The 127,070-nt window shown below is 39.4% G+C and overlaps 1 long non-coding RNA gene across 1 annotated transcript; it reads right to left on the bottom strand.

The window, feature by feature from the left end:
• Nucleotides 1-84,583: 84,583 nt before the first annotated feature.
• On the bottom strand, nucleotides 84,584-126,286 carry LOC141794669 (uncharacterized). Its single transcript, XR_012598545.1, has 3 exons — nucleotides 126,055-126,286; nucleotides 104,844-104,876; nucleotides 84,584-84,635 (listed from the first exon to the last, which is right to left on the bottom strand). It is a non-coding gene; the product is annotated as an uncharacterized LOC141794669 (long non-coding RNA).
• Nucleotides 126,287-127,070: the final 784 nt, after the last annotated feature.

Raw genomic sequence — 127,070 nt, 5'->3', positions numbered from 1 at the left:
GACTCTGACTCGAGTCTATCGTGGTTAAAGTGACTAAAAAACACACTTCAGTGTGTCTCTTCAAGTTAAACTCTCATACAATTCAATAAAACCCCAAATTCCTCTGAACACCAGGAGTGGATCCACTTTCTTACAGTGTAAACACATCAGCTTACTTTTTACAAATGCAACTGCTGTATTAGAAAAAAAAAAAAATCCAAAACTTTCTTTTTTCATTCCTTATTCTTTTTTATAACATGTAACCTAGAGATTATTGGTGCATTATTTTTCCCAGCCTCCTGCTCTCAACTCAGTCAGAAAAATACTTTTCAAGTTGGAAAAATCGTTATTTAAAAAACATTTATAGTGATTATATGATTCATGCCCTGATTCTGTTTAGGTGTAAGAGGTGTAGAAAGTGTGCAGAAGACAAACCTACAAACTGAGAGTCAGTCAGTAGGCCATCATCATCACCACCATCCTCCTCCTCCTCGTGCACTCACCGCCTGTTTGCAGTAACGCTCTGTAGATGGCGCTCACACAGAGGGTTACACGGCCTGCTGTGCTCGTGCAGCATGCAGGCAGGCAGGCAGGTAGGCAGGCAGGCAAGCAGGCGGGCGGGCAGGCTGGGGCAGCAGGGGCAGGCGGGGTCAAAGGTTGCTGGTAAGCCTACTGTAGCAGAATTATGCACTCTTAATCTCTTCCGCTGAAACTTAATCCGGGAAGAAACAAAGAGGAAAAACAGTCAATCAAAGAGGAAGATTCAAAGACTTAAAAAGAGCTCACTTTTTAAGTCTGCAGTTGGAGATTAAGGTTAATCTCTACCACAGAGGAGCTGAAAATTTGCAGGAATATTTAGTGTGAAATTATTTCTGATTATGATATTGTTAGAGTGTTTTCGTTTGGTGAGGGCTGGTTTATTTTAATGGAGTTCATCTATAATAAGATTAACTGGCTTGAATTAGTTTGAAGTTATATATTTGTTTATGAACATAATAATAATAATAATAATAATAATAATAATAATAATAATAATAATAATAATAATAATAATAATAATAATGTTTTATTTTGGAGGGTTGTGGAAGCGTCCGGCTGCCCTCTGGACAAGTTTGAGGACGATTCCTCTTTTTGTTTCTGCTGTGTTTTTGGGGAGGGAGCTCTTCTGGTACAATATGTAGCACCATGGGCTGTAATTTCACACGTCAGTGCACTTTTGCCCTAAAGCTGCTGCTATTTCCCCCACAACAGCCCGATCTGCCCCCCGTGCACCTCCCTGCACCGCCACGGTGACGTCCCGGTGTCACAGCACTACAACACAACCAAGTGCGTGATAATTAAGAAAGTGTTAGTCCTGACTTCACCTCTTTACACAGCCCAGACACACAGGACCTCATGCTGTTATTGTTTTCGATTTTTTCATGTCTGCATTTTACAAGAAGGAGAGTGGGAGCAGCTAGGCAGGCTGAGAGCAGCTGATGTTGGTTTATTTGTTTTCTAATTGACATCATTTAGAGGTTAACCCACAGGCCTGTTTTTGTAAAAGGAGCACGGCTTCGTTCTAAATGATAAAAACAAATAAAAAAAAAACAACAAATAATGCTGCATGTGTTAGCATTCGTGTTGGAATAAGAATACTGACGTGGGAGCAGGAGACGTCTGAGTGGGAGGGGAGAGTGATGAATTTCCACGGAGGACAAACAAATCCCTTTCTTCTGTTTTTCAAAACATATGGCCTGTAAAGGCGCGTGCATGACAACAATCGATTTTTCTGTTTCCATCCTCCTGTTGTGACTTTAATGCGTGTTTGACGTGATGTGCTATGTGCACACACATGTTCACATCAGGGGCCTTTGATCACCTACAAATTATGTATTTCATATTTATTTGATACGATAAAAACAACAAGGAATAATTAGATAAAAATTTAATACTCAAAATAAAATTGTATTTTCGATTTGTGTTTTGGATTGATGAAGCTTTGGAGAATATATGTCAGATTTGCATGGGCTCCTTGCTTCTAAATTTGAAGCCACTACAGCTTTAATGTCTGAGAGTGTTGACTTTTTTCCCACAGAGATGTTAATAAAAACTTAATTTGTTCATTCATGATGAGCTTTTACATTCAAAAAAATGTAAACATCAGAGAAAACACCTCAGAGAGGACATCAAAGTGTCAGATATCTAAACTTTCAGCCCCTGTTCTTCCCACAAAGCTTCTTCAAACCGGATCTCACCGAATTATCATTCACTCTACAACTGTTCCCCTGGATCTATTTTTCCTCTATTAGCCAAAACATCCGCATCATACCGGGAGTCACTCGTAATGTCCCTCAATGATTTGGTGTCTCCTGACACCCGCAGCCATATGTGCAGGCTGTGGCAAACTGCAGGATATCAGCTGCGTCCTCAGATTGCTTATTCATGTGCTTTATAACGGGAGCAGATGGATATCAATTTGACTCCATCCTCGACACCGTCACAGATTGATTTTGTACTTGCTTTTAATTTTGCCATAATTAATTAGATCATTACAACTGTTTCCCATTGATCCTCTCTCTTCTACAGCCAAAATAGAGAGGTGAATTAGACTGTGATCTATGTTTTCAATTACAGCCACGAGCAGAGGTGACCATATAATAATAATAATAATAATAATAATAATAATAATAATAATAATAATAATAATAACATGTATATTTTTGCAGAATTTTCTGACAAAAAAAAAGAAACGACGAGGAAAAATACGAGTAAATACCAGAGTAAAATCCCACTGTGCTTTGTTTGCTCTTGAAAAATAAAATCAAAATAACAGCCTTCTCTCGGTTTTGTCCCACGCGGTGCAGCCTCCACACACCTGCAAACAAACAGTGACATTAGTGTGAGTCAGAGGGAGGAATCCTTACCTGATCGACCCGCGCTCTGAGCCGTGCCTCTCCCCCTGTCTAATGGTGCGTCTCCCCGATGCAGCCCAGCAGATCTGTCCGGCCTCCTGCGCTCCCTCCCCGGCTGGGCGTCGCGCTTCTCCCCGCTGCTTGTCAGAATCTTTGAGCGATCATCCAAAACTAAACGGTTTAGGCGACAACAAAAAGCGGAAGCAACCCTGCTCCAATGAGCTAGAGATTGATAAACGAAAAAAAAAAAAAAAGAAATCAAAGAATGATGCAGCAGCTGAATTAAGAGGACTGTAAAAACTGTAAAAGTTGAATAAGTTAGGGTTAAAAACTGTGTCAGAGCTCAGGCAGCTGCAGGTGCACAGTTTGTCTGAGCACGATAGATGTGCGTGAAACAGGGCTTATTCTCTGGGCCTCCTGAATACATCTGTTTCTTAGAATACTCTCAGATTATATTTACAAAGAAATACACCATCTTCAAGACTAATATCTTTCATAATTATTGTTGTAAATGATTTAGGACAGTTAATGCAACAGATTTAAACATTAAAACATTTTAAGTCAAGTTTAAGTGTGCAAAAAAATCACCATACAGGAAACAGTACAATTAATTATTTACAGAAAAGACATTAAACTATTTAATTTATTTATAGGTGTTAACTGAGCTAGAACTGTGTGATGCACATGCTAACTGAATACTGGTTAACATTTACACAATTACAAGTCTCTCAAAGTCTGTCACACACACACACACTCACACACACAGGAGGGAAACAGAATGGGAGGGGTAGACAGAAAGAGGAGGTAAAGGCCAGAAAAAACTCAATGAGAATTCAGATTTCAAACCTACTTTTTAATTATTCAAAAGTTAACTCAAGCAAAACCCCACATTGAAAAAAAAATCACTCACACCTCTCATTTTTATTCTTACATGTGTTAATGCTTCTCGTATGATCTGGACATGGTTCTGTGACACATTTACCTTCATCACAGCGTCCTCTCAATCTGCTCCTCTCCAGAGACTCAGTCCACTGAGACACCTCACACTCACACATAAAGTTCCCAGAGGAAACTTTCTCTGTGTGTTTAACAGTGTGAGAGAATACAAAAAAGTATAAGGGAGAGAATAAAAGTTAGTAACTGGAACATTAACAGATGAATAACCAGTAAAAATGCAATATTACAATATCCACAAGAACGGCAGAGCGTGGTAAAGCCATAAAATCCAACATTAAAAGATTATAGCCTCTCTATCGGCTATTTAACAAACATTTTGTGTTATCAGTCTCTTTACAGTGCTCTGAGTTCAGAAACGGCAATAAGACTGCCACTGGACCAAGGACCAGTAATGGATATTATACAACACTTTATATGTGAGACACTCAGCTTAAAAAAAGATCTCTTCTTACTTTAAGTGTCACTTAAACTGCAGCTTCTTTTGCAACTCTCAGCACTGTCTGTTTAATCGACATGACTAGCTCACAATAATATACATCTGACTAATTTTAATGCATATAAATGAGATGCAAAATGCAGTTTTTCCCCTAAAATGTGACAAAAACAAACATACTTTGCAACGCTCATCTCTGTTTGTTGGATCAGTGTGATAGTTTTAATCTAAGTGAAGCGCTCAGATCACTCTATAGGTCCTAATTAACTAATTTCTGAGGTAGAACATTTTTGATTTTTATGACTGAAAAACCAACACTTTAGAATAAAGAATAAAAACAATGGTTTCAAATGTGTGATTTGGATGTATTTATGATAACTTACTGCTTATCAGAATAACAAATCCATCATAATAAAGTGTATTTGTTGGTTGGGTTGTCCAAAAAGAATTAACATTAATACATGAAACAGCCAAAATGCAAAATTTATGTAAAGAAAAATAAAGAAAACCCAGTAGTCATGTTGTTTTATTGGTTGTTTTTCAGTCTTAAGAGTCAAATCAGCCTCTTTAACTTTTATATGAATGACGTTAATACGATAATTTTCCTCTATCTGTGCAGGCGGCACACCGGGGGTCGACAGGAACATCCGAATGGGAGGAACCCAAATGGAGGAGCTTAAACAGCCATAAAGCTGTGTGGGCTGTCAGTAATGGAACCTAAGCTCCTCTCCGAGCCTCACACCACATTTACGGGTTATGAGCGAAGTCTGCTGGAGAGGCAGAGTGAAAAGTGAGGCAAAGGAGTGATTTTGGATGGACGGAGTAGTGTGTGTGTGTGTGTGTGTGTGTGTGTGAGTGTGTGAGTGTGTGTGGGGGGAGATCTTATGGCGCAGTCCATTAGACTGGTCAATGGTATCTACTCTGTCCAAGATTGCCAGGGGGCTGAAAGGAGTGTGTGTTTGTGTGTGTGTGTCTCTTCCTGTCTCCTCTCTAAGGACAGCCGAAGTTCTCACCTGCACTTCCACCCTTCATCCTCTAACATCCCCTCCCCCTCCTCTTCCTCTTTTTTAAAATAGTGTCCCACTTGCTCATGAGCTGAACATTAAATAAACCTCCCTCCTTCACCTCTCATGGCCCCGAATCTCTTCCTGGCACCCCCTCCTCTTCCTCACTCAGAGGGTACTGTAACTTTATGTAGTAGACCAGAGCTCAGTTTGCTCCTGTTTTATTGGTTAAAATGGTCTTACATAAAACATCATGAAAAAAACCACTTTAAGAATCGTAACATGCACATTTGTATCACTTTGGTTGGCATTAACATTGACCCTATCAAATGTATCTTATTTGATACACGAGTTTCAAAGACATGACAAATAGTTTCCTTCAAAAATTGTATTATACCACTACAGGCAGCTTAAGTTGTGTTTTGGCCCTTTTCAAAATGGTGGCTCTCATTAAATCATAAACAAAATAATAAAGCATTTTTTTGTGGATTTTGTTAAAAGGGTTTATAAACATATTGGTTACAAAAAAACTAGAATTCTCTGGCTATTTTCATATTAAGAAGTTTTAATGTGAGTGCAAAGTGCAATAACTATTTAAGCAAAAAACAAAACAAAACAAAACAAAACATTTTTTTTACTGAGGTATAAACATTAAACAAAACAAATGTATGGCGTGGGGAAAAAATTGAAAATCGTAATATCAGGATTTTTTTGACAGTATCAAAATTGGAATTGTTTGTCAAAAGAAAATAAAAATTTTAATTTAAAGTCTTCATTTCAGTCTCTGTTTATAAACTCGACTAGAAAAATAATACCTCTTTTCTCCAGCAGAGGATGAAATATTTCTCTCTGACTCACGTGGTGTGCATTTTGTGGGAAAATATGGCTTCTGATATAGTCTGTAGACATTATCATCATTGTTTACCTTTTTCACATGGTCTGGTGTTCAAGAAGTAAACGAAAAATCGCAAATATTGTAAATATCAAAATATTGCAATTTAAATTGAATTTGCAGACAGAAATCGTAAAAGAACTGAATCACAAGAATAGCATATCGTCCCAGGCCTAACAAATATATTTGCTTTATCGCTAATTTTTATTCCAGCCTAATAGGGATGGGTACCTTAACCATTTGGAACAATACAGTACCAATGCCAGGTACTTGGCAACATCGGTACCGCTACTCAACGTTACTAATTTTCAGCACTTTTTGTGATTAGGTGGTCGAAAATATCAATTTGTTTAATACTAATATATATATATATATATATATATATATATATATATATATATATATATATATATATATATATATATATATATATATATATATATAAACATTTTTTCATATTTATTCTTCAACGTATAACCTTACAATGCTGTTTTCATGTCTAGTATGGGAAATCACAGACTCTTCCACACCCTCACAGTCACAAGGATCCATTTAGGTACCTAAACTTGGTACTTTTTGATTTTACAAGAATCGGTTCCCGATACTTTTGACAGAATTCGGTCAGTACCTAAAAAAGTACCTAATTCGGTAACCATCCCTACAGCCTAAGCATCGTTAGGACTTTACTGTTTCTGTTTGTATTTAAGGAACATACTTTTCCAGTTAATTTTAATTCTATTGAAGATCTTAATTTTTCTTAACTAACTTTACCAAAACTTGAATCTTAAATATTACCAAAAACCCCCAAGAAACTTTTTAAAACATTGCAAAATATTCTTTAGACAACATTAATACTGTGCCAGCTTGGACTAATTTTTCACTTTTGATTTTGGTGTATACTAGAAATTCTGTTTGTATTTGGTTTTCTTGGTTATAATGGAGGCTGCAAAACCTCTTTTCTCTGTCTTTCTCAAACAATTTACAAATGTAGAGGTAAAATTATTCTTCAGGATAAAGTTCTCCTGATTCTAGTTCCTCTCTTCTAGAGAGAAATGGTCGGCCAAACTAAGACAACAGCGGGACAATATGTTTCCCGCCTGACGTCTGGATGGTTTGTTGGAAATCTGGGCTGAGCGACAGCCAGTATCATCATCATCAACTCTTGCCAGCTTTTCATATTTAAAGCCAGCAAGGGTTTAATTACCAAATGATGACAGTGTCATATGGTAGCATGATGGCACAGAATGAGGGTGTGTATTGTGTGTGTATGTGTGGGTCTCCCCCTGTCTCTACATTTGTTTGTTGCAAATGTGAGCGTCTGATCACCTTGGTGTGTTGACATAATTTCGCTGCTGAAGGGCCTGAGCGAGGAGAGCGACAGCGGGCAGTAAGACTTCTGAAAGGAAGGAAAAAACAGTAAAACATCTGTAATTCGTAGTTCCCAAGTATTCGATGGCTGCTCATGGATTAAAGATTAAAATCTATTGTCTTGACAGATGGGAGGGAGAGGGGGAGACAGAGAGAGGGTGAGGAGAGGGGGACGCTCATGCACATCCCATTTCCATTTGTATATGAGCGGCACAGTTTCAGCTAATCACAGTGGAAAAATAAGCTGTCTGCCTGCCTCACTCTGGGCGATGCCACCATGAGCCTTCGCTCCAGCTGTGGAGACATTAGAGACAGAGGAGTCGCTGCGCTGTGATGGGACTGTGTCAGCCCGCAACCATTGTTTGTTTATTAAGACTCCAGTGGGAATAAAGGCGCTGAGATGCTCTGTGATCAGCAGAGAAGAATGGCAGAGTAAAACAATAACATTAGGTTGAGGAAATGAGCTACCAGGGTGCAGCAGATCACATCAAGAGACAGCACAAGTAGAGCTTTTCTGATAGCTGTACTCGTAGAAATGCCCCCGATACTACCAAAAATGTAAGATAGGGAAGCTGTGTACACTAGTCTATGCATCCAGCACCATAATCTACTGGGCCCTAAATAAAACCAGCTAGTTTCACTGGAAATAGTTTCATCCCCAAGGCTCCAAACCAATAGCATTCAAAGCTAGCATCTCTGACAGCCATCATGGAGGCATCATGGCTGCAACATGGACTTCTGTTTCAAATCATACGGCGATATATCACAATACTTTGACCTGTGATAGAATATTCACATTTCAACTTAGTATCAATATTTTTGTTAAAATAAAAATCAATATTTTTGGTGAGTTGGAAATACAATACATCTTCCATACCTCCACTGTGGTAGATGGCGCCCAAGACCTACTCCACTGTATGTTGCCCATAAACTGTTAAAAAAATATAATCTCAAAGTAAAGTCAAAATATTATATTCTTTAACTTGAGGATGTGGGTTTTGATGCTGTAAACATCAATGTTTTGTTTTAAGTTTCATTTTTAATTTTTTATGAGCAACATTGGTTACACAAAGTGACATTTATCAGTTTCACCAACTGACCACGTCTTTCAACCAATAATTTTTTGGCAACATCAGTTTAATGTCACAGTAGTTTTAGTGACAAACTTGATGCTCTCTATGTTTTTAAGCTAAGTTTATGTATTAGACCCTGCATCTGACTTTCATTATTTAACCACAATGAAATAGAAAAGTTGTTTTCAATCAAATAGTTAACTGGGTAGAATATCCCAATATATGACAATACCGTGCTATTATTATATCATGACCCAAGTATCGTGGTGCGCATCGTACCGTGAGTTTCTTGCCGATACTTGCTCCTATCATTTACTGTCACAATAGCAAACAGTACATTTAGCAGATACTGTTACTTCCGCTACAGCTCCACTTATAAGCAGTGTAAAGTGTAAAATTTCTTCCTCTAATACTTTGGCAACCAAACCGGGTCCATGAGCCAATGAGCTGAGCTGCTGATGCAAGCTAGCTTTTGGTAGCTGCTCTTTCTTTGCAAGTTAGCATGTCTCTATCAGTCTTGTTCCCAAGATATTTGAGAAACAACTCACTGTGCTCTTGGCTCTATGATGCAAATTCATCTTTCTCTTACAAAGCAGGTGGAAGGGGCTACAAGCTGAGCTGCCACTAACAGTAGCAGGCTTATTTGTAGCTACTGTGTTTGTTTTTTTGGTTAGCGTTCCTTAACTGCTGTTTTTTCTGATGTGAGATGAACCAAATAATGTACAAATCCCCCTCCTAGACAAAACAAACTTATCTTGTTGTTAAAACTTGTTCAAATACTGATAAATCGAGCTGCCACTATTGTGAGTGAGATTGTTTGTAGCCACACTACTTGTTTTTTTGGTTAGCCTATTCCTATTGTGTGATGCTCAACAGAAACCAAAATAATACACAGAGCTCTTCACCTTTCCAAAATGAATTGAAGTCTTTCAGTCAACACAGCAGGTCAGAGGAGCTAAGAGCATGTGCTAGCATGCTAGTCTGCACTCTGCTTGTTTTTAGGTTAGCATGATTTTAATGTTGCTCGCTCTTCATGTTTTAAATGGGAACCAAAATATTGACAGAGGTCTTCTCCTGAAACAAATTAAACACAGTTGTATGAGCTATTTTACTTGGGTTGTTTTTGGTTACATTCACAATCACCATAGGGGGCACTTTGGGTAAACTGGCAGGTGAACACTACAAGAAAGGCACAGGTGAGGTAGTAATAGGGGCAACAGGAAGAGCACACATTTTTTTACCGCTACTTATCACGGACAGAATAGTCATTACAAAAGTAAAAACTCCTGGGGAAAAAAGGCGTTTTGTTGTTTTAAAGCTGGTTTTGTTTTCACTGACACTTTAACTGATGAAGCCAGTCTGATGGCTTGACCCATGAATTACACAAACTACACTCAAAACATGAGTTGTATGTTATATATCAGCTTAAGTTTTGTAAGATTATTCAGTATGCTGTCTTTTTTTTTCTTGGAGACAAGTTTTTCTGCTTTTCCTGGAGATACCATCTAAATCCAGTGCATGGTCCACTGTTGTTGCTGCTTGTTTACTGAATGATTGACCAGTATTTTGAGATTTGATTTGATTTGATACAATTAGTTTTATCATAGGTATTGAATCAGAAAGGTGCAATTGGATCGAAAACCCCAATATGAATATGAATCCAGAATTTTCTGTCTCTGTGTGTTTACGATAAGGGGAGATTTGGTCTGTAATTAAAATTTGTCAGTGGCTTGTTTGAAATGTTGATAATTGTGGACGGGAAGGGCTGCATGGATGAGTGACAATTTCTTGTTTAGTCTGTGTGGTCTGCACTGAGAGGAGTGTGATTTTGTGTGTGTATGTGTGTGTGTGTGTGTGTGTGTGTAGGGGGTAATGGTCTGGTCAGTGGAGTGAAGCAGACCACCTGAGAGTTGTTTTTGGGCATTAGTGTGTTCCCTCTCTTTCTGTGTGTGTGTGTGTGTGTGTGTGATATATGACACTGGCCATCTGAAGGAGGTGCCTTTGCTCTCCCTCTTCGAGCTGCATGAAAGGGAGCTGAGAAGCCTGATGAATTAAAGCCTCTCTTCAATAAAACATCAGAGTCTTTCAGTAACACACGCTTGAGATGCCCCAGTAATTGACTTTTTGGACTTTAGGATTTACATGAACCCTCCAAAAGCAGCTTACCTGTGCAGCGATGCCCCTTGAGTCTGCATCCATTCCCTGCTGATGTGGATTTCCATAAACTCATACAATCTCCTTTTATTTTTTTTTCTCTGATAAATGCAAAACTACCCACTGTAGATAATTTGAGGGATTTATTGGAGTGTTTGAATTTATTTATCTTGAATAAGAAATCTCGCCAAATAAATCATAATCCATTGATATTTGGCACAGTGTTATTCTAATGTAGTCGGCCTAGATTCCACTTAATGTCTGTTTGCAGCTTTATCCAATTAACATATGGATTAACACCGCTCTGATTTTATTTCTCTGCTTAAAGGATTTCTACACTTGCAGCTCAGTCAATTCATTTTTGACATCATTTGGAGAAGAAAACTTTAATTATGTTGGACCCAAAAAGTTATTTTGAGCAATTTATTGGCCCTTTATAAAATGAAATAATAGTTTGAACAGATCATTTTAGCTTATCCCGCATCAAATATTCTTCATTTCTTTCAGCTGAAGAAGCCCCAAAACCCTCTGATATATTTTCATTTTATTCTAAGAGAGCAGGGTTGATATGATTTGCATTTTTTGTGAATTCTTCACAAGTTTAAGATGTAAACCTGCTGTTTTTTGTGTCGCCATGAATAAAATGTGAATCCAGGATGAGATCTCACAAACAACAGCAGCCAAAAATTAGGAACTCCATCTCAGTGAGACAGAAGTGGACAAGTTGTGAATCTCCTCCTCATCCCCAGCAGCACATAATAAACTCTTTAACAAGATGGGGAAAGTAAGAATGAAGGGAGATCTATGGGAGGGGCAGAGAAGCTTGGCAGATTTAATTAATTACTGCATATTAAAATGTTTGTTTACAGAAGTGAGCAGCTACAAGAGGTCCGATGTTAATTAATTTAAGGCGTACTTCCCACCAGCCTCAGCGATGTGTCACGAGCTGCAGAGCGACTCCCTTTGGCAGCGACTCGGCGTCTCATTGGATATCCATCAATTGCTGTGAGGTGTGTAAGAAACAAAGATGCACGCTGCACAAATTAGACCCAGTGTTAACATGATTGCATATTAAGATTTCTAATTAGCGAGCAGAAGGAAAAGGTGAGGCAGTGGAGGAAGATGTGTGCATGGATGGCCGTTCAAGAAACAGAGCAGCTGAAGCATGCATGTTCATCCATGAAGCATCTACATTTTTCTGTGTTACTTTTAAAAAAGGCTGAATCTGCAGCTCCGAGTCCGCTGAGCAGCCCAGATGCTTGCATCAGAAGGTATTTGTTGTCGAGCTCAACGTCTGGACAAAGTCAGACTGCTTAACACGTGTGCTGCTGCTTCTGTCCGGTCTCCGGAGGTTCCTCTTCAGACAATGATGTATCTGACTCTCCTTCGAGGTCAGCTGGACTGAGTCCAGAACATCACCTGCAATCAATAGTGTGGGTAAAGCAGGCCCAACTGAACGCATGTGAGGGCAAAGACTCCACTCATGAGCCCACTGTGGGAAAAAAAGGCCGGCATGGCCCATTGGCTTGCTAAAACCAAACCACAGCCAGACTGGGATGCCTGATGCACTGGTGTCTTTAGGGGAGAGGAGGGAAGATGGGGGAAATAAAGACAAAGACCAGAGGAAAATGCTGCGTGTTGGAGGAAATAAAGAAAAAATACATTTCGTGATGTTTGCAACCAAGCTTACTGAGTCAGATCTTTGGATTTCTATTCTTTTACTGTTTTATTTTTGAAAAGTTTAAAATTTAATTCATCCTTGACATCTTTTATTCTTAATTTCTATATTTTTAATATATAAAAGGCAGTTTAGGCTGTATGTTTGTCTGAAAGGTGCATTATAAATAAAGATGAGTTCAAACAGTCTTTCCAAATGTCATTAGCTGCTAACAGTAAGGGTCTATTTGTTGCAGTGGGCTACGTGAGGACATGTCAAGCACACAAAGACAGAGGGGGAGCCACAGAGGGGGTGTTCATTGAGGTGAAGACAGGCTGTTTGTAGGGATGCATGTAATTATTTCACTTCTTAGAGTCATTATTGGTCCCACATGCTCTTCTGTCAGCAGCTGAGAAGCTCACACTACGTCTACATGCAGAGCACCAGTTTAATGATCAGCTGTGGATATATGACGTGTGTTTCCCTCAAAGTGCTACTTTACCCTCTGATCAGACCAGATCTGCAAGAACGGGCAAGAATTTTCTCATGGTATCTGATATAGAGCGGTGAGAAAGCAAAACAGGGTATGAAGTTAATAAACTGTCAGATAACGACTCCTAAATTAAGGCTCCATATGGAAGTGTATTTTCTGTTTTAACATCAATGGCATTAATGTATTTTTTATATCACTTTGGACACGTTTAAGTCGAACATATCACTCACTTGATCCTCTTAAGACCCGAGCTTTTGCCTGGTGTGCAGTTTTTAATTCATCATGCTATTTGAGATAAGTAAGACATAATAAGTATAATAACTAAACTTGGTCTTTGCACAGGAAGTTTGATTATTTGTGTTATGAGTTCTCTATTGGTTGTTGGTTAGTAGAGTTATTGTACTTAACCCTTGTATTATGTTGGAAAAAAAAAGTGTAAATCCATTTAAAACAGTCAAAAAAAACAGGTAAAACCAATGACAGCTTTGTTTTAGATTTTATGAACATTTAGAAAAAAGGCAAACAAAACATTTTCAGTCTCCAAATTATATTTTAAGTTTTCTAATTCTAATTCAATTTCAGTTTTCCTCCTCTTTACGGACACTTTTTTTTTTTCATTTAACTCGCCCCATTTTCTCAAATTCTCCTTCTTCAACATTTTCAGTGTTCTCCACGTTAGATAGAATGTCCCTATATGCTTTCTGTATTTTTTTTTATCATTTTACACAAGAAAAACTTGATTTACTCTTGGAAAGGACAGACCTGCCAAAAGCATACTAAAGTGCTCCCAAAGGAGCCAAAACCTGTGCTAAAGGGCCCTCCTGGTTTGCAAAAACACTTGGCTAGCTAAAACATAATAAGCTACACTTTTGGGTTTAAAAAAAAGTGTGCTAAAATGTTTTATTTCTTTTTTTGTTGTTGTTATTGTTGTTGTTGTTGTTGTTGTTTTTCGTTATGGCCCCTTCCCATCAAAAAGTCAGTGCACGCCGGACCACACTTGGTGATGTTGACCATCTTCAAATGCCCATGTCCTTCTGATGGAGAGACAATGGCAGAATTTTTCTCTGAATCCTTTTTATTGTAGAAAATTGACAGTCTGGATAATCAATAATGTCGTCCTCTGTCTCTGAAATATTTCCTCTGCTACACCATCACAGTTTAAAATCTGTGGAAAGCTTCTTCAGCTGGGAAAATACCCACAACATCATATTTGTATACAAACTGTGCACAGACAAGTGTCTAGATTTTACTCCCAAGTTCATAACCCTAAATGAGAAAAAGTAAAGGATGTTACTTTGGTCAACATGAAAACAGAAACAGGTCAAATTGACCCATAACATAATACAAGGATTAAATACGTTGTTTTTTTGTTTTTTTACTAAAATTGGTTTAATGTTGTGATTTCACCAAAAGATGATGTTGGCAGTGTCTCTAAATGTGTTTGAAAAAATGAAGTATCATGGGCCTGAGAGGCAGAAATGTAATGTCCATATATGTGGACACTGGGTCGAAAGAGGTTGTCTCTTTTTACGTTTTTAAATTATGCTTTTATTTTGGTAGTGTACACCAAGGTGGTGGCAAGAAAATACAGAGAGATTAAGTGAAGATGAACAATTATTTTAGCGAAGCTCTCACTCTGATTTTGTGGTTAAAATTCTCAACGGATAACAGCAGATTCAACTTTTAAAATTTCAATCTTAAAAGAGAAAATATTACATCCAAAAATATATATAAGTCAGAGGGTCACAAGTCTTTTACCTCTTCTACCTCTCATTTATAATTTGTAATTTAAAGAAAGACAAAGATAAAGATATTAAAAAGTCAGTGGCTCAAAAACCACTCACTCAAGTAATCACTACAAACACACATCCTGGTCTTTCTCTTTCTTCTCGCCTTCTCACACAAACACACACACACACACACACACACACCTTTTCCTGAAAAGACTCTGACATAGAAAAACTAACCCATTTATCCAATATAGACTGCTGTTGCTTCTGCCCAAACAGCCATGGTGTATTTTTTATTCTTAACTCTCGGCTGCCGACAGAGCTGCGACTGCTTCCTCAATCAAGACCTGCGAGTGGCACAGCGCAGACTCCACCGCTGTGCACACTGACGCTGGGACACAGAGGCAGGCTGGAGAAAGTGGCAGATGCTCTGCTGTGCATGGTGTGTGTGTGTGTGTATGTGTGTGTGTTTGTGTGAACTCCTACTGTAAGTGGGATTTGAAGAATTGGCACAGTCATCTGAGCAGCGCTCCGCATCTCTCACAAACAAATGAAGGCCCAGAGCCTCAAAGTGAGATTGATATCTCTTTTTGAACTTCACAGGGAATATTCTGAATATGGAGAGGGCTTCCTCGATCCCAGGGGATCCAAAGGCCGCCTCCTCTCCTCTCTTTTCTCCACCTACACGCCAAAAATAACAGGAAAAAATGGCTTTTGTGTTCATCAATATTCACTCATTCATTGTGTGTCATGGCAGCTGAAATGTCGACAAGCCCGGCGCAATGGATGGCCCAGAAATCCACTTTGTCGCTGCGTGGAGGATGTCTGAAATTGAGTTTGGAATTAAAATAGAACAATCCCCAATTTTTCTGGACCGGAGGCAGAGCCATACATTTCACTTAGCGACTGAAAACTTTTCAATTTGTGCGGCGGGTCCTCAACAGAAGCCAGCCATTAAATAGGTCAAGGATGGATGTTCCCAGGCTACACTGCTCTCTGAGACACAAAGAAAGTTAGGAGCACGTTTAAAAAACATGTTTCACACCGAAGGAAAGGCTTGCAACGAAAAGGGTTGTACACACAAGCAAATAATGCATTGAATAGATGTATGAGTGGTGGTTTTCTAATAATAAAAGCTGTGAAGGAAAAGCAGCTTCCTCTTTTCAAAGCTGGCTGGTTTCCACTGGGAAGACGACAAAAACTGGGAAATCAAAATGCTTCTACACATATTTCCAGTACAATGAGTAGTCACAGGAAACAGATCCCCGCGTGGGATTCATCCCAGCACAGTGTAACGATTATCACCACACGGTGACTTTGACAAAGCTGGCCCTGATCTGACTCACTGACCTGCTCCTGCATGGGTCACAAACTTAGCAAAAGTTGAAGACAGCGAGGCAGCGAACCTCTGAACACATCTCTGTTAAAATCTGCGTCAGAGGAGAGCGCTGATATCTGCTGGGATCGATACAACATGCTGATGTGTTTTTAATCATGCACACTTCATGCTGATTTGTCTGTGGTTTTCATGCTGGATGCACAAAGCTGCACGGAGCACGTGTCCAATCACTGGGTCACTGATTTCTACTGTTTCAATATCAATTAGTTTGAGTCATATCAATATGATATCTGTTCGTTTAATGCTCTCCTCACTCATTTTGCAACTTTTCTTGTCCTACCTGACAGATTTTGGTGAATTCTCTTAAACAACTTTCAGTTTATCATCAAAGATTTTCATGCTTCATATTTTTTTTACGTCAAACTGCAGCTCCCTCTCTGTTGTGTTATTTGTAGACCTATAGGCTTTTCCCACTTTCATAACCCTGAGAGCACGCAGAGCTGAAGCTAATCCCTCTTGCCCCCTTTTAATCTCACCCTCTTAAAGCCACTTCATAATGATCTTCCCCTGAAAGGTAAATCAATTATATAACGACGACAAAAGACCGTTTTGTCATAAAATGGTAATTAGTTTGGGTCCTGACCTCCCTCTTGGCACCTCGACTCCCCCAGCTGAGGACCGGGGTAGGTCCGCCGTCCGCACTTAACGACAGGCAGGCGTAACACACTGGCTCAGCATTGTGGGGCCTTTGTCTTCATTCACGGGGAGATGAAGTTCTCGCCGCCGCGTTTATCAATCATGGAGGGGCTCCAGCTGTTCCACAGGCCTCGGCCGGGCTTCAACAGCCGGCTTACAAATTGTCTGTGAATAGAAAGAAAAAAGGTCCCCCAGCACACGCATTAAAACCCCACCGAGCACACACAAACAACCATTAGCATTAGCGGTATATTAATGCACAGGACAGCATCACGTGCGCACAATCACACCGTCACAAAAGCCTTCATCACACATGCACCAAAATACATAACGCCTCCTATTGTTCCCGTCTGGTGACAAATGTTCCTCCGCAGCCTTTTCACAGACTCGACCAACCCTGCCGTCTGCTCGCTGCAATTACAAGATGGATTAACAGCTCTTTCTAACACTGTCATCATCACCTTGCATGCCTTGGAGGAATGTGAGGATGCTGCATTCCTGGATGAGAATCACGTCCAATTACAGCTTAATGAATGAAGGGAAGACATATACTACTGAGCAAATCAGGCATACTGAAGCCAATCTCAATTTACGTACAGTTTCCATGGCACTTTGATGGCTCGGAAACAAAAAATCCCACAGGTTAAGACTTATGATTGTGTCTGTGGTCTGGCTCAGACTGAAATGGAAAGTTACATGTCAAAAACACAGATAGATGAACATATGAATTAGCTGTTCACCAAGGTCAAATAGTGATTGCGTTGTTACTCTCACATGCTGTGGTGTCACAGTGATCCGCACTCTCGCTTTTTCATCATATTCTGCACATCAACAAAACAGCAAGAGAATGAAGTGAAGGAGACAAAGAGAGAAAAAGAAGAGGGAGACAGAAAGGGATACAAATTGATCGTTTGGAGGCCAGATCAGTCATAGTCATCCTGGGCGGATGGATGAATGTCTTTGATGGCCACTGCAGGTTCAGGCAGGGGGAGACTCTGAAAACAAGAGAAATTGGTTTGGGCCCTCGGGAGGAGAATCAATGTGTGAGGGGCATGGAAGTGCTGTACTGCTGTTCTGTGTGGGGCTTTGGGGGTCGTCTAAAGTTTGAGGGGTCCTGAATGTGGCAGCTGGATTCTCTTTTCACATGTTTCATGTCTGATAAAGAAAAACATTTTCAGAGCTCAAGTGTGAAACTGGAAAAGTCATTTTCCAATTTTTTTTACCTATAATTGGGATGTTCAAAAGCAGGTTTAGGGTGTTTAGTAATTCTAAATATGGCTGCCTCTTGTTGTGTGACTCAAAGTACATAATGACAACTGTTTAAAATTTGTATTAACAACAACCTCTGATCCGTACTGATCTGTGAACAAAATAACTCAGAAACTAACAAACGGATCTTGACCAAATTTTCAGGAAGTGTTCAAAATGGGATAAGGAAGAAGTGATTACATTTTGGAGGTGATCCAGATAACCATCTGGACCCAGGACTTTCTGAAAGGATTCTTTATTGTTGTGATTAGGGCTGTATTCAGCATATGTGTATACAACTCTACGATAAATGGTCGGATTGCTTTGCAAAACAATACAAGGCAAGGTCACCATAATTTCTGACAGATGTAAAGTACGATCCAGATCCTGCCAATATCCTGGACGTTAAGATCCACAATATAAAATATGTTCTGGGTCATCATATTTTTCAACACTATCAGGTAACAAATTATCGTACAAACCTGCAACTAACACCAAATTGTAGCAGACAGTCTGCTGAAAGGGAGTATAACACTAAAGTGTTCTCTGAGTGCTCTTCTAGTTTGTGTGATTTTTATATGTTTAACTTTCCAGCAATTTAGCCACAATGAGTCCTTTGAAAGAAGAGCCCATCCTGCAACATTGTGTGCAAACTTCATGGTTTTATTTAAAAATCAGCTAAGCCAGAGAGAGTTGTGAGTGACAATCCCACTCAGCGCATTTTTGTCTTCAGTCTGGATTCAGCTTTACCTTTTTTTTCTTTAGTACTGAGTCACTCTATCACGTTTTGTCTTAAGCTCATTAAGAGGAAGTTTCCTCTTCCAGATGAAATGGTGAAGTGTAAATGGGCCTAAAGTAAGATATATCTAGCTAGGTGATAACTTTGAGGTTTGACTATTCAAAATATAATCCCCTTGTTATAAAGAAGGAAATGTAAGCTCTTTGTTTAGGAATCTACATGCCAAACAAACAGAAAAGTCCTGGGTTGAGGCAACTTCCTTTTAAGAAAAAAATTGGATCATTTGGCCTCAGGGTGACCTGGGACTGTACTGGACAAGACAAATCTGCTCTTATCTTCAGGGTGTCTTATCCAGATCATTACTGCATGAACCAAAAAACTCAAAGCATAAACTTAAGAGAGCTATTGCTCCCAAAAATAGAGTTCAACTGACGAGTGGCATGCAGATCTTACTTTACTTGTGTCCAACCGTTACTCCAACTTTTGGAAAACTTAAGTTACTTATTTGAGGGTGATTCTTTGACTATGAGCACTTTGATGTCATTGGACCATATTTTGAAAAAAAAAAAAAAACTTTATTTCATACAAATTCTGCTTTTTTGTCAAGCTTAAAACCAAACCCCTTTGAAAAATTTCCAACAACCTTTCTATCATAATTTTTTTAATACTTTTCAACAACCTTATGGGTGTCAAAATCACAGTTTTTTTCTTGTCCCACACCCCTTGGTTTTTAAACTTCAACAGTTAAACTAATGTTCAATGTGAATTTGTACCTTATTTAAGTATCGGTAAAATAATTCAAAAACATTATTGTGTTTAATGTGAGGCAGCCATCATTATTATTTTTTATCCAAAATTTTGCTATTGCACACTTTCACTGTCATACCCATCAATATTACATTTCAGATGGTACCAGGTGTACAATTTAGCAGATGGTCGGTAAGAGATTCAATTCATTTAATTCAGAAATATATTATTATGGTAATCAAGTAAAAACTGGTTAAAATAGTTACATGAAATGTTCTCAGACAAATCTAGAGTGGGATAACTGTTGTAAACAGAAAGGTGGTGGAAATGACATTTGTTCAGTGAAGGTCAGAAAAATGTACAAGATAAACAATTTATCTAGTAATCTAAGTTTATTCTCTTTTAGATCTTAAAACTAGACTATTCAAACTACTAAGACTGTGTTGGATGAGTTTTCATAACTTCTTTTCTGTAAAGGTCACAAGGCTCAAAGTGCAACTAGTTGAAGAATTCCCCTAAACTTGTCAGGAGTGCTAAATTTGAATATCTGACTACAATAATAGTTGTGACCTGTAAAATATACAAAAGGAAGTGTTTGGATTAAATGATTAAGTAGATTTTTCCAGTAAAGCACATTTTATAGAGCAGAATAACAAAGTGCTTCATGGGAAAATGTTGAATTGAGATCACGACAGAAACTGTTCAACAATAAGAGAAACAAACAGCAGTATAATTAAACATTTGTCTGTTCAAGGAGAGTTGAAGGCCCGCTTCAAACAAAAGTATCTTAAAAAAGAGGTCAGAGCAAACCTAAAGGTGGCTTGCATATTTTTTCCATTTCCATATTTGTTTAAAACAGGTTTTTAATTACTATTCAGAGACATCTGAGGGTTACTGGAGTCTAACAAAGCCACTGGAGCTCTCTTCAACTTTTCCTTTCACTCCCTCCTCTGACACCTGCTGTCCATCGGGCCTGAGGAGGTCAGCAGCTGGTTCGCTCTCTATATTTCATTTTGTTCTGTATGAAAACTCCTTCAGCTCCAAATGCTGTCCCTTCATCTCCTTTGGGTTTAATCTTTGACCAGAGGTAGCGGGAGAGGAGCTGCTGAGGCAGGTGGTTGGAAGCTTCAGGGAGTGTTGCACTAAGAGCAAAGCGCCCAAATATAAGCGCTGTTTGTACTCACTGGGCTCTCCACGCAGCACGTGTCTCAGTCATGGTGTCAGTAATAGAGTTTTATTAACTGATTAGTCTCCATTTTCAGGGTGGAAACAAGAATCAAAATCTCATGCTAGTTAATGGGGCCATTGTGGATTTAATAGTGATATCTTTTGGATTATGATTTTTCTGTCTTTGAACGATGATGCAACCGAGTGTCGAGCGCGCTCTGGTAATGAGTCATGTGACAACTCCTGGGGTTTCTCCTAACTATCCAGGCAAATGTCAGCAGTCTACCCCCCATTCCCTTTGATGACCTATTAAATATTATGAGGACCCCCTCCTGTGTGCACTGTAGTCTCACTCATATCAAGATGGTGTTTAATGCCCATGAGACAAACAACAGACAGATTAAAGCTATTATACTCCGCCGCACTCCCACGTTCGCCCTCTGCAAAGTGGAGTTGTGATGACTTGTTTAATAGTTTTGTGGCTTAAAACCAGTTTATGCAGTAAAAGCACAATGTTGGGTTATAAATGACATCTGAGGATTTATTGTACAGTGATCCTTCAAAATGAAAAGAGAGTTTCAGGCTTCTGCAGCAGCTCCATCTCACATCGCGTCGCTCCAAACCGACGACTCACTTCCCTCTGATCCAGGATTTGTTATTAATAAAGCTACTGAAACCTAATCAACTTCAAATGCTGCTTGTCACTGAGACGTTTTATCAAGACGAATGATGATTTTATCCCCAGCCAAATGACAGACTTCACATTTTTTCCAACATGGTCATTTTCTGGCTTGAGTCAAGTATAAGGAGCTAATTATAAGACGATCTGAGCAAAAATAACTCCTCATTCTCAAGAATAATGGGCGAGAAATGTTATGGATTAATGGCACTATTTATCTTTTTTAAATTTCTGTCTTTCTCCAGCGATGGCAGCGCTCCCCGAGGAAAATATTCATAAAAATGAAATTGAAGTCATAACTTAATAGGTTATTAAAATCTTTGAATGCATATCACTTCTCCTTTTGCAGCGCTGTAAATTTAAATTGAAGTTTGTGGCGTTGGGAGACACCGGCAGGAGTTTTTTTTTTTTTATGGTGGCACAAGAAAGGGAGAGGACATGCATCTCTGTCAGCGGGGTATTTGCTATTCTAATTTTATGGCAGGACCAGATTATCAGGCGGGAATGTCAGCGAGCGGAGGCAGACTGCTGACAACACCTCAGCCCTCAGCCATGTGTTTCCATTAGTAAGCGTCGTCCAGAGGTTTGTTCCCTCGATCATTTTCCATTTCTGTCTTTTATCTTGATTTAAACAGAGGCTTTCTGCATATTCCTCCACTGCCACGTCACGCCTCCACCTCTTTGGCTCTGCTCCTTCTCACAGGGGACTGAAATCTCTGCAGAAAACCCAGAGAGGGTGGAGGTATAGCATGAGCGGAGGTGGGACACCTATCTTTAGCCTGCCATCTATATATGGACACAGTGCCAAAGAAGGTAAGATGTATGGAGGTGATTGAAAAAAAGGGAGCGCAGAAGGAGGAGGGGTCCATCATTTCATCTGGATGGGTGGGAGATTTCCCCTCCTCAAGGTCAGGGTTCAAATTTATTTATTTCCCTGGAAGTTACAATGAAATTTTACCGAGTACTTTGCTCTGATGATGAGCCAGATCAGCGCCCATAAATTTGTCTTGCCATTTGGTTGCCTGTGATGAACCATTTATTATGCCGCCTTCAAGGACACGGCGTGGTATTTGTACGATAGTGCTATTCTATGTAATGATATCCATTTCATTGTGCCATATAACACAAATGAGAAAATTAAGAATAAAACCGTGCAGTGCAGAGCAGGTCTAGCTTTATTCATAGCTATCTAATGGGATATGTACAGTAAATGTCACATGATATTTGTGATGCCCTTGTCCTGGTTTTACAGTAGTGCTTAAAATGTTGATGTTGTCGTGCTGAGGAAGGGCTTCTGGATCATGTGGGATAGATGAAAAGCTTGATTTCATTTTTCTTTTTAAAGCTGTGAAGCACAAAATACAAACTGGAGAATGAGGCAAAGGTTTTGAGTTGGTTGGCCTGTGACTCGAATTTTAAACCAGGAACCTTTAACCAAAGGTTTAAACAATGGGCATCTAGAGGCATAAAAATAATCAACAGATTAACTGAAAAAGAAGAAATAAAAAGCTTTATTAAACTGAGAAAAGAATACGACTTAGAGAGCAAAGATTTCTACATGTACCTACAAATTAGAGATTATCTCAATAAAGAGATAAAGCTGGATTCCCAATGTGAATTAAACGGATTGATTACAACATTGTGCAAAGCATATAAAGGCAAAGTCAGGAGAGTAGTTTTAGTGCTGTACCAAAATATGGTAAGAAATAGAACAACTTCCACAATCTACATTAGAGATAAGTCTGAAAGTCTGAAAAACTGGTTGGACATTGTGGAAAAACTACACGACAAGGAGATCTCTACACACAATTTGAGACTTCAACAATCTACACTCACCGGCCACTTTATTAGGCACACCTGTCCAACTGCTCATGAATGCAAATTTCTAATCAGCCAATCACATGGCAGCAACTCAATGCATTTAGGCATGTAGGCATTGCTAAAGACGATCTGCTGCAGTTCAAAGCGAGCATCAGAATGGGAAAGAAAGGTGATTTAAGGGACTTTGAACGTGTTGGTCTGAGTATTTCAGAAACTGCTGGGATCTACTGGGATTTTAACCCACAACCATCTCTAGGGTTTACAGAGAATGGTCCCAAAAAGAGAAAATATCCAGTGAGCGACAGTTCTGAGGGCCAAAATGCCTTGTTGATGCCAGAGGTCAGAGGAGAATGGACAGACTGGGTGGAGCTGATAGAAAGGCAACAGTAACTCAAATAACCACTGGTTACAACCGAGGTCTGCAGAAGAGCATCTCTGAACACACAACACGTCCAACCTTGAAGCAGATGGGCTACAGCAGCAGAAGACCACACCGGGGGACCCTCCTGTCAGCTAAGAACAGGAAACTGAGGCTACAATTCACACAGCAACACCAAAACTGGACAATAGAAGATTGGAAAAACTTTGCCTGGTCTGATGAGTCTGGATTTCTGCTCCACATTCGGATGGTAGGGTCAGAATTTGGCGTCAACAACATGAAAGCATGGATCCATCCTGCCTTGTATCAACAGTTCAGGCTGCTGCTGCTGGTGTAATGGTGTGGGGGATATTTTCTTGTCCTTATTTCTTATAGGATATATCCCTTTACAGTGTACCCATCTTCTGATGGCTACTTCCAGCAGGATAACGCTCCATGTCACAAAGCTGGAATCATCTCAGACTGGTGTCTTCAACATGACAATGAGTTCCCTGTACTCAAATGGCCTCCACAGTCCCCAGATCTCAATCCAATAGAGCACCTTTGGGATGTGGTGGAACGGGAGATTCTCATCATGGATGTTCAGCTGACAAATCTGCAGCAACTGTGTGATGCTATCATGTCAATATGGACCAAACTCTCTGAGGAATGTTTCCAGGACCTTGTTGAAACTATGCCACGAAGACAAAAGGAACTGACAAGGTGTTCCTAATAAAGTGGCCGGTGAGTGTACATGTCAAGGTAAATGGAAAAAAGTGAACTGACTTTAAAACCCACCAGAAAGACTGAGAAGAGTGGATTTTTTTACAAGGAGGCTTTATGAACTTTTGTCAACTGACACCAAAGTTGTTGTATAACATGTTCTTCTGTTGTAACCTCATAAAGAAAGCGAAAAAATATATGTATATATATGAAAAAAAGCTGTGAAGCACTTAAAAAACGTCAAAATTACCCCCTGCTGAAAAACATAAATGGATTTAACATCAATGCTGGACAAAATTAGCTCATGTCAAGTTTCTCACATTAATCTTCTCTGAGAAAAGCCCGCTCTGACTGCACGTTTTCCTCTTTTTGTGTCGCCTTTCAACACAACAGACACCTCCAGGGTCCCACAGAGGGCATGATGAACTAATGCTCTTTATTGATTGGCCATTTAAAAGCCTCTTGTAGCCTTGGGAGTATGTTAATGCCATGAGGCCCCCTTTCCCCTGCTGCCTTGTGGTCCCCAGGGGCCCTTGCGTGTATTCCTCAGTGGGCTATCATAGGGAGTTCATTAATGGTCAATTACTAATATCTGATGAGGTTGATTGTGTTACGACAATGCCGTAAGTGGGCATCTGTCTCAGCTGCTTGACAAACGGACATAACAAGAATAAAGGGGCTTTTACTGCAGCGGGATCACACACTTCAGGGAACCACCAGAGATAAGACACAGCTTCCCATTATTTAAGACTCTTATGTGGATTTAATGACGTTTATTTCTCTTTTATTTCAGGGAATATTTGTCGTTTTTGCGGAGGGGCCACCAAAGATACCTGTGGGATTTTTTTTCCTCAGTAATTTTCGATTTCTGTTTAGTGCTTGTGCATGGTGAGGAGCTTAAAGTATAACATATTGGGGCGCTCACACGATCCTGACCTGTTTATGCGAGCAGACTTGATAGGCTGTCAGGGCCCCAAGTGGGAAGATTCCCCTCCACGAACGAGGCGAGGCATCCTTTGACTGCCGGGCTGATATTTGTGGATAATAAAAGGAATAAATCAGACAATAGGGCTGAATATTTCATTTGTTATCCATATTCCTTATGGGAAAAATGATACAGAAATGTAAAAACAGCAATTTCCCACAAGCCCCTGCTGGGATTGTGCTGCAGCAGAAGGGCTGTTTTCATGTCTGAAGATAAAGTGCATCTTTACCAGCCAATTCTCCGAGGAATAAATCTAACAGGCAGCTTATACATTATACCTGCTCCAATGCAACATGCTTCTGCATAAATATGTTACCGTAATATGTTATTATTCCCAAGTACTTTCCTCCTCTCACTTCCTGTCTGTCAACATGCTTCTCTGTCTCTCTGTCATGTCCTGGTTTCACTCTCAGGCGGACAATATTAAATCTCGGGGACTTTTCGGGTGGGCAGGAGAACTTGTGATGACATTATAATGGCCTTCACTCTTTGCTCCTTCTCCTGATAGATCCCCTGAGTTATCTCTCCCTCTGCTGAGAGGTGGACATTATCTGACCGAAATGGGCCTGTGAAGTGATAACCACCGTGCACTGTGGGCACCCGGCTACTTTAGAAACGGGAGAAAATAAACACAGCAGGGTAGAGTGGAGGTACTGTGCTCGACTGGCTTTGGTCCCAGATTCGAGTCAAAGTTTGGAATGTAGTTTCGAGTGTATCCCGAAGCAGATAAAGAGCAAATATGGAAAAAGAGGGCAAAGAGTTACTAACATGAAACAATGAGCAATGACACTTCTGAAAACCTGAATCAACACTGAGATGGTTTCCAGTTTTCCTTTACAAAGAATCATTTTCTAACTGAAATACAATCCTGATCTTTTGGTTGAATTTTGAGTCGTAGACGTCTGAGAGGAACACAAGTTTTGGTCAGTCCAAAGTTTAAAATAATTGCCATGAAATAAAGGCACTGACTTCTTTTTTGGGTCTCTGGGAGAAAAACGACAGACCCAAATTTAAGAGTAAATTTCTGCATCTACAAGACCTATCTGAATCACCCTGGAGTCATAATTAAGGGACCACTTGTGACTTGTTCAGAGGCGTCAGTATTGGTTTTTATGTCACTGGCTCTGAGTAATTACTCAAGAAATACTAAGACAGAAAGTTTGGTTAAAGTTTAACTTGATGGCGTGTGTAGTTGAGTTTCTCCTGTTTAATCTGGTGTGAAACATGAATTTATTTTTACGTGATAAGTGCTTCGTTTTATGCTTTTTGTTTCGGAGCAAACTCAAAGTCCTCCAATTCAGGGACTTTAGGGTTTAAGGGTTAAAATTTAATGTGGTAAAATTGGATAACCAACATGAAAATGACAGAATATATTCCATAAAACACTCATTACTAAATTACTGGAAAGAGCAGGATGTTGATCTAGTTTTGTTTTTGCAAATGAAAAAATGCATGATTTGATTTGTTAACTCACCATTTAAGAGACAGATTCACAACAAAACCTGCTTTCAGATTGGAGGGCCAAGTTTAACTTAAGGTTTAACTGTTTCATCAAGGTTTCATTCTAATGAATAATAAAATATTTAATTTAAGAAACAATGTGAATTTTTATTAAGAGTAAAATACCATAAAAGTGATGATAGATTACTTAGCATGTGTAGCTTATTTTATACATGGTGGAAAACCATGCAAAAAGTTGATGTGCGATGCATGACTTAATTAAAGGTTTATTAATTAACAAAAACATTGTTTGCCTGCTAAGCTGATGACTATCACAGCAAATGTTCAACTCATGTTGAATTGTTGCTCAAGTTAGTGAGGTGTTGTATCAACTTCAGGCAGCATTTATGTGCATTACATATACCTTCCCTGTTGTGAAACTGGTCCAAACAGCCCTGTTTTTGTTAAACTAGGTATTGAAAACAGTCATGAGTAATTACACTTGGAAAAAAAATGAAACAAGAATTCTGTTGAGTTTGATTTTTATTTTGCTTTAAACTAAAATTGGCACACTGATTCCAAAATTTCAGTCCTTGTTTTTCTAGCAAATGAAGTGGAAGATTACTTGGTAGTAAATTTCCACTGTGGTATGAGCTCTGAACTAAACTTTTAACGTTTTTGTGTATTTGTACGTTTCATAACTTTTATGTTTTTTAACCCTGTTGTTGTTACCTTGAATTTTGTGTGCACTGCTGCAAAACTAATTTCCCTCCACGGGACAATAGAGAGTTTCTGATTCTGATTCTGAAGTTTTTTCTCCACAGCTTACCCTTCAGATAAGCAAAACTTAACTGATTTTATTTTGTTTTATGTTGTTTTTAGGCTTTTAACTTTTCCATCTTAAGAGTTTTATTTACATAGGTGTATATTTCCTTTGTTCCAGATCATGTCTGCTCCTGTAGCTCCTCCAGTAGCCATATCCTTTGTAAAAACTGTTTCTTTCATATTTTATTGTATGTCAGTATTTGAATTTTTTTTAGAACAAGCAAACATCTGTTAAGGTAATTTTTTTTCACATTTTTCAAGAAAACAGGGATCCTACAGTTCATAAACTTGACCTGATAGAGAAAAACTGAGATCACTTTTGGATTCGGCATCCAGAAATTAGTTAAAAGTTGTAAGACCTAACCTAACAAAATTGTGTTTTCAATGATGCTCAGTAACTCTTGTCTTGTATACAACAGAAATAATTCCAGACAAATTTCCAGACACTTCACTCAAAAAGAAGTGGCCTCAAGTTCATTTCCTTGAAATAAAAAAAGAGACTCTGAGTTTCTGATGTCGTGTGATGAGTGAGAGTAAAAAATGCAGATGGTTACAATGCCAACAATAAAATATTTGTGCAGATTGACGTTGCCAAGAAAAAGGTCGATTTGGTCCGCTCTTTATGCCAACTCAGCACTCAGTCCCGCTGTGCCTCGTCCTGTCTGTCAGTGCACCCTTTAGTGGCGGGGAGCACCGGGGTGGCAGGGGCTGAAAGCAGGGCAATTGGGATCAGTCTGTGTCTCACTACCATTATCAGTTTGCCCTGACAACACATCTACTTTTCACTTTCACCCCCACGAATAGGGTAGGCGTAGGGGGGCCTTCACACAGGCAGAGGCAAGAGCAGGAGATGATGGACATGAAAATGAGCTCCTCTTTTTCCCTCCTTTGCTGAATGGATGGGAGAAAATGTGGTGTCATATCTTGTCAGAGCCTGGATGCTGTCCAAGAGGATATTCATGCTGAAGAGCGTCCAGTCACCTCTCAGCTCCTGATTTCACTTCTTAAGGAGAGGGGCTGACAGGAGGGTGAGGTTACCTCGAATGAATCGAAAGATGATAGGAAGCAAATGTCTGCACTGCAACTTTTGATCCAAACTACATCAAAGAAACTTGGTATGCTCAGTTTTTCGATGATTAAAAGTTTTTAGCTTTTGGCTAGTTTTGAATTTTGTTAATGAAAAAAAACTCTAATAAAATCTGATTTGCCCAGTCGCTTATTTCACCGACAGTGTAACAAAAACTGGAGCAAAATGAAATGATAGTTTGTGCTGTTTTTCCTCAGCTGACTGTCTCTAAAGTTCGTCTCTGCTGAATGATTTGGATCTACAGTGGGCAGAGGTGGAGGGGGGGCAAGGGGCCGCTCTTCTGATCATTGATGACCGTCAGCCGGTGCAGGCCTCTGGTGATATGTGGGCCCTCCGAGCTCCAGTAGCCCCACCACACCACACCCTGGGGTGCAACAAATATCAGCATTGTAATTTCACGCCTGTGATTATTATCGCGAGCTCTATCTCTGACTGGGAATCCTCCACCCATCCTCTTTAGTCCTCCCAGCTGAGATACTGTTTAACAGCCTCTCCCCTGGACCTGTGCACTCAGTCACACACACACACACACACACACACACACACACACACACACACACACACACACACACACACACACACACACACACACACACACACAAACACACGCAGTGTTTTAATGTCTGCCCTCCATGGGCCCGTTTTAGGCTTTCTCATTTCTTCTTCTCCCATCTTCTGTTAATTCACCACCATCTGCCTCAGCATCTGTTTGAGGAGCCCGAAAAAAAAAAAAGATGTCTGCCATGCCGGAGAAACTCCACGTTTTTCTCCCTCTTGTTTTTCTTCCTCCTTTTTTTTCGCTTTCTTGATTCCTCGCCCTCCTGTGCCCATTTAAATGCCAGTGGCAGCATCCTCTTCAGTCTTTGTCTGGCTCTCTGCTCCACCCCCTTTTCTTACCGACCCTGATTTAGCATAAGCTTCAAAAAAACTTCCCTCCCCCTCAGACTTCTCCAAACACACACAAACGCACACACGCTCGATCCCTGCATCTCATCATCCAGGGACATGACAGAGAGGGCAGTCAGATCCTTGTCCTATCAAAGCAGCTGATAAATATCTGAAGACAACAAAGTAGATTTCTCTCCACATTTGAACAAAAAGACAAAGTTTGAAGAAAAGTGAAGTTTCATGAGAGAGATCAAAGAACGATGCTATATCTATCTGCATCCAAAGTCTTTTCGCTCTCTGTCTTTTCCCCCTGCCTCCTGCGCTTCCTCCTCTTCTTTGAGGTTTTAGGAAACAATAGCACCGTCCACTCCACAGCCGGCCTGAGCCACAGGAGCCGTCCCTGCCAGAAGAGATTACAAGCATTCTTGAACCGGGCCGGGGTTGCTGTGGAGACCTGTGATGCTGGGAGTTTTTTTGGAGGACACTGGGAAACACGTCTGTCTTTAAGAACAATGCTTCACTGGTTTTATTGGTTAAAGATATAACAGATAAACTGTTTAATCAAGACATGAAAAAGGAAGTTGAAAATGTGTGTTTTTATGACAGAAAGTAAACATAAACATGGGAGTTTATGTGACTTTACAGGGTTCCCGCGGGTCCTTAAAAAGTTTTAAGCTGTCTTAAATTAAAATCTGGGTATTCAAGATCCTAAATTGTCTTAAATTTACTGCAAATTTGCTGTAGGTATTAAATTTCCGGACGGTGTGTTTAATGCCAATGACTAAGCACTATGACCTGCCGTAAAACTTCTAATATTGAGTATTTGTTGCGATTTTTTTCACAAATTATATTGCAGTAAATAGGAGAGATGGCGATTAATATATCTTTTACGGTACAATGGCGACGTCAGTGACGTAAGCGACGTACGGTCAGCGCCGCTCTGCGTGACTAATGCCATTTGCGGGTGTCAAAGGGAAGGATTCATACATGAGGAAATGTAAATTCAACCAAAAATGGACGGACAAGGATTTTTTTAAGCGTTGGTTGGCTCCCGCTGAAAATAGCAACCATGCCGTGTGCAAATTATGCAAGAAAATGTTTTCGCTGGAGACTATGGGTGTCAAAGCCGTCGACTCACACATGAAGGCAAAAAAAACCCCACCAGCAGTATGTGGCGGCAGCTAGCGGGACAAGGCTAATTCCTGCTTTGCTTCCAGCAACACAGGCTAACGTTTGCTCCGACGCCACCTCTCAGTCGGCTCCAACAAGTTTAGTTTCCGGAGACCTTTTTGCAGGATTAAAAAAAAAGGTGGGGTTCTTACTAAGCCATGATCGCCTTAGATGTTATTTTTTTATTCTTGAGTATGATTCTTAAGTGCAATGAAGTGTTTTGTATTCCATAATGCAACTTTTGTATGTTATGTTGGCTCTTTTCTGCATCACAATCGGAAAAAAAATAGTGGAAAAAAGAGAAAATGTCAACTGTGAGTTGTGATTGTGTTTACGGTTAATAAATTGGCTTTTTTCATTGACAGAATGAAATTTTGGGGTCTTAAATTATATTTGTTTTGGTCTTAAAATGTCTTAAAAAGCATTAAATTTGACTTATTAAATGGTGCAAGAACCCTGCTTTATGTCTTTTGATGTACTTAACTTCCTCATATATTTTATGCATAGTTACTACATATTTTTTTTTTCTTTTATTGTTGCTTTAATGTTATTTTAGGAATACAACGTCATGATTTTTAGAGGTGCAATAAAAATAAAGTATAACTCTTAAGAGATGCTTTTTTTACTACAAGTTTTGAGTGTTTCTCTAATTTTTCTCCATAGAAATAGTGATCCTTATATTTAGTAAATACTACGTTTTAAAAATGATGTAAACATTGATATAATCTGTAAAATGATTCATCTTTTTGTTCCCTTTAGCTCTTTTCTTTCTGACCGTGTTTTCATACTCAGAGTGACATGAGTCCTCCCAGCCCCACTGGGACCTTTAGTTTTTATTTAGCAGCTCTTGCAGACAGCGCTGACACTAACACCATCTCTTCAGGCCTTGCCACAGGCGAGGGGTATCAGAGAGATCTAATTAAATCCAGGACCGGACGTCCTGAGCTCTGCGCCTCCCCTCAGGCCAACATGGATGGGACAGCTTTGTGCAATATGCTAACACATATGGGCGATGCTTTGAATAGTTGTGATCTTTGACACCGCAGCCACTTCACGTAATTGTGATTCAAAAACAGTTCCTTCTTCTTTGTTGTACCACTATATTACCCCTCTCCACCCTCCCTTCCTCTCATTTCTCTGTGGGGAGCTTTTGTCTGATAAGTTGTCACATTAAGTGCTAACTTTTGGGTGATTGCTGGGCTTTTCTTTCTATCTCTTTATGGCCAGACCCTCTAATAGCTGTCCTGTGGCAGCGCCCAGGGCTATCATGCTACAAATAAACAGGCTGACACAGTCATTTACTCAAATCGTCCCTGCACTATTCACAAACCCTCCCCTGGTGATGATCCTTCGAACAACAATTATTTCAAATGTCAAAGATCCAAGCCTGGCGGGCATAGACAAATGAACATTAAAAATCTATTACCAAACACTTTAAAATATATATGCTTGCTTTCTTTATTTTACCAATAAAGGATTAAAAAGAGACTCTGTGAAGCTAAATCTCTAAAGCAGGAGCCAGCAAACGTTAAATTTAAGGGTTTAATGAATATCAGTTAAGGCAAATTCTTTCTTTTTATGACGGTGTAATGAGGCAATACGTCACCGGTGCTGCAGATATCTCTGAGTTTATGAGGTCGACCCACTGAGGTTTGTGTTTGTGTTTCATCTCCTTGTTTCCTTTTGTTTCACGTGACTCCATCCAGAGAGGGTGGCCTCTGATTTGCTGTCACACTGAGCTGTTCTACATGACCTCTCATAACCCCATCTCAACTCTCCGTGGACTCCCAGGAACCTCTGGCCGACCCTGCTGATGAGATGAAGATATTTTCACCTAAGCGATCAGAACCTCTGGGCTAATGGATTTTGAGTCATCATAACAGTTGGAGTTGACCTGCCGGCTTCTTTAATAATCACATTTACAGTTACGTGACAGGAGAAACGAACAGATAAAGACAGACTTCTCTGTTTAAAGTTGCCTCCCGTTTTCTGCAGAGTTGCTTTCTTCATCCTCTTCCTGTTTTGCCTTCTTGTAAGTGAATTGTCTAGTTAAGATACAGAGGCCTAATATAAAAGCATTGCTTGCAGTATCAATCTATTCCATGTGATTGCCCCTCATGATGGGCACAAAATCTATCCAGTGATAATAGCATCCATCTCTGCCTTTATACTGCATGTATTTGTTACCTTTGGCCCAGTAGCAATAAATCCAATCTAGTCTCCTGGATGTGGGCCGCTGACCACTGCCAACTGGTCAAGGAGAGTGGCTACAGTTCATTTCACACCAACGGCCGTCATGATTACAGAGAGATTAAAAGCCCCCCCACACCCCCGCCTGCTTTGCAGCTTCTCTTATTCCTTAGCATGCATGGTTTTTATGCTACACACTGTACATTTAGTTTTTTCTCAGAATAAAACCTCAGATTTGATCAAAAAGGCCCAAAAAATCCCATTATTTATTTGTTTAAACTCTTCCAAAAAATTGTTCAAATACGACAAAATGACTTTAATGGTCTTTCCTGGCCCCATTCTTCATCATGACACAACTGATTATGACATCATGAGTGTTGGCTAATTATCGCAGCCCCTGACAAACCACAAAGACACATTATTAAGTTAAAAAAAAACAGTCAATTTCTACATTTCTTAAGTGACTGATATCGTTGTGTAAGCATTCAGATCCAAACTCAAGACGGTGTCAAACATGGAAGTCGTCTAAGTAGCATCACCCGTTTGACTCTAAAGAATCATAATGAAGCCCAGGGTCAGTGGTCCCCATATTTGAAATGCTGACTCGGCAAATTTTTCTAAAAGGAGTCAAAAGTGGTAGGGGGAAGGTAGGCTTCAAGCTTCCAGGCAAACAGCTACAACACACCTGACTGTTAGCCTAAATGTACTCTTAATTATCTTGATGTATGTACAAAGTTTAGCCACGATAAAATCAAAACAGATTCTTAAAAAAAAAAAAGGGCAAATACATAATTGGGCCACATTTAAAAAAAAAAATTTTGAACTAGAAAAGCACTCAGAGAGCACAGACTTCCGCCAAGCATGTTGTGATTGTCACGCAATACTTTAGTCCTACTTTAATGTTATACTTCCTTTCAGCAGACTGTCTGCTACAATTTGGTGTTAGTTTCAGGTTTCTACAATAATTTGTTTCCTGACAGTGTTAAAAATTATGATGACCCAGAACATATTTCATATTCTGGATCTTAGTATCCCGAATATTGCCAGGTTCTGGATCGTACTTTTACATCTGTCAGGCCCTATCTCACAATGATAAAGAATCCTTAAAAAAGTCCTGGATCCAGACGGTGATCCGTATTATCTCCAAAATTTAATCACTTCTTCCTTTTCCCATTTTGAACATTTCCTGACAATTTCATCAAGATCTGTTTGTTACTTTTGAGTTGTGTTGTTCACAGACAAACAAACTCACCCAAAAATATAGCCTCCTTGTTGGAGGTAACCAGGCTGTGAACACACCAAGTGAAACTCCTTGCCTCAAATGGACACTCAAAAAACATGTTTCTTACTTTGCGCTTTCTACATTGGCATCATTTTTCATTGCCTTTGGTTACTTATAGCTACACTTGCTAAACAAAGACTGAACGTTAGCTGATGAAAGGAATCATTTAGTGACCATGGTCGCTATAAACAACTAACACTTATGCTATCAGAATCATACCATCATAGTATTTGTCATTTCACTAAAGATGAAAGATGAAGAAACACAAACAATGTTGCGGCTCCCCGGTGGAGACGATTTCAAGCCAAAATTAGACGGGTTAGTTAGGGACATCTATTTGCAAATTATTCATGACCATCAAGAAAACAACCCATGTGAAACTTGTCAAGTTGATGGTTTGTGGGGTGACAGTGTTAAACAGCAATGGGACAAGGTGCTGCCACCTCTAGTGGTCTGTGTTGACTGGTTTCCTGTATCACAGCAGTGTGACAAGTTTGCATTTTACAGCCATGCTCAGGCGTTAAATTTTCCTCTGTCTGCATCTCAAAGAAGTACACCTGTACTTCTAGTAACTGATGCTAATGTTTGCTTCTACTTTTTGTTATTTGATGCAGTCAGCAAACAATGTTAAGATGTGTTAGACCTGACAGGATTACCATTTTACAACCAGGAACCAGGAGAAACAATGGGAACGATTAATTATATACAATTTTTTTTTTCTTTTTTAACATTTAAATAAAAAAAAAACAGTCAGTGCATAAACAAACAGGTAATAAAAATAAGCACTAAAGGAATTAATCTAAGAAAGCACACAAGTGTAACGTAAGATGTCAGTTTCTGCAGTACAACTTTTAGAGTTACTTTTCGATTTCAGACTCTAAAACTCAACTTTTAATGCTCATTTTTGGGCTTCCTTTAGAAAAGCATATAGATATATTTTCTTGCACTGAACAGGATGCACTCTAACAGACTGAACTTATCTCCAGCACCCAGGACTCTCATCAGCAGTGATTTCTTCAGCCGATCACGAGCCTCCCCAGGGAGCTCTAAGTGGAGCAGATGGCAGACAAATAGCTCGTAAGAGGGGGAAAATTAAGGAGTTTTACAGGATTTTCATCAATTACCTGAGCTAATGTATCAATATAGAATTAAAAAATGTTATTTGTAATCTGTTTGACAGCACCATCAATATATTAATAAGAGCGATGTAAGAGATCAATCTTCATTTTCCAACTTAAGAGATGTTCTTCATTAACAGCACACCTGAGAGAAAAGTTGAATTCTTGCTTTCCAAAGAGGCCCACTGTGCATTTTCATGTATCATCACATCATTTCTGTCTCAGCCCTCATGTAGGGCCTCTGGTACATTCTATAATGGCAGTCAATGAGCGAGTCATTGTCCTGCATTAGCATGTTACGCTACAGGGAGTTAAAGAGCCCGATTTCATCTGTGCCCCACATCTTTCTGATGGGATGGGCTCTGATGGCTCTGTGTGTTAGAGGACTACTTTCTGGCTTCATAAAGGATGATATGAGTGTGTCATGGCTTCACACAGCAGTAGGACATGCTTCCTGGAGCCTGGAGAGATTACTAAACTCAGACCTATTACAAAACAATCCCTCTGTTTTAGACTTTAAACATGCTGCATCACAGTGTGGAGGATACACAAAGTCGTTTTAATCACTCTGGTGGAAAGGCCGCGGTAAATCAGAACAACACAGACTGTTGTCAAAAGAGTGACAATAATAAACAATATCAACCACTGACTACTGTGCAAATATAGCATTGGTAACACTTTATTTGAGAAGTCTTTATGCATGTCTATGAATGTTGTCATTAAGTGTCATTCGGTCAATAGTTCGGTCATTGTTTGGGGATGTCTTTGTTTCGACAACTTTACATTTACTAAGACAGCCTCGTCTTTGTAAACGTGAAGTTCTAATAACAAAGACATCCCCAAACAATGCCAACTTTTCTTAAATAGATGAAGCCTCCTTCAACTTGATGACAAGTGTTATGACATGTTTATGACAGTGTCATGTCAGTCTTATGCAGACCCCTTCAAATAAAGTGTTACCAAAACATCCATAACAAGTGATAGACTTGAAATAAAACATAACTCTAAAGTTGTTTCCCTGAAAACGCATTTACTGTTGCAGATGATTTCTCTTCATGTCCTTTCTTTAACCACAGAGCCGTAACAAAGAAACTATATAGCTAGGTGCCGCCCTGTTGGCTATGGCTTCCTGTTGCGGCAGCTCTCTCTTCTTTGTTTGTTTCTTGTCATTTTTTGTCTCTTTTTTGTAATCTAAGTATTAGGAGTGGGTCATTACTTTGTATGGCTCATTTGTTGGTCATGGACACCAAACTTTTTGTGGCTTAAGCAATATTTTTACTACTTTTTCTCCTGTGTTTGTCTGGAGATCCTACATGTAACCATGGCCGCATTGTTTACACGTGAAATCAGCTGTTAGCAGCCTGTAGCATGTCAATGCTAACTGGTGCAAGGCCTGATAATTTCCCATAAGGTGAGGAGAAGGAGGTGAGGACGACGTGCTGGTTCTCAGGTGTGAGCTAAGAGGTGACAACATGGACCTGTCCTTCCATCCATCGTTATTGGGAACGTAAGCTCTATCTCCAATAAAATGGACAAGCTAGCCATGCTAACCCAACAACAGAGAGAATACCAGAAGGCAGAGTAGCATCATGCTATTCACAGACATGGCTAATGGAGCTAACATCAGACACCAACGCCACATTGGAAGAGCTTCACCTGCTGTGAGCAGACAGGATCCAGGAGACAGAGACTGAACAGACTGCTGAAGAAGCTCAGTCCTGGATCCTGTGGAGGTGGAGACTGGCTGAACTGGACAATAATGGACTTGTTGTCATCATCTATTTTCTTATGGACCTTTTTGTACTTTCTATACACTTTCTTACTTTTGTTTTCTTGATTTCTGCTGTGACTTCAATTTCGTTGTACTTGTTATAATGACATAAAGTTCTATTCTATTCTTTTCTAGTCTATTCCATTCTATATTAAAGGGTTTAACTTTTGATGTGGGGAGGGATCTGATTTTTTTTGTAATCCCAGTAATGACAAATCAAATCAGCAGGTTTTAGTTTATGCAGTTGTACTTCAAAATCTTCAAAGACAATAAAATCTTTTTTTTCCCTTCTGAGTTGTGTTTCTATGAATTACTAATTAAAATATTTCAACTTTTCTAATTAAATGCTCTCTGTGTGAATGTGATATTCAACAGTTCTCCTGACAGTGATATATTCTTCATGGACTTTCCTCACTGATTTTGACTCACTAATTAATCAACATTATTTATGATGATGAAAGAGCAGTTAAAAAAAAAAATACTGGTGAACAGACTGCCTCAGTGATCGTGATGTTCGCAGTCAAGTAAACTTCTGAAATATTTATCAATCCATGTTAATGCTCCGTGTAGCTGTGGGCGCCAGCTGAGGACTGTGGGTATACTGGTCTAACTGTGTGGATTTATGAGTCGTTCATTTTTCAACGGCTAAAGAAAACATATGGTAAATATGTGCAGTCTGCTTATATCTCTTAATCATCTTCCAAAAATCATAGCAACAGTTAAAACATCTTAATCTCAGTGTTTCATGGCGAACAGCATCAAGAAAGAGGGGGAACTTGACTTATTTTGAAAATAAAATCTTCTGTATGAGCTGCTGAATGCGAAGGTCATCGATTTTCATTAAACCAACAATCCTTATAAGAAGATACAGGCTCAATCAGGGTAATGGCTTTACGTAGTTTTTGCAACATGCACACATAAGCAAGAGCCACATCTTTGTAACATCAGGTGAAGGTGCTTATGGGAATTGCAGTTCTATCCCAGAAAACAACTGATTTCTTCAGAAAACCGCTCACTGTGCCTTTAAACGCTCTTTTGGACATCAGAAAAAGTATTGTGCCATCAGAGTTCACTGGATTTCTTGTGACCTTCTAAAACCCAAATTTGTTCTTTTCAGGGGCTCCTGATCTTTAATTATTCCTGCACAACAAGGGCTAATCTATAATTTGAAGTTGTTCTCCCTGAAATAAAGAAATATGCACACCCACTCTCCAAGGCTCCCAGGCTTTCACCCTGCCCATTGTGTTTTTTTTCCCCTTGCAGTTTGTCTCTTTTCATTTGCATTTTTATGCAAAGTTAGTCATGAGAGACTTCTATTACTGCCATGAGAACATTAAGAAAACCATTAATCAAGCTGTAAATCTGAAAAACCAGAGACACACCTGTCCTGCTCGCTGGGGGTTGTGTTGCTTATCAGTCAGACTAGGCAGGACAGGGACGTGAACCTGAGCCGGAAACAACCAGACCTGCCCTCTTCAGGAAGATGAATACAGTTCAGTCATGGAAACAAATTTCCTTTCCAAACTTTGAGAGTCATTCATTTTTTTTCACTGTATTGTTTATTTTCAACTTTTCCCCTGCCTCTATGGGCCCCTTTCTTGAAATCCGACATTTCGTCCTTTTAAGTTAAATTATACGCTTCATATGAATTTAATGTGAGATGTGCAGAAATATAACTGTCTTTAACTTGTGTTTATCAGGCCGTATTGTACATGTATATACATGTCCGTATTTAGAGACGACAGGACAGTGGAAAGAGCAGGACACCAGGAGAAAGAGAGAAAGAGGTAACGTTGGTTAAAATTTAATCCATACAGGTTGAAGGCCATGGTTTTCACACATGGAGCACACAGTTTAAGGCCCAAAGGCGCCCCAGGTTTGAAACAATCCTTTATATGTAGCTAAATATAGCCTCAAAGATGCTTACATAAAGAGGACTAAAAATGACCAAAAATCACACACGGCTTCTAAAAATGAACCTGAACCAAAGACGAGCTGCATTTCTAAACATCGTGAGAAAAATGGCAGCAGTTATCCAACCATTAAGGAAATAAGCAAATAAACAGACAGCATAATGTAATAGTTGTGGTGCGTCTCCTGAAGTTGATGTTCCACCTACCTTTTCTGTTTCTGTGAAGGGAACATTAATCTGACGCACCAGTGGAGCTCTGTCTAATGTGAAAATGTAGAGGAGTGTTTTTTTTTTCCTTCTGCTTCTGCGAGGAAGAGGCTTCTATCACGCTAATGATAATAAATGGCGACTAATGGGATGACCAAACATAACAAATGGAAAGTTTTAAAGGTATGGGACCACATTAAATCTGCAATGACATCCTCCAGTCAGAGCTGAGTCTGCGCTAAATAAGAAAAATTGATCACTGTGATGAGTAAAGTTTCACTTTTTACAATAATGTAGATCATATATGTCCTATGAAGTCTATTTATTATAATCTCATTTATAAAGCAGTGATAAACTGGATTTATGAAATAATTTAACGTCAGCTTCACTGTGAACTGGATTGATTTTTCATCAGGCATATAGGTGCCTCATAAGTTTGTAAAATAAAGTTTTAAAATCTTAGTTCAAACCATCAAAGTATATATTTTTGTTTCCTTAGACTTTTATCTTTTAATTGTTGTCAAATTTTGTTGGGAAGGTTTTTACTGGGCGTACAACTGTATGTTGTTATAAGATACTTGTAATTTATTTAATATCTCAGATTTATGTAAATTGATGCGATAAAAAAAAATTAACGCAATTAACTCAGCGCATCTTAAATGATCTCAAGACCCAAATAATATTGTTTTCTATGACTTTGTAAACACCAAAACTACCTAAGAAGAGTGGACTCTCTTCTTTTATGTCCCTCTTCGTGTTTTTGATCCAAAATACTGACAAAATGTACTTTTTTTGATTGTTAGTCTTGGGCTCTCCATCCTTTGATCCTCTCCATGATCTCCGTTGTCTTTTCTCACAGTCACACCGCTCTTTCTCTCTGAACTAAAGCAAAACATCCTCAGTTCGAACGTGAGCTTCCTGAACTTTTCTGACTTGCAGTATCTCGCTATGTCTCTGTCATCTCACATCTCCTCCTCATATCCATGCTGAGCTCTCATCCAAAGAGCACAACGCTCTCACCCACAGTAGTTTACGAGCGTGAGAGCGTTTGACAAGCTCTACAATGCATTACAATATTGTAATGTCCTAGAATTCAAATTCTTTATATGGGGACCTTAAGCAGATATGAGATTAAATTGTGATTAATTAGATTAATTACAAATCCTGTAATTAATTAATTTTTTTTTTTTTTTTTTATCGCCTGAAAGCACTGCCCGTTATAGCTAACTAGCTAACAGTAAATGAAAAATAAAGAGAAAGTTTAACTCTACGGTAACACTTTACTTTAGAGGTCCACAAATTTCATCGCACTTAGGTGATATTTAGACAATTTTTTTTCTTAATTTTTTGAAATTACCCCAGAAATTTCATGAGAATTTGATGAAAATTAGCACATAACTTCTGGACAGATTCTGTTTTGCAGTGCGCTTGTACTCACAGTGTCTATCACAATCAGGTAAAGCCAATTCACAACCCCACTCTTGGTGAATATCACATCTGAAGCCTTCAGTTGTATCATGTAAAACATTGTAGGCCTAATCATAAAGGTAGATCATTTTGCATGTGATCTTAATTATGCATATCAGCAAACTGGGAACTAAAAAATTGGTGAAATTAAATAACAAATAGCTAACAATCAACTGCTTATTGGGAAACTGGATTAACATTAACATTTCAAAGGTAATTTTCAGAGGAAACAATGAACCTAACTTCTGTATTCAAGAACTAAGCAGCTATTTATCACCTGCTTCTCTGGAAATAGCAGAAACATTGGGATACTTCTAAAAATATTTTGTGGTGGGTTGTGATTTAATTTCAAGTAAACTATTTGCTTATCGTCACCTTCTTACCTTGCAACTTGGAGTAAATTTCAAAGAAACCGAAAAAAAACAGTAACCTACCAATTGTGACTTGTGGCAATAAATTTGGACATTATTTCAAAGAAGTTATGTGCTGATTTCAAAGAAATAAGAAAAAAATTGGCTAATTATTACCTAAGTGTGATGAAATTTGTGGGCCTCTAAAGTAAAGTATTACCAACTCTACTTCCGAATTATGTCTCTGTAAACTAAAAAGGGCTACACTTTTGATTCTTTTTCAATTAAAAATGATCTTTATGGTTCCAGTTTTCCAAATTCAGCCCGCATAAAAGATCTGACTCCTTGATGTATCTTTCCAGTCGAAGACACTGTTTTGTAGTCTTTGTGTCGGACAAATAGAGCACAGATGACTGTGTGGTGTTGCATCTTCTTCGTCTGACACTGAGAAGTCTCAGAGAATCTCAGGTCTTTGTGTGTTTGGCATTGAGTGGAACTGCATTCGTCTTAATGATCGTGCTCCTTGAGCTGATTTTTGTTTCACAATAATCAATATCAGAGTCGCCAGTGGCAGCAAAGCCCAAGGAAGGGGGAGTAAATGTAGAGAGGCATTCTTCCTCTGCTGCGGCCTTGTCAATGTAACAATGCTTTTAGAGTTTGGCCCTGAGCGTCTAAACACACCCTCCATCACTCTTGAAATCCTGGTGGGCCACACTTGGCTGCTATTGTAACTTAGATACAGTCTCAATTTGTATGTTGTCTCTCGGCAGACACGGGAAAAATAAATGGATTGATCTCCCGTCCCAGTCCAACTGTTACAGCACATCTGTTTTCAGACAGGATTTATAAAAAAAGTGTCACAGCTGACAAATAAACAGGTGTGTTCACAACTACTGGATTAAATTGTTATTGTACCTGTGTGATATTTTCATCTGACATAACATGAAAACACAGCTTCTACACTCAACTGTCTATCCTGGCTTTTGATAAGAACATTTTTGGTTGTTATGTTTATCACACAGAAGAAAGTAGGGAAAAATAGACGGGAAGGAGATGAGGTTGAAAAGTTAACTCTGTGAGCAGCAGGTTTCAGTTTGGATGCTAAACTTGGCTCAGTTATTGTAATCAGATGTGTTCTGACTGTAGTCTGATGAAGCACAGGCTGGGTGTGAAAGGCGTGCGGCCCCGTTTGGCCCCTCAGTGACCAGAGAGGAGGTGATAAATGACTACAACACTCATCCCTGTCAGCACTGGGAGGAGTGGGGGGTGCAGCCCTCCTACCGTGAGCTACATCATCCTAACAACATTATTCTTTTCATGCGGCTTGTCGATAGAAGCCCTGCGTGATTGGCATGGGGATCCGCTCAGGTTAATTGGAAGCCTGAACTGTGTAACGGCACGGGAAGCTGAGCAGACATTGTCCCCCTTGTAATAACACAGGAGGCCTGTGTGTCTGTGTATCGATTACATCTTAGGTTCATGGCTCCCGTATGGGAATGAAATATCAGAGGACAGGTTATAGATGTTGCCATCAGTGGCACTGAAGGAGCGGAGATGGGACACTTGTAGAGAAAGAAAAACCCTCCTACCAAAAACATCATATTAAAGATTTTTAATCAACATCCCTCAAACCTTCACCTAGAGCAGCACTGCTGTTGTTCCAGGAGTAAACCTCGGTGTTAACTGAAATGACCTGATTTATGAGCAGGGATGTATGCACCTGCTCTGCATGTGACAGGTGGATTTGCCCTCATGTCTGACCTCCCACTCTTTGGTTTCCTTTTGATCAAGGGCCCATAGCTTGCATTAGATGAGGGACACACGATACCTCATATAGGAGGTAACCTAACACACACGGCTCCCTACTTGGAAGTGGGACTTGCAGGCCTACGGACCAGGCCACCGTGGTTAGCGGTGAGATGAAGACGACAGTGAGTGACAGAGTTAATATGCAGGAGAAGAGGATGAAGTCAGGTTGTTAATTTGATGATCTCAAGTAAAAGTATTTTTTTAAAACAACTCCTGATAGAACCTTAAGCAGCCTTCAGGATCCGTGATGTATTAGCATCATAGTACAAATCTAAAAAGTTTTGAAGTTCCTTAGACTCACTGCTGATGTTGAGGATTTCCTAATCCAGATTACAAGTTGGTTTTATGAGCAATTATAGTATTTTTAAGCAAACATTAAAGGGCTGTCAATCAGTTAAAATATTTAATCGCGATTAATCGTACGATTGTTCGTAGTTAACTCGCGATTAATCTCAAATTGATCACACATTTTTTAAAATCTTTTCCAAATGTACCTTAAAGGGATAATTTTCAAGTTTTTTTAGGCAGCTCAACACAAACTCATAGAGTAGACAGCATGTATAATCCATGATCTATGATCGCCGCGAGCACACCTTTCGACAGTCATTTTGAACAATAGCGGGGTATTAGAGGGCAGCGTCTGACCAAGACGACTTAACATCAGTCAAAAAGTCTGTAGAGTTGAAGCAGTGCTCTCCTTGTCTCATTGTGATGACTCTGATGAGATTGCGCTCCGTGCAAACAGACGCTTCACAATGACATAGGCGAGCCATGCACGTGTGTGAGACCTCTTCAGCGGAGGAACGGCGGCCAACAACGGCCAGTGTCCATCTGGCAATGCTTTAGAGCTGAATTTCCAATTCAAAACCCTCTCTTTACTCATTTCTGCTTGTCAACCATGATGTTACGCTAGTGCTGTATCGATTCCTGATTTCCCAACCTACGGGGCGGGCCCAAGGGGCAACACCCGGTTAGTTAAAATGAAGCCTATGTGAAAGTGTTAAATGTTGCTGTATAACAAGAATCCACTTGAGGATGGCTGCAGAAAGACCAAAAGTCACGTACACACCCAGCCATAAAAACAGACTTTTACAATATTAAAAATCACATTTACAGCCTGGTTCCAAAAACTTCTTGGGTGTAAAACTCTGATTACACTATCGGCACACACTGTACAGTGGGTGAATTTTTTTCTATCTCTGCAGTTTAGAAGTTATTAGGATTGTTTGATCCAATCAGATAATCATTAAAGAATGTGGCTGTGTCCACAGATTGGCTTCATTTCAGGTATCAGGGACAGACAGGTGACGTCCATGTTTTATACAGTCTATGGGCGGGGCCGAGGGTCATACACTGAACATATGCATGTTAATTGTGCATCAAATTAATTAGTGGGGTTAAGAGAAATGTTATTATCCCATACATTTTGACAGCCATGGTGCAAACTAATGGAAAGAAAAGTACTACAGCAGGTTTTCCAGCTGTTTCCACCCAGAGTTAGTGATGGCAACAAAGAACTGTCAAATGCTGTGAAGGATTGGGGTCAAAGTGTCAACAACAGTTGTCTTTTCTGGGTTGTGGTGTGAAGCATTGCTACAGGTAGTTTAGCTCAGGAAAATAAAGCACTAGCTAATGCTACAGAGTCCTCATGAAATAATATTGTTAAAAACAAATAGGAAAACTCAGCCTATGAAATGCTGTATGCTAACTGGTGGATAGCAAAGGGGCTCTAACCACACAATAATCACATGAAATTATATTTTTTAGCTAATCTGTCACATTTTTACTATTTCAAGCAGAGTTTGCAGATGTTTTAAATAGTCCAAACCTTTTTCATCAGGTTTAGTAGCTAACTTGTCTCCTCTGAGCCCCATTCTTATCATCGCCTCCATCATCCACGTGGCACCTTGATGCATTGTTCAGCGACCAAGGTAAAGGGTTTGACGCCATAACTCAAAAATACTGCTTATTAATTTAGAAATTAATTACAAACACAAAGTGACATTTTACAAGAAATGTTTAGCATAGCATGAATTATCGCTGCTGTAAATTGGATGCACGCAACGAAGTGCAAAGCCTTGACTTGAGCTCTTTGTGATTAATAAAAGAAGCTTTCACTTCAGTTTCAAAGGCAGTCATGAATGAACGATACGATGGGATGAAACTGAACTCCTCCTCCAGCTGAAGGACAAGCTGTTTCAAGGGTTGATGTGCATTTTAAAAAGAAGTATTAAATTAATCAGGGCCATCACTTATTGTGTTTGTTTTCACGTCAGACAGTTCAGTGACTTCTACCCAATGAAGGATGTAACAAAAGATGGAGGTCAGACATCTTTGAGTAGATTGCAGTTTCTGCCTTTAATATGCTAAACAAGCCAGAGTGTGTCAGTAAGTTTTCTTCTCTTTTGCAGATGATCTCATTATTGTTTGACATTCTGTCATAGATGAAACGCCTGCATTAGTGACTGCACAGGCAGGCAATGACTTGGACACCCTCACTCTGTTCTGTGCAACACAAACAGGAGGTCCAGCTCCATCTCCTGTGGAGCAGAGGATCTGGATTCTACATGAGTGACTGAGACACAGCATCCTCCATCCTGCCTCCCTCAGCCCCCTCATAGAGCCCCACAAGGCCCACCACGTGGCTCTCAGCGCCGAGGTCCAGATTGTGCCACTGGGCCGGTACCGGACTGGAGGTGGGCGATGGAGCCCCAATCCATCTCCCGCAGGAGCCCAGTGACGGGAGCATCGGTTGCCCACTCCTCGGCTCCGAGCACACTCAGGAAGATGGATTGGTTGGCCAACTCACCAAAGGAGGCAAAGCATGCCGTTAAGAGCCTGTGCATCACTTGGCTGCTCATATGCAAAGTTTGATGAAAGAGGTTTTTCTGGGAGCGATGAATTAGGGCTCCGCTGTGAAATTAGATTTCTGGTGAAAACCTCGCAAGGTTTAGAAACAGCATTGTTTCTTGACTGCCATCTAATCCAACATTAATTATAGATAAAGTGAAATTATGTAGGGAGTTTGACGAGCAATGATGGAGATGATTGTCATGAGAGGAGAGGTGAGGAAACAAACTGAGTGAGTTTTATGCTCAATAGAGAACACACAGCAGAGGACAAAGCAACTGAAATGGAAGATGTTAATGCATTATTAACAACTATTTTCTTTTTCTTTTCTCGATCAATCAGGTGGTAAAAAAGGCGACAATTATCCAGAATTGTTTAACTGTACTCCACATATGTTAGCTTTTACAGAATACAAGGGGAGACTGGGGGAAGAGTCACACAACAAAACAACCAGGGAGCAGATGAAATATTCCCCTCTGATGAAATAAATCTTGTGGAAAAATTGTCTCATCTTCAGAAACAGTCCAAATTGCTCGGCACTTTAGCCGATACACTTAGGATCCCTCCTCCTCCTCCTCCTCCTCCTCCTCCTCTATGACCCAAACCTAAAACGGCAGCATGAGCACTGACAAATTTGACAAAGGGAATTTGCTCAAAAAACACAGCCTCTATTTGGTCAGCCAAGCGGCAAATATGTCGGATGATATGGTTTATTAGGCAATCCATTTCTCCACAATAGTGGGGCCATCTGCAAAGGTTAGCGTGCATAAGGTTGGTATGGCAAATTCTATCTAATCTGCCTTCGAAGGGCCCGTCGCGAAAACTCAGCAGCACATTTTTCATGTACCTACGATTTGGAATGCAAATAGAATAGCTGATGAAAGAGGTGACCTTCTAAGTGCAGAGCAGCGGGGGCTTGTGGAATATGCAGAGGCGGAATAGAATAGAAAAGAATGAGTTACTGCCACTGCCACCTCAGCTGCATTGTAATATACGACTGTGGCTCGGATACAAGTGAACCTGGCCTCAAGAACATCTAGGTTAATCTCTGAGGATGGCACATCATGTACTCAGAGGAGAAAAATAGCTGGCTGCAGGATTATTTGCCTTCATGCAGAGAATAATGCCTCCAAAGTCAAACATCACTCTCCGAAAAAAAGATACTTTATTTAATTACAGAGTATTTTGGGTGTTTTCAGACTTCCTACTTCTCCCATTTTACTTTTGAGACAAACTTGATGGGTAAAAAATTAGATTTATGCCCTGATAGCCACTTTTTATAATAAATAGCAGCATGTATGGGACATTAAGTGGCCAATCCAGTTGATGGATGCCCTAACATGCTCAAAATGTAACTCAAAATGAAAGTTGGAACAAGATATTCAATGAAATAAAGGTGAGACTATATGTCAATAGTGTGGTGCACGTACTCCTTTGTCATGCCTGGAACAAAACTTGAACACATAGACAAATGGGTGAGGTGCACCATGGTCATTCAGCCGTGCATGTCTCATCTGTAGCCAGCTTTGGCAGAGTAGTCATCTTCATTCCCTTTGTCCTTACTGCTGTAGGTAATCTATCAGCCTCGAGACGTGCCGGAGAGTCCGGCTGGCCTACTCGCTCTCCCATTTGAATTGAGAAACCCAGTTTCTGCTTTACCCGTGGTCCCAGTTAGACCGAGCTGCAATTGAGAGTGAGTGAGCTGTCCTTGATTCATATTACTGTCCCCGTATGATTGAGCTTCTTTGGTATCGCTGGAGAATGGAGCGAAAATTGAGCACTTTACTTTGCAGGGTTGAAATCCCAGAACTGCATGTATGCATTTTCTCAGGGTTTTTCACGGGACACGCTTGAGCTGCGTTCTTTATGTAGTGCTCAATGAGACGGACGCACAGGAGTATTTAAGGTGGTATTTGAAAGTTAGCTGAAAACAATGTGTTGTTTACAAAAGGTATGGAACCAGCTGAGGTCGTTTCGGCCTAACTTTACTCAAGCCATGAGGCAGGTATTGTTCGATAAACTTGTTAAAATCACTTTATTTCATTACTTCCAGCATCCACTTTGCATCTGTGGCTCTCAACACAGTTTTCCTCCCTTTTCATTAAAAAAGTGTTATTCCACTTTCTAAAACAACTGTGTTCCCCACTGTCCTAATGAGAGGAGATCGCACTAGTTTTAAGCCTTTGAAACCTTTGGAGTAACTTTACGTGGTCTACTAGGGCTGGGATGATACGCTATTCTTGCGATTCGCTTCTATTATGATTTTTGGGGTGTGATCCTTTGATATTAAAGATTTTTGCAATTTTTATTTTTAGTTTGCTTTTTTAACACCAGACCATGGGAAAAATTTAAATGGTGATAATAATGGCTACAGGCCATCCCAGGAGCCATATTTTGCCATAAAATACACATCACGTGAGTCAGAGAGAAACATTTCACCCTCTGCTGGAGAAATGTGGTAACTTTTTTTCCAATCCAGTTTATAAACAAAGACTGAAATGAAGAATTTGAATTTGACGAAACAAAACATATTACGTTTTTTCTCCCATGCCTATGACCTATTGTTCCAAAAGAAGTCTTCATTTGAACTACCTCAAGCTCACTTTCCCCAAATCGACCAGCTCTCCAGAAGCCTCCTCCACTGCTGTCATGCTACAAAGTTATAAGTCAGTGAAGAGTTGTTCCTTTCTTTGGAACAGCGAGTTATGAGACATATGACCACAAGTTTTGGACCCCAAAAACTCAACAGCAAGAAAATCCCTGACATCAACAAACAAAGCATAAGCAGGCATTACTTTAATCCTCTCCTGAATCTGTGGCTTTGGATGTATGTTGTAACTCAACTTTTTCACAAACTTGTATGAAAAACTCTGTTCAAGCCTTTTTACTAAATACTGTTCAGCAATCCTGAGGTTTTTTTAAGTCTCCTGTAAAACAGTTGAGACCAGTTTTGCTCTGCTCCTGCAGATACACATCACTTTATGTGGGACAGACATGCACAGTAGACAGCATCACAGTGGTCTTCTAAAAGTGTGTACATACATGCATTTTCAATTTGATAAGGCATTTTTAGGATGTAAACAAATATTTTTTTTTCATCTAAATTGGTTATGAGTAGTGCTGTTAGGTGATTAAAAAAATTAAACTAATTAATTACAGGATTTATAATTAATTAATCTAATTAATCACATTTTGATCTCATATCTACTTAAGGTCCCCAAATAAAGAATTTGAATTCTAGGACTTTACAAAATTGTAGAGCATGACTAACCAAATGAATATAAAGAAAACAAGATTTGTAAATCCACATTTTTTCAACTGGCCAATATCAAAATATTAGTGTTCACTGCCATTGACGACTATAGACGCCAGTTTGACTGCAACCGTTTACTGTGTCTATACAAGTAAATTATGATTTTCAGTAGGGGGAGGCAGGGTCTGGCAGAGCTTGTCAATCAAAATCATGCTCGTTAACTACCCTAGGTGATAGCGGTGTGCTCTTTGGACAGGAGCTCAGCATGGACATGAGGAGAAGATGTGAGATGACAGAGGCATAGCGAGATGCTGCAAGTCAGAAAAGTTCAGGCAGCTCACGCTCCAACTGAGGATGTGTCGTCGTTGTTTGGAGAGAAAGAGCGGCGCCATCATGAGAAAAGACGACAGAGATTATGGAGAGGATCAAAGGATAGTGCGCCTGAGATGAATGCGATCAAAAAAAGTATGTTTTGTCTGTTTTTTGGATCAAAAACAGGAAGAAGGACATAAAAGAAGAGAGTCCATCCTTCTTAGGTAGTTTTGGTGTTTACATAGACAGAGAAAAAAACATTATTTGGGTCTTGAAAGATTGTTCAAGATTAATTTGGGGTGTTACTATTTAATCTAATTGATGCGTTAAAGTGACAGCCTTGGTTATGGGATTTGCTGACAAAAAAAAACAAAAACGGATGGATGCAGAAATAATGTTCTCTGTCATCTTAATTCAAACCATTCGAAATAATAAAAAGTAACCAAATAATATTTAGATTTCTGTTTAGGTCGACTCTATAAAACAGGGATATTAAGAAAGAAAAACTTGAACTACATCAAAGACACAGACACCTGCCTGTTGTCTATTAAAGTTAAAACAGTTATCTATTGCAGCAGATCAGGTGACCCAGTGCTGTGTAAGTCAGGAGTGAGTCTTTCTGTTGATGATTAAATCAATAGAGATTTGACACAGACTTGTGGGAACATGCCTTGTCTTATTTCAGCCAGTTCCTCCCCTCCTGGTTGGCTGTGGGGGGGATTCATCACCTGACTGGTCTCTGTCACCTGATGGAGATGGGCCTTTAGCCGCAGTGTGATGGAGGGGGCCGATTATGATGCATGTCGATCGTTCCAGCAAATATTGACATGGAAACAGTGAGAGAACAACCCCACGGCTCATAGCTCTTTCTTCTCGCCAACTCTGTACCGCACACACACAAACACACACACACACACACGCACAAAAGATAATACAGCCACAGTTTACGGACATTTTCAGGAATATAAACACGCACACAAAGATGCCCAGAAAGCAATCATCCCAATCGATGGTGTCTCATCAGCTTCTCAGGGTACATCCCAGCTCCATTTGCTATTAGTACTGTGCTGCTCGTGTGCAGGAGGCTGATTGGTTATTCATGTTTATTTACTTAAGGGTGGAGGAAGAGGCCATTTCCCCTGCCACACTACGCTAATACTGCCTCTTAACCACCTCCTACAACTCCACAAGATCCTACTCCTCCTGCACCTGCCCTGGGAACCAAGAGGAGCCTCTCGTGATGAAACACAAACTGTTTCTGCTGTAAGAGGAAAAACTGTGAAGACAGAGGAGGGAGACTAGAGGAGTAAGAATAAAAAGAGAGGTTGGAGGATGTGAGGAGGAGGACGAGAAGGGGGGTGCTAATGACAGGTGTGTCTGTAAATTCTTCATCCCGCATAGACTGCTAGGGAAACCGCTTGGCACGGCGCTCAACCGTGACTTTACAACTAATCCTGTTTGTAAGTTATTATTTATCTTCTGCAAACTTTGTCAAACTCGGGCTTTGATTTCTCCCCCTGAGTTCCCTCTCGTGGCCCGCTCCCGCACATGCTCCCCACATAATTTATGACTGCCTCTGGTCCTGATGACAGATTATTAAAAGTAGAATTAGTTTTTTGCTGGGGATTTTTCCTGTGGGAATTGGGAAGGCAGGGCTCTCAGAGGAAGGTCTCTGACGAGGTCTCCATTACTAATAGAGGAGGATTTTTTTTCCTTCCCTGTGTGATGGCGGAGTGAGAAGACTAATGATTTGAATTTACTGTGGCAGCCGTCACGTGGTGTGGAAGCCGGCATCGTAGGAGAGGAGAGGTTAAGTTCTTCCCCGTGGAGAGGTTTATTGGATTGTTTAGCACCAGAAGGATAATGTTTTTGTCGTAGGCTGCTGGTGCTTCTGCTGCTAGGCTAGAGGGAGGCCCAGAGCAAATCCTTCACTTGTGTGTTTGCTTGGATCAAAGTCTGAGGAGATCAGAGAGGAGGAGAGAGCTGTGTTGTTAGTGGAGCTGTAGGACAAGAGGAGGCAACAAGACACTCAGTTATCGCAGTAAATAGCCGCAGTGGTTACTTTGTGAGGACAGAATCACAGATATGACTTTGACTGCTCCCCACAAACTGATACAAACACTTTTTCTCCCTCTGAGGTCTGTGCCAACTCTTTGATCCTCCCCTATCAGCAACTCTTGTGCACAAACTCCACACTTTTCCTCCTTCTGTGCTGACACACAAAGAGGATGAAGGCTTTCCCTTTTCCCCTGTTCACCTGATGGCCGTTTGGAGCCTGTTCCCCCAGCGTGTGTCTGCAGCCTGGGAAGCAGAGGGGAGTCTCAGCACAGCTGAGAGGCTCGGCTTAATCTTATGCATCATTAAGCACTCAGCGGCACGCCGCAGCTCCTCATATACATCATCCACGCTTAATAAACATAATGATGACATAAGATGTAATTCCAGATGAATTTTCATTTTATAGGGAAATGGAGAATTCCTGTAGAACGGAGGGGAAAAAGAAAAGAGGAACGAAAGAGGGAGAGAAAAAGTAAATTATCTGGGAAGTACAGAATAAATGATGTTTTTTCTCCACAAGATGGATTGTGGGGTTCTGGGGGCAGTTGAAGTGGGAGAGGAGTGTCGGAGGGAGGTTGAGAAAGGTGAGGGGGCAGAGGGCTGCAGCGGTGGTGGCCTGAGAATGGAGGGGTGGCATGGGGGACAAGAGGGCTGAAAGAGGGAGAGGGGGAGAGAAAAATGTTGGTCATTCCAAGTGTTTTAATCGCAGGGCTTGATGGACAGGCTGAGAGGACCTGAGGTGCTGCCATCCATCATAGCCAGGCCAGAATGGTGGGGCTAGAGTTTCAGAGGGGGCTTTCGGGCTATGGGGGGAAATGGGATTCTGATGAAAGTGCGAGAGAAAGGCGGCTGTACACAGTAAAGGCCAATAAAGGCAAGAGTACCAAAGATTAGCGGCGTGCTTCTGCAGCATGCTGGGAATGGCAGGAGGAAAGGAGATTTTAATAGCACTGCTGCCATGTGACGATGTCCTCATCTGAGTTTTTATCTTCTTTTGGCTTTGGATGCTGCTCATTAAATGTAAAGGGCTTTACCCAAGAGCCAGTGAGAAGCATCCAGAACTGCATTTACGGTTTAACACTGCAAAAACTGAAATCTTATTGTGTGTTTTCTGTCTTATTTTAAGTAAAAATTGTCTTGTTATACTTAATTTGAGCCGTATTTACCAGACCAGTCCAGAAAAAATGTCTTGTTTCAAGTTATTTAAAGAAAAAAATGAGGTCTCAATTGCTTGTAACTTGTAAAAAATAAATGCCAATGGAACAATAAACATCTGCTTGAAACTAGAGTCATGTCTTAATACAAGTAACTTTTCACTTGTTCCATTGTCTTTGAATAACTTTAAAAAAAGCCATTTTTCTGGACTGGTCAGGTGAATGTGGCACAAATCAGGTCTAAAAAGACATTTTCTACTGCACTTGTTTATGTTGGTTAAAAATGCACTGCAAAAAGCTGAAATTTTTATCAAGTGTTTTGTCTTATTTGCAGTAGAAAATGTCTTTTTAGACTTTATTTAATCCACATTTGCCTTTCTAGTCTAGAAAAATGTCTTGTCTTTAACTTATTTAAAGACCAAAATGAGGTCTGCTTTGCTTGTAGTAGGTTTAAAAAGAAATCTGCCAAATAAATAAGAAAAAAATGATTTGTATTAAGAAATTATTCTAGTTTCAAGAAATATTTTCAGCAAATTTTTCTTGTTCCATTGGCAGATTTTTTTTTACTTGTTACAAGCAGTTCAGACCTCATTTTTGTCTTTAACCGATATCATAATACCAATACTGACATCTGATATTGCTGTTGTGGCCAATAACTGATATTTACCAATATCAATATTGGTTAAAAAAAAAACAACCTCAGATGATGTGTCGCCATAGTTCAGAGAGAAAGAGCGGCGCGATCGTGAGAAAAGAAGACCAAGAAGTAGATCAAATTATGGAGCGCCTGAGATAAATGCGATCAAAAAAGTACATTTTGTCAGCTTTTTGGATCAAAAACAGGAAGAGAGACATAAAAGAAGAGAGTCTACTAGTGCATCCCTACTTTAAACAACTTGAACCAAGACATTTTTCTGGACTGGTCAGTTAAATGTGGCTCATATCAACTGTAATAAGACCATTTTTACTTACTATAAGACAAAAATACTTGATAAGATTTCAGCTTTTGCAGTGTGCACCCACACCAAAACAAAAACAATTCTTGTATTTGTGCAGAAATTTGTTTGCATGTGTGTTTTTGTTTTGACAAGTTTTTGTCATGTTTATGTGTTGTGCATCATGAGTCCCCTTCATCACACAGGGTCAGGGCGAGGCTGGGTGACTGCCGTGTCAAAAATAAGATATGGTCACCAGGGACCCACTGCCAGTAACAAACACTCTCAGACATACACACACACACACACATGTACACACTGATGCACTTTTCCTGAACTCAACCCCTCACCCAGACATGTACTCATGCACTTACACACAACACAGACACTCATCCAACAATCTTAGCAGCCGAAGAAAGGGGGAGGAGATGAATAATGAAGTTAGATTTAGAAACGATCATGTCTCTCACATTCCAATACTACAGCATAACACCCCCTCCTGTGTTATCAGTGACTTCTGTCTCAGGTGAGATGAAACATTTGAAAGAAAATCTACAAATCAAAATATAATTACAGCAATAGGTTGTAGACACATGACTAAAAAGGTAGTGGTAAGATTTACTTTTAAATGTTTGATTTGATTTGATTTTCTTTACCTTGTTTCTTTTTTTTCTGACTTTATGGAAATGAGAAACTATTTAGCCCCTGCCAGTGAAGCCAGTTTTGTCGCGGGAAAGCAGCATCCCATGCGTGCTTCCAGCTGGACCCCGTCCCAGACTGCCATGCCTGGTTAATGTGGCCGTTCTGTGCTGCCAGAATTAGAATTCATGGTTTTTATTAAACAAACAAATACACAAACAAGAAAACAATGGCACAAACTGACCCTGCATGAACTGAGCGTGCTCAGACTGATTCTTCAAACTGGTCAGATTTGGATAAATTCTTCAGGATTTTTAATATTTTGGGAGATCTCAAAGTAAGTAGTCTTTTTAATGTTGCAGCTGTGCAGCAGATTTTGATCTGTGGGTCAAGCTCTGGAGTCTTGACTGATGTAATACAGTTGAGGATATATTAATGGAGCCTCCCACCTCTCCTCTGGTGGCCTGTGCTGCACAAAGGCATTTCTGGATTCAAACCTCAGCATGTTCAGGGCCACTGGAGCATGCCCAGCAGTATGCCAAGGTTAGATGGGTGCCAGGGGTGCCACTAAACAGAACCTCATCCTCTGCTCCAGCCTCTCATGCCCAACACAAAATGCTGCAATAAAACACAATGCCACATAAAACACAATGCAATGAAAGCTCACAGCACCCAAACAGAAAGACTGGACTGTGTATCAAATACACCAGAGTGACGTAAAAAGTCTTATTTTTACAGTCAGTGAAATTCACATCTCGTCAAAGCCTCGCAGCACACACGTCAGTGGCTCGGCTTGGCAACAGCAGATGCCCATTCCACCCGTCACTTTCTCTGTCTTATAGTTCCTATACTCTTCTCCCTCCCGCTGTCTGAGCGTGTATAACTCACAGATAATGTCTTCATCAGTGATGTACTCACACAGCTCTGTTTGCATTGACTTACAGGCCACACTCCCTCCCTCTTTCTCCTTCTCACACACACACAGCCCCGGTCCGCTCCTGGCACCAAACGCAGATTACATCTTGTTTCCCAAACTACTAAAAGTGTCAGAGGCTGTCTGGCTCTGCTTTTATATAGTGTTATTAATGGCAGGGAGCACCCACCGCCCCAGTCTTTGTGTATGCCTGCTTGTGTCTAATTAAAGGATCGCTGCTTACAGAAGCAGAGAATAGCTTTGCAAGATGGGAAATAATCATTGCAAACATTATCATTGTTATTTTCACGGCTTGTAGAGAAGGTTGGGAGACCAGATTCAAACTGTGGGTTTTGAATTTGTTCAGGGGTTGTAATGGGCTGCTGACAGAACCATAAAGTCCAGTTGTAGCTGTTATATAACCTCCAACCAGATCCTTATAAGATTACCAACTGGAGAATACAGGCCTGACATATTCAGAGCTCAGCTGAACTATTTCAAAGATAAACAGGTTAAACTAGTAAAAGATTTCCACTGGATTTGAATGAAGAACATGTGAGCAAATTCTCTTTTTTATTCTCTTTTATTTTGCTGTTGCTTGTTCTTTTTTTAGTTTCTTGGGGACACACTACAATCACACAGAGAGCAGAGCCCATCAGTACTAACTAATTCCATTCACCCACCAACAGTCACCGGTGGCAGTCAGGAGCTACATACCTGTCCTGGTCAAGTACACATGGGTATGGACCTGGAACCGGGGAGTGAATCCCAGACCTTCCAATTCAGAGATGAGATTTTACCACAGTCGCCACAAAAAGAGCAAGGCTGGGTATGGACCGCACGATTCTTTAAGTTGTGATTCGATCTGATTCGATATTGATTTAAATGCTTGGATGTCAATTCAGTAAGAAGTAGAAACACAAATAATAAGAGTTTCTGGTAACATTTTATAAATAATCATTTTCATTCCCATGTGAACATAGCCTGTGTGGTATTTAATCTTCCCTTAAGACTCGCCTCTTCTCCCTGGCTTTTAATCAAAGCTTGAATGGTCATCTTGCATAATTTTGAATTAAATTTTAGTTTATTGTATTCTATTTTATTTCATATTATATGTGCTCTGGTTTTTTGTTTTTATGTATCTTGGTAATGTCCTCTGTCACTTTTGTTGCTTTTAATCTGTACAGCACTTTGGTCAACTTCGGTTGTTTTGAATGTGCTCTAGAAATAAAGTTTGAGTTGAGTTGAGTTGAGTGTTTCACCCCACATTTTTGAGCAATAAAACAACCCAAACCTCAGACTTAAAAGATGAAAGAGCTGGCTTTATGCTGCTGATTGCTTTAGCTGCCATTTTTGTTGTTGTCATCCACCAATACATAAAACGCACAGCGCCCCCACTGGCCCGGAGGTGAATTAATTCAGATGGTTTGCCAAATGTGTATTGAATTGGGCTGGGAAATATTGTAATGCATCAATTGAACATTTTTACCCACACATATAAAGAGCATCTATTGAGAAATCATGCCAGGAAAGACACACTAATGTATCAGAGCCTGCGCATCCATGGCATTTGATGACCTAAGTAAAGATGAGTTGAGATTTTAAATATCAATCAATAGTTTATGTGAATATAATCTTATCATAAATGTATATTTCTATTTTGTTTGACTAGCTCCTGGTTGAAATGTGATATGACCACCAAAAAGTGTCTGTAGGTCATCTGAAAAGTGTCATATAACAACATAACAACATTCCAAATAACAGGTGCAGCACTATGAGAATCAAAACTTGAGAAAAACATAAAAAAAAAGAGTTCTGGAGGAAAATTCTATGAAAAATTATGAGAAAAAAAACAAGATAGAGTAAAAACTTTGGAGGTAAACCAGAACATGCTCATGATATGATGCATAAGCATCTAGTCTCAGAAAACTTTCCATAGACCTCCTTTTGTCTGCCTCAGGGTAAGTTTTTTGAATAACCGGTGAATAGTTAGTAGTGACTATTGAGAAGTATTTTTCTTGAAATGCCCATCCGACCACGACACTTCGCTAAATAAACTAAAAGAAAAACAAACTACCTGACATATTAGCAGTGCACAAACATCAATCCAAGTCCTTTACCCTCTTCCTATAATCTTCCAGCTTATTGTGGAGTTGCAGTCACACGTTTTATTTTGACTCATTCCTGACCATGGTCTGGGACCTTCAGGCCCTTTGTACAGCTGAGCCTCCTCTCAGACAGCTGTGGCTTGGCTGGCTCTCAGCTCCCCCCTGTCTTAACCTGAAGAATTATGTGCTCAGATAATTAGCTCTTATAGGTACACTCTCCATTTCTCCACTCCACTGGGCACATCATCTTCCTCGCCTCTTTATTGTTTGGTTTGCTTTGTCAGATCGATGTCTTGCTACTGCGTAACCAGCACTCATATCTCAGGCTGCATAAATCACAACAAGGTTTCTGTCGCTCGGGAGCGTGCTGTGGCTTTGCTGCACAAACGCACACTCAGACACACACACATACACACACAAACACACACATAAACAAGTGGGTGGAGGACTTTATGCTTCACATGAAACAAACTCTCCTCACCTCTCTCCTTGTTACTCCCTCTCCCGTCTTCTTGTCTCCTTTCCTTCCTCCTCTTTTCATTTCCCTTCTTTCATTTTCCTTTCCCCTACTTTTCTCCTCTACTCCCTTTTTCCATTCCACCTGCACCTCTTTCCTTTCCTCTCTGCTTCTTTCTCTTTCTTTTGTTTTCTCTTATTTACTTTTCTTTCATATCCTTTCCTCTCCTTTTTATATATTACCTTTACAGCTCTCCTCCTTCTTTTTATATTCCTTTCTCTGTCTTCTCTTTTAACACTTTCCCCTCCTCCATTTTTCCCAGCTCATCTCCTTTATTTTTTTTATCTTTACTCTTATCTCTTCCTTTCCTTTGTTTCCTTCTCCAGTCTTTCCTTTTTCCCTTCAACTCCTTTTCCCTCTCCTTCCCTTTGTCACCTTCCCTTCTTTCCTTTTCTTTCCTCAATTCTCTTTCTTTCTCTTTTCCCCTCTTTACTCCTCTCTTCTTCTGTAACCTATTCTTCCCTCTCCCCCTCTACTCACATCCTTTCCTCCCTGCATCTCCTCTACCACTGAGTGACCACTGAAGAGGAACCCATCAGATTATCCTCTACCCGGTAGCGATGGGTGGGGTGGGTGCAGCAGGACGGAGGGAGGAATGGAGGGAGGGTAAGGGCTCTGTATCACGGCTTATGATTGCAGCGCCACCCTTGTAATGAATTCGAAAAAATGCAAATGGCTCTGCCCGTGTAAAAGTTGACATTGTCTCCTGTGATAAATTTTCTGCTGAGGTAAGAGACAATTTAGATGCGAATTACAAGCAGGCTCTTTGTCACTCCTCAGTTCCATTTACATCCTTAATTAGCCGATTCCCTCCCTCCTCCATTAGAGGGTGTGTGAGAGGACGACAGAGATAGACAGACGGACAGGGGACAACGACATGAACAGAGAAATGTGACATCTAGTGCTGAGCTTAGCTACACAAAAACAAGCCTTCAGATTTTATAAATACACTCACACATCTATTGAAGCTCACACAAAAGGTGCATAAGCCTTGATTATGGTGCAGGAAATGAGCCAGAAACTCCATCCCATGTGTTAGGACCTCAGGGTTGATCAGCATCCCCGGGTCTGCATCTCTGTTAATGTCATCCTTAACAGCAAACTAAACACCACAGGTTTGTAGACATTAGCCATGCCTGCTAAAACACTCATTTACCCAGCCTCCTCATCATACACCGCTCCTCTGCTTTGAATGACAGGCCTAAACACGCCATTCTATTAGAGGAGGCTTACTCAATAGAGCAATGCTCAGTCACTCGTGTCCCTCCCCAGTGCACGGCTTGTCTGCGAGACCCCACAAAGAAAATGCTCAACCCGAGGTCATATATTACAGTTTACAATATGTGCATGAATGAGGAGTCACTCAGAGCATCACATCAAAGCTTGCTGACACACATGCTTTGGTTTGTAATACGGTAAACTGGTGTGAATATTCATGTTCAGACCAAAGGACGATGATGTCCTGATTTCATGGTGCAGAGTCGGCCTCGCTGTCTGATTTTGTTCGTCTATCTTTAATGTATACATTCAAACAGTGGGGACTAATAGAGCATGAGGCAGCTTTACAATGCCAGGGATCTGTGGGTGGCCAATTCATTCTGCCAGCTGACTGTCCCTAAATATGGTCTGCCAAACACAGTGTGGGGTCCAGTAATTGAACAGACAATGAAACTTATACTTAGTTCAGCCACAGCTCTACTGTCAACAGCTTCAGTGCATTTCTCTGACCTCCTTCGCAGCTACTAATTGTGTGACATGATTGTGTAAAAAAAATAAACAGTAGCCTGGATTTACCTTTCTTTTTATGCAGATATAAACCCTCAATGGGGGAAATACAGTAACTCTCCCTGTTTTTGAGTCTGTGTTACTCAGGGTTTAATTGAGAAAGCACACATAGCCTCGCTTTAGCTGTAAATGACTCAACACATCAGTCTGTTTACAACATTTAGCATTTGGAAGAACATTGTTCATTGAAAGCTAGAAAGCTAGGCTGACTTACTTGATATGAGCCACATTCACCTTATTCGTCCAGAAAAATGTCTTGTTTCAAGTTATTTAAAGATCTGCCAATGAAATAAGAAAAATTTGCTTAAACTAGAATAATGTCTCAAATCAATTAACTTTTCTCTTGTTTCATTGGCAGATTTTATTTACTTGTTACAAGCAACTCAGACCTCATTTTGTCCTCAAATAACTTGAAATTAGACATTTTTCCAGACTGGTTATGCGAATGTGGCTCATAATAAGTCTAATAAGACATTTTCTACTCAAAATAAGAAAAAAACACTTCAGTTTTTTGCAGTGTAATGAGAATTTGATGAAATCCAGGGCTATCACTGCAAGCTTTATCATCTAGCTCAGCAAATAGCTAATAAGCTTACTGGCTAACATTGTTATTAAGTTAGCTAGTATGCTAGTTCATAGTGCTAAAAGTGTTAACTCGTCGGATGCAGATGCAGATTTAGTGTAAGACAATATCAAACATGGATGAAATGTGAGGCCGAACCTTTTAGATCTCCCCCTAGAGGCTGACTGCAAAATAGCTAGCAAATAGAGCACTTATTTAATCTTTGTTTTGAATTAATTGTTGGTGCTAAAAGGGTGATAAATACAAGCTGCTTCACTTTTTTTTTTTTTACCTGATTAGCAAAGTCGAAGAGGAACAGTGAGACAAAATTAGACACGGGAAACAGGCATAGTCCCGTAACTTTTGTATTTTGTGACTTGTACCTTTAGAATCACAAAGACAGGACTAAATTTACAGACAAACAGGGAAATAAAAAGGAAAATGTTGTATTTTTGAAAACTTATTATCAGTATTAAAGTCAGTGTAAAACAAAATTAAGCCCTTTCCCAAAATACACAAATGTACGTGGCTCTAGAAAACTGTCTAAATTCTCAAATCCCTGACTATAAATCTACCAACCAGACATCCATCATTCTTATATTTTCTACTAGATTCTTTGTAAAAACCAGTCTGAGCTAGTTTGGCCTAATAATTGGTGTCTATTTCCATCATGCCTTTGTTTGTCCTGATAGTTTGTCTGCACAACTAATTTGCATCCGTCTCTCAGACAACAAAACCAAAACTGGGACAAGACAGTCTCTCTGCCGGGTGCACTCTCAGGTCCAATACCTTGCCAAATTTTTAGTCAGAGGTCATTAGTTTGTCTGGAGTCTGCAGCTTCCCTCTGTACACTGCTAAATGAAAAGCAAGTTGTCTGCAATTTACTGTACAAACAATTGATCATGTGGAACAATGACACAATTGACCACCCACTTGACCTGGCCTCATAGCTGTGGTGAATCAGATGAGTTTCCTTTTTTCTTTTTGACCCATGTTAGCTGTTTATGAATGTGGCTTTCTTGCTAATAGGGCTGTTGGTGGGGATGTTTGTGCGGAAAAGACTTTGTTTATGCTAGCAGCTCTTTGTGTACTGCTCTCTAATTGATTTGGCCGACCAACAAGTCCAAATAATTAATTTGATTTATTGTCTTTGATAGATTGTCTCAGTCCCATTGAGGGGTGTTGGATTTTTTGACTCACTCCATATTTCAGTTTCCAAGTGAGCTCGAGGTTGGCGTCCCCGTCTTCCCTCTTGTTTTTTTTTTAATCGGGTGATATTTGTTTCAAGGCTCCAGCATTTTCTCTTCTTTGGGGTCTCCACTGTATAGAAAAGCACACATGACTTTCACACTGAGAAAACAATGTCGTTACTAACATCAATCATGTGTGATATTTTCAGACATGTTGCTTTAATGTACCATTTTAAATGCAAAGTCTTGGGGACATGGCGCTGCCGGCCTCTCATGGTGTAGGTATACGTTCTTCAGCCACTGTAAAATGTGTATGAACAGAGAGAAGAAGCACGGCAGTCACGAGAGAAAGGATGCATTGTCTGTCTTTCGCTGTCATTAGGCGGCGTCTGGAGGATGATGTGGAAGCAGTATGGGGTCTGGGGGAAGTATTTATGACCCTGTAGGAAACTCGTTGGACTGCGGCGATCGCAGAGAGATAATGGGAGGGAATGGGATGCAGCGAGGTGTTCTGACGGCACCAACCAGACAAGAGAACATCCAGGATAAATCAATGTTGGTCATTTTCTCCCCTCTGCTATCCCCCTCCTGCCTCGCTGCACTTACATTCCAACATTAAGACCCCTCCTCAAACTGTGAATGGAAAAGCGAGGAGTCACAGGGAGAAATAAAAGAACATTTTATGTAATATTGATTAATGCAAAATGCTTTGACTCAAACAGTTTGATTTAAAGTGGCAGTGTCGTACTGCTAATTTGATTTAATCCTGACACTGCCGCTTGAATGACTTTTCTGGTGACATTGGGAGGCACACAAACAAGACTTCAGCTCATTAAACAGCAACAAACTGAGGGGAAATTACACTTAGCTATGGAAATGGATTTTAAACATGCAAAGCATTACATGCACTGACTTTATGCTGAAATATGGAAAACATCAGCGTTGGTGTTAGTGTAGCTGTGACGCCAACAGCAACAGCATTAAAAGGGAGTGAGGATCAGAGTACAATCTAACCTCTGATGATCAAAAGAGACAACTCATTACAGAAATATATTGACCTTAAAGAGGGCTTAATTTAATAAAGCACTACCTCTGGAGGTAGGAGTGCGTTTATGGGAGCTCGAAGTACAATGCACACACCATATTACAAGCGCAGCTAAAACAGAAAGAGGAACTACTGCAGTGAAAAAAGAGTTTTTGGAGTCCTGATGAAAGTCTAAGCAAAGAGTGTAGTAGGCAAAAGTTGTAGACAAAAAATACCAAACAGTTTTAAGGGTTAGATCAGTCTCATTGTTGAGGGAACTGCAACAGAAGCGATGCTATCAACCCCCAACATGCAGTTACAACAGCACAAGATGAAGACACAATGGACAGAAAGACCATGTGGAGGAACTTGAGAGTATGCCGAAGGGTAGGAGGGACTGCAAAATCAAAATACTTGGTGGTGTAAGGATAAAAGTTATCTTAAAAGCAAAAAAGTAAGGCAGGTGTGCTTATGGAAGCGCAAACTGTCTAGCTTAGCTGTAATTATTAGCAATTGTTTAATGAAATGATGCAATACAACTTTCAGGTCAATTTTTCTAAGAGCATTACTGAGTTTTTGTTTAAGTCGAAGTGACCTAGTCCAAGATAAAAACTTCTGAAAGCTTTAATGCTGGCTATGAATAGGGAAGTCTGCATTTAGTCAATTTAACAACTAGATATGTTTATCCTTGAAAGTTAGCACCAGGATTACTATCATCATATACACAAACACTGCTTATTTCTTGTTTGTTTATGCTGTCGGACAGCCAACCACCACTAGACTATTGCTAAAGTATTATTATGCTCTACTATGTACTTGCTAGGTGCCGCCCTGTTGGTTATGGCTGCCTGTTGCAGCAGCTCTGTCTTCCATTTTTTGTATTTTTTTGTCTCTTTTACGTTATCTTTGTATGTGGAGTGGATCATTACATTGTATGGCTCATTTACATGGCTCACCAAACTGGTTGTGTCGTCAGTGATATTTTTACTACTTTTACACCTGTGTTTTTCTGGAGATCTTACATGTAACCGGCTGCATTGTTTACAAGTGGAATCAGCTGTTAACACCCTTTAGCATGTCAATGCTAACTGGTGCAAGGCCTGATGTTCCCCACAAGATGAGGAGAAGGAGGTGAGGAAGACGTGCTGGTTCTCAGGTGTGAGCTAAGAAGTGACAACATCAACCTGATATATCCACGATCTATCTCCAATAAGATGGACAAGCAAGCCATGCTAACCCAGCAACAGAGGAAATAGCAGAAGGTAGAACAGCATCATGCTATTCACAGACATTGCAAACAAAGCTAACTCCCAACACCAACACGACATTGGAGGAACTTCACCTGCTGTGAGCAGACAGGATCCAGGAGACAGAGACTGAACAGACTGCTGAAGAAGCTCAGTCCTGGACCCTGTGGAGGTGGAGGCTGGCTGACTGGACAATGATGGACAAGCTGTCATCATCTATTTTCTTATGGGCCTTTTTGCACTGTCTATACACTTTCTTACTTTTGTTTTCTTGATTGCTGCTGTAACTCCTGAATTTCCTCTCAGGGATAAATAAAGTATTTTTTATTCTATTTCTATTCTAACTGAATGTAACCGAGCATATATGACAGATTGCATGTTTTACAGAAGCTCAGATTATTTGTTCAATCTAGAAAATAACAGCCTGTACCCAGAGATCCTGTATTTAGCTGTTAAAAACAAACTATGCTCAATTTGGACTGTTTTCTGAGAGATTTCTTACTTTTTAACTCTGTGGTTGACAGAATTTGATTTAGAAGACAAATAGAAAAAAAATGGTTCCTTTGGTGCATTGATAGTTGTGAAATGGACTAAAATTGTAACTGATGCAGCTAAATGAGCAATAAACATACACTGAATTAAAGAAGGTAATTTTATTTGGTCAAATGTAGATGATTAGAAAACTAAGATTTCACCTTTAAGGTACCTTCATCAGACCTAAAACCGTTATCATTTTTCGCTCTGCGTCTTCTAGCTTGTTTTTGTTTTCAAGGTACATAAAGGTGACATTGAACAGGACGGCTGTTTATCTGTTGTCTACAAACTAATCTGTTTGCATTACGGCATGTATTCCAATGGTCCCGTTATGTATTAGAAAAGCAATTAACAGTTCATTAAACTTCGAAGGTGTTAATACAAGTCATAAGACTAAGCCATCTGTCGGATTCTCTCCCAAGCCCGACTTTGATACCATCCACTAAACAACGTTCCTAACCAATTAAGGTTAGACTTGGTAATTTAAATTTGAAAATAGGCCATCTTCTGCTCGTTGTCTAATAATAGGGATACATATGGTGAGGGTTTGGAGTGAGATAATGAGAGAGATAGCCGCCGTAATTTGTCTTGTAAATATTAGGGAGGGAGGCAGATTGAGGCCTCAGGACTTAACATATGTCTGCGTTCAACCTCCATACGATGTTTCAATCCAGACAAGGTGGATTTAAAAAACAGCATCAGGAGCAGTACAAATCTATGCCAGAGTAATCCCAGCTTAATATCATACTAAGAAGTCAGACACTGTAGAAAATGATGGACCCACCTACTCATTTGCTATTTGTTGACGAGATAGATGTTGCGTTTTGTCTCGTCTGTGAACACAACAAATGAAGAGGGTGAACGCGATTCAATTCATCATGTTTCTTGAGGATTTAGTGAGATTTGCTCTCATTAGTGGCTCATCTGTCAGGGAGACACTCTGATCCTGTAGAGAGGGGGAAAGGAAAAAAAACAGCCTCTCCTCACTTAATTGGGAGCCGCACACGCAGTGAAAGAGACACAGCAGCTATGTCAACCTTTTACATCCCAAATTTATCTTCCAAAATCAATCCGTCAACATCCTAATTGGCCTCCGGTTTATGATTGCTGTGCCGGCTCGCTCTCGGAGGATCTGAAGCTAAATGGAGTCATAAGCTTAGCAGATAAAATGTTGAAATATGTGCAATCATGGGTGTATATGAATCTTAAACTGAGAGATACGGATTATATTGATGTGTCTGGAAATGTCTTGGAGGGGAGACAGCTTTAAAATGTTCGGCCTTGAGCTTCTACAAAAAAGGATATTTGAATTATTATTACGCTTTTAGTTACCGGACGGTTTGCCAACTGCTTTATGTTCAGAGGAAATAAGGGAGGATCTGTATCACATCAAGTAAAAATAAAACAGGTAGCATTCCACACAGCCGGAATGAGTATCGACATATTATTCAAGGTGCTGGCACCAGAATGGCTCTCATTAGTCTTCTGTGAGTCGGTAATGGCAGATCAGCTCTTAGGGCCATGGAATTGACAGGCTGTGCTCCCCTTCAGCAGATATCTGAGAGCTTTTTATTGGCTTCCCCTCCAAACACCCTCCTGCTAATGCTGCCCGATGGCCTGGTTAACCTTGGTGATGCCTTCCGAAGCTGGAGAGGTATCACACAAAGTTCATTCAATCATTAGGCGCACAGAGGAGTTCAATTATTGCATGCTCAGGAGTTTTATTGATACAAGTATGTGGGTTAATGTGGATCTGAGTGGGTTCTCTCCTTAAATCTGCACATTAGGAGGTTTTTTTCTTTAAATAATAATAGCAAGAGTTTTTTAATCCGTTTTGTCTGAGTCTTGTCTCAGAGAAAAGTTTCCTTCTCCAACTTAATGAACAGGTGTCTACATAACACAGCCCACCCCACAGATGGCAGCGTAATTAGCAGTCATTATGGTGGTCTTCAAGAAGGTCGGGATGTGTGCGGCCGCACAGAGCGCCTAACCTCTTCACCCCCTGACAGGGCCCACAGGGGGCCGCTGACACGTGTTGTTCTCCTGGAGAAGCCAAAGGTGGGGTTCCCCTTTCATGAGGTGTCATCCTGATGTGCTGGAAAGCCCCAGACATGTGTTCAAGGATCAGAATGTCAAGGGCCTCTCTGTGGTCAAAGCCTAGTAGGAACAAAGAGCGGTAAAGTCCGGTGGCTTAACTGAAGGTATTTGTTTTGTTTGGAAGGTTTCTTTATTAAGAGGTTTTGGTAAACACAGTACTTCACTTATTTTAGCTTACTGGCAGCTTGTGTATTGTCCTCATCTTTTTCTGAGGAAGCAAAAGTATGGGCATTGAAGACCAATTTACTGACCTCTTTTTATCGTGACAATTATTACCTCTGCCAAGGAGGTTATGTTTTTGGGAGATTTTGCCTGTTTGTTTGTCTGTGAACAACATAACTCAAAAAGTTTTGAACGGATCTTGATGAAATTTTCAGGAAATGTTCAAAATTGGATAAGGAAGAAGTGATTAAATTCTGGAGGTGATCCGGATCACCGTCTGGATCCAGCATTTTTTTAAAAGGATTCTTTATCATTGTGAGGTAGGGCCGTTTTCACCATATGTGTATATAACTCAATGATAAAAGGTCGTATTGCTTTGCAAAACAAAACAAGACAAGGTCACCATAATTTTTGGCAGATTTAAAAGTATGATCCAGATTCTGGTAATATTCTGGATACTAGGACCCGAAATATGAAATATGTACAGGGTCATCATACTTTTCAACACTGTCAGGAAACAAATTATCGTACAAACCTGCAACGAACACCAAATTGTGGAGGACAGTCTGCTAAAAGGCTGTATAACCTTAGAGTAGGGCTAAAGTGTTGGTCACAATCACAATATGCTTGGCAAAGGTCTGCGCTCTCTGAGTGCTTTTCTAGTTTATCTTTACAATTCAAGGGATGGGAAAAACTGAGGAATTCAGTGTATGACGTATTGTAAATACTTTTCATATAATGCAGAAAGTGAGCTGCACCCTACACAGTGTTGCACTTGCTATACCAGTTTAAAATGCAGATTTTTTTTAGGTTAGTGGATCCGTCTTTACCTCTTAACCGTCAGCACTGCTGTGGACTGTGCTCAACAGCCTTACAAGACGCCAGCAGGATGAAAACAGATGGTACCAGAAAGAGCGACATAGCTGCATAGAAACTGAATACCAGTGAATGCAAAGGAAGTCTTTGGACAACAAAACCTTTTTCGCTCTGTGACTTGATTCACAGCAGGTGAAAACAGATGTGAAAACAATTTCTGAAGTAGCTACAGTGTAGAGATGACCAACATTACACCTAAAGAACTTGCATGTTCTTAAAGTCCTTTTTTGTTTACATATTCATTAAACCTCGATGAGACTTTGGAAAAAGCAAAACCAATTTTAAAAAATGAGCTTACTTGTGGTTATTGGTTCTGAATTTTTTTTTACATAATCAATTTTATTTTTTATTGATTTTATTAAGACAGCAGTTTCTGTTTACTTATTCAATGTTGTCTTTTTTAGGAAACTTGCAAATATATCCATCTTTTTTTTTTAAACTCTCCACTTTGCCCACAGTGTAGCTGCGTCTCAGCAGACATATGCTTGTGCGACCTCGGGCTGATTTGACCTTTAAAACAACACAGCTTCCTCCTGCTGAACTGGAGGTGGATACGGACGTGGTTTGTGGGGTCATTCCCTGTTCATGTCTCCGTTCATGCCCGACTAACCCTCCCTTGTTGGGCCACTGGTGGGGGTGAGCAAAGGCTGCTGTCGTAAGTGTGTGTGTGTGTGGGGTGGGGAGTGGGGGGTACACCAACAGGCTTGTAATTTCCCCTCACTTAGAAATGAATTCCATCTAATCTCATTGCAGCATGTCAAATAGCAGCACGACACGCTGTTTTATACTGTAACATTTGGTTATACTGAAGCAGCTGAGTGCGTCTGGCTCCAGCCTGACACCCTCTGGATATTAAAACACTGGATAATATTTCATTGAGATTGGATGTGGCTCAAACACAGGGCATTAGCGAGCCCCTCGACAAACACTTCAACCAAGTTTGAGTCTTACACTGCTAAGCCAATAAACTTGGTGATTTACAGTGAAACATTCACGGTAAGAATCAAGGTTGAACTTACAGGAGGAGAAAATGACCCTGGGCTGTTTTTACCAGAACAGTCTGTGTCTCTCAAAATCATAAGGTAAACAATAAATCCATTTATCAGATGAATATTGTATAGGCTATTGAAAAAGGCTAAAAATAGGATGATTTAAGGGAAGATGCACATTTTTTTGATGAATTTAAGGTGTGGTAATTTTTTCAGCATTTTGTGCACACACATTAAAAGTTGGATAACCGAATGCTGACATAACAATGTTAAGTTACCATCGTAGCCATTGTTAACCCAAAAAGTCACACCAAAGGCGATCTATGTCGTTATCTTCTAGGGTTGGGAGAAAAAAGTGAAATACAACATATTGGGAATTTCTGTTTGACAATATCAAAATCGGGATTCTTTGTCAAAATTTTTTTTTTTTTTTCAAATTCTAATTCTTCATTTCAGTCTTCGTTTATAAACTGGGTTGGAAAAAAGTTTCTACTTTTCTCCAGCAGAGGGTGAACTGTTTCCCTCTGACTCATGTGATGTGCATTTTATGGGAAAATATGGCTCCTGATAAATCCTTTTAAATTCACAAGGTCTGGAGTTAAAATAGCAAACTAAAAATCGTAAATATTGAAGAATCACAATGTAAATCAAAAACCCCAAATCGTAACGGAATCGAATCGCAAGACTAGCGTATAGGCTGGGGCGATAAAATCTATTACAAATTTTTAGGGGAGAAATGTTTCTCTCTGACTCACATGATTAGCATTTTATGGGAAAATATGGCTCCTGATATAGTCTGTAGACAATATCATCATCGTTAACTTTTTCACATGGTCTGCTGTCAAAATAGCAAACGAAAAATTCTAAATATCAACTAAAAAAAGAAGAATAGCAATTTCAATCGAATCAGCACCCCAAAAATCATAGCAGAATCGAATCACAAGAATAGCTTATCGCCCCAGCCCTATTATCTTATGTAAAAATATAAATAATCACTGTTTAAATTAGTGAAAGGAAGTTAAACAGTCCACTGTACGCTCTGGTAACCTTTGGAACAAATCAGAAAATATGTTATTTTATGTAACCTGAAGTGGCTTTTTTTCCACTGTTGAAAGAGTTGTGGATTCTCACATTTGCAGTTATAATTTATTCTTCTAAAGTCATAACCAGGCTGCTTCAAGGGGATATAAGAAATTCAGCTCAACTGCTGTCTTCTCATCAGTTACTTTTATTACAACATTGCTGCTTATGAGTAACTCACTGACTGGCTGACCAGCTTTGAAATGCAACTTAACTTTCAAATCTGCCTAAAGAAGCAGGCTGCTGATGAAAAAATGTTTGTCAACTTGGATTCTGGCATTTTTGAAAAAAAACTTTGTTGTTCAGGAACGACCTGTTTAAATTGAGATTAAAATAAAACAGATTGTATTCAGATGGAAAGTTAAGATACACTGTTGGAGTAGATACTATTGGTACAAAGGGGGAATGTTTTCATAAAAAAACCCAACAAAAACTGAATGCTTCCATTAGAAAAAAGTAAATAAATTCAGAGCACATCCTGTGTGGGAGTATCACCATTTTCCACAAACAAAGCCATTAGGACAATGTTGTTACATTAAAATTCATCTGTAAACAATCCCTAAATGTGACAGTTAATCACATCTGATGGCAGCTCCTTTAGGACAGTGCTCATTTAGTTCGTGTCCATCGTGATGGTTGTGAGCATAATTGCAGCTAAAACCCACTTATATGATTACATGCTGCTGATTATTGCAGATTAAAATTAAAATTGTAAAACAACTGGGGCATTTCATGCTATCAGTTTTCCAAGTGTAATAGCATTAAGTCTCAAAATACACACACATGCACACACACACACACACATACAAACACTGTGGACATCCAGTTAAATAAATTCATTTGTTTCGTGCTAAGCTTATTTCCAGGAGATGAGGAAATGGAGTGTTTTTTCTTCTTGCTTTTCATCTCTGGATAGGATTTAGGAAGCATGTAAGTGAGGTTCTCTTTGTTATTTACACCGGGGCCTGGGCCCCTAAGTTTATCCTGCCTCATATGGAGCCAGCTTAAGAGGCAGTGAGCTCCGGGGACAATGCCTCTCAGAGGAAACAAAATGACTCCTGTGTTTCATCTGTTGTTACGGTAAAACGTGGTGGCTCTAAATGACCATTTCTATGCATATGTGGATTGGTGTTTGCCTTTGCTCTGGCGGGGAGCCACGGGCTGATCCCTCTGTTCCCCATATGGCAGCATTGTGGTGAAAAAGCTGGACAATTGGCCCCTCCCTGGGGTAAAGATCCCAGGTCTCGCTGCTGGAGGAGAAACTGTTGGTTTCACTTTTTATCTAAACCCCCGCAGGTGACCAGACAGCCTGCAGGCACACACACACATCAGAAACCAAACACTTACACACTTTCATTTCTAAACACACAGGTTATTTAACAAGGTGGGAATGAGGTATATTGTGTGAAAAGGGTGGTAGATGTGTAATTTCCACAATGTAAGAATGCAAAATTCACAGGTTTTGTGTCTCTGTAGCATCTTTACACGAATCTATTATTGTGTTAATCCACTGAAGGAGAGTCTAATTCAATCAGTTCATAAGCCAACCACTCCAATCTGAGGCTTCTCCCTCCCCTGATTCACATCTTAATATACATCTGATCACAGCCCCTCTATCTTTATGTAATAAATCACTTTGCTTCATTTGTTCAACAGTTAATACGATAAAAAAAGAGAAATAGAAACTACAAGTGAGAGGCCCCTGGTGGAAATACCCACAGGCTCTAATAGCTCACTTGACTAATTTGGAATGAATTTTTAAAAGTTCATTACGATATGTAAATGCATATCCACATCAGAATCTGCCGTATCTGCAAATATGCAGATGATGCAGCGACGTACGTTGTAGCCTGTGTTGTTTAGTTTTAATGAACAATGCTTTCCCCCCACAGACGGATAATGTGACTACCCATGCTCCTCCTCTCCAGTCGGGGTTTGTCTCAGTTTGCTGAAGTTATCGTGTCCTCCCTGTCACTCGGCTCTGTTTGCATGGCTGTCACATCGTCCGGCCTTTAATGGAGAAATTAATTACCACTGGTGTCATCTCTCACGACACAGGAGTCAATTTGATCATGTTAACCAAATGAAAGGACCACTTGATATACCCGTCTTTTGTAATCACGCTTTGATGGAGAGGATTAAAATGCATTTAGGCTATTTAACAGTATTCATTAGACACAACTGCCATTATGAGATATGAACTATTAATTGATTAAGGAGGTCACATTCTCACTCTTTAACCTTGATGAAAAAAATTGGAATTGAGATGTCTAATAAAGAATAAATGGTCTTTATATCACAGCCAATTTTTCTGCCAGTGGTGAAATAAAATGATTTTGGGATACCAAAAATAAATCCTTAAGGAGAATTAGAGCTTTGATTTGTTTGTTTGGTGCAAAAATAAAAATTACTTTGATTCAGCTACATTTTGTTGTCAGAGCAGATTTACAATACTACAGAAGACTTGAAAAATATTGATAATATTTAAAGGCAGCACAGTATTTTTCTTTTGCTGTGCAGTTTGGGTGCTTGTACTTAATGAAAGGATCTAAATACTCCTTTCATTACTGTTTGTGCTCCTAATGTACCTTGTTAACCTACCACTGACTCACTAAAATGGGAATCCCCTGCCTGCTTCTTAAAAACACCCACACTCACACAGGCACACACACCAGCCCTGTCAAAAGACTCCTTTGTTTGTTTCATCGTTTATTCCTTTTACTTCCAGAGTTCATTCCTAAGCCTGCCCTGGACTCCCTTCACCAGAACTATCTGAATGTTGCTTTGTCACTCCACGCTGATTCTTCATAGAGCTCAGGCCAAGCTTAACTAATCACTCATAAACGTTTGCTGAGTGGACGGCCACCGCACACAGCAAAACAAATCACCCGCCATGAACACCCTAATTGGCCCTAAGGTCTGAGAGTCTGAAGAGAGTGTAACACTGTTGTCTGACAGAGAAACCTATCTATTTCTTGTATTTCCCTGCTTAAACCTTGACGATAAACTGCAGGATGTGCATACTGCCAAACACACCACACGCTCTCCACCACCATGCAGGTTTGTGAATTGCTAAAGAGTAACAAAGCTGTTTTGTGCCCGGCAGATAAAAGACCTGTGTACCGGCGAGGTCGGCCACTCCATAAATATGTTGGCTCTTCTTATTACAAGCTGTGTCCATGACAAAGGACAAACAGCTGGGGAGAGAAATGCTACATGGCAGGAATGGACAAGGGCCATTTTCAGCCTGGCTGGTCAGACACCAGCCCCTGAGCTGTCCCCGCCAAGGCTGTTTACTTGACCCACAGGAGAGAGGGAGAGAAAGTTGACACAGTAAGCCTGCAGCTCTCCGCCCTCCACCTCAAACACATAATCTCTCACTCTCAGTCTCTTTTTTTCTGCCTCTGATGACAAAGATTAAGCCTCAGAACAATATCTCCAATGCTGAGGAAGGGTCATCAATTACCCTGTGATACTCTTCATTACCTTCCACCTGTTTCAACCCAACCTCCCAACACCCCCATGGGCTGTATGATATCTGATGCATTAGGAAGGAAAGTTTAAGACAACCTGAAGAGGTGTATGAATGTTTCTGCTGAGCAGACAGTTTTGCATGCAAATATTTTGCAACAAAAAATCTTAGGTATGCAGGCTTACACTTGTGGGTTCTACTATTACCGTCTGCTACGTATATCTTTTTAATATAGTGTTAATGTGGCTAATTGATGTGTTAATGCATTCCAAGGTCTTCTCTTTCTTTGCAGCAGACTGTAGCTTGAAAATCACAGGATGGAGGACTAACTAAAGGATATTAACAGTGGAGAAAAACGCTAAACTTTAGCTGACGCTTAACCTCTTAAGACCCAAGCTTTTGTCTGGTGCGCAATTTTTTAATTCATCTTGCTATTTGAGATAAGACCATAATAAGTATAATAACTAAACTCGGTCTTTGTATGCGAAGTTTGATTTTTTTGTGGTATGAGTTCTCTATTAATTGTTTTTTAGTAGTGTTATTATGCTTAAATATGTTGTTGTTTTTTTCACTAAAATGGGTGTAATGCTGTGATTTCACCAAAAGATGATAAGGGCAGTGTCCCTAAATGTGGCTAATAGGTCAAAGTTTTAAAAATTGAAGTATCAGGATAAAGTACTCATCAAACTAAACACTATATAAGATAAGGCTGGAACAGAAGATCATCATCAACCTTTATTCAAATTTCCCTGAGAAATCATTGAGGGTGACCCTAATTTCCAATGATGCCAAGAGTGCATACAAAATACATAAAAAAAGTCCAAAAAGTTGATATGACTACCACGGGAATGAGTAAACAGAATAAAACTAGAAAAGCACTCAAGAGAGCGCAGACCTCTGCCAAGCATACTGTGATTGTCACCAACACTCTAGTCCTACTTTAATGTTATACTCCCATTCAGCAGACTGTCTGCTTCAATTTGGTGTTAGTTGAAGGTTTGTATGGCAATTTGTTTCCTGAAAATTATGATGACCCAGTACAAATTTCATATTCTGGATCATAGTATCCAGAATAATGCCAGGATCTAGATCATAGTTTTACATCTGTCAGAAATTATGGTGACCTTGTCTTGTATTGTTTTGCAAAGCAATCCGACCATTTATGGTGGAGTTATATACACATATGGTGAAAACAGCCCTATCTCACAATGATAAAGAATCCTTTAAAAAAACCCTGGATCCAGACAGTGATCCAGATCACCTCCAAAATGTTATCACTTCTTCCTTATCCCATTATGACCAATTCCTGAAAATTTCATCAATATCCATTGGTTACTTTTTGAGTAATGTTGTTCACAGACAAACAGACAAACTCTCCCAAAAACATAACCAAATGAACAAGTGAACAAACAAATGAAATATATGAAATTAAACAATCAAAAGGCCAGACAATTACATTAAAACAATAACATTCTGGTAACAGGCGGCTCAAAATAATATTTCCAAACTGTCCAAAAGGGATAAAACTACTCAAATTCAGGTTGTGTTACAAAATGTTCCAGGAGTTTGTAGCACTGACGCTAAAAGCTTCAGGTCAGTCCTGGCACGAGGAACCAGTTTCTCACTTGATCGAGTTGAAGAGGAACCAGGTTTTAGATGAACCAGAGAGGTGATGTATGATGGTAGCTTTACGGTTAGTGGGTGAATGGGAAAAAAAAAAATCTTCATTTATTACTCTTCAGGTGGGTGATAGCTTTGAGGTGTTTTGTCCTCAGGTCTGTGGTGATTTCCATACTCTAAAATACTGATCTCTTAGCATTTGTGATGCCTATTGACATTAGCTTAAACTCAAAGTACTTTGGTGGTATTCCAGTTCTGTTTGAAAAAAAGCACAAATTACTTTTGGCTTGCTAATCATGCTGTCTGGGAGTATTTTGAAGTGAAAATGTGAAATGTTTATTACTAGGGCGGTAACGGCAAACAGGATGGTGCTGCTGTAGCTTAACTCTGATGTGTCTCAATGAAAAAATAGCTTGTGGTAAAAACACTACATACTAAATAAGTAACATGTTACTTCCAGATGCTTCCATTTGCATTAATTTTTGAGTTACAAAGGAAATAGTAAGCACACATTCACTATGAGACAACCACGGTACCTCTGAGCAACATAGGCCTGAAAAGTCTCGACTCACACAGAGCAAGTTTTGATAGATTTTGTTTCTGTTTCAGATATGAGAGCAATTATATTTTATTACGCAAGAATGACAGAGATGCAAATGAAAAACATCTGATAGCAGAAAACTTCATTTTTGTGATAGCTTGTAATTTTTCACTGCAAATCACATCATATTCTTTCTTTTTTTTTCTAAATGAACTGTGCTTTGAGGTTTTTCTCTGCATTAGATTATACCTGATATGTGGATCAGTCATAGTTGAGGAGCCTGATTATGTCTGATAAAGAGAATTGGTTTCTGAAAGGGAGACAAATAAATTGGCAGCGCGTGAGGTGCATTCACAAAAAAAGTAAAGCATGTTTTCGATCAAACAAGACTCTTACGAGGAGCAGAGCAATCCAGGGAAAGATGAGAGTGAAAGAAATTAAACAACTGTCAGAAAAAAGTCTCAAATTAAAACACAAGAATTCTTCTTTAAAATGATGTGAGAGCGCTCAAATCAACTTTATGTTCAGCTTATGTGACCCTTTGCTGTTTATGACTCACCATTATCTCCTTTTACTTCATTTTGATGGTCAAAGAATATCAAATAACTATTTTTTTGGTGGTGATTGATCAGAATCACCTGTTAAAAAGTAAAACTTCAAATTGTTGTATTTTATTCTAATGCATTCATTAATTTTCGATCTCTTTAAATGACCTTCCCTTGCTCTCATACTTCTCCTCCTGTTTGTTTAACAGATATTTGTTCCAAAAGGCCTCGTGCAAAATGAATGAGGGGTGTTAGTTGAGGGTGAAAGAAACCTAATTCCCAGGGGAGGGGGACTCGTCTAAGTGTATTTAAAAAGCAATGCTTGTAATTTATGAGCTCATATTATTTTTTGTAATTAAATACCACCTGAATATTTAACACAGTCAAACCAGCTCTGCAGCAAAATGGTTTCTATGCTGTTTGGACTATCAAGTAACTATTGTCTCACAAAATGAGATATTAACTGAATTGAAAACCATCCCCTGTCGCATTTGATAATTTATTTGCATAATTAGGCCTTAATTTTAATTCACTATGCAAATGTATGCCCCTTTTAAATTGCATTTAAATGTGAACTGGATCCAGTGTCAGGCCTAATGTGGATGTATTTAATTTTATTATCTGCAAAGCATGAGAAATTGTTTGGGGCTAAATAGGAAAAGGGAACAGCACTGGTGATTTGAGAATATTTTCAAATGAGAAAAAAAAAGTTTCTTTTTCAATATTCTTGTTTTCACAGTGTCCTCTGCGTTGAGTTATACAGTATCTGTTTCTATTTGGATGTCCATTCCTTTCTGGGGAGTGTTATCTCTTGTTTCACTTTTTAGAAAGGAGTTGTGCTTAGGAGGCATGCATTGCCATCTATTATTCTGTGAATCAAACGGGGGCAGAGACAGGGCAGCTGAGAGAGGGTGAGCCTCCGGTCCAGTCCAATGGTGGCCTTTGTGGACTGAGGGAATACAAACTCCAAGACAGGACAAAGTCAGAGGAAATTGACCTGCTTGATCCTTTCCTTGAGAGGGAGGCGGCACTCGTCCTTTCATCTTATCCCGAGGGCCCAGATCTTCAGGGCTACACTTAACAAACAAAATACTGTCTGGGCCTGACTCATGGGTGTCTTTGGAGCTGGGAGATGCTGATACCCAGGGTGGCAGCGGGCTGGTAAGGAGGAGGAGAAGGAGGGGGTGGGGGTAACCTGAGACAGACAGGCCTCTGGGGCAGGGAAGTAGCCAAAAGGGACAAATTAGCTTTAGACAATAGGGGACCTTTTCCACCAGGGGGATAATTAAACGTTTCTTCATCAAAGCTGAGACAGTTTGCAAGCTGCTCATTTTGTAATTCTATCATGTTCGCCCCTGAGATATGCTTTCTGTATTTGGTCCACCCCCTCCACTTGAAACCCTTCCTTAATACATTGCCATGGTGATAATTTAGATGCTGTTTGATTACTCTGTTGGGGGTGTTAATTATACAGAGTTAGCGGTGGTGTAATTGAGCCCAGTGGAAACAGAGGGTCTATTGGAGGGGCAACATGTATGTTCCCTCTTAGCATCCTGCACAAAGACCTTTGTGTTTTCTATTGTTGCTCAATGTGAGGACCATTCAGGAGCACATTGTGAGGATTCTGCAGTTGTTAAAGCGCAAAGTAAAGAGGTTTGTTGAAGATAAAGTCAGAATGAGAAGCTGCTTTTTCAGTCATTATCTTAAAGTTCAAGAGATAAATTATAAGATCATATGAATTAAAGGGAATGAAATAAAAATTTAGACTTTAGAGCACTTTAAGGACTCAAACCTACTTTTTGTGAGCCTGCATGTGCCCGTGCTGTTTAGTACATGGCCTAACGTGGGTGAAGCATAATGTGCATGCTCCTGAATGTGTGTACAGCTAGAGGACATTGTGTGCGAGTCTTTTTCCTTGTCCACTGAGCTGTGGACCACAGGGTTTGTTGTGTGCCTTGGATCACACGGAGGAAGCTGAATGATGTTGCCCCAGCTCTGTGAAGGAAGGGCCATGCTTGGCTGGCTCCAGAACAGCCTTAACAGGATATCACAGAAGAAACTGTGGCTTTTGTCCAGCTCTCCTTTACAAAAAAAAAAGAAGAAAAAGGAAAAAAAAAAAAGCTGTGTCAAAGGGACTTGGGAGGGTGTTTTCTTTTTCAACAGATGCTAGAACAGTGTGTAGCAGCTCTCTGGAAGCCCATATCTACAATGGCGCCTATCTAACCCTGTGACATCATCAAAGAGCGTGCTGTGTGGGGCTGCCGGGATGCAGTGTAGGATTCGTGCCATTACAACAGCAGCAACATGTCTCGTGAAGCACCAGTGAACAACGCTGAGCACCAGTGCTTTTACCCCCTGCTGGAGCGTTTTCTAACATGCTGCTGCAACAAGGTAAACCAGGAGGGTTTGGATCTGACGGACAGGACTTTTTCCTTCTTTCAAGTTGTTTTAAAACAGCAGCAGTAGCTTTCATTCTTGAATACATGTAAATGTTGGAGAAACAGCATAATTAAACTAATCTTTCCACTCTGACCCATCGTAAAGTATTCACCCAGCATGGACATACCGACGTGCATGCCTCTCTGCAGTACAGTGAAGTGTGTTAATAATATGGCCGCTGTCACATAAGGAGCATTACAGAAACAGTCAGAGTGTTTGTCAGGCTACAGCCATGCTGAGAGCAGCCCATCTCTGTGAAAGCCTTAGCCTCAGGGCTGTAGACAGACCCCTGGGACCAGCCGGCACTCAAGGGCCTATTTGTTCAACAGAATGTGTTATTCTATCACAGCAAGCCTGTCACAGCAGCAATCATTCAAATACCCATTCATTTCTGGAATTCTGAATCCCCGAGCCTCGAAGGACCATCAAGAGCCCGTTTATTTGTTTAGTTTTGGACAGGGCTTGTCTCTTTGATTCATGGACGCTGAAGTTAAAACCGCCTCGGAAGATGTTCGTTTGTTCATAAGAGAGGGTTTTAAGACTTTAATTCTTCTGCAATTTAGGGGACACCACAAATCAGAAGAGTCTTCTGAATAAAGACTAAACATCCCATGATAAGAAGACTTTTTTGTCACAGCGTTTTCCTTCAGAAACAAGTCAATAACACACTAAAGAAATGGTAGAATGTTTTTATGGTGCCAAGGAGAAATTTGTGCATGTTTTTTGTAGGATTTTTGACTTTAGCATTGTGGCCCTTGCCTCTTGTCCAATGCATGCTGCTTTGGCCTAGGGATGCACCGATATGAAAATTTTGGCTGACACTGATATCCAATATTAATAATGTTATGGCAGTTAACCGATATTTACTGATATCAATATTGGTTACAAAAAAAAAACAAACAAAAAAATCAATCTGAGATGGCGTGCCAAGGTAGTTCAGAAAGAGGGAGCAGCGCAATCATGAGAAGAGACGACCATGAAGAGGATCAGAGGATGGAGTGCCCGAGATGATCAAAAAAAAGTACATTTTGTCTGATTTTTGGATCAAAAACAGGAAGAGAGACATAAAAGAAGAGAGTCCACTCTTCTAAGGTAGTTTTGGTGTTTACATAGTCATTAAAAACAACATTTTTGGGGTCTTGAAAGATCGTTCAAGATGCTCTGACAATGCCGGCAGCTAATGAGTAAATATCGGCCGATACCGATATGTAAAAAAAAAAAAAACAATGATGAACATTGGCCGATATTGATATTGATACCGATATATTGTGCATCCCTACTTTGGCCTTTTACAACCCTGAACAAGGTGAGTTGATCACAAATAAACTGATAAGGTGTATAATTCTGAAACTGCAATGGAAACAAAGTTTTGAAGCAAAGTAATCCAAAATTATCACAGTTAACCTCCTGACAATCAACTTTTAATTGCAAATTTTGTCTTCTTTTTTATTTACACTACTATTCTAAAAAATACATAAATTTGCAGCCTGATCTGCTTCTTTCTACTTGCAGCAGTCGTTTTAAAACTACCTTCATTCACCGTTCATGAATGTTTTTCTAATTGAAAGTGATATCTTAGTGCAAGCTGTTGGTCCGGGCCTGTGAAGAGTGCTGGTACAATAGACCTGTCAGGGTTGATGGATCTCCAACACAGCTGGGATATGGGTCCCCAGACCGAAGCCAATAAGAGCAGGGTCAGTATGTAAAAGCAGAGGCTTATAAGAGCTGTCTGTCCAAGACTCAAGACACAAAACACACACACACACTGGTCTGATCAATAACATATTGTTCTGAGAGGGAGAGAAGGCGTGCTGGAATAAAGAACTGGGATTACAGAGTAAGTGATATTGGAAAAAATTGAGGATTGTTTCTTAAAATCAGTATTTTCTGTTGGCTTTTCTCCCTCACTTTGACTATAATCAATGGAGAGTCCATTTTGGTTTGGCTGGTTGATGATAGCCGGTCATTACAGATTAGCCAGAGTGAGTAATGGGAGCCCCACAGGGCAGAGTAATGCAATTCAATAACTGCATTTGTGGACTGCACTAGGGTGACTGTGATTATGTTTTTGGGTTCAGGGAGACATATTAATCTGGCCAGAATTCACAAACAAAGGCTTTTATACACGGATGCTCCCTTTATCTCTGCTTTTCTATCAGATAATAGAAAAGTATAATGTTTCTTCAAGTCCATAACTTCATAGACTAATCCCATCACTTGCCTCCTGCGGTGATATTTCAGTCTAATCTCTGGCTTACTTTACTGTTGGACGACTTGAGGAAGAAAACAAGACCAGGCACCCCTCTGATGCCAATTAATTAGGAGGATATGAATATTTCAGTGCTCTATGATACAATGGTGGCTGCACAGAGATAGAATTCACAACAGCTCCTAATGGAATATTAAACATGTGGTGACGTTATGGGCTTCTTTTTCTCAGCTTTCACTGAAGGTGTGCATGAGGAAAAGGGTTCACAGGCTGGTCACGGTGTCCGTTAGGAAGTTATTAGGCCTGAATGTCTTGTCTTTGTCGGTGGCTGAAACTGAAAACCTTAACTTAGAGTTGGATGTTTTTTTTTTTCGTTTGGTATAAGAGGGAAATTAAGCTGACAAACCAAAATTAGTGATGCACGATATATATGTATCAATATCAGTATCGGCCGATGTATAAAAGTGGTATTTATTTTAAAGTGATATTTACTTATCAGCTGTGGGTCATTTGTTTTCTATGATTACGTAAACACCAAAACTGTCCAAGAAGAGCAGAATATCTTCTTTTATATCTCTCTTCTTGTTTTTAATTCAATAATCAGACAAAATGTACTTTAATTGATCACGTTCATCTCGGGCGCTCCATCCTTTGATCCTCTTCATGATCGTCTTTTCTCAGGATTGCACCGCTCTTTCTCTCTGAACTACCTCGACACATCATCTCAGATCGTTTTCTTTCTTTTTTTTTTAACCAATATTGTTATTGGTAAATATCGTTTATTGGCCATAACAACAATATTACTATCGGTGCATCCCTAATTAAAACTGTAGACCAAATTTAAAATTCAAATTATGTATTATTAGAGCTGTCAAAAGTATTCACAACCATTACACAAGCAGAAGTATAGATAGTAGGGTTTAAAAAGACTTTTGTAGAAGTTGAAGTTTCAACTCTACTTTTTTACTTAAGTAAAAGTGTAAAAGTACTGGTTTCAAAACTACTTGAAGTATAAAAGTAAAAGTAATGTAAGGGGAACAAACAGCACTAAGGACAAAAGCTAGTGACTATAAAGTTTTGTCAAAATGTTAATGTTGAAAAAATGTGGAGCAGCTGATGTTGATCAGTAGGGTCTTACTAAACACGGGCTAGATTGCTTCAAACTAATCCAGGTTAGCCAAAATGTTTGATTACTTCATTTAGACACTATCACAACGCCAGTAGTGTTTCCCAATGTATGTATGATGAATTTCATTTCCCACTTAGAGCTAGACCAAAGCATAAGTAATTTAAGGTGACTGTAGATAATTTGCTTAGAGCTACTGTACTTAGTAGGTACTATTTCCTGTTTTGTGACAGCAGAGCATAGCACTGGGTCTTCTCCGTGTTATTTGACTGTCATGATGCAGTGTGTTCACCTGGTGATGGTTAAACAAATGTAGTGAGAACTTCACTGGCTTATTATACAGGCTCAGGCTCAAGCAGTGTTTTTTTTATACCTCTAATCTAACCTCAATCCCAATGGCGCAGTTTATCTGGATAGGTTTTTTTTGTGTGTGTGGTTGTTGTTCTTTTTTTGATGACAGGCTAGAATGAAAACAAGCCAAAATGAAACAGGAGTATCGAGGTTATTTTTTTTTCTAATTTAGGGAGTGGAAAGTACATATATTTGTCAAAAAAGTAAAGAGTAGAAGTAAAAAGTCAGCTAAAAAAAAAAAAACTACTTAAGTTAAGTATAGATACCCAAATTTCTACTTAAGTAAGGTATCGAAGTATTGTTACATTGTTACTTGACACCCCTGATTATAATTCACTTCAGGAAGAAGAAAAAAAATTTAGCCATCATCCTCATATTTTTCAAGCTCCATGTTAGCAAAGTCAGTTAGCTAACGTATCGTCCTGTATGTTTCCAAATAAAAGTTCAACAGAAAAACAGTCGTGACAGTCTGTGTCTCTAAACATTAAAAATGTGTGTTTTGCGTACCTGTCATCATGTTAAATATTCAGCTTCAAATGTTGCCAAACAAGTCTTCACGTAGTTCTGCTTCATTTTCTTAATACTGACAAAGATTTGCATGAAGGTGTTCGCAGACACCACAGGGGAAATATTTGGGACACAAAAGCCATTTCTGTGCCAACAAACCATTTCAAAGCTGTTGTTTTACATTTATTCATTTAATTATTCTTCATTTTCATGCCAAACATATAATTATTTTCACATTAACACCTGCCACATTCTACACGCGTGTGTGTATGCTCTCTCTGTGTAATCTTCATCATTAGGTGGGTTTACCTTGAACATGCATGTGTGTTTATTCTAGCAGACACTATTTTTAGAAACAGTGCAGCAGCATGAGGACAAACCTGCAGCTGTGATATGAAAGAGATGCAGATTTCTGTCTTTCTTCTCTCTGGCAGGGATCACACTGGCAGAGCTTGTGTTATTCATGGACAGACTCATTTCCTGCAGCAGCAGCGGCACGGTTCGATAGTGAAGCTGTAAAACAGTTTCAGCTAGCCATAAACACATTTGATGAAAACAAATTAGGAGCGAGAAATATAACTGACGGAAAACATAACAGCCGGCAATGGAATCACATTAGTGGGGATGCTGGATGCCGCTGCAAATAAATGTACATTTAATAAATGGATAAATACAACACATAAAGCCCTATGTTGCCAAAACTAATTCATCATTTAAATGTCTCTCTCTTTTTCCATTAAATCTCGTATTAAAACACCTTTCAAATAAATGTGAGGCTTTAACAACCTGACAGTTCAGCTCTGCGCTAACCTGTTGACACCCAGATACTGAAGCATCGCTTACAGGGAACTTTACGCCTTTCACATGAAATCACTAATGGCAATAATCTTTTGACAACATGAGATGAAAGTCCCTCTGATTTGTTGCTGTGACGCAGAACTATTCTTGTTAATGAATTTTTAATATCCTTAATGACAGGAGAGGAACGATGTAATTAAAAGAGCAAGTCAGGAAAAACGCTGACTCCAACTCTTTATGGGGACCGTTTTAATGTTAGTTTAATTGGAACTAACACATTATCTTAATGAACAGATTGCCTTCAAGGAGACCATTTCGCCTCCCCTATAGCAAGCTCAAACTAGCCATTATGCATATAAAGAAATTTCTTTTGCAATCTATGAAACAGTGACAAGAATTAATTGGAAGGGATGAAGACTTTGTTTTACAATGTATTTCAGTAAACTTCCAGAGATCGCTCTGTCACTGGGCAGGGCTGAGGGATTTGAAGGTGGTGAAGTGAAGTGCGGGCCTGGTGGCTGCAGAAGCTTAGTGGCATGAAATACATGCATAAAGCCAAACGTGGCCAACAAGCGGACAAATTGACCACTCCACAACCTTGACACCGTTGACACCTGGACACCTATCAGCACCCTCTTTTTACTGAGAGGAAGACACGGGAGGAGGCTTGGTGTTAGGGTGTTTTTTACGCTGGGGAGCTCTGGGCAGTTGAGTTTAATTTGGGATTTACAAGTGACATTGTGCCCCCATGGCTGTCTTCTTACTGGGGCCGGGTTTATGGAGTGAGACAGTGGGGTCTTTTCCTTGTGATTAGCAGGCCTGCGAGCAGCCATGCACAAAGTATTATAGCCCACAGCATTATGTATCAGAGTTTACAGACCCCCCTCATCCCTCCATCTCTGCAGACCCCCTTCATCAACTGCATCAAACCCCCCACCTTCACTCACACCTTTGGAAGGTCAAGCCTCTCAAACAAGTCAATAACTAATGAAGATGTGCAACGTATCTGCCAGACACGAGGAAATTTAAAAAAAAGAAATTTGGAGGAAATTCAGAAGCAGAAAAATGCCAGAAAGAGAGACAGCGAGAGAAAAACAGATTAATATTATTAAATGATTTGGGATTTGCAACTAAAAAGGGGGGAAAGCAGGGTATGAACTGTGAACAGCCACATGACGACCCGGAGGCTTATCTCGCAGAGGCTGTTTGGCTTAAGCCCGGGCATTAATACACTGATAGCCTACGGAATAGCCAAGCATAAAATGAATGTGAAAGGATGAAGAAACAACAAGAAAAGGGTGGAAGAAAGAGGATGAAAGTGGTTAGGTCTCCAGCTTAACAGAGCAGAAATATAGAACTACCAGCAGCATTACAGGGAGGCCCTTATTGATATGAGTGTTATTTCTGAGACAAGCTTTTGTCACCGTGTTACAAACAAAAATCCAAATAAGACTATAAGAAATGACTTTTTGGAAAGTTCTGCAGGTGCCACAACACCTTTAAATGAACAAATATATAAATGCAAAATGGAAAAAAATAATGAAGTTGGACACATTTATCAACAAGACAGAATAATAAGGTGCTTGAAAGCTGATAATTGAATTTGAACAAACATAAAGATCCGGTGAAAGAGACAGAAATAAAGGAAACAAACCCTCCACGCAGTCTTTGTACGCGAGCCCAGCGCTGAGGCTTTTATCCCTTTTATTTTATTGATTAAAAAAATCCCAGAGGCACTAAAACGTACAGTCAATGATTAATGTCCCTCTCAGAAAAAGAAATTATATGGAATAAATTAAACTACTGCAGCAGCAAATTGAAAAATAAGAATGTAAATGAGCTTTGAATACTTAATATCATAGAGAAAAATAGGCAATGAGGCCCAAAAATGATGAGGGATTAGCGCAGAAACATGACATTAGCTCTAATGGCAGAGAGTAGATTTTCTCTACTGTCAAAATTTAACTGTCGCATCTGATTTTCTGCCAGGTAAATGAAAAATGGGAGACAGTGTATGGCAATCGAAAGCACTAACCTTGTTCGCAAGGTGATGAAATATGGAGTCAGAGTTGCATGTCAGTACTCCCAGTCTGGAATAAGAGAATAAAGAATAATATTAATTTGAAATGCAATTATAGGGTAAGTAGCACTTATCCATTGTATGATTTTACTGTGACATTTACAGCCATGCAGGGAGATATCTAACAAAGAGAACAAGTAAATAACAACACAACAAATGCAGAGTAACACTGGAGCAGAGCTAAAAATGGGATGTGGATATAGGCTGGTTTGAGCTTCATACCCTCCTCCCAGCTCTGCCCTCACATCTGCACGGTAACAAAAAAAGCTCTCAGACAGTACTTAAAATGCAGTTTTTGGCTGCCACCCTGCCTCCCACATTACTCTAGTTATCCTGCAGGAGAGAGGAAAGGTGTGAACTGCATCAAGCAGGGCTCTCTCAGTTGGAACCTTTAATTATAACTTCACAGTATCAGTTACAGCAACCTTGCACAGATGCTAAAACCCTCAGAGGCTTGGCTACTCTACCTTACTTAATCTGAGCGGGAGGCACTGAGACAGTGCTGTACCATCAGCCAATTCAATCACAAGCCAGGGCACCACCGCAGTCTGCATCAGGGTCCAATCCTAGCACCAAAGTCACATGACCTGGCTACTTAGCATCCTTCATCAACACCTGTTTTCTTTGTGTGTGTATGTGTGTGCATTATTGTTATATGCCTCTTCCCCTCTGCTTGCAGCCTCTCTCTTTCCACAGGATGCAGAGGGCTCCGTGCGTGCAGAGCTAAAGACGCTATAAAAATTGCTGAGGTATAAAATCGAAAGTGCTCAAGCTGTCTGCGACTGGAATTGCCGGCTGGCTCAGGCCTGTTGGAGGTGGTGAAGGATCCCCGGCCAAGACCTGCAATAGTGTTGTAAATCAGAGAAAGTTTGTGCTTGTTTGTTTACATATTACAGGCTTTACAGTGGGCCTGCTGCAGTACACAAGGAGCTGTGCTTGGCCCGGGCTGTTGTACGGGTCATAAAACTAAAGAATATAATGGCTGTGTGCAACCTGAACCAGCCACTCCTGCACTTGTTCTTTGGTAAAATGGTTTTGTTCAGATGAGACGAGAAAACTTGTGTTACAAGCACAAACACTGAGACATGGAACTGCTGTTGTTGCTGCTTTTTGCGGGTGAAAAATGAGTTTTGTTAAGTCACGTGGATAAAGGTTAGGCTGAGTTAAGCCTGTGAAAATGCACAATATAAAATGACTATACATGGCAACTTTCATACATACAAACTCAGCAGCTATGAACTTGAAAATATCATTTTTTTTCTTTATTTCAAGCTGTTTTTTTTTATTTCTCCCTTTAGTTATGATTTATTCATAATTTTTTTATTTTTTTATTTTTTTAATCAAAAATGCTCTGTGATAATGGTGACAAAACAATTAGTAAAAAGTTGCATATGGTTGTTACAATAACAGAATTTTGACTTTGATATAATTTTAGTAGAAATGAAACAATATAAATACCTTTTTTGATACCATTTCCACAAAAAGTTATCTCCAGGGCACACAAAAATGGTTCATTACCTCCACCAAGGAGGTTATGTTTTTGGGAGATTTTGCCTGTTTGTTGAACATCATAACTCAAAAACTAACAAACTGATGTTAATGAAATTTTCAAGAAATGTCCAAAATGGGATAAGGAAAAAGCAATTTAATTTTAGAAGTGATCCAGATCACAGTCTGCATCCAGGATTTCTTAAAGGATTCTTTATCATTGTGAGGTAGGGCCATTTTCACCATATGTGTATATAACTCCACGATAAATGGTCAGATTGCTTTGCAAAACAATACAAGACAAGGTAATGATAATTTCTGACAGATGTAAAAGTATGATCCAGATCCTGCCAATATTCTGGATACTAAGATCCAGAATATGAAATATGTTCTGGGTCATCATCAGTCATCAGACAGTCTGCTGAAATGGAGTATAACATTAAAGTAGGACTAAAGTGCTTTTTTAGTTTTATTTATGACTTTTTTGTTTCTGTGTGTAACAGACAGATGTAATGTGTTTTCCTTTTAAATGCTTAAAGAGCCTAAAAAACATCAGTATAATGTAGATCTATGAATGAGGAGAGCTCATGGTGGCATGATGGAGGGCAGAGCAGAGACACACAGCAGAATACAAAACCAAATGTGGTGGCTTCCTGGACGTTTTGGTGCCAAGGTGCAGTCATAAAAAGCTTACTGTTACTCGAGCAGTACAGATTTCAAGATAAAAATGTGGGGATGTAAATGTGTTTTGTTTTCTATTTTTAAATATTCCTCTTTGTTTTTGTTTGGCGGTATTGTATTTCCTGTGTGAAGTCAGTAGGGTCAGGGTTATATAAGCGTTTAGCTTCCTCCTGTCCTTTCTCAAACAATGCAGGAATGTCAGGTACGTTTTTGCTTGGCTGTTGTTTTCATTAAAATAACAGACAGGATTATTGTAACATCATTGCTATTTAGGCGACACACTGTGTACATATTTATTTTTCTACTTAACATGTGTAAGTGTTTGAGATAATTAAAAATTGAATCAAATGTTTGTCAGTTTCAAGAGTGTAACAGCTGTGAAACAAAAATAACTTCTCACTTATCTCACTTGTTGTTGTTGTTGCATTGTTTATCTTATTAACATTCAACCTCTTTACCTTGATTTATAAGTTGATCAACCCCACCACTCACTCTCAGTCTCCCTTTGTTTGCAATTCTGACAAACAAAATATGACATCTTCCAATGTTTGTCTTTTTAGTGTCAGTTATCAATGTGTTCAAATAATAAGAGTCACAACTCAAAAATCTCAAAAAATGGTCAATACAGCATGAAAAATAACGTGTTTTGATAAAAAGCTGGTTCGATAAAATTAGATGGTGTTTTACAAAATCATTGCATTTTTGTGCCTAAAATTTATAATTTTAGGTGATGAATATTTGGTTAATCAGAGCCGACCTAGAGTACAGTTTGTTTGTTTGTCATTGTGACTCAGATCTTGTTAGAAATCTCCCCACAGCCTCAGAGATGGAGGCAAACATAAAAGTTCCTATGAGTGTGTGCGTATAATCCTCAGTTGGTGCACTGCTATATACAGGGATGCCCTGGTATACAGTACACTTTAAAAACCTCCACTCAGGTGTTACCGTGTCTTTCCAGGTGCACCATGAGCCAAAACACTTATCCTTAAGAGAGATCAAGCTTGCACGCTATCTTATCAGCTCTTACAGTGCAGCGCGTACAGTATAGAAGTACACTCAGCTACTCATGCAGACCCCGCTTACAGGAGATCAAACGTAGGTCAGAGACTCCAACATACACTCGCTGGTAATCCACACAAGTGCTTCCCTGTGTATGTCTGTGTGTGTCAGAAAAAGAGGGAGAGGACTCCAGGATTTCTCGGTGTGTGTCGGCGGCAGTGGTCTGCTTGTTTTGTGACAGTCATAGGCTGAGCACAGGAAATGCACCACGATGTGGTCAGTCACAGTTGAATTTTTTCAGTGATAAGGACAGAATTTTTTTCTCTCCGAGGCCTGACAGTCCATCCATACAGCACAGAAATGCATCTGCTGAGGTTTTGTCAGTAAAGCAACTAACATGAGAAAAAGTAGCGTGCAGCGTGCGGAGAATCATGTCACAAATTACAGTGAGACCGTCCCTTTTTCTTTTTGTATTTCTGTTTCCTCTGATCTGATCTAAAAGGGAACATATGTCAAGCCTGACCCCTTACACGTGCACACACAAAGAGCTGCACACACAGAAACATGCACACAAAAGGAGGGGGAAAATGAAGGATGGAGGAAGGTGACAGGTAAACAAATTCAGTGTCATATTCTCCTGCTGTCTTCACTGTGCCACTTGGCATTTTAATGGAAGGGAATCTGATGTAACATATAGTGGTAACTACAACAGCAGCCTCGTACCAGAGGGGAAAACTTAACTCCTCAGACCTATGCATTAAACATATTGTAGAATAGAGTGTAACATTTATCACTGTCATTCCTAGAGAGTTTGTGTAAATTTAAATGCGCTCAAGCGTGCTGATTCCCCCCTCTCCCTCTCTCTCTGCACAATGTATGCGTACAATGCCACCCCAAAGCCCATTTTCCCGAAATCCTTCTCATTGTTCTGCACGACCATACCACCAAACAGCTATTCATCTTTGGGGAATATGCTGTACAGAAATGTCTTTGTATGTGGGGCCCTTTTTCTGCTGCAGCACAACCCGTCCCCCTATTTTTCATCGTTTTGCACAAAATCTTGAATTAAAGAAAATATATTCAACAAAACTGCATATTTATTTCACTGCAGAGCACGTTTGTGGGTTTGTTTTCAACAAAATGTGCACAAATGGCTACTTTAAAACAGATTTCTGTCAGAAAAGGGAATTTAAATGCAGAGGTTATGCATGGTTTGGGTTGACTTATAAAAGAAGAAATTACATCAAGATAATCTGTTACTGGTTTTAGGTTTTCACTCTGACCCAGTGTAAGGGCCTTTAGACAATTAAATAAGATTTTGTGGATTATTCCTGACAAGTATTTTTCCAGGATTGTGAGCCGGAGTAAAATGGAACGATAATGCCTTAAGTGTGGAATATATCGGGACAGTAGTGCATGGCGATAGCAGCTGACACATTAAACATTAAAATAAATTACCTAACCTTTACAACTTGCAGCGCCAATAAGAGGAAAAATGACAGATCATGGGTTATTATTCACTAAGAGAGCCTATACATAATAATGATGTCATCAATAATGGCTGTGATATCACGGCTTCTGCAGCTTTTAAAAAACATTTAGGGGAATTACTTTATTTTGAATCATCTGTCTGAGTCCAGGACTCAACCACTCAGCCGGGGGATAAAAGGACAGAGACTTTAAAAGGGACCGACACAGAGAAACAGAGAGTATGAGAGAATGAAGAGTGCTGAGAGAGGAAGAAAGAAAAATGTGCCACATTACGCTGCTGTTACCAAACGGCGCTCATGAGTCAATTTGCCAAATAATGCGAACAGAACTTGACTGAAGAGGCACATCAGTACTATTAACGGGTAAGACTGTCAGTGACCAGCACAGCACTAATATATCTGCCATGACAAATAACAGAATTATCAGGAAAGGCTTTACAGCCAGTGGTGGGCTTTCATTTGTGTTGTGCTCTGCGCAAGAGGAAGTCATTTTTATTAAAGGGAGGGCATTAAGGCCATACATGTGAATATAAAGGCAGGATGTTTTGATTCTTCAAACCTCCTTTTTTACTGCATGCACAATGTATGTGCACAGAAATGAAATGTTAAGATTCTGTGAAGAAGAAATTACATGTGTCTTTATAAAACTTTTGCATCTTTTTGTGTGTCTGTGCTGAGAGAGTGTTTTCATTAATGACATCCAGTGCTCTTGAACACTCTTCTGTAGAGGCCACATGTCTACAGGTTTGGTTTTTGAGTGAAAAACATGACGTTTTTTGACGAAAGGAGGAATTATTGCAAAAAAAAGGGAAGCATGTTGCATTTCTGTTTTTGGAAACATGCTCACGATGCCACATGTTGAAACATTTTATGTTACCCTGGAAAAACTCACCTCTCTTAAACCTTTCATTTTCATCTAGTCTGGTTCAATGATCAGAATGGAGCAGACAACATGAAGTATAACAATGATTTCTCTAGATTTTTTTCTAATACGACATTAAAAAAGACAAATACTAAATATTAAAATCCACATTTAAGATGACAGTTGTCTTTTAACTCTGATTGTGTGATGAACTACTTATCTTCTTTCTTTTAGACAAACTTGAAAACAGAAACTGTATTTACTCACATGATACATCCTTATGGAGGGTGCATTGCCTTCGTTTGATGCTCACAGATTTGTCTCCTCTCATGTCCTTCAGAGAAGTGTTTCTCAACGCACGCTGCAAATGTGAAAAAAAACAAGATTTTGCTCTTTACTTCCCAATGATGCCCCCTGATTGATGCCGTCTGTTCCATCTGATCATACATTATAGGACACATTACAGCATATTGTGCATTTCAGTAAGGGTCATTTTCAGAGAGCCGTTTACTCTGCCTCTGCAGAAAATCTTAAATAAATTTAATTGTCTGCATCCGCCATCAGAAATGACTTTATGCGTTTTGCTTCATAATTAAGAGCTTTCACATCCATAAACTTAAATCACTGTGCACAGCTGTTGAGGTGTAATTAAAGCATTAAATATGTGAACGATCAACTCCCACTAAACAAGATGACACCAACACCCCCGGCACAGAACTTAGAGGTGAACTGTGAGCTGGCTGAGCTTTCTCTCAAACTAAACCTCTGCTGTTTCGCCCTTTCTTCTGTTTTCTCTCATATTTCACTCCTATAAATCTCATCGGCTCTTCACAGCATTAGCCGCTGAGCTGATGCTAACAACATTAGCTGATGATTTAATGACGCTGTAGATGAGGACAGTCATCCTCTTTCTGTCATTCTGTCTCTTTTTTTTTTTCATCTCCGCCTGCTGGCTGAGGATAGAGACACCCTGTGTGTTTTTGAGGATGAGGGTGGTGGCGCTCGTATCTCATCCACCTCCATTACTCCAAGGTCACACGGTTGCTTTTCTTAATGTGATCAGGGAAAGTGTCACTTTTGCAGTTCTGTGGCAGTAAATAAGAAGCGGCTCTAATTTGAATGTAGTGTACCAGAGGCCCTTTATGGGTTGTTAATTTAGTGTTTAAATACATTTAACAGTTGAGAGAGAGTACTGATTAGGCCGGCTCTCCAAGTGAAGGCTATTTTTCTCTCCACCATTTCCACTGACTTGCTGTAGATTATTATTGTTATGATGTGACAGATGAACGCAGGGCTTATTTTGAATTAAGAGAACCTTCAAAGGCAAAGAGAGCGATAAAATGTGTCATTTTCTTAAATCATTTCTCCTTCATTTCTCCTTAAAACCCTTCACACTTTTTTCCAGTCTGAGGAAAAGATTCTAGTAGAAAATGCACTGATATACAACGAGCCTGTTTCCTCAAAGTTATGTTCAAATATTACTTTTTTTTTTCAGAAAATGTGTTTTCTGATAAATGAAAGTCGCATAGCCTTTTTTTTACACAATGGGGAAGGACTTTTGATGAAGACATTGACGATTTTTGACCAGGATTTGTCTTTTCAGTAACAATACATTGAAATGTTTCTCCCACAACAGCCACTCACAACTATTTTTGAAGATGTCTTTCCCCCTGGTAATTTAGGCGCCGGATGGAGGTTAAAAGAAAATACTGTCCTCTTCAATAACTCCTGCAATTGTTGCGACCAATTAAACCACAAGGCGGCCCAATATGTTACTGTGTTACCTGTCATAAATACTTTAATGATAAATGAAAACCCTTTATTTCTATGAAGTCTTAACAAAGTCATTTTCATAGCCTAAATCTAACCACAGAGTCTCCAGCTCTGCAATCTGTTCTACAGGACGAAAACCATGCACTCTCGTTAATAGAGGGTCCCTGAATTAGTGGGGCCGATAACTCTGGCCAATTATCAGACTTTTGAAATAGCTGGCATCAGCTGAAGCTCCCAAGGCTGATTTTAAAAAATAATAATAATAAAGTCTGCAGACACTGCAGGCAGTCTCATCAATGTGGCTAAGGACAGCAGCCACAAGGACAGCAGATCAAATCTACAATGGTTACTGACTGGTGTTTTTATTCTGTCATTATATAAATTGGGACAATGCAGTTTGGTTTTGCTTGTCAAATATCAAATTCTAAAATCTTGGCCATTCGACAACCTGCTCTCTTTTTATTGACATTAGCCATCTAAAGAAACAATATAATCAAAATACAGCTCAAAATAGTAAAACCTTCCAAATGAACTTGAATATATCCAAATCTTAATATGGTTTATGTAGTTTTTCTTTCTGTAGATGTGAAACTTTAAAAAAAAAAAAAAAAGAAAGGAAAAGAAAAGGTTTATCAAACTAAACTGTACGGTAGAGGATTAGAGCCACTGGAAAAAAAAAATCCTTTTTTTATCCATTAATATTTTCTTTCAAAGGAAAAGTGAGAATTCTGAGACTGAAAAATACTCTACGCATCTTTATTTCTTCGGAGCTTTGAAGGTAATTTGCTAACGCTAGCTAGCCTGAGCTGGAAGACTTGCTTTCGTGTTTAAAGTTAGGAGCTTCAGGTCAATCATACTTTAAAGTAAGTTTAATCATGTGTATTTATCTCTCACTTCATGTGTTTGTACTTTCTGAGAAAAAAAGTCAGAATTCTGCCTTTCTTTTCCCCCAGAAAATAAAGTATTAAAAAATTTTGCACTTTTTTTTTTTCAGTTTTTTCTAATCTTCTTCCATAGAACTTTAATTACACACCCAGTAACTGTTGTAACTATAAACAAATCTTAGGTTTGTTCAGTTAAATATGAGTTTATCAACATGTTTGGGTCACATCTGCTCAAATTCATCAAAGGCTTCAATAAAATAAAATATAATATGATACATTCAATATTTACACTGATGCAGAAGTCTTCTTTCCTTAAACTATAGGCCAGCCTGCACAGCCCCTCCCTTTATCCGTCTTTCTTCCTCTCTGAGTCCAGCAGCTTTACCTGATGAAGTCCTTGAGTTTTTATTGTTTTTTACATTATTTTTTTTCCAAACTCCCCACTTTTACCACTTCCTCAACCAGCTGAGAGCATGCATTGACCATGAAAGCCAATAAGGCCCCGACCACCCACCTCAACGCCACAGATTTCTCCTGACACCCAATGCCAGTTATGAAATTGGAGGATAAGTTAATGTGTCAGTGTGGCATTGATTTTTCATTTGCTTCTCACTGCCCCCAGTCCCAGAGCTGGCCCAGGCCTTTCCTTCATGCTTCAGGATGGATTACTGTGGCCATCGGTGAAACACAGCATCGTGGGGTGACAGGAGAGCTAGGGTGTGCGTTCATGAGAGGTGCCACACCTGATTACAGGTGACACCTTGCCAACGTCATCCATTGTGCCAGGGAAGCTCAAATACTGTGATCAAAACCTAATTCAGAGCTGTTTTATTAAATCTTCCCTGTTAAAAAAAGGTTCATTATTTTTTCTGTGAAATCTGCATTTATGTGCATTTTATCTACCAAATTGAATTTTACTTTTCTAAATCAAATTTGCATTGAGTTAAAGCAATGTATAAAGCACTGAGGAGGCCTCCACAGTCTGGATAAAATGAGAGGTACAAGAAATCTGTGCCTGGTCCCTATGAAAGGAAAAATACGCTCACGTAACAACAACACGGTGCTCAATGAGCTATGTCCTCAGTTCCATATGAGATTGGTTAATACAAAAGCTTGCTGCTGAAAAACATTGTCCTGCTCGCAGTGACAAAGACAAAGTGCCTGTGTTTGGCGTACGCGAGTCAAAGGGACAGGTGACGACAGGGAGGGAGACCAGGGAGGGAATTTGAATTTCACATCTAGGAGGAGGCAGCATGTCATTAAAAACCCTAATTTCAGTGTCAGGTAGACTTACAGGTGATCCATCATCTTGTCAGAAGAATTTTATTTTATTTTCAAAGGACTTCAAAAGCAGACTTCCAGACTTTTTACTTCAGTTCCAATTAGATTTAAACACAATTAACAGGAAAGTCTAGTCCCCTGAGTATGCTGGAAGAGATACCTGCTCACTCAAGCAGGTCTGAAAGAAGCTGAATATCAAACATCCTGCATTAATGATAAAGAAACTACTTCTGCAGTTTATGTTTTTCTCTGGGAAAGGGAAAGTATATCCTAATTGATAGATAATAAAATGAGATAATAAGGATTCTGAAGTTAATATTCTGGTGTTTCATACATAGCTACTGCATTGCTTTTTATATACCACCTGCAAACTGCATATCAGCACCCATGAATGCCATTTATTGGTACATTTCTAAATGTTAACGCCTGTCAGCTCCAATCTCTCCGAAGGAGGCGCTCGGGAAATAAAATGCATCGGAGGGGACCTGAGAGGAGGACACACGTTAACCCAGATAGGCTGTGACAAAACACCATTACCTTCTCCTGTTCACACAGCGACGTACAGGACAGCTACGAGTCGGCCTGTCCCCGAGAGGAATCCATCTAAATGAGAGACATGCACGGAAATGTTCTCACATTCTTTCAAGGTCTGGGGAAACTTAGGAGTTTTATCTTCCTCCAATGTGGTGTATAGGTTTTTTAAACTCTCATCTGTACCAAATTTTGAAGATAAACTTCATAAATCCTAAATTTAAAACATGTCTTTACATAAGGTGGCTAAAAAAGATGCACTAAACGTGTCACTTTAAATACTTAATAAATACAATACTGTTAAAGCATTGTTTTTTTTTAGCTGGATCATGTTTAGTTAAAGACATTGCGATCAAAAATGTATATAAGAAAACTTCTTTATTACACAATAATATACAAACAAAATACGTCAAAAAGTCAAGTCAACATGTTTACACACTTTTTATAAGCCTTTGCACTTGAAGTTTTAAAGTCAATTTTACTATTAAAGCTCCTGTGAGGGGTTTTATCTATTTATAAAACAAACTGAAACTGATACTATATCATCTGAATGAGCAACAGCAGCAAACAAGAGCATCAAGAATTATTTCTTTAAGATAATTTTCAACTCTTGTAACAGCTGCTGCAGAGTAGGCATCAGCTAAAACAACAATGAACTAAAAAATCCTGAGAGGAGCTTTAAGCAGTGTTTCATTTTACCATTTAGTTTTGATATGTCGACGTTTACGTGGAGTTTTGTTGATTAAAGCTCCTGTAGGGAGTTTGTGGCAAGTTATTAAACAGGCTGAAATTCACATTGATGCTTTTTTTTATATAATCTACAAGGACAAACAAGACCATCAGCACTGAGATAGCCAAATTGTATGTTTCTATATGGTAATATTTTTATGAAAGGAAAAAATTGCATAGGTGCCAGTCATACTGAGTAACATCATGTTGCAAGAACAGTTTATTTTATTTTGGACATTTTCCAAAGTAAAGATTACACTGGGGAACAATTTAAAAAAAAAGTTTTTGTAGAGTTAGATTTTTATGCTGATTAAAACTTAAATTGGCACGCTGGTTCAAAAATTGCGGTCATTTTTTTTCGAGCATGTCAAGTTTTTCTCCACAGCTTTCCCTCTAGATAAGCAGAATTCCTCTGATTAGCTGTAGTAACACTTACCAGCTGATTACGATTGGACTCATCTACAGCTTCATGGCAAAATGTTTGTGCAGTCACAGTTAAGACAGTGCAGTAAGAGGTGTGAGCAGCTCCCAATAGGTCAGTACTATCAATATCTGCGAACAGAAAGCTAGCAAAGAAGGAATGAAGAGGATTTGTGCTGGCTTTTCTCTTAACCTTGTAACCATGGGCATCTAGTTGTAAGTTCTTTTTTTTACATGCTGTTTTTTTAGTTTTCAAAGCTTGTAACTATTCCAGCTTAGTGTTTCATTTCAGTGCACTACTTTTTAACTTAAATTGTGTATATCTCTTTATTCTACTCTGTACAAAATTCTTTAATATTGTAATTATTATTATTTCCCCTACTACCTCAGTTCTATTTTTTCTACTTTTTTAATAGTTAGTGTTTCTCAGTGTTTTTCTATCCACAACATTGGTACCGAGAGAGTGCAGCTTAAACTGGAGTCAAATTCCTTGTATTCTGGAAATACTTGGCAAATAAAGCTGATTCTGATTCTGATTTACATAGATATATATTTCCTTTGTTCCAGATCATGTCTGCTCCTGTAGCTCCTACAGTAGCCATATCCTTTGCAAAAATAGCATCATTAAACAATCATCGCAGCCATGCCTGTATGTCAGCACTTTAAGATTTTAATTAAAAAAAGCACATATCTGTCAAGTGAAGTCTTTTCCATATTTTTTAAGAAAACCGAGATCCTATATTTCAAAAAACTTGATGAGATAGAGAAAAACTGAGGTCAGTTTTGGATTCTGCACCCAAAAATTAGTCAAAGACAACTGTCAGACCTAACTCAACAAAAATTGTGCTCCCCAGTGTAATTGATGTGCAAGTGGAAAAACACCACTTTTTCCTTTAAGGTCATGTAAATGTGTAGAGCTCTACAACCTATGGGTAAAATATTGTTTCCAATCAATATCTACAAGTGAAACTAAATGTGAAGAGCAAAAGCCGTCTATTTTTTAAAAACTGAACTTCAAAAGAGCAACATAAAAACTTAGTTGTCTGTTATAAACAAAACTTATGCCAAGTAATAATTTTCAACCACACTGAATTTGATAAACAGCAAAAAATGACTTCTGTTGTACAAAAAAGACCCTGCTTTCTCTTTAAAATGTGCTGGCCTGGGTTAAAAGTCTGTGTCAGGCTGATTAGGAGTGGTTAATAGTGCTAAGAGGGGTATATGCCAAAACTGCATGATATATTTTCCAATGATGTAGGTAGAAAACAGATGAATGAAAGTGCTAACTCTGTCTCTGATAAAGTAAAATCTATTTCCTAAAAGACTCTCTCAGATCCCTCACACCCTGCAGAGAGTGGAGATGTTTGATGGTGTCAGTCCAGATGGATGTGACACAGTCAGTCCAACCACACCGAGCTCCTGCTACTGTCGTAACGTGGATATATAACCACTGTCGTCCCTACATCAGGCTGCCTAAATGGACAAAAATGCCAGGGCAGCAAAAAATGTCGAAGAAACCCAGTGCTTCATTAGCAGAACCTTCCCAGCATGCTTTGCGATGACAAATGATTGACTTGGAACAATATCTAAGGCGATCAGGATAAAGTACCAGCCATTTCAAGGCTCAGCAAAATTCAAATTCTAATTAGACCTTGCACCACATTCCAAATAAAAATGGGTCCCTAGGTGGTTTACCCTATCAGGTGTCTCTCCCAGACCACTGAAACAAAACGAATAAAGAAAATGATTAAAGCGATAACAAAGGCATAAAATTCAAATTATAGCAGCATCACATCTGGGATCTGTATGTCACTACACTACCATTCCTGCTCTGCCTCTCTTTTTCTCTGACTCTCATCAACACGTTCACACAGACACACACATGCAGCATTCCTTTCTTTCCGCACCAGGGCAATCAAAAGAACAAGGGAAAAAAAAAACGACAGAAAGTGGGAAAGAGAGAGAGTGACAAAGCAGGGAAATTAAAAGGTAGAGAGCGAGAACGCAAATAGGCTCTCAGCTTTAAGGTTATTAATGACTCCTCAAAAATGTGCGACTTTTCCAATCTCTCCGAGAAGCGCTTGAAGGAGCCTGCAGATGAAGCTGACCTTCACAATGTTCTTTGGTCTTTAGTTAAGAAATTCACTCACCATTATGGCATCATTAGGGAAACAAGGATAAAATTACTCCATGGTTAATGACCTATAGGATCCCCACCAAAATTTGTTTCAGATCTAATAAAACTGAGCTTAACACACCCGAATGAATTATGAGGACTGCTACGCGGGGTATTAAAATGTGGGGAAATAGATTTTCAGAAGCTAGGAGGACTGGACTTTTCAAATCAGATAGTAGAATGGAATTTTCTGGGCAATAAATTCTACCATGTCTCAATTTCATTTTTTTTACCTCACAGAATTTTTCAGGCTGTGATGGAATCTGTGAGTGGGATGGCCTCTAAAAATTCATTGCCAATTGCCGTCTCCTCCTCTATCCCCTTAAGGTAGATAGATTGATGGATGAACGGCTAAATGGGCAAATAAGTGGAGAAAAGTATAACCCAACGAAAACTCAACGTATGATGGAAATAAATGATTAGATACACACATAGATAGATTCTGAAAAATCCCTGAGGGCACAGAAAAAAAGACAAGATAAGTCAAGAGGAGAGGTTTGAAGAAGTAGAGGTGTTAATGTTGATCATCTTACGTGTTTACATTTTCTCCAGCTAGCTGCTAAATTTAGTGCAAGCACAGCCAGTCATTAGCACAATGCAGGGGACACAAAAGTCAATGAACAGGACAATATAAAGCTGCAGGGGACATGCAGCACACACACACACACAAGCATCAAAGTGTGCACGCTAATGCACCTTTGCATGCAGCATGATGAATTCTGCTGGAAAAAAAGGCCATTTTAAAAGCAGCATTGGTTTAGCATGGTTTGGTTGCAGCCCCTGAGAAAGGGTTTGTGAGCTAATGGCATTTGCTCTCTTTAAACTTTAATCTTTCCTATTAATTCCCTGCAACTGGAGAATGTGCGAGAGTTAATGTTCCATGAACGTGTTTCTCACTCTGCAATCTCTTCAAGCTAATTACCTTCAGGTGCTAAATGGGGGGAAATTGCAATCCATTTGGAAGGGAGAAATTTCACCTCCCCTTTGCCTATGTAACACGGAGGGTGCAGTTAAAAAGAAAGAAAATCAAACATAAGCAGCCTGGCCTGGAGTACATTTAATCAAAAAATGGACGCTCTGTGCAGAGCCCTGATTGGCTCTCCCATTCCAAGGTAGCTTTGGGAGAGTAAATTGCTTCCTGTGGTTTCCCGCCTCACTGCTTACTCTGCAGGTCACTTGGAGGTCAGCAGGTGCAGCAGTGGACAAAACGACGAACAGATGTTTGATTGACATGGATCATGCAGATTGGCAATCAAAGTTTTTCCGATGTGAAGGGAGAGGCTCTCTGAACGGCCGTTTTGGGGGGGTGAACACCAAGGAGATAGAGAAGAAGGCTAAATACGAATTAAAAGCAGATTAAATCAATGTGGCACAGTTATGGTTGCTTCAACTAAACATCGACTCTTGGGTGGTGAAGTGATTATTCATCAAAGACAGAATTAAGCGACTCCAGAGTCAATCACAAATCAGTAAGAAAGATTGGACTCGTTGCAGACAAACAGCTTTGATAAGTTTTACTTCTGTGGGCCGGTCTGTGGAGGAGGGTGATGTGGAGAGGAAGTGGAGAGGGAGATAAGGTCAGGGCGAGGAGGCAGTGGGGGTTCTTCTCTCCTCAGAGGAGCCTGAAGCGTGGAGGGTCACTTTGTCCCCTGTTTGATCTTTGTCTTCAGATGACACAGCAGGAAATTAAAGATGAAAGGGAGGTTCTGGCTACTGTCTAATAAACACAGAGAGAATGCCCTCATTTAATGCCAAATACCCAGTCCAAATATGGGGTTTGTGTGGATGATCAGCACGTAGAACAGGATTTGCTGCAAGTTTTTGTTCACAGAGTAACCTCATCAAACTGTGTCTGCTTGAATCTTAAAAAACAACTTTATTTGTTTCTGGGCCTGTTAAGGTGACAAATGTAAAACTGTTTCTTTCATTTTTACTTGTTTTAAACTCATTTCAAGTTTGTTTCCATAATCATTTCAAGTAAATGTTTGTTTTCAAGATAATTTGACCGAGCGTTTTCCTGTCATTGATACATATCATCACCCTATCAAAATAATTTCCCCAAGTCATTTTTTGATGAAAATGAGTTTTGGCTTAAATCATCTCTTGATAATGCTGGCCATCTCTGGCTAAGTCGCTTAAAGCTTTAGCAAAAAGAATCTTGCTCTTTAACCCCCCTGTAGGACAATGCCCATGTCAAGAGGGTGATTCAGGCCATTTTATTACGAGACAAAGTTAAAATTTTGGATTATTTAGGATAAAAATGTGTGACTTGGGCAATTTAGCAAGCTTTCTTGATGGCTTCAAGCAGTAGTAGTACTAATTTAGTCTAAATTTCATAAGTTATAGTTTAACTACAAATTTAGCTACTTCTAGCTAGCTACCTATTCCTGGCCAGCCCACTTATTTCTGTCACCAAATGTGAATGAGCACAGGGCCATAACACCCCTCAAAGTTTTAAAATTAAAGAAATGTTTTTACGTTTTGGTTGGAGATGTATGAGTATGCCTACTCAGCATATGACTGACCTAACATTTGTTCAATTTAGGTTGGAGTTTTTTACATTTTAAGTTTGCTTTATGGAATTAAAGGACAGTTAATGGTCAGGTTTCAAAAAGTTGTCAAAACTGGAAGTTGGAAATGGGTTAAGTTCATAAAAAACCCAGCAAAGACCTGGAGAAGTGAGGAAAGGGACTGCCTTGTTTAATTTAATTTAGGGTAATTTCAGTTTTGAGTTTGCTCTATGGAATGAAAGAGCAGTTTAAGCCAGGTTTAAAGTTGCCTAAGTCACTTTACTCTTTAATGTTACATGATTGACACACTATGTTCTCTGCATTTTAACAGTGATTGAAATAATTAATAAATATCATATGCTCTGTATTTGGTAAATTTTTTGTTTTCCCAAAAACTTAAAAAAGGAGTCAGGGCATTATTTTAATGGGGTGACAATTTATTCTTTATGAGCCCAATAAAGTGAAAAAATAGGCTTGTATAAAGGAAAAAAAAGTCTTTTCCCTTCATGCCTCAGACAATGATTCTCAAACAGTGGACTTCAAATACACGGTAGGGGGTCCACAAGAAGTCTTTAGGTTAGATGTTTTATTCATCTATTTAATTTATTTTGACTGTTAATTTTTTCACTTACACAAAAATGCGAAATTTTGACTGCAATGGCTTTGATGTAGAACTTTTGCAAAATGCAATTATATTCATTAGGAAAATCTTTATGTTAGAGTAAAATGTGATGAAATTTTGTAAAAGGCCCCAAGAATACTCCAGCACCGCATGTTGGGCACTCTTCAGCACAACGGCAGCTGGTTTAGCAGGTATGGGAGTGGTAATATTCTAATATCTTAAACAAAAGAGGAGTGAATGTTGTCGTGATGTAGAATGAGACAGAAAAAACAGCCGCACACATTTTTCCCGCGCATATTTCTTGTGAGTAATAATAAATGAATTAGTGGTGGGGAGTACTACAAACAGCCCATATCTTAGACAAACACTCGCAGTGACGGCCCTGAGCTCCCACTGTGTTGAGGAATCTCCAGCTAACAGCACTCCCTCCCATTTATCTCTGTGGCAGGAAAAGAGCACGAGCCGGGCGGCTGAGGAAACATCAAAAGAAGAGCACCACAGATAACTGCAGCTCAGCTTTTCTAGTGTCTTCTATAAAAAAACAACAACTCCATGCTGGTAACTAAAACCCAAGAAGCAGATAGCTGGCTCTATTGCACTCTGTGTGGCCTTTTGCTCCATCATTTCATGCAGATTGCTTGAAGGCATAAGTAAACCCAGAATGGCCGCTGATGTTTTCCTGTGTTTTTATTTTTTCTTCCCTAAAATGCCAAAGCTATTTGCTTAAATCATTAGAGGTGTTATGGTCGTAGAACAGCTCGGGCGAGTAGCATCCCTGTGTAGTAGTGAAAGGTTATTTTCTTCATGAACACTTGAGGGTCCACTGATCCCTTGTAAGTGTCTGTTGGAAAATGCATTGACATTTTGCGTGAATGGAAAAACCCTCCTCAATAGACTCTCTTTCATTGCTCTTCAGGTTTCAGGTCATTATACCCGCAATAGGGGACCACTCAACCTAGTTTGGTATTACCTCTGAGAAAACCCTCGTGCTACTTCCCTCACTACATTCACAAATTTGGTTTGGAGGTGGGAGGAATAAACCTTTGACCTGAAGTCAGGTTTTAGATGTTTTAAGGTATTTGTCTAGTAAAGGCATCATTGACTATTAATGTAGTCTGTGTTTCAGAGAGATAATGGTATATAAGGAAGTAGTGTAACTTTTTTATGAATCAATCAGACACTGTGCACACTGCAACCAATTTTGTGGTACCTTTGTTGTAAGTTTTGTGGATATTTCCCCAACATTTACATTCATTTTTGATCAAGTAAAGAGGCATTTTTTCAGCCTAAATGAGTCAAACGTCAGAGGTCAGCCAACATGTAAAAAAAATCCACACATGAGTACATAAAAGGTACATTAAATGTATATTTATAGAGCAGAAACAGCATCAGATCCTCATCTTAAGTAAAAGTATCAAAAACTGAAAGTTTAAATTCTATGTCCCTGTTTTAGGAGATGTTCTGGCTCCCACATTGCAAAATAAACCCTTATGGTGTAATAAAGTTCATATACATTTTTGAAGTATTAACAATGATGAATGTAGTTGGCATTAATGTAAAGGGCTGAGACGATATGCTACTCTCGCAATTCGATCCTCTTCCGATTTTTGGGTTGCCAATTCAATTTAAATTGCGATTCTTTGATATTTACGATTTTTGGGATTTCAAGTTTTCTTTTTTAACACTAGACCAAGTAAAAGAGTTAAATGATGATAATAATGTCTACAGACTGCATCGGGGTTAGGGATGCACAATATATATCGGTATCAATATTGGTATTGGCCGATGTTGGTCATTTTTTTAACATATCGGTATCGGCTGATATTTTAACCATATCGGCCAATATTTACTCATTAGCTGCCGGCATTTTCAGAGCATCTTGAACGATCTTACAGGAAAAATATTGTTTTCTCTGCCTATGTAAACACCAAAACTACATTAGAAGAGTGGACTCCCTTTTTTTATGTCTCTCTTGCTGTTTTTGATTTAAAAAAAACAGACAAAACGTACTTTTCTGATTGCGTTCATCTCGAGCGCTCCATCCTTTGATCCACCCGTGATCATCTTTTCCCACGATTGCACCACTCTTTCTTTCTGAACTACCTTGACACATCATCTCAGATTGTTTTTTCTTCCTTTTTTTTTTTCTTTTTACCAATATCGATATCTGTAAATATTGGTTATCAGCCATAACAACAATACCATTATAGGATATCAGTATCGGCCAAAATTTTCACATCAGTGCATCCCTAATCAGGAGCCATATTTTCCCATAAATTACTAATCACATGAGTCAGAGAGAAACATTTCACCCTCTGCTGGAGAAAAGTGGTAACTTTTTTCCAATTCAGTTTATAAACAAAGACTGAAATTAAGAATTAGAATTTGGGGGAAAAAAATGACAAAGAATCCCAATTTTGATATTGTCAAACAAAAAAATCAGAGAAAATGATTTTCCATTACTTCTCCCGACCCTATAGCTTGTTTGTGTTAAACTCTCTTCAACAGATTTAAGTACAGAAATCTGTGATTGTAAATCAACAATTAGCATATTTATCAAGCTCAACATTATTTAGCTGGAAAATCTAAAAACAATCCTCATTGAAAACCACTGAATAAGGCGTTTGGGTTGAAAATGCTAAGTAGACTCACTCAGGTTGAGTAAGCTTTGATTACTTTTCTGATATATTTGGAAAAAACAACAATACTATGTCCATAAGAACATTTTTTACCAGGAAATTTATCACTGTATCTCCCTGCAGGACCATTAACAGGTGTTTATGAGTCTATCTCATGTTCATATAGAGCATGAGGTCTAAAAAAACAGAGACACAAAAGACAAAGTTTCCTTCATCATGCAGGATTCAGATATAGGGCACCAATCTCCTCAGACACGTCCATTCTATGCAAATGCTGCACCTGCCACCAGTTGTAAAAGCTTGTGCAGTTTCAATGAAAACAGGGTTCACATCATTTGGAAAGGTAGACTTGCCATTTCACGCACCAGTATCCCAGCAATCCGTAAAGACCAGGAGACATTCCTCGACAGGATTAGAATTTTACGATCACCAGAAAAACGACTTCAACCCCAAAAGTCATCCCTTCCCTTCCCTCTCTTTTCTCCTGCCCCTAAAATGTTTGTATTAAATGTCAGTATAATAATCCTCTCATGTGCTTTTCATCTATCTGATTGCACTTTTTTGAGATATGTCAAAGAGGTGTGAAAGAGTAATATGTACAAACAGAACATCTCACAGCAGATTTTAAATAGCTGCTAATTAAATTAAATTAAATAAAGTATAATTCAGCCCAGCAGCTCTGAAGAGAGCTACAATACTGAGGTGGTCAGAGACTGTATGGATAGCAGTTGGCCAGGCTTCCACGTCCAGTCAGGCTGAGTCGGTTCACACTGATAACGTAGGTAATGGTGTTTCTGGAAGAGTGAGGCCAGATGAAATACACCACACGGACAGATACCACAGGCATACTGGCCCCTTCTGTTGGAAAATTTCATTTTTTCCGGCAGGACGCCATGAATACTGAGGCTGAATCCAAATCCGGTTTTCCGCACTTTATCAGCGTGTGGCCCACCAAGTGGTGAGATGGGGGGGGAGGCTGAAGGTGGGGTGGGGTAGCGGGTTGTGGAGAGGGGGGGGTGCTCCACTCAGCCGAGACCCTCCACTTTAATCCAATTTACAGCCTCCCCCAGCAAAAGATAATTACAACCCTTAAACCAGCTAGGAGAGGGCTAGAAAGAAAAGGCCTCACTCACCCAAACTGTGCCTCTGGCCCCTGAAGTCTCCACCTAGAGAAAGAGAGGAGAGGGGAGGGGGGGCTCTGTTAGCAGGACTCAAGCAAAGGCATTGTGACAAACTAAGAGTGTGTGTAGCTAATGAGGCAAAGTGATTTTTTTTTCCTGCAAATGGATGCCCGCTGGGCAGAGGTAGAATGTGCCCCAGGACTTCTTTTCTTGCTGATGCTCAGCACAGATGTAGGGGAGGTGTATTTTAGGTTGGTATTTCTATAAGTGTGTATTTACTCCATGAATCAATGTTCCTTAACAAAACACATTTTTAGACATATGTGGTCTTCATAGCATATTTCAAATCTGCTTCATGTCTTCTTCTGCAGAAAAAAACAGACGTTTTTTGGAGTTATCCTCATATTTCTGTGCTGTTTTTACATTATTAAGGCAATAATACCCATTTTCTTCAAGTGGAGAAAAGAAATGAGCTTCCTTCTGCTGCACAATCAGATTTTGTTTTTTTTTTAAATCATTGTTTACGATAAAAATATTCACTTTCTAATGCTGGGCTTTACAGATCCTGTGTAACAGGAGATGAATTTTTTAGCTTTTTTTTCCTCGACTGCATCTTTGTCAGAGGTCTTTGAAGTGCGAAAGAAGAAATGGGGTTAACTTTTGCAAAAGAATGTGAAGAAATAATAATGAAGGGGCTCACAGGGGAGCGGAAACGCTGGCCAGTCCTAATTAATAGAAGGAGAGACACTCCCAAAGTCTCCCATTCACAAGCTCACAATGGAGTTCTCCACCAAGCAGAACCTGGAATGGAATATGGGAGGAGTGAATGGAGACAGGGTAAAAAAAAAAAAAAAGGAGACAGACTAAAGCCCTGAATCTTTTTGCACCCGTCTGTCTTATTGTATTTCTATTTTATAGCGTTAGACCCAGGCCTGTGGTCCTATAGTCCACGTTCCATTCAGTGAGAGCGTGTTCAGAGATCCCACTGGTCAGTTTTGTAAATATGGCTTCTGGCAGCGCGTTTGAAAAGATGGCACATTTCCAGAACTTGGCCAGTGCAGGCTGGCTCTTCCAGACGCTCACCCCCTCACACCATCTCTCACACTCACACACTCTCTCTGTGTCAGGTGCTGGAGTCAAGAGCAATGGTAGTTGTACCAAGGGGAAGGGGGGGGTTGCCACAAGTCAAGTCAAGATGGGAGGGGTTTGTGAGGGGCAACAGGAGAAGTGTGGACCCACCTGCCACTGATTATCCTCCCAGTTAGAGGGTTTAGTCTTGACCTCTGAACTTCAGAGCTGCCCCACACCACTAATCTGTTAATTAACCGAGAAATACCCTGGAAAAACTTTGAACGGCCTTTGTGTGTGCGTGTGCATGTGTGCACATAAGTGTGTAAGGGGAAGAGACAACAAAAGCAACAGACGAGGAGACAGAGAGAGAAAGAGGGAGAGGAAGTAAAACAGAAAGAGGAAAGTAGGATCACACTGTGGCATGGCACACTCAGTGTGTAGGAGCACACTCGCCTGATGCTGTGTGGGTGGATATACAGGACATTCAGACACCCAGTCTTATATGTTTGCTCCTGTCTTGACATTCTGGTCGTTCAGGCCGCCATCATTGCAACTGTATAACATCCAAAACTCTTAAAGGAATAGTTTGGTGCTTTTAAACCTTTATTTGTAGAAGACAGGACAGTGGACACAGCAGGTAACTGTGGGGGGATGACCTATCCACTACAACAGTAGTTCTCAAACCAGGAATCAGGATTACTTTATTTATCCCAGGGGGGAATTTGGTAAAAGGATAAGAATGATGAAAAATAAGCACTAAAAAGTTTTTAAAAAATGAACCGGGGCAGCAGTAACAGGCAGGCTGTGCAGTTGACGCATGTGCACTCCAGGGTGCGCATAGGGGTACGTTTATCCTAGTGGGTACACTAGGCACTCCAGGGGGATCTACACAAAAATGTACATTCAAAAAGTAGCAACCCAGCAAAATTCCTTCAACATAATTTATTTAATCAGAGTTTGAATCCAATATAAGTTTAAGTTCACAAAGTGAGTACTATATCCAATAGATGCTAATAGTACAGCGCTGTGTTTTACGTCTTTTTTCCCAAACAAAACTGCTTTGCACTTTGTGACTTTAGCGCCAAATGTACGCTTGGGTTCTTAATAATTATTTGTAATACTTGTTGTAAATATTGTTTTGTTTGTTAAATATTACAAAGGGCCCAGATGGGGAAGGAAATATGGAGGAGAGAAGAGGAGTGAGATACGATAGAGGACTGCAGATCGGAATCGAAACCCAAACAAATACATGCATGGATATATGAGTGTTTTATTTATCCAAACAAGGCTAGATGGAAATCCATGGTGCAAAAACATGGAAATGTTATTATTTTGGAAAAAAAACAACAACTCTACAACTTCCTCTGCTTTTAGAATAAAAGTAACTAACATTAGATGGCTTTACCCAGCACTGTTTATTATAAATTTGACTTTAAGAAATAGAAAAAAACATAATGGATCATATCTGTTTTTGTTTTGAGTGTGCTTGTGTTAAATTCTTCTCTGTCTGGTTTTGAGCTTCCCTGAGCTGGGTGGGTTAGTAGGATGATTACTGACATACTGCTCCAATGTTATTCTTTTCTATTTCTTCTTCTTTTTTTAAATCTAAGGAAAAAGGGGTCTGTTACTAAAGTAAATGAAAACATGATCAAGGGACAGGTTACGATGATTGTATTTGAAAAACAAGTTAGAAAAAGTTGGAGTGACTCTTTATTTTTGGAAGTTTCTGTCCATGAATTGTTCTCTAAAAAAGAGTTTTATTTCTAGAAATTGAACCTTTTTGAGGCAGAATTAATTTCACAAGCTCAAAATTAAGTTTCTTGTTTTTGGTGTTACACTAAAGTTTAAGTTCAGGTGAGTTTTCTCATCTGTCACCATATTTTCTAATGTCTCATAAGGATGCGAAGGTTTAGAACTTGTCTGTGCATGACTCATAAAATGAGATAACTAACAAGCTATAAAGTGTAAAAATTAAATAGGTATTAACCTTTATTTACTGTAATCCCATGCTGTTTTATCTAACTTTTTGATACATAGTTCATCACTATAATGACCCCATCCCACTGATATAATGAAGTATATTTTTCTTGGTTGATGAGACACACCTGGTTGTCCTGCTGTAAACAAACTAAAATCTCAGAGGTTGCTCTGACTGGTGAGGCAGCTGATAAGTGGGCCAACAAAGTCAATTAGTTCTGTGTTTATTAGTATGTGACAGGTGCTGGGTCATGCAGATTAACTCACAACCCTTGGAGGGATGGGACAACAATAATGGTGAAACATGTCCGTCCGACCAGAAAGTAAAGGTAGCAAAAGGAGCAACGCAAAGCCTGCTCAATTAATTATGTGGATTAATGAAGTTCTGCTTGATTAAATGTTGATGCCATTAAAAAAACGCCTAGTTTTTCTCTCCAATGTGACATAATGGACACTCTTAGATAAATAATGGAATCCTTCATGGTTACAAGAACCGACACATTATATGTTATATACCACTCCCCCTCCTGAGCCCTCAATCGATTAATTAAGGCTATTACCCTTGATTATCCAATCAAAGGTTTTATCCAGATTCGACCTCTAACCTTCAACCTTCTCTGACTGGAAGGATATTGATTTAAGAGGAATGTTTTATTTTCAGCAACTGGAACAACATTAGCTTTAAAAAACAGTTGCTGACAAAGTGTCCTTTCATTGACCCCAGAGAGCTGTAGCAGCTATTGTTTTCGTACACTTCAGGTTGAACGGGCAGCTAAAACATCACAGTGCAACCATTTAGACAACTATTACATTAAATAATTGTCAAAATGAAGTGTGGGATCAATAACACTCACTGTTCTCTGAGAGCTACTGATGCAAAAAGTTGCCTATCCTGTAATTCAACACAATAACATCCTGTTTATTCTTGCTGTCAATATAAAATATCGATTATATCCAGATTTTTTTTAAATACAAGAGCAAATGTTTTAATAATTGTGTTAGTTTGTGCAACATCCTCTCTATTCAAACTGTTTTTAATTCACTTTTTCACTGCATAATGGAGGAAGCATGTAATGTTTGCAAATGTAATTACCTTAGTGTTTACATAAATGAGCAATGCATCAAAAAAATGCACAGATCAATAGTTCAAAGCATCGTGACCTGAAGCTGGTCACGGAGTGTTTCAGGCATAATGAACTACAGTATAGTGAAACTATGAGCTGCCTCAGGATTTCTTCTTTATGTGCAACATCTGATTAATGATCAGCCCAGACGGATCTTTACTGTGAGTTTAATCTCTCCTCTGCTGTTGGTCACTCATTGATTCCAGTGGAAATGGGCTCAAAGTAAAATAATAGTAATCCTGCAAGAGGGTGTGATAAACAACCCTGATATACTTTCACTGGCATGTATTCTTCAGCATTATTTCTTATCACCACACACTTTTTTTTCTGTTTTGCCTCTCACCATGGAGCCTGATGTAAGCAGCAATAAGACTTTGTTAATATTTAAACAACCTGACTCATGACACAAACTCGACAAGGTACTAGAACCTACACCCAAAATATAAGTTTTGGGTTGATGATTAACTAAAGGTCATGTTTCTCTTTTGTTTATGTTTTTTTAACTCCATAAGGGCGCCTTTGAGTTTTTTACTTCCCCAAGTGCATCTGAGCTAACAGGATCCATGTGAACAATCTTCCCCCCTGGCAGAATCTGAAACACCACTGATGTGTCAACATATCAAATAACCGTTGTGAAATGCCATGGCTGCATTCACTCCTTGTTTTGGTGCTTGCTGAACAAGCCTGCGTGGGATTGCTCTCCCTCAGCCTGTGGTCTGTCCTCTAGGGTGCGAGGAATCTGAGTCACTCACTGCACATCAGGCTTTTCCCCCCGGGGGCCCTGGCACTGGCAGAGGCAGGTTAACAAACTGTAAAGGCTTCAACTGAGCAGCACACAAACTGTTTTCTCTCCACAAAAGGGATTGGCTCCAACAAATGTCATAAGCCTATAATGAGATAGCTGATCTCTGTAGTAAAGAAGAAAAGAAAAATGCTTCCTCTCTGCAGTCAGTGGCTATTAGAGTCAGAGAGAGGAAAAAGGGGAAGCTGCCCCATTCTCTCAGAAGCCCCTCGGAGGCTGGCCAACATGACAATGCTGGTCAATTAATTGGTGAAAAAGTGAAAATCCAATTAATGTGTATCAAGCTGGCAGTTTTGCATGATGATGGCTCATTAGGAGACCAAGCTGAGGGTGGTGGAGTAGATGGGTGGAGGGGCTTAAACCCCACTCATTAAAGCTCTGTCTTTCTCAGCGGGGTTTTTAGAGACTGGCTTATTTATGCAACAGGTTCTAAACAAAACCTCAATGTAACGCTCACTTAGGAGATTTGGAAGTGATGAATTCCTAAATGTCATGGGTGGGGATTCTTTGGTTCTCGGGAATAAACGTAGTTGTACTTAAAGATACTATTTATCTATGTGCTTTTTTAAAAAAATGTATATTCAAAACACTGTAACGCAAGTGAAAAACTTTCAACAAAAGCAACATCAGACATTGAATAAGTCTGCTCTTAACATCTATCTGCAGGAATACTGAAAAAGAATCAGTAAATCATTTGTGTTTTGAGGTTTCTGAGCAGTATTCGAAACTCATAATGCAAATTTATATTTGTTTGGCATTTCAAATTTCAGGTTCAATATAGTACCAGTAAGTGGTACTTTATTCAAATGCACACACAGTGGAATTAACAGGCTCTAAATTAGTCAAACACCATTAAGAGTTCAAATCAATAAGCTTTCTTTAGTATACTGTTGCACTTTTACATTATAATGTCCACACTAAGCACTTTTAAGATAGTATTTTTAGACAAAAGTAAACTTACTCAATATAAATAAGCTGTAAATTAAAGGTTGTATTAAATTATGCAGATTGAGGAATTGCTAGGTGTCTTATGATGACTTTACAGTTGCATTTTTGGCTGTAAGTTTAAAGTAAATTACTGGGGACTATTTCCATTACTTTAAAAGTAATTTTGCAATATTTTTTATACATATTCCACAGTTAATTACAGTAAAATTACAGTATTATAGTGTAATGTTGCACTTCTCCTTCCATCTGCATTCAGTAGAGTAATGTGCCCCGGTTAGCTCTTGTACTTTATATCAGTAAGCCCTCAATGAGACAATTAGGTGACTAGATCTGTCATTTCAGACTGTTAAACACTGTAAAATCCTGTTATCTTACAGTGTAATGAAGACCAAAACATGCCAGAGAATTGTTAGGTAATAATAAAACAACGTTATATGTACCCTGAAATGTTAGCATCACGTCTGTTTCCTTACTTTTTGATCCCTTGTGTGACTTTTTCCTGTGTTGTTCTCAACAAAATGCAAAAATGAAACAATTTTCAGCACCAACAGAGTTCAAGTGACAGCCATTTTAAACACTTATATTAGCAGCTCATATAGCCATGGCCTGAAGCTGCTCAGTGTATATATATATATATATATATATATATATATATATATATATATATATATATATATATGTGCTGTGAAATGTACCATGTATTTTATATCAGTATAGTTGAAAAATTGTCTGGAGCTACAAACTGTCCTCTGTTATTAGAACCCTGAATAAACTCCATACAACACTAGTAGAAGCACATAACTGGTTTATTATTTAAACATCAGAGATGTTGCAAAGCAGTCAAAAATGAAAACAAGAGGATGAAAGGGGCAGAATAAGATAATATTGCTTTCTCGGCCACTTCTGAACCTCCTCACATCCTGACAAAATAAAGAATGTGCTCCAATACTTCAGCAGCCCGCGTGTGTTTGTCTAGCCTCTGCCTCTATGTGTAAGATTAATACTCTTGCCACACTCTCATAGAATAATGTCACTTTAATCTTGTTTGGGGCGAAATTCGAAGTGGAGTGTGTCTACTTGTTTCCTGAGATTACTTCATCTTTCTCTCGGCAGCGGTGTGTGACTCTGCCGCCTGCTGTCCCCTGGCATTGGATGTCCCATTACCCTTCACACGCCGCAACTTTCTGCTGTTTGCACAACGCTGGCCACAGGAGCCAACAGGAGGCCAGTATACTATTGATGTTTTTACATTTTCTTTACCACTGCAGAACACATTGGAGCTGTGTACAGCTGTTATGGAGGGTTATAGCTAGGAGCTGGTGTTTGGGATATGTGGAGATGCCTTGAAATGTTTTACCCAACAAGGAAAATCTCTGCTGCTGTTGTCTGCCTCAAACAGCATGCAACACAAAACAACATGTTTTTCTGCTAACTCCTGCTGTTTTACTGCTGCAAGCATTAGTTATTTTTAATTTAGGTAGAAGCTGTAATTAGTATTTAACTGATATTTTGCAGTTGAACTTGTTGATTTGTACTAAAACTTTGATCACCATTATTCTAAAGCTTTCTCAGCACATATCTGAAAAAGTATTAACGAAAGCGACTGTTCAAAAATGCATTTTGTTTTCAGTTATCCGATGAACGTGGTCTTTAGACACTTTAGAACAAAAAGTTTCCTTTCCAATTGATTGGATCATTTGCTTTTCAGTATTAATTAAAAAATTTTTGGACACTTTTTCAATCATTCACAATAAGTGTGCACACACTTGTGCTGCAGTGCTTCAGCAATAAATCTTTAAACAATACAAAATGCAAGATCATAAAACACTTTTTAAAATGTACAATTTTTCCCTTTTTATCGTCTGTTTTTACTTGACTAGTGTAAATTTAGAGAAATAATTCTTGGTTTTATATTCTTCTTAATTAGCATTAATACATATTACTTCTCCAAATGGTCAGTTTTCTTATTTCTGCTTCTTTATGTCAAAGGCAGACAGACACACTTTGCATGGCATGCTTTGTGCTGTTTGGAGAAGCAGTGTGTTTTTCCCCTCACTTCCTAATAATCTATTCTGTTCAGCCAGCTGCATACATTGACAAATGTTTCCAGCATTAGGTATTTACCCGGTGAAAGGTAATAGATGCAAGGGTTTAAAAATGCCTGCTGCAAGAAACAGCCAGCACAGGGGGCGAAAAAACATCACAATAGGGAACATTTGTCTCCTCTTTCCTGCAGGAATACTGTGAAATCGTAACGCTGTTTGTTTTAATATCAAACAGGATGATATAAATTTAAAATATTAAACCAGGAAATTAAAAAAAATCTCAGAATGCTTTTATTTTTACCTTTTTGGGTCACAAACATCTGAGCTGTTTATTTTAAAACTAGGAGAAAGTGTTACTCTGCAAAATATAGAGTAGAGCACAAACATACAAACTGAAAAGTCCTTTTTTTTTTGTATTACTTTGGCCTAATAGTGAAAAACACAGCTCATAATGGGTTGTTGAGGAAGCATTCAGTCTGTAATGTAAGGTGTAACTTCATTTCTAATAATCTACTGCTACTCATACTGCAAAACACATCAGATTTACTTCCATCTCTTTGTCTAATCTGCTTTGTCTTTAAAAAAAATGTTTGTAATTTCTTTATATCTCTGTCTGTCTGATTTGCATTGGTGCAGCATGTTCTTGGAGGCTAATGAAAGCTGTGACAGTGCATTAATGAGGCTGCGTATTTCAGCTCAACTCCACTTCCTGCGTTTACCTCACTCACTTTGTTCTCCCAGTCCACATTTCCTCTCCCACTCCTGTGTACTCTATCACGCTGTTAACATTACTCCCACTCCTTTCCTCTTATCTCGCACTTCTTAGAGACACTTTTATTAGCAACTGGCTCTCGGTTATGCTGGATTCTTAAATGTGAAACCATGTTGCTGGTTGGGTTAGGCACACAAGTTTCGATGCTGAGGGAGGCGATGAAAATGTCAAATCTTTGTTCTTCTGTGTGTGCTTTTTGTTATCAGGTGTTGAGTATGTGATGTACCAAAGTATTCAAAATGAAGCTACAATTAGAATTTCCATTGATGCTGCTCCCTAAAATAAATGTTCGACGTACTACTTACAAATACAGTCTATTTTCTATGAAAACACTGTTGAAACTCTGATTCTGACGATTACTGCTACAAACAGAATTCACTGATTCATAAATTCAACTCGTAGTAAAACACAAATGCACTACCAACCAACCAAAGGGATTTAAAAGAACAAAAAGCCATAACGAACAGAGTTAAGAGTCAAAGAATCAGCCGGTGTTAAACACCGTACAGCCTCCTGGGATTAATGGATAACTCCAGTGAGAGACGCCTCTGTTCTTAGGCAAGACAAAATGACCACAGGCAGCCCAAGAATTTGGCGGTCAGTAACTGTGGCTGTTTCCCATACATATATTATTATAGCAATAGCAGCGGTGGTGATTGAATTTCTGACCTTTTGTTGAAATGGGAAAGAGGGAGGGGGTGCATTTCAATTTTTGTTGTGTCATTCATGTCTTAAAATAACTACAGGGATGAAAGATCAGGGCTTGATTCAATTACAGTGCTGTGTAAAGGCTAAAGATTACTGTATTCAACATGGAACCTCACTTGTACGTATCTAATGTTAATAAAGGGGCTGGTTTTAGACACTTTAAATGGTTTGAGGATAAGCAAACAGGGCTGCTCCGGTTAGCTCATATTCACAGCTACATGAATGCAACAGCGTGTTATTTTCAGGAAAATAATCTAAAAAATTAAAGCATGATGATTTAAAGGAGCTGTTAGTAAAGACAGGACTCCATATTTTGTTAAAATTCATTATCAAGATGACAAACCTGATACTGGTCTCCTTAAACCAAACAATCCATCCAACACTGGAGAAACTACAAGCGGCCAAACTAGAAAAGTTTGGTGCTGGAACCTGCCGGCTCTGCCAATCAATAGCAAAGTTTGCATTAAAAACTGCTGACAGCTGTGGGAGAGAGTTCCCACTTTCATCTCTCGCGGTCTGGCCCTCCAGCTAACCTCACCGTCACCCTCTCCCTCCTCAGACCTGCTCTCTTTATTAATCTTTGTCGCATCCCACAGCCCGACCCCGAGCTTTGCGGCGGCCGAGGTTTTCACTTATCGCTAAACTTTTACCTCATTTCATTTTTTTCTTTTTTTATCAAAGAGCACTTCATTTGATAGCCTTGAACCAGAGGTCCTCCACTCCCACGGAGGAGCCCACCCAGCAGCTCTGTCTCACCGTATCAACCTGTTTGCTGAAAGATGGAAAACGAGCTCGTCGACTGAAGAGTGTGAGTATGTGACAGAAAGAGGATTAGGTTTTTCCCTTGGAAATTATCTTCCTTCTGTAAAATTTAATTTTGCAGCAGCAGCAACTATCAGATACCCACATGAAATATTATTAACATTACATATCAAGATAAACTATCTTCCCACAAGAGCTATGCTTTGATTTTTAGCTGGTGTGAACTTTGGTCTTTTGTTCCTCTCTGGCGTTTTCTTGGTTGTGGGTCCCACTTGACAGTCACTGACCTGCCTCTGTAAAGCAGGTCTCTGCTGCCCCTTAGGGGCAGAAAAAGAGAGCAGATTCCAAGTCCCCCCTCAGCTAAGCAGGACTTTATGTTATAAATGCTGTCTGTTTAATGATTATTCACAATCAAAATCAGTTTTCATTCAGGGAGAGGAATGGTTAAACTTGATTTGAGGTGAAAGTTGTTGTTTGAGTCCTGAGCTCTTCTGTCAGCTCACAGCTTGGTGTTTGGTGTGTGTGCGTGGCAGATCTAATCCCATTAGTGCTGCTGATCCTGGGCCTCAGGATCTGTTGTGTCTCTATCAAACCTGCTTTATGCTTTGTCTGCTCTGCTTTAAATCTGTTTGTTGAGCAGCAGAGGTAAACAATCTTGTTTACGGGTCATACAGAAAAAGAGCAAGGAGAAATCTCCTCAGGCAGCTTACGCACCTCTTTTCACAGTTCAATTTGTGTTTATGCCAACAAAAGGCGACAAAGGCATGGGGTAAAATGTACTCTATCTGTGCAACAAGTCAGATGATGTACAGTATGAATTTATAAACTTAAATCCCAAGAAATATCATTTCCTGCCTTTTCTATTTGAATTGCATTTTAAAAACTAAATCAAAACAGTAACAAAACAGCAACAGCAACAAAACTGAGGGACTATTTCCATAACAGCCTTACTTGTAATTTTCAGGTAATTTGTGTTGGAAAATTGATTGATTCAGATTGTGGGATGTGATTTAAAAAAAAAAAAGAGTTGGCATAACTGGCTCCAGTATGGCACCATAAATAAATGGGAAGAATTTTTATTAAAGAAGAGTTTCTAGGAATCATTTGAAAAGTGGAAAATGATATGTTGCAGTCATATCTACGTGTAGAGGTAGGAGATGGATAAAATGTTTGAAAGTTAACTGCTCTTTATATGATAACGAAAGTTATTTTGGGGATGTCAAGTGGTAAAAAAAATCAATATTATTGATCTAATTTTCATGATAATGTTCATGAATCTTTGGAAGGATGGTCTCTGAAGTGGCACAGAGGTGGTGGCTCAGGGTTTCAATATTTGTCTGGTTGCAGTTTTGTAGAGTTGAAGGAGTTTTTTCCAAAACAAGAAAGAAAGAAAAAAAATTTCAGAGGTGAAATGTGCGAGACTTAAATGACCCTACTGTCCTGCTGGTAAAATCAAGTTGTCGTTCTGGGAGAAAGCTGAGGCTGGAGGAGCTGATTTTGAGATCTGAACTGAAGCTGTTCTTTGGAAAAAAACAAACAAAAAAAAACAGGTCAGTCATAGATCACAGGTTTATCTTCAGTTTTAAGAGTAAAAGAAAGTGAAACCCTGGAATGATCAAGAAAAGATTTTTGCCCTGTTTTATTAAAATCATCAATTATTAGAACTTTGCTATTTTTTTAAGCCATTCTTTGAATTCTGACACATATTAATATTGTTAAATACTAGACATGAGATGATACATGCAGGTAATGTCCAGTTACTTCCAGTGGGTATTATAATGCTTTGGTATTCAGCCTCATTTTGGATGACCTCAGATGTCTAACTGTACAACACACAGTCCCAAAGAAAAGGTCTTTAGCTAAAAGTTTGAAGCCTCAGCGCGGTTATCTCCTGGGAAAAATGTGTCCTTTCCAATTAAGATGAGGGGTGGGCAACTGGAGGAGTTCGGGTATCTTAAGGAATAATTTATGAGAGAGGTTAAAAGACATTAACCTCCAATTATGTGCTGTGGCTACAGAAATGTGAGTGATGTCATGGACTCAAAAAAATCTTATATTAAGTTACTATTAAGGTTGGCTTACCTTCCTGGATAAGATGGTTTATCTTAATTTGACAAATAAGTACTTCATCAAAAATATGTGTCAAGTCACATTTTTAGATTTAAAATAACTCATTTGTACTTTTTCATGTTTCCATGTTTCCTATTTTGCGCAACTTGATACTCAGCAGTTTTCCTGTGATAACCAAATTGAAAACCAAAAGGAAGTAAAAGCATTTAATATACCTGAAGGTGTTAAGTTCCCTTTTGTGAGGAGTAGTATGTGCACTTAACCTTCAGTCTCCCGCCACAGCCCCTTTGGGCTTGTTACCAAAGAAATATGTCTCCCCTATTCTCTCCTTGCTGAGGTTCCCCTTGGAACTTGTCAACGAGACAATGTGGAAGGAAGTGAGGGATAAAGTTGCCGGCTTCTCTTTCTGTGCTGTGTTTATTTGCTGTGTCAAGGACTGAGAGATTACACTGTTTCTACGCAGTAAGGAAGGATTTTGGTCAAGCATTTCCTCGGGCTAAAACATCACTTGAAGAGGCGAAGGGGGATTACTGACACCTGCATTAGGGATGAAAATCCTGACTTGGGCCCATTTGGTGGGAGATGAGAAGTCATCATTAATCATTTGAGTCGAGAGGCTATTTTCACCGTAAGGGCTTTGTTTTGGGCCGGGGATACGAGAAAGTATAAAACAGCTTTTCTGTTTTTCAAGTGAACAGTTGAGGCAGGATCTCATTTTCTGTTGGAACAAAAACCTGACTTTTCCTCTACTTCTGCAGCCATGTAAAGAAATGAGCACTTCTTAATGTAAATAGCCTAAAACTAGGAATGCACAGATATGAAAATTTTGGCCAATACCGATATCCGATATTAATATTGCTGTTATGGCTGATAGCAAATATTTACCAATATCAAGATTAGTTAAAAAAAAAAAACTGAGATTATCAACTTTGGAACATACTGAATATCATGCAAACTGAATTTTTAAATATCTTTATTTTCAAACTTGTTTTCTTACAAGTAAGGAGGTGACAGGGCCGCCATAAATCAAAAGTAACAGTGTTACTTTCCAGTAACTTTTGGATCACAAATAAGGATCACAATTAGGATCACAAATCAAAATAATATCCTGACTAAGTTAACTTATCAAACTTGACAGTGTTCCCCGCAACCAGGTGATTATCATTAACAGCATGTTTTAAACTCAAGTTCACCGTGAAAAAGTTAAACTCAAAGAATGGAGCGCAAGAGATGAACTTGATCAAAAAGGTACATTTTGTCTGTTTTTTTTTATCAAAAACAGGAAGAGAAACATAAAAGAGACATAAAAGAAGAGGGTCCACTCTTCTTGGGTAGTTTTTGGTGTTTACATAGTCATTGAAAACAACATTATTTAGGTCTTGAAAGATTATTCAAGATGCTCTGAAAATGGCAGACAGCTAATGAGTAAATGTAGGCCCACTTTTATGTTGGCCGATGCAGATATGTTAAACAAATTACCAACATTGGCTGCTACCGATATTGATACGGATATATTGTGCATCCCTACTTAAAACCTGTTATTATATAGAAGATTTATTCATAAACCACTAAGAAATCAAAGAAATGAACTCAAAAACCCATCAAAGGTAATAAGTAACCTACATTTTAAAACCTCCATGTAATACTAGTTATCATATCAGCATCAATTTAATCAATTGAAGTATTGTTGTTGGTTATCACCTGTCCTCTGTATTTAATCTATAGACGCCCACTCAGAGGCGGTGGGGAAGGTAACACTAACCCTCATGCTGTCACCGGCGTGATTGATCACCAGCAGATAAACATCAGATCAGGGAGAGAACAGGACAGACATTGATCCCCAGAGGAAGAGAAGACTTGTCACACCGGCATACACAAACCTCTGAGAAACATCTGTCAAAATAGAAACACGACAGAGAACTGTACCTCTGTGACTAACATGGGAACCCACAGACAGCTGTCAGTGGATAGATGCTGGTTGACGGTCAGGGAGTGCTCACAAGTCTGTTATTTAACTACCAACTCCAAAGAAGTTTAAGATGAACAGAAAAAGGAGCCACAAAAATGTAACTTCTCAAGCTAGAAATTCTCTTTACAAAATAAAGACAAACAAGCGACTAGATTCTGTGTGTGTCCTGTGTGGCGACAGAGATGAACTACTCCTGCCCTGAGGCACACCAAAACAACAAAAGAGGGCAAAAGTACTCCCCATTTTTTTGTTTTGGTAGCCCCAAAGTATCCCCTGCAGCAGTTGTGTCACAAACAGAACAGAAAACCATGTAAAAAATGTGTGTGTTTTTACCAAACGTCAGTCCAAACCAGCCACATGGAGCCCTCTCACCTGGCTGCACCCTGAATATGTTTTTCCTGTCATTAGCCACAGACCTCATGCGATGCCAAACTTAAGAAGGGAAGAAAGCGAGGAAAAGAAAATGAATGAGAAGTGAATGGTCAGTCTGACAAAAGGGGGCCAGCCTTGCGTCGACAGGAAGAAAAGCATTAGCGCCCTTTATGTGCACGGCGGCGGATTTCCGTGTGCTACACTGTCAGTGTATTTTCCCCTTAATTAAAACAGTCACAAGTTTCATTGAGCGGTGAATCAAAGGGTGGCTACACCATAAAGCAGACTCAACTCTGTAACCCTGAGTGTGTGTGTGCACATCTGTGAGTGTGTGTGTGGAGTTTGGGAATCGGACTAAAGCACACAGAGGGCCCGGGTTGTAGGGGATTTAAGCTTGTGCCCATTCCCATGGTCAGTCACTCAGGTCGGTCATTACTGTCTTGCCTAGAGATGAAAACATAGCGATTAAGAATTACTCGGAGGAAAACATGACCATTTCTTAAGTGCTTACCCATAACCCCCTGTCCCTGAGGACAGAAACAACTTCGGCTTATACTTTGGTTGCTCTTTGGTCTGATTTTATTTGCAGACTGTCGCTCACACAATATTTATTATAGCTCCTGGAAACCTGCAACTTTCAGTTTTTGTATTTAATAGTAAGCATTTAAAATGTGTCAATTCAAACCTGATTTTCCTACACAGTTTTAAAAATGGTCAAACCAGTAAAATAACCTTTTTTTGTAATCATAATGATTTTATTAGGGATGCACCGATGCTGATTGGTGGTATCGTTTATCGGTGTATCTGTGCCCCTCAAAGCTGAATCGGTATCAGTGGAAAGAGACCCATGTTGCTGATCTAGGCTAACAGCTCTATGCCTTTTTTTTTTTCTACCAGCGCTCTTTGAGACTTGATTTGAAATCTTGCTCTGATGGACTTGCTTTGTTTTCTGCTGCATTACCAGTCAACAGGGTATAAAAGTTTACATTTGAAAAGAACGTGTACATTTTGAAGCTTTTTTTGGCTGCATTTCATAGTTTTAATAAATAATAACTTCAGTAATTCTAAATACTCATTTTTTGCCTTTTACCCAAAACATTGACAGTCTTACCTAGTGTTCGGTACGTTTCACATTTGAAACCATATGGTACCGATGCCCGGTACCTGGCAATCGGTACAGGTACTCAACGGTACCAATTTTCAGTACTTTTTTGTGTCTATGTGGTAAAAAATGTCAATTTTTTTAATAATAATATATATATTTTTTTTTTTCAACTTAACAAATTTATTCTTCAATATATAACCTTGAAATGCTGTGTTCATGTCCAGCATGGAAAATCACCTACTCTTCCACTCCCTCACAGTCACAAGAATGCGTTTAGGTACCTGGTACCTATCACATGGTACCTTTTGAATCTACATGAATCGATACCCGGTACTTTTGTCATAACTCCGTCGGTACCTAAAAGAGTACCTAAATCGGTACCCATCCCAAATCTTACCTCACCGGAAGGCATGCAGATTATGATCATTTAAAACTGGTATCAGACTGGTATCGGTATCAGTATTGGTTGATACTAAAGCCCAGGTATCGGTATTGGTACCAGTATCAGTAATGGAACCACAAAAGTTGGATCGGAGAATCCCTTGATTTTATAGTTTTACTCTGATTTTTGTAGCTTCTTTATGAGTCAGCAGCACTGATATGATGTATTCTAACGTTTTAAAACCAAATTCTTGAAGCTGCTTGAAGATGCCTCTGAATGCTACCAAAGAAAAATGTTCATCATCTTACACCTGTAACCTTTTCAAACCAAAAGTAATATCTACAAACTGTCACTTTAACTCATCTCCCTATGAACCAGAGCAGCCTTCTCCAATGACAACCTTCCCTGTCACTCAGCAGAATAACAGAACCAGACAACAGCGGACTGAACTGTGGGAAGGGAAACCTTTCGCCCCACTCTGGTCAGTGTATGGGATCTCCTCTCTGCTGCTTTGTCATACTTGGTCTCTGGATCAGGAGAGCACCCGATCCCTAACGGCCTAATGACCCAACACTTTCCGCACCATTTCATTTCCTTGGTGGTGGAGGGGCAAACCTGCTCCTATGCTCTCCTCCTCATCAATTATAAATCAGTCCAATGTTTGAATAATTAAAAATTCAACATTATTTTTTCACTCCCACCACAAGACAAGCTCTGTGGGTTTTGTTGGGGAAGGGTGGGATTCCCCTCTCGTGTTCTCTCCAGGGGACTTTCAAAAAGATCAGAGGGCCTGAATTATGCAGGGAGGATACATAACGGCTGAAATTGCTAATCATAGCTCATGCAACTTGAGAAAGTTGAGTTGACTGATTGACAGCAGGTTACAGAGTGTAAGGTATCAGGAAAATCTAAAGAGTTTTCAATGGGGGGTTCACAGGTTTTATTAGGTTGGGGTGCACCCATCACTCAGATGAAGGTGAACAGATGAGCAGAGTGACATCATGCTAATGATATTTCCTTGTAACTGGCTGCAGTACTGATCAGATTTAAGACAAAGTGATTCATGTTCAGTTAAAAAAGCACAAAAAACCTTCACAGCTTTGATTACTGAATGTAATACATAATCAGTTTTCAAATCAACGTAAAGTATGTCTGTAATACTTGATTTATGAAATAGCATGTAGCAGGATCATCTCAGTTTAGACTGCAGTGGTGGGATTTTATCAGGTCCAGAGTTTCAGTCCCTGACATTGGATCTCTAGATTGAGCATCAAGAAGTCAACAAGCTACACACTTTAACCTTTGTTTCATGAAAGCCTGACAAATCCTAGCTGCTTCTCCCAAATTCACTGACAGATTATGAAGTAAATAGAAGAGCTTGGTATAACTAAGTGGAGGAAACATCATCACATGGTGTCACAGGGTATATGCTGAAATCCTGAGGTTAAATTCAATACCTTTTAAAGACTTTTTTAAAAAACCTTTCAAAAAATCTCAAGACCTCATTGCGACTTTAAGCTGTTGTTAGCACAAGCTGAGAAGGAATAAAGCTCGAAAGAATAAATGAAACCAAAGGCAGGTTAATAAACATTTCCATTCCCACAAAACAGTAACAGCAGTTATTCAAGGCAAACTTGCAGAAAAAAAACACTAATTTTATTTCATCATTGTCAAAATTTAGGACATGTGATTGAGATTGTGTTATTTGCTTTCTATCAGCGTTACATACGGACAGCTACTAAACTACTGCACAAACTGAGTTTGTTGTCACATTAGCCTATGGATTTGTTGGGCTGCTAGCCCTACGCATAGCCTGCGCCTCACAAAATTACTACTTTGCTTGTTGTCATGTCTCAAACAACAGCACTACGGAACTGTATTGATAAATAACTTATCTCATAGCGTTGTATCCAGTAAAAAGGTGATTTGAAGAAAGAAATTTTTTTCCAAAACAACTGAGATCAGGGGAAGCTTTCTCTGAATCGTAAGAATCCAAGATCCCAGGTCATCAAAAGTTTGAGAAATTTTCTCAGGAGGCTTGAGAAACTCTCATGATCTAGAGTGAAATATTTTGAGATGCTAAAGCTTTTTCTAGATCCTCACGCTGGTCTGTGATGAGTGTGACAAGCAGAATGATCGTCCAATCACCAGGTGTGGTTAATTTTGAAGGTTCAGGCTAAACAAACAACGACTAAAATGAAGAACTTAAATATGAAAAAACAAACTTTTTCGACAAAAAAATCTGATTTTAGATTGTTGAACCAAAAATCCCAATACTAAGAAACAACAATCTTTTTCTCCCACCCCTAGTGTTGGTCATGTAACCTTTGAGATTTTATATATCCTCCTATGTTCGCTGTCTCAACATGTCCCACAAACCGCATCTTGCTCCATTCTTAAAAACAGTGGCTAAATGAAAAACAAAAAAGAACTGTAACAGTATTTTCTTTGTAAATCCAGGTCATCACACCGTTTACATTAATGACACGAACCTAAAGGCAGTCAGTAAACAGAAAAAAAGAGGCAAGTTGTTTGGTACTGTTTGTTGTCACTCTGCTCTCTGTCACAATGATGGAGTGTGTGTCTGACAGGTGCTGTGATTTCCCTGACCCCATTGTATTCAAACAACAGAGGCTCCTCACACAGGAAGAGCAGAGGAAATAATGGTACAGGTGAGTTTGGGAGAATTTACCCTCCAGGGCTGTTCACCTGGGAGTTCAGGGGTTTGTTTGTTCCTTTATTACAGCCAGTAGCATTTTCTTATTATAGGCAGCTTTAAAAGTGTTTGACTTTCCCCACAAGGGAGTGTTTACTACTTTGGTTTGAGTCAGCTTATATGGAGAGAATTTATCTTTTTAACTGCCATTTGCAGAGTTTTACACTCTCCTCCTCATAATAAAAAATAAAACTGAAATTAAGTCGTCTTTGGGCCCTCTTTTCCTGATTTTGTCTCTAGCTGTAGTGCAGGTGTTAGTCGTACGATGTTACCCATGAGAGACTGCTCTATGCCGTTCTAGATTAGTGAGTAAGGGGACATGTGTGTTAAGTCCATGCCTGTCATTATTTGCGGATTAGTCCTGGCCTGCACCCTCTTTGATGTGGACATCTTTCACACTTCCGTCCCATTGAGCTCTGGGGACGCAGTGAAGGATACAGGGAGAGGCCAACAATGGACTGAAGAAGAACAGGCATAAGCAGGAGTCATTTTCTGCTTTGTCTCGAGCTGCAGGAAAAACTTCCTGTAATGAGGAAGATAAAACTGCACAACAATTACCGCTGCACATGTGAGCGATCACCTGAGAGAGACCCCACACATATGCAAATGCACATATGCCTGCATGCATATAGAAGATACATATATGAATCTCTGCACGCCCCTGTGCCCACACACAAACATATTGTACAAAGTGATATGTCCTCTGCACACAAGAACACACAGGCAGGAGACGATCCCGTGGGGTCTACTGCCCTCTGCAGGACACAAAAGGACAGAGCTCTGTAAATCACAGCACAGCTTTTCAAATCATCAGACTTCTCTCTGATATGTGGCACCAAAAATACAAAATCAGCTGTAATTCCTAACACAGACAGCAAAAGATCAGTTAAGTTCAAGGTTTTTTTGAGCCAATTCCTGTTATGGATGTTCTCAGAATCAGCATATCTGTGTACACCAGCACACAGCTGAGTGAAGGAGGCTTTAGGAGCCAAACACAAGGCTTCTTTCAGGCACAAATGCTCCAGAGGCATATGAGGGCACTCAGTGTTCCACCCCAACCACAGGATTTATTTACCTACCAGTGAGGGCCAGCCAGTAAGAGGAGATGGAGTGTGCTTAGAGCAAGGTAGGGCTGCAGAGTATGTAAGTGTGTGTATGTGTGTGTTTGCTCGAGGGGTGGAGAGTCTGACCTGAGTAGAGCAGTGATTGTGTGATACAGGATAGCTTAAGATAGAAAGTGGATGTCATGATCCCAAAGAAGGTAAAACCAAGTCACTCACCCTAAAAAACATACATTCCATTTTAGGGTGGAACAAATCAAGATACCTGTGTGTGTTTATCTTTCCACTCCACCACCATTTACTGTCAAAACCACCTAATGCAAGACGACCAAGGTGAGACATGAGAGTTGTTCAGGCGAGGAGGAATATGGAAGAGAGCCAAAACATAAAAATTAGATATGGGGGTGGGTTTCCTGTTGTTTTTGCCTTCTCTCCTCCCTTAAAACGCACAAATGGTCATTCAGTCTATGAGCAAACAAGTACATAATGCGCATCTGTTGACACTGCAGTTTTAGGACATGCCAGTCCAAACTAGAGTCATATTTTGAACAAGTACTGCCAAATTTTACTGTATTATTAAAGTGAAATATTTATTATCACAATCATTCATTTGTGTCAGCACACAGGTGAAGCTGTAAACAAACTAGAGAATACAATCAGGAGGTATTTTGACATGTAGGGAGTAAAAACTGAATCTGTGAGCAACAGAAGGCCACAAACCCCCAAACCACACTCCACCTTTCTTTCATTATCACAGTTGCATGTCGTTTACAAGGTTTCATTAGCATGGACAACACAAAGGTTTTCCCTAATAAATTCCTCAGGTACCTCAACATCGTAAAACATCAAAGTAAAGCTCTGAAACTAGGCACTTCTGGAAAAAAATGTAAAACATCTGTATGACGTTTAAGCCACAGGTAGGTAAAATGAGCCTCTGATCAAAAAGGTGATGAACTAAAAATAAACCTAACTAAGTTTTGAGATTTTTGGAAGACTGTATCAAAGATAACTGTATTGGACACTTGAAAAGGTTGTGCCGCTTGCATACAGTATTTAAGGTAAGGTTAAGAGAGGAACGTTATTATCACGAACAGACGTGTCAAAATGAAAAAAAAAAAGATGATAACATTTAAAGCAACAATTAGTTCCTTTTGGCATTTAACTGTGTTTGGTTATTTGAACTTTCAATTTTATCTTCTCATAAAAAAGATTACCGTAAAGTTTAAAATAGAGAGGCAAGCAAGTTTGGAAACAAACTATGCTGTCAATTCGCAACATGGCGTGAGTTGTACTTTCTATTAAAACCGTCGTTACCTGTTGTCACATGCTGAGAGCTCACCTGAGTGTGTATCCCACATCTTCTGTTGCTTCTTGTCGTCGCTGACTTTCCTTGACTTCATCTTTTCGGACAGTTTAGGTCCGCGTGGGGTAGCTGGGTTTGGCACGTGCATCACAGACAACTACAACATCCGTTAAGTTAGCTAACAGGTAAGTACGCTAAATTGAAGATTGAGCTAAACTGATATGCCCCTAAGTATTTTACAAAATATAACGTCAGCCTTGTGAACTTCTTTTTGTCAGCCCTTTTGGTATCATTTATTCCTCCATTCCTGTGTTCATTTACGGTACAGTCGGTTGTTTTGGTCGTAAAATCGGTCAATTTCCCGATCCACTAATGACGTCACATGGACAGGTCTACCTGAAGGGATTAATGGGGGGAGGGTTTAATAGATCAGACACCTGCTATGTCTGTATACCAAAATACAGTTTATATACTAAAATAAGACAATGCACAACAGAGTTCCTTTCCAGTGGGACTCAGCTTTATTTCATAACTCCTCACAATTGTGAGAATAGCACTAATCCTGACCTCCACTCTTTTAGAGGGTTTTGTCTCCTTCAGTTAATCAAATATCAACAGGAAATATTAGCCTACATGTCTGTCTTGCAAGTAAATATTGCAGAATTGTAATATTATATTATTACTATTGTGGCAGCTCATTCCATAATCATCAGTTGTGTTTCCTAGCCCCAGCATCTTAACGAACACGCTTATGTTTTCTGTCAATTTCTTAACAGACATTGCCAGAAAAACAATTAAAGAAATAGAAACTGGCCGCACCTGTATGACCCTCAAATTTCCACCAAGGGTGAAAATTGTTTTTAAAAAATGAAGCCTAAAGTGCTGAAAGCTGCAGTTCACCGGTGATCCACTTGAGGCTGGCTGCAGAAAAGCTGAAAACATGTACACCAAGCCGAAAAGAAAATAACCAAATAATAGGTGAACAGCCTGATGTAAAAAAAAAAAAAGAAAATAAATAAATAAATAAATAAATAAATAAATAAATAAATAAA

The sequence above is a fragment of the Halichoeres trimaculatus genome, unplaced genomic scaffold, assembly GCF_033239565.1.
Source record: "Halichoeres trimaculatus isolate MK-OKI-2021-1 unplaced genomic scaffold, fHalTri1.1 fHalTri1_scaffold_8, whole genome shotgun sequence".
NCBI classification, from domain to species: domain Eukaryota; kingdom Metazoa; phylum Chordata; class Actinopteri; order Labriformes; family Labridae; genus Halichoeres; species Halichoeres trimaculatus.
The sequence above is the reverse complement of the archived record's forward strand: the minus strand, read 5'-3'. Positions and strand labels throughout refer to the sequence as shown.